General features: G+C 49.3%; 8 protein-coding genes and 2 long non-coding RNA genes across 41 annotated transcripts; 4 read left to right on the top strand and 6 right to left on the bottom strand.

Moving 5' to 3' along the window:
- Positions 1-908: 908 nt before the first annotated feature.
- NLRP6 (NLR family pyrin domain containing 6) lies at positions 909-6,974 on the bottom strand. Its single transcript, XM_081536060.1, has 7 exons — positions 6,695-6,974; positions 6,469-6,507; positions 4,513-6,226; positions 3,571-3,663; positions 2,361-2,531; positions 2,118-2,285; positions 909-1,686 (listed from the first exon to the last, which is right to left on the bottom strand). Exons 1-7 carry the CDS (start codon positions 6,972-6,974, stop codon positions 1,548-1,550), a joined length of 2,604 nt encoding a protein of 867 aa, XP_081392186.1. The 3' UTR covers positions 909-1,547.
- Positions 6,975-24,918: 17,944 nt separating this feature from the next.
- Positions 24,919-26,523, top strand: LOC145524219 (cytochrome c oxidase subunit 8B, mitochondrial). Its single transcript, XM_081536059.1, has 2 exons — positions 24,919-25,091; positions 26,357-26,523. The coding sequence occupies exons 1-2, from the start codon at positions 24,981-24,983 to the stop codon at positions 26,456-26,458; spliced, it is 213 nt and encodes a 70-aa protein (XP_081392185.1). The 5' UTR covers positions 24,919-24,980; the 3' UTR covers positions 26,459-26,523.
- Positions 26,524-27,169: 646 nt separating this feature from the next.
- On the bottom strand, positions 27,170-38,259 carry PSMD13 (proteasome 26S subunit, non-ATPase 13). Of its 4 annotated transcripts, none has more exons than XM_081536028.1 (13): positions 38,115-38,259; positions 36,207-36,285; positions 32,272-32,306; positions 32,135-32,190; positions 31,865-31,908; positions 31,594-31,680; positions 30,965-31,136; positions 29,892-29,971; positions 29,688-29,813; positions 29,189-29,251; positions 28,514-28,594; positions 28,198-28,314; positions 27,170-27,630 (listed from the first exon to the last, which is right to left on the bottom strand). In XM_081536028.1, exons 1-13 carry the CDS (start codon positions 38,159-38,161, stop codon positions 27,535-27,537), a joined length of 1,083 nt encoding a protein of 360 aa, XP_081392154.1. In that variant the 5' UTR covers positions 38,162-38,259; the 3' UTR covers positions 27,170-27,534. The 4 variants fall into 4 exon arrangements, with proteins under 4 accessions (XP_081392154.1, XP_081392153.1, XP_081392156.1 ...); XM_081536027.1 differs by lacking the exon at positions 38,115-38,259 and adding an exon at positions 37,516-37,682; XM_081536030.1 differs by lacking the exon at positions 32,272-32,306 and having other exon boundaries at positions 36,180-36,285.
- Positions 37,724-69,817, top strand: SIRT3 (sirtuin 3). 22 transcript variants are annotated; one of them, XR_014067319.1, is made up of 8 exons: positions 38,779-38,892; positions 45,574-45,762; positions 45,860-46,092; positions 48,615-48,715; positions 66,263-66,424; positions 67,156-67,302; positions 67,587-67,796; positions 69,305-69,817. XR_014067319.1 is itself a non-coding variant. In XM_081536038.1 (7 exons), the coding sequence occupies exons 2-7, from the start codon at positions 45,716-45,718 to the stop codon at positions 69,326-69,328; spliced, it is 777 nt and encodes a 258-aa protein (XP_081392164.1). In that variant the 5' UTR covers positions 37,724-38,026; positions 45,574-45,715; the 3' UTR covers positions 69,329-69,817. The 22 variants fall into 22 exon arrangements, 21 of the variants coding, with proteins under 21 accessions (XP_081392164.1, XP_081392165.1, XP_081392177.1 ...); XM_081536038.1 differs by lacking the exons at positions 38,779-38,892; positions 67,156-67,302 and adding an exon at positions 37,724-38,026; XM_081536039.1 differs by lacking the exons at positions 38,779-38,892; positions 67,156-67,302 and adding an exon at positions 37,724-38,302.
- Positions 69,818-70,334: 517 nt separating this feature from the next.
- On the bottom strand, positions 70,335-75,854 carry RIC8A (RIC8 guanine nucleotide exchange factor A). Of its 4 annotated transcripts, XM_081536025.1 has the most exons (11): positions 75,685-75,854; positions 75,353-75,400; positions 75,004-75,267; positions 74,677-74,856; positions 74,099-74,190; positions 73,486-73,636; positions 72,573-72,668; positions 72,344-72,488; positions 72,115-72,259; positions 71,597-71,716; positions 70,335-71,181 (listed from the first exon to the last, which is right to left on the bottom strand). In XM_081536025.1, the coding sequence occupies exons 1-11, from the start codon at positions 75,766-75,768 to the stop codon at positions 71,061-71,063; spliced, it is 1,446 nt and encodes a 481-aa protein (XP_081392151.1). In that variant the 5' UTR covers positions 75,769-75,854; the 3' UTR covers positions 70,335-71,060. The 4 variants fall into 4 exon arrangements, with proteins under 4 accessions (XP_081392151.1, XP_081392149.1, XP_081392150.1 ...); XM_081536023.1 differs by having other exon boundaries at positions 72,344-72,506; positions 74,677-75,267; XM_081536024.1 differs by having other exon boundaries at positions 74,677-75,267.
- A 269-nt stretch (positions 75,855-76,123) lies between these two features.
- Positions 76,124-80,621, top strand: BET1L (Bet1 golgi vesicular membrane trafficking protein like). 4 transcript variants are annotated; one of them, XM_081536056.1, is made up of 4 exons: positions 76,124-76,243; positions 78,842-78,933; positions 79,174-79,230; positions 79,361-80,621. In XM_081536056.1, the coding sequence occupies exons 1-4, from the start codon at positions 76,216-76,218 to the stop codon at positions 79,526-79,528; spliced, it is 345 nt and encodes a 114-aa protein (XP_081392182.1). In that variant the 5' UTR covers positions 76,124-76,215; the 3' UTR covers positions 79,529-80,621. The 4 variants fall into 4 exon arrangements, with proteins under 4 accessions (XP_081392182.1, XP_081392184.1, XP_081392181.1 ...); XM_081536058.1 differs by having other exon boundaries at positions 76,124-76,670; XM_081536055.1 differs by having other exon boundaries at positions 76,124-76,940.
- A 2,425-nt stretch (positions 80,622-83,046) lies between these two features.
- On the bottom strand, positions 83,047-86,570 carry CIMAP1A (ciliary microtubule associated protein 1A). 2 transcript variants are annotated; one of them, XM_081536020.1, is made up of 7 exons: positions 86,430-86,570; positions 85,906-86,022; positions 85,525-85,725; positions 84,962-85,063; positions 84,657-84,784; positions 83,749-83,889; positions 83,047-83,369 (listed from the first exon to the last, which is right to left on the bottom strand). In XM_081536020.1, exons 2-7 carry the CDS (start codon positions 86,012-86,014, stop codon positions 83,280-83,282), a joined length of 771 nt encoding a protein of 256 aa, XP_081392146.1. In that variant the 5' UTR covers positions 86,015-86,022; positions 86,430-86,570; the 3' UTR covers positions 83,047-83,279. The 2 variants fall into 2 exon arrangements, with proteins under 2 accessions (XP_081392146.1, XP_081392147.1); XM_081536021.1 differs by having other exon boundaries at positions 84,663-84,784.
- Positions 86,571-87,616: 1,046 nt separating this feature from the next.
- SCGB1C1 (secretoglobin family 1C member 1) lies at positions 87,617-88,901 on the bottom strand. The gene is made up of 3 exons (XM_081536022.1): positions 88,847-88,901; positions 88,095-88,294; positions 87,617-87,649 (listed from the first exon to the last, which is right to left on the bottom strand). Exons 1-3 carry the CDS (start codon positions 88,899-88,901, stop codon positions 87,617-87,619), a joined length of 288 nt encoding a protein of 95 aa, XP_081392148.1.
- An 18,361-nt stretch (positions 88,902-107,262) lies between these two features.
- On the top strand, positions 107,263-116,314 carry LOC145524210 (uncharacterized). Its single transcript, XR_014067315.1, has 3 exons — positions 107,263-107,384; positions 113,915-114,039; positions 116,201-116,314. It is a non-coding gene; the product is annotated as an uncharacterized LOC145524210 (long non-coding RNA).
- LOC145524211 (uncharacterized) lies at positions 114,140-121,835 on the bottom strand. The gene is made up of 2 exons (XR_014067316.1): positions 120,948-121,835; positions 114,140-116,270 (listed from the first exon to the last, which is right to left on the bottom strand). It is a non-coding gene; the product is annotated as an uncharacterized LOC145524211 (long non-coding RNA).
- Between the last annotated feature and the right edge of the window lie 2,433 nt (positions 121,836-124,268).

Here is a 124,268-nt window from a genome sequence, read left to right as displayed (position 1 = left end):
GGATTAGTGCCGTTATAAGAAGACATTTTGAGTCAACCCCCTTGAGTTGGCGATGGACGGGGAGGCCTGGCTGCTGCAGTCCGTGGGGTCTCAAAGAGTGGGACGCGACTGAGCGCCTGAACGGAACTGAACTGAAGAGGCCTTAGAGCTCACTCCTTCTACCCTTTGAGGACACGGCCGGAAGACAGCCATCTGCACCAAGAGGGTCCTCATCAGACACCGAATTGACTGGCACCTTGATCTCGGGCATCCCAGCCTCCAGAACTGAGAAATACATTTCTGTTGTTGATCAGCTACCTGCTCTACGGTATTTTGTTAACTGCAGGCGGAGCCGCTGTGTGGCCTTTACACTTGCTGTCCTGCTGCCTTTTCCTCAAGACAGCCTTAGGCTGACCCCTCACTTCCTTCCATTTTCAAGTGCCATGTCTTCGTGGCACGTCTTGTCTTCATGGCATCTCCATGTCTTCTAGATTGTCCCAGACTCCTTACAGGTAAGAGAAAACCCTCGGCTCCATCCCCCCACCCCCTTCTTTTCCTTCCTGCACAGCATTTATCAGCTGCCTAGAATGCCAGCTCCAGGAGGGCAGGGATATTTTGTCTGTTTTGTGGAATGAATAACTGGATTTGAAAATGGGTTACGGAAGGAAGTTTGGGGGACATGAAGGGACTGACTAGGGCCTCAGAAGCTGGCGGAGTCCACCAGCGTTGAGCAGAGAAGACTGTCTGCTGCTGGCCCTGCCCGTCAAGGCCAAGCCTACATCAGAGCTTCCTGCACCCAGCTCTTCCCCCAAGCTCACCCAGGAAATGGGGGCTGCAGCTCCGCCCCGTTCAGATGGGCTGGGGAACAAAGGCAAGGGCACCAGCGCCTGTGAGGATGCCTGGCTAAGTGCAGCAGAGAACGACAGACCTGAATCCCAAAGAGAATTTATTATCAGCACGCGGGGCTCACACCGCCTGTGCCATCACAGCCCGGTTCAGAGCTCCATCTCCACTCCCCTCTGATCTCTGAAGTCCTCAGAGAGCGACTGGACTCCTCTGGGCGCCTTCGGCCCCTGCTTGGTCCCCTGTGGCCAGAGCCGAGCAGCTGGGCTCTGGGTGCCTGTGCTGAATGGGGCAGGGTCCGCAAATGGGTCATGTCGCGCTGAGCTCACCAAGTAGAGGCAACATGGGGTCAGTGCTCAGTTCCTGGCGCTATCAGCTTCACCCTGCAGTGGGGGGACTCGAGGGTCCCGGAGAGAAACCTGGGGCAGTCGGGGAGTTTGCAGCGGGACAACCTGCGGGGCAGTGGTGAGGGTTAGGGGAGGAGGCCCTCTTCCCTGTGGGGAGGACAGAGACATAAGCTGTCCCCAGGGTGTGGGGGAAGGGACATGTCCTGGGCCTGCCCTGGAGCAGGCGAGGGCCGTGTCTGAGTCTCCCACTTGCCTGTCCTGGGCCCCTCAGGCTCAAGGGTTGCCCAGAGCAGAGAGCACCATCCTCTCGCCCTTGAAATGGGGAGGTCTACTCTGTAGGGCTGACCAGATTCCTCCCTAGTTCTGGCCTTCAGGACCTCAAAGGGCACTGATGAAGACTTTGGGGGGCTTGGGATGGACGTCCAGCGCTGAGTGTGTGATGACTAGTCTTGGGTTTGCTGTCTCCACAGCTCGCAGCTCCTGCAGGGATTGCTCGCTCAGCTCCACGGAGGTCAGCCTGTGGCCGTGTGCAGAGAACGGCAGCGGGTTGGTGAGGGAGGGGGCCTGGGGGTGCCGTGACCGAGGAGCAGCGGCAGGGGCAGTGCCGGGGCTGCTGACCTGCGTGTGCCAAAGGCACATGGTGCCGGGACGTGGCCCGTCGGGGCCCAGGGGCCAGAGACTGCAGGGGACTAAGGGGGATTGGGGTCACTGGTCCGTATTCTGGGCACGGGCACCTGACAGTGGACATTTGGTCTAGCGGAGTGGTCCAGGCCCAGGGCCGGGGCCAGGGATTTAGAAGGTGGGGCTCCAGGGCCTGAGTTACAGCGGGGTGCCTCAGGAGGGCCCTGGGAGAGATTCCTCTTTAAGGTTCGGGGGAAGCCCTGGCACCCACCCCAGCCCAGGGCTGAGAGGCTGCGTTCCCAGCACCCTTCCCAGCCCTGTCTCCACCTGAGGGTTTGCAGGTGGCATCCTGGGCACTTCAGGGTGGCACACAAGCAGGTCACCGTAGGTACTGACAGCTGGCAGCCACTGAGATCCAGGGTGGTCAGTGCGGGGATCTGCTGGAGCTTGCCAACCATGTACTGGAGTGCTTCCTGGAGGCCTGGCTGCTGAACCCTAGGGGAGGGCTGACCTCAGGAGCTGCTGCGGGAGCCGGACCCCTCCCTTGGTCCCTCCCAGGCCGCTCCTCACCTGAGCGTCTGCACCCGGCACTGGGGCCAGGCCAGGCCCTCGCTCAGCACACGCAGGCCGGCCTCGCTGAGCCCGTTGTGGAAGAGGCCTAGCTCTGCCAGGGCCGGGGCCTCCCTCAGGGCCTCAGAGAGGTCTCTGCAGACTGAGTCGGGGAGTTTGCAGCGGGACAACCTGTGGTCAAGAAGCACACGAGTCCCCAGCTGTGCGAGCTGCCTGCTCCCTGGGGGGCTGAAGTTCAGTCTGCAGACTTGTTGGCTCCACACCTGCCTCCCTGGGCCCCACAGAGCTTCTCCTGCACTCTGCCACCACCTTCGTCCACACCTCGTGTGCACCCGCTGGACCGCACTCCCCTTGTCTCCTAGGACATTCTCCACAAGCTTACTCTCAACTTGTCGAACTCCATATAATTATCCACCGAGTATAGGTGGACTGAGCTTATTTAGTTAGCCAGTCCTAACAGTTGGGCAGTGTGTCATTTCAACTTTTTTTGCCATTATAAATAATGCCGTGATGAACATCTTTATGCAGTTAACTTGACAGCAGAATGTGATGGGCTCCTGATGTTCATGCCAAGTTAAGTTACCCTATCAGCATTGACACGTGGCCGTATCTAATTCACCATACCTGATCAGTACTAATTCCTATCATGTTTCTTACTCTCTGCTTACTTGGTGGTAGTGAAGAGTAATTGAAAAGATTACAGACTAAGTACTGCCTCAGTAATTCTCACATCAGCCTTCTGAGGTGGAAGCTACAGGCTCCATTCCCCGGGAGAAGGCTGAAGCTCAGACAGACCGGCCTGCCGAGGGCAAAGAGGCAGGCAGACTGGCCTCAGAGCCTGCGCCCTGAACACCTTCCACGACCACTTCTGAGGACCACCCAGCCGTGTCCAGTAGCCCTTAGCAGCCTTCCTGGGGAAGGGAAATGACAGTCTGGCCTTTATCCCTCTTCCAGAAGCTCAGCTGCACTCTGCTCCCTGCTCACACGGGGGCCGAAGCCGCTGTTCTAACTAGCACCCAAGCGCTTCCCTCCTCTGTCCTCTGGGGGCAGAGCCTATTGATCCTGCCAAGGGACACCAGGGCCATAGGTTCTCAGCCTGTCTCGGCGCCCCCCGGTCAGCCACCCCCAGACGGGGCTACACCCCTGCCCCTGCCCAGGGTACCCTGCTCTGTGTCCTTTCCAGGGGAAGGGCTGGGATTTGTTCACTCACGTCAGGCTGTTCAGACCACACTGTCGGTCGGTCATGGCCTCGCAGAGTGGGCGCAGGGGGGAGCCTGGGGGTTTTCTCGTGGTGGCTCGAGAGCTATGAAGAGAGAAAGGAAGGTAAAGGTCCCTGCGCCTTCCAGTCCCTCACGCCTGAGAAGGACTCCTTCCTACGGTTCCGAGACATTGGAGGTGCTTCTGCCCTCACCCTCAAGCTGGGCCAGGACCCCCTCCCTCTTCATCCCAAACGCAGATTGAAACCACTTATCTGTGACCTCATCCATCTCCCCACTGAAGCTGTGTGAGTCCCAGGGGACAGGTGGGCCTGTCCCTGCCCCTGCAGTGGGTGTCCCCAGCCCCACCCCGTCAACATCCTGACATTCGTTCTCCCCACAGATGCTGAGCACCGGAGTCAAGTGCTGGGTTGGAATCAAGTGCACAGAAACAATGGCATGAGCTTTGCCCAGGAGATGAGGGTCTGGTGGAGGAGATGGGTATGGGTAGACATCATGGCATACAGTAGTCAGTGGGGGCACTTCTGAGGCCAAAACGGCTTCAGACTAGAGAGGAGAGTTTGGAGAGGCTTTGAGGATAGGCAGTGTTCTGGGTGGAAGGAACGGCAGGAGCAAAGGCTCAGAGCACAGTGCGCATGGTGTATTCCAGAAATCATTCTGAGAAAGCCTCGTGTCAGTGGTGGGGGAGGGAGGTTTGCCTTGGACCTGGATACTAGGGTGGGGAACGTGGTGAAGGCACCCTGGGGAAGAAGATGGACATTGGGAGCTGCCTTGAGGAGGTAAGAAAGACCAGCCATGAAGTCGTGCCTCTCCTCTGGGGAGCAGGCGTCAGGTCTGGACATGCTCCCCAGGCCCAGATGGGCATAAGATGCTCTGGCACACATGCCGCACACAGAGGGCCCGCAGAAGAGGGCAGCCCTGCCCTGGGGACTCACGAGCTGCCACCCATGCTGCCCTGTAGACGCTTCATCAGGCTCTTCTTTTTCTTCTCCTGCACAGTGGCCAGTCTGCAGCTGACCAGCCGCAGCGCCTGCCCTGCCGGGCAGCACCGTACACAGTAGCTCAGGACGGCCAGGTCCATTCTGCTGAAGTGCACTCGCTCCAGCACCAGCTCCGGGAGGCTGCGGAGGGCCTGGTGCACAAATGCGTCCTCCTGGGTCTCGTACAGGCAGTAGAGCAGCTCCAGCGGGTAGTTGAGCTCCTCGCCCTCCTCCTCCTCTGACTCCTCAGTGCCCTGGGGTGCCAGGATCTCCTCCGTCCCCTTTGGCGCCGCCCTAAGGCGGCCCTGGCCCTGGTCCTGCACCCACCTCAGGACGTGCTGCTTCACGCGCTCTGAAACCGTGCAGCCGAAGTGGCGCTCAATCTCGCGCATCCTCTCTGTGTTCAGTAGTCCAAAGAGGAAGCGTGTAGTGAGCTTGAGGTGGCCGCGCAGCTCCGGGTCCCCCTGCAGAAGTGCCTCTATGCCGCCAGCAGGTGCCCTTGGAGCCCCTTCGTCCTCCAGCTGGTAGGACAGAGCAGCTAGGAATTCCTGGAAGCTCTGGTCGATGAACTGGTAGGTGACCTCTGTTTCCAGCACGCCTGGCATCTCCTTCTTGCTGAGAAACTGCGTCTGGACCTTGGAGCCACAGAGCTGCAGCCGCTCCAGGTCCTCCTCCGAGAACCGCGCCCTGCCCCCGAGGACGCCATCACAGGCCAGGAGGCACAGCTTGCGCAGCTCTCTCTGCAGCTGGGCCCCGTCGGCCGCGGGCGCCGATCTCAGGACGCTGGCCACGAAGAGCAGGTACACGGACGTGGTGGTCTTGGAAGTGCGCCACAGGTCCTGGCCGCGCTGGAGCTGCTGGCGCAGAACGGTGCACACGATCCAGCACACGGCGGGCACGAAGCACAGGGAGAAGAGCATCTCGTTCTCCTTCACGGAGCGGTAGGCGTGCTCCGCCTTCCACTCATCCTGGAAAAACTTGTAGAAGTACTTCTTCCTGTCCTTGTCGGAGAAGCCACACACCTCGGCACACTGCGGTGAGCACAGGCGGGCCTGCAGCCTCCCGGGGGCGGCGGCTCGCCTGGTCACTAGCAGGCGCGCCGCGGGCAGCAGCTCCTTGCTCAGCAGGCTCCCCAGCACCCGCGCGCCACTGGTGGCCTCGTGGGGGTCTGTGCAGGGCGCGGCCTCGGCCGGCTCCGGCACCAGCATTTCGTCCACGCCGTCCAGGATGAACAGCAGCCTCTCAGACTGCGCCAGCATCTGCTGCACCGGCGCCTTGCGGTCGGGGCACTGGTCTAGGATCAGGTCGGCCAGGCTGCGCGTGCCCGGTCGCTCCAGCAGCTCGCGGCAGGACACGAAGAAGGCAAAGTCCACCTGGCTGTGGTACAGCTTGCCTGCCGCCCAGTCATACAGGATTTTCCTGGCCGCCATGGTCTTGCCGATGCCCGCCGGGCCCTGCAGCGCCACGGTCAGCCGTCTCTCGCCCTCCTCGTCGCGGCCGAACAGGCGGTTGAAGGTGTGGGTGTCTGAGCGCCGAGCGCGCTCGGCCTCCGGCTCCTCGGCGATGAGCAGCTTGGTGAAGCGCTTGCTGATCTTCACTGAGCGCGCGTCCCGCTCCTTCACCTTAGCGTGCTGCCGCAGCACGTGTTCCCGGTACTTCTTCTTGTACTCTGCGGGCAGGGGCCGCCGGACAGAGGGCAGGGGAACAGGGGCCGGGGGGCGCTGTGTCAGTGGCTCTTAGGGGCCTGTCGCCCTCTTGGCGGGCTCCGGCCTCAGTTTCCCCTGTTGCCTCCCAACCCCCCTCTCCGCGCTCCTCCCCGGGGCCCGCTGTGCGGAACCTCCGAGGGACTCTGAGGACACCCGAAGTGTCCGGACAGCTCGGGGCCTGCGCTTCCCGCCGAGAGAGACCTACCGGAGACGGAGAGCCGCGCCGGGGAGCTGGGGCCGAGACCTGGAAGGGAGAGCTGCGCTGGGTCCCGCGGACCGGGCGGGGCGAGGAAGGGCGCGTCAGGGGTCGGGGCCCCGGGGCGCGCCAGCGCTCTTTCGGGGAAGCCAAAGGAGGGAGGCCCGTGGCCAGGAACCTGCCCAGGCGGGAGAGGCCGAGGGGGGACCCCGGCGAACCCGCACCTGGCACTCACTCTGCAGCCGACGCTCCTTGAGCCGCGCCGCCACGTCGCGCACGTCTGCCCTCTTCAGGGTTTTCTGGGCCACGTCCAGCGCGCGTTCCGGCCCGTAGAAATGGACCAGCAGCTCCGCGAGGTCCAAGGTGTCCGCGCCCTCCAGCCGCCCCCACGGGATGCTGCGCCCGTCCACCCGCTCGTCCCGCAGTTTGTGGCGGAAGCGCTTCAGCTGCTCTTGGCGCAGGTCTTCCAGCGCGCCCAGGAGCAGCTCGCGGGCAGCGGCAGCGCGGGGCTCCATGCTGGGGGCGGGCGCACGCGGTCAGCAGGGTGCCGCGCCCCCATGACCCCGGCCTCTCGCCGTCGTGTCCGGCTCCAGCCCCGGGAGCCCACGAGCAGGAGAGGTTTTGACGCGCCCCTACCTATCCAGGTGGCTCCAGGCCACCGCTTGAAAGAGCGCTCTAGTGGGAGGGTCCTCCTCTCCTCCCAGGACCGCGACCGAGGACTTTCCTCCAAGGCTTTCCAAAAGGCTTTCACGCTGCCGACCGCATCGCGGTCTGGTGGCCAAATGGAGTTACTCCCAGGCGGGCACTGGCCGCCGCTGACCCCAGCGTTAGGGGCGCCTTCCTGCCCCGCACCCCGCTTTCTGCTCATCCCTTCTAGGCGTCCATGTCGAATGTCCCGGGTAAGATGTGTCTGCGAGGGCCTGTGTACTCCCCTCTCCTTGCTTCCCTCCCATTCTCTTCCCCAGGAGCCTGGAGCAGACTCACCGCCTGGCCCTCACTGTGCTCCTGAATTCCCCAGGACACCCGTGGTCACTGCACCCTTTAGTGGGGACTAGCCTGAGGGCCTTGCACCAGTCGCTGAGACTGAGCTCCTGGTGGGGGACAGACCCTACAGGTACCCTCTGAGGGGATGGAGCGCCCAGCACCTGGAGCCCGGGGTGCAGTGGGGGAAGGATGTGTCTGCAGGGTCAGGCAGAGGACCCAGAGAGCCGAGGCCAGCCGATTCCCAAAGGACCTCTCAGAAAGCCCGCACTCACCTGGAGCAGGAGGCCTCCAGCTGGTCCACAGAGTCGACCCCTAGGTCTAGCACTCAGGCACAGAGGTGGGGATCCGGGAGCCTAACTGGGGTCAAGTCCTAGGGGGATTTCCAGCCCTGTCCATACCCCAGACCAAAGTGTTCTAGCTCAGCCAACTCTGCGATGTCCGTCCAACAGTCACTAACTCCCAAACTCAGGGACTGTGCCACATGCTTACAACCAGCCTTTAAGAGCTCTGCTGGGTGACCTTTGATTTTCAACTGTTCCTTTATTCAGTTCACGTGCTCTGAGAACCTTCGGGGTGTGGCAGCAGGCAGGCTGTGAGCAGGAAACGGCAGAGCAAGGTGGGCTGCATGGAGGAGGCAGCTGGCTCAGAGCAAGACCTTAAACTTTAAGGCCTCAAGATAGGTTAACTTCTGAAGGTGGGGGTGAGCCAGGGCTCCCTGGGCAGAGGGGAAAGAGGAGGGACTCACATGGTTTTGGGGGGAAAGGAAGGCTGTCACCTGGGAGCTCCGCGGTGACGGGACTGGGAGGAGCTCTGTGGCCCCCCAGGCCTGGCCTGAGGAGCTTTGAATGAGTGTGTGACCATGTGGGACCCATGAATGTGGTTTCCACTGACACTGTCTGCTTGTGTGAAGTGTGGATGTGTGTGTTCGTCTGTGTCTGTGTGACCATCTTCATACTGTGTTTGTGTGAGTGTACCTGTGGTAGGCTAAATAGTAGTCCCCAAAGATATCGGATCCTAGTGCCTGGGAACTGTGAATGCCCCCTCATATGTCAAAGGGGACTTTGCAGGTGTGCTTAAATCAGGATCTTGAGATGGGTTATCACAAATGTCATGCGGTGGAGACAGAGGGACGTTTGGCACAGAAGAAGGCAGTGTGATGCTGTGGTGAGGTGCCAGGCTGCTGGTGTTGAGGACAGAGGAAGGGACCATGAGCCAAGGAGTGCAGGGGACACAGCCCTAGAAGTTGGAGATGCTCCTGGGAAAGGAAGACATTCTCCCCCAGAGCCTCCGGAGTGAGTGCGGCTGAGCCAACCCTGACCTCAGCCAAGTGAAGCTTACTTTGGACTTCTGCCCTCCAGGCCTGGAAGAGAATGAATGTGTGTTGTTTTCAGCGCCCAAGTTTGTAGTAATGGCTCAGGGTCTCAGTGAGAGAACCTCTGTGAGTGTGCCTTTCTGTGAGAGGGTCTCTGCAGAAAGAGGGACTCGAGCATCGTTATAGCCTCTCGGGCTCCACAAGCCACCCCTGTGTTCAGTCCTGCTTCCTTCAGGCCTTGAGAGCTGCCCTGGGGAGGGACCCAGAGTCCTGGAGCCTCTGTTCTGCTGCCCTTCCCTAGGAGGAAAGCGTCCACAGAGATGCCCCTTCTACTTATGAGTTTTGTTTCTGTATGAGACAAATAAAACCCCACCTGTCCCCGAGGAAGTCTAAGCGAGAGGAAAGGGAAGGCTCTGTTTATCCACACTCACGCCTACCCAAGGTCGCCTCCTCACTCCCTCCTGCTCCCAGCTCCTGCCGAGTGCGCCCCACACAGGCGGCCTCCTGGGCACCAGCAGGGTGGGTGAGGAGAGAGCCTGGAGGAGACGCCTGGGCACACATCCCGCTGGGAGGGGAGTGCTTGTTCCCACAGGGCCCTGAGAGGGCGGAGCAGAGTGCCTGCCTGGTGTGTTGAAGCAGCCCCCACGGGCCAGGCCCAGAGCAGGGACAAGACCCTCCTTCCATACCGCAGTGTGGGCAGTATCCAGCAAAGCAGAGGAGTGGGCGGGGTCTCCTTGGAGTTCAGTCCTGGAGACAAGCCCTGAGCAAAGTCTGGCCTCAGCTGCTGGGGGGACCACTGTGAGCCCTGTATGAGATCCCAGATGCTTCAACTCGCTGGCCCCTCTCTCAGCTCATCTGACATGCTGGGGTTCTGCAGAGGGGGCTTTGCCAGGGAAAGCAACAGCCTAGATCACAAAAGCAAATGGTTTAGAGCTCGGCTGTGGACAGAATCTGGCCCTACACAACTGTTGGGCATCTCAGAGCCCCTGGCCACAACCCTAGTGGCCCCAACCAGTCCCCTTCCTGACCCCCTCCCTGATTTCCTTTAGGAAATCAATCCTAAAGGAAATCAGTCCTGAATATTCATTGGAAGGACTGATACTGAGGCTGAAGCTCCAATACTTTGGCCACCTGATGGGAAGAGCCGACTCATTGGAAAAGACCCTGATGCTGGGAAAGATTGAAGGCAGGAGGAGAAGCGGACAACAGAGGATGAGATGGTTGGATGGCATCACTGACTCAATGGACATGAGTGTGAGCAAGTTCCGGGAGTTGATGATGGACAGGGAGGCCTGGCATAGTGCAGTCCATGGGATCGCAAAGAGTCAGACACGACTGAGCAACTGAACTGACTGACCCCCTCCCTGGTCCCCTCACTGAGCTCTGAGATGCTGCACAGACAGACGTCACACACAGGCCATGGCTGTTTCTTCTAATTGCACATTCACTCTTTCCTCTTCACAGCACGAATTCTTGAAAGCAAGTTCTCTGCAAATGCACCGTCTCCCTTTCATTGCTTTAGACGGACAGCCGCTGCTGCTGCTGCTAAGTCGCTTCAGTCGTGTCCGACTCTGTGCGACCCCATAGATGGCCGCCCACCAGGACTACCTGGGGTCAAATCCTGGCCCCAGTAGCTGGCCAGTAGCTGGGTGACCTTGGACAAGTTAACCTCTGTGCCTCCATCGCCTCTGCAGGATGGCATGGTGTTGGCACTTCGGTGTCGAGGGCTGAGAGGAGCCAAGCGGTAAGGGATGTGTCTGCCACATTCTAGGCGAGTTATTATCATCACTTAGGGTCTGTGGATGACCTCTCACCATGAAGGTACGTTTTCTGGGATCACCAAGAATGTCCATATCTCTAAACTCCAGTTCTGATTCCACTTCACCTCTCCCCAGCACTTAACACCTGACCATGAACTTGTCCTCAGAATGGCCTTCTCCTCTTGTCAAAGGCACAAAGATAGCTGTGGGGCCCAGGCAGCGTCTGTCTGGTGTGATCTGCGGCAGCCAGCCTGTGGGGGAAGCCCTGGGGCCTGTGCTATGAGGGTGCCAAGGTCAGCCTGTCTCCTGAGATGGACTCTCCCTCGGTGGACTCTGGGCCCCCATAAACTCTCAGCACCTGCTGATAACAGCCCTGGAAAAGTCTTTGATAACAGGAAGCAAGGTTTCCGGGAATCTTTGCCACGATGTGAGATGTGGAAGGAGGGGTATGAGGAGGAGAAGGAGGGGAGGAGAAGGGGACGACAGAGGATGAGATGGTTGGATGGCATCACCGACTTGATGGACGTGAGTTTGAGTAAACTCTGGGAGTTGGTGATGGACAGGGAGCCCTGGTGTGCTGCAGTCCATGGGGTCGCAGAGAGTCACACACGACTGAGCGACTGAACTGAACAGAGGGAGGCTGGGTATTGTCACCCTGCTTATTTAACTTACATGCAGAGCACATCATGAGAAATGCCAGGCTGGATAAGTTATAAGCTGGAATCAAGTTTGCTGGGAGAAATACCAATAACCTCAGATATGTGGATGATATCACTTTCATGGCAGAAAGTGGAGAGGAACTAAAGAACCTCTTGATGACGGTGAAGGAGGAGAGTGAAAAGCTGGCTTAAAACTCAACATTCAAAAAACTAAGACCATGGCATCGGGCCAGGCATTACTTATGGGGCCACTTCCAGCTACAGGAAGTATGGGCCACATTTCCAGCCTAAAGTCCATCACCAAAGACTGTTCTCCCAAGACCTGTGGTCTGACCGCAGCAGTGCCCTGACCTCGAGAGTATTCCAGGGACCAGCGTGGCTCAAGTCTAGCGAATTTGCTTCAAAATCCAGCAGCTGGTGGTGCTGGTGCCGCTGTTCCTGGCTCAGGAGAGGATGGTTTCAGTTCAAGGTGCAGCAGACAATTGGATTCAGGTCCGAAGTCCCTGCAGATCCCAACAGAACCCTCCTGAAGCTGGGTAGCCTCATGGGTCAGGCTCACAGCCACATCCAGAAATCATCAGGGTGGTGCCGGGGGCCTCCAAACACAGTGTCCCTCTGGGCTTCAGCTCCTCCGAGGGCCCCAATACAGCAGGATTTTCCTTGAAGAGACCCTTGGAGCCTCTCCCTCTGCCTGAAGTCCCGAGCTCAGGGCAGTGGCTGACAGTTCTGTCTCCCCCCCTCTCTGTCTCCCCTACCTGCTGTCCGCACCCATCACTCCCTCTCTCCCCCCCGCTCCGTGGTCCCCTCGCGCTGTAACACCCACGTCACTCCGGGGGTCACAGACGGACCAGAGGTGGCAGGCCCTGCCAGCTGCGGACCCAAGACCCATGCTGCCCTTCTCCCGCAACCTCGTGACTAGTTCAGTGTTGCCCTAGAAGGTCTGATTGCCTGAGACAACCGTGGGACAGCGTCTTGGCCAACGAGAGGGAAGAGGAAGCTGCCTGGTGAGTGACGGGGAGCCAAGTGCCTAGCCTGCCTCCCGAGCCCTTGCTCGGTGGGAACCCCTCCCTGTGGGTCTCTGTCCCACGTGGCCCCAGGCAGCGCCCCTGATGCTCAGAGACCCACCTCTGAGGCAACTCCTGCTCTCAGACTCCTTTCTGACGCCTGTGTCCGCAGCAAGGCCCTCCGCTGCCTTGTCTCCCTGGCACCCTGGTACAGTGCCTGGGAATGCCCTCTTCCTCTCTGCCAGAGCAGACAGGCGGCTCCTTCCCCCAGGATCCTGCTGGCCAAATACTTCACCCTCGGGAACCTCAGCTATGCAGAGGGCTGGCAGAGAAGCCAAGGAGAGGGGCTTACAGGGATCTTTAAAATAAGGCAAATGAGTATTATTCACCCTTCAGAAGGGAGGGAATTCCTGCTACGGTGCGGATGGACCTTGAGGACATGACACTCAGTGGAATAACGAGTCAGCAAACAACATATCCTGTCTGACTCCACTCACACAAGGACCCTGGAGGGGTCAGATTCACCGACCCAGGAAGTAGACAGTGGGGCGGGGGCTGCAGGAGGGCAGTGGAGGGGAGTGTTTCCGGGGACAGAGTGTCCCTTTGGGAGGGTGAGCAAGTCCTGGAGGTGGATGGTGCTGGTGGTTGCACCACAGTGTGAATATGCTTAATACCCCTGAGCTGCGCTCTTCAGTCCAGTTCCGTTCAGTCCCTCAGTCGTGTCCGACTCTTTGCGACCCCATGAATCGCAGCACGCCAGGCCTCCCTGTCCATCACCAACTCCCAGAGTTTACTCAAACCCATGTCCATCGAGTCGGTGATGCCATCCAACCATCTCATCCTCTGTCGTCCCCTTCTCCTCCTGCCCCCAATCCTTCCCAGCATTAGGGTCTTTTCCAGTGAGTCAACTCTTCGCATGAGGTGGCCAAAGTATTGGAGCTTCAGCTTCAACATCAGTCCTTCCAATGAACACCCAGGACTGATCTCCTTTAGGATGGATTGATTGGATGTCCTTGCAGTCCAAGGGACTCTCAAGAGTCTTCTCCAACACCACAGTTCAAAAGCATCAATTCTTCGGTGCTCAGCTTTCTTCACCGTCCAACTCTCACATCCATACATCCATACATGACTACTGAAAAAACCATAGCCTTGACTAGACGGACCTTTGTTGGCAAAGTAATGTCTCTGCTTTTAAATATGCTATCTACGTTGGTCATAACCTTCCTTCCAAGGAGTAAGCGTCTTTTAATTTCATGGCTGCAGTCACCATCAGCAGTGATTTTGGAGCCCCCAAAAATAAAGTCAGCCACTGTTTCCACTGTTTCCCCATCTATTTGCCATGAAGTGATGGGGCCAGATGCCATGATCTTAGTTTTCTGAATGTTGAGCTTTAAGCCAACTTTTTCACTCTCCTCTTTCACTTTCATCAAGAAGCTCTTTAGTTCTTCTTCACTTTCTGCCATAAGGGTGGTGAGCTGTGCTCTTAGACATGGCTAAGACGGTAAATTTTATGTGTGTTTTACCACAGTTAAGAAAAAGACAAAGTCTGTGTCAATAATCTGATTAATGATTAGCTCAAGTGTTCTCCCCAGGTTGGAAAGCAGGCCTCTGTTTAGCCGGAAGGGCTCCTGGCAGGACCTTGGGACTAGCAGTGCCACCCAGGGAGCACCAGGGCCATAAAGTCTGATCAGGCTTGGGGGGCTGCTGAGTGCCTGCCCCATGACCTCCTCCCTCTCAGAACTGGGCTTGTAAGAACACTGAGATCCCCTGGTTGTCTTGCCGCAGCTGTGGGGGCCTCCCACCATCATGGAGTCCAAACCTTTGGCCACAGCCCCACTTGCGAGGAGGGAAGGGCAGCCCCTTCTCGGACAGACCCCCAGGTTCATGCTGGTCTCTGCTTGTGGAGGGGGCTGTCTTGCTCCTCAGCCCCTCCATAGGTGGGGCTTGGTGGAGGGTCATGGATGAGGTTCTTCTTCAAAAGGTGGTCTGGATTCATCAGGTGGATGAGGGGCACCATCCGGATTCTCGGGAGGCTCAGGGAGGACCGGATGGCTGGCAAGGGCCCTGAGCCAGTGGGCACAGGGACAGGGCCGCACTCCGCACTAAGCTCTTCTTTGGGACCGGGTAGCTGAGAGTCCCTGTCGTCTTGCAGGGCTGGGGGCTCTCCTGGCTGCGGAGGCCATGGAGGGACTGGAACAGGGAAGCACCCGGGGCCTTGCTGCTGCAGTGGGGAGCCCCTCGCAGGACCCAGCTCCTCTCGCAGATCAGCAAGGGGCGTTTGAACCTGAGGCCGGGAGGAAATACAAGTAAAAATAGTTTAAAGCCCCTAGCTCACATCACATACGGTAACTAACTCAAAGTGGCTGCTGCTGCTGCTAAGTCGCTTCAGTCGTGTCCGACTCTGTGCGACCCCAGAGACGGCAGCCCACCAGGCTCCCCCGTCCCTGGGATTCTCCAGGCAAGAACACTGGAGTAGGTTGCCATTTCCTTCTCCAATGCATGAAAGTGAAAAGGGAAAGTGAAGTCGCTCAGTCGTATCCGACTCTTAGCGACCCCATGGACGGCAAATCCTCCGTCCATGGGATTTTCCAGGCAAGAGTACTGGAGTGGGGTGCCATTGCCTTCTCCTAACTCAAAGTGGACCAAACAGCTAAATTTAAGAGCTAAAACTATAGAACTCTTAGAAAAGCATAGGAGAAAATCTTCATGATCTTGAATTTGGCAATGAATTCTTAGATAATGACAGCAAAAGCATAAGCAATAAAAAATTTTTTTTTACTTCATCAAAATTAAAAACTTTGGCGCTCCAAAGGATAGTGCACCCCATTATCAAGAGAGTGAAAAGACAGACACCCACAGAATAGGAGAAAATATTTGCAAATCATATATCTGATAAGAGATTAATACCTAGGATATATAAAGAATTCCTACTGCTCTTTAAATTAAAAAAACCAAAAAAGTCCAGTTGAAAAATGGGCAAGGATTTGAATAAACATTTCTCCAAAGAAGGTGTACTAATCATCAATATCACATGAAAAGATGCCCCAAATCATTAGTCATTAGAAAAATGCAATTGAAAACCACAATTAGATATCACTTCACATCTACTAGGATGACTTCTAGTTTAACAAAAAAGAAAATGGGAAAAGCTCCAAGTGCTGTTGAGGAAGTGGACAAATTTGAATCTTTGTGCATTGCTGGTGGGAATTTAAAATAGCGCAGCCACTGTGGGAAATGGTTTGGTTGTTTCTCCAAAGACTCAAAAGAGTTGAAAACAAGGACTTGGATGGATACTTGTACACAAATGTTCTTTACAGCATTATTCACAATTGCCAAAAGATAGAAGCAAACCAAGTGTCCATCAATAGATGAATAGATAAAGTGTGATGTGTGATACAATGGAATCTTATTCAGCCACACAGTGGAATGAAATTCTGACACAGGCTACGACAAGGATAAACCTTGAAAACACGCTCAGTGCAATAAGCCAGACACAAAAGGACAAATACTGTACGATTCCACTTACATGAAATAAACAGAAGAGGTAAATTCATGGACGCAGAAAATAGACTAGGGAAGGTACAGGGACTGGGCGGGGCGGGGGGGGAATGGGGCTGGGTGATAGCTTAACGGGCACAAGTTGTTCTGGGGGTGATGAACGGGTTTTGGAACAGCGGTGGCTGTAACACAGTGTCGTGAATGTAATTAATGCCACTGAATCTTACACTTCACAATGGTTAAAATGAAACATTTTGCATTAGGTATATTTTACCACAATAAACAAAAGCACCTGCCCCACAGCCCCTGAACATGTGGTGTGCAGTGACGGGAACAAAATCTCCTACCTGGAAGGAGCATGCGCCCTTGTTGGGGAGACAGAAAACAGGATAAATCAGTAAACAACACACGAATTAAACAGTGCCAAGGACAGAGCGGACCAGAGCGGACCAGAGAGAGGAGACGGGAAGTGGGTGCGCAGGTGGACGTGGGGGACGTCACAGGGCAGCGAGGAGCAGCGCCCTGTGCTGGGGCAGCTGTGCTGAGGTCTGGCGGGAGCTGGCCTGTTCCGGACACAGGGGGAGGCGCTGCTGCCGGGACGGGGGGCCAGGAGGGCGGGGGGCACTTTCTGCACGGCTGACAGAGCCACGGGGGCAGCGCCGAGGCAAGGGGAGGGCGGAGGTGGGGAGGTCCCCTCGCCCCCAGGAGGCCTCCCCTCCGGTTCGCCCCCCTGGACTCCGCCCGCCAGGACTGCCAAGCCACGGGTCCCAGGCTTCCAGAGTCCCCTGTCCCTTGCGTCCACTGGCTCATATGCCACGGCAGCCACTGTGGTCACTACGAACACCCTGGACCTCCTCTCTCCATGGTTCTCACTTGGATAAAGTCTAACCGACCCTGTCTGACCCGTGCCACTGAGGGCAGCTGGAGAAAGACTCTGGAGGTCACTGCACTTCTGCCAGCCCCAGTGGCCAGACACTGCCCCTCAGCTCCTGAGGCCACACTCGGCTCTGCACCCACGGTCCTCAACCCGCACCCCTACCGCGGGGTCCTGCAGTGCTCTGGGCCCCACCCACTCCCTACCTCCTTTTGCTGTTGGCCATCTGTATGTCTTCTTATACTTAAATTTTTTATGGAGTATCGTTGTTTACAGCGCTGTGTTAGCTTCTGCTGAGTGTCCCAGTCACTCTGTCGTGTCTGACCCTTTGCGACCACAAGGACTGCAGCCCACCAGGCTCCTCTGTCCATGGGATTCTCCAGGCAAGAATACTGGAGCCAGTTGCCATTTTCTCCTCCAGGGGATCTTCCCAACCCAGGAATCGAACCTGAGTCTCTTGCATCTCCTACATTGGTAGGCAGATTCTTTATCACTGTGCCACCTGGGAAGCCCTGTACAGCTGTGCATCAGCTATGCATAATCTGTATCTCTTCTTTGGCAAAATGTTTCTTCAGATCCTCTGCCCATTTTTAATTGGATCATTTGTTTTTTCACTATTGAGTTGTATGAGTTCTTCATGTATTTTGGATATTAACCCCTTATCTGATATATGATTTACACAGATTTTCTTTCGTTCAGTAGGTTGCCTTTTCATTTTGTTGATGGTTTTCTTTGCTGTGCAAAAGTCCCCACTTGTTCATTTTTGCTTTTGTTGCCTTTGCTTTTGGTGTCAAATCCAAAAAAATCATCAGCAGATGTCAAGGAACTTCCTGTGGTCTGTTTTTTCTTCTCGGAGTTTTATGGCTTCAAGTGTCATGTTCATGTCTTAAATACATTCTGGGTTAATTTCTGCAAATGGTGTAAGATAGTGGTTCAGTTTCACTTTTTTGCGTGCATCTGTTCTGTTTTCCCAACACCCTTCATTGGAGAGACTGTCATCTTTCTTCATTGCATATTCTTGGCTCTTTTATCATAAATTAATTGACCATTTATGTGTGGGCTTTCTATTCTCATTGAAAATAGGCTGCTTTGACACACAGGCCACAGTTGGTCAGCGCTGAGCCTGGCGTGGTCCTGAGCCCGAGTCCTGTCGCTCAGAGCGGCGCACGTGCGAGGCTCCCGCCGCTTCTGTGCGTCTCGGCAGCGTGTCCCTCTTCACTGCTGAGCAGAATCTCACGCTTGGATATTATAGGACACTCTTTAACTTAGTCTGTTCATTTAATAGCCGGGACGTCCTGGACGTCTTTTCACGCCAGTGTGTAAATGTATGTCATTCTTTGTGCCTCCGTCATAGCTGCCTGTGGTAGCGTAACCGGGGCCCTGTTGATAAGCGCTGGATCGCCCACTTCCCCTGCTATCGAGTGCACGATGTGCAGATCAGGAAGCTGTGTGCGTCTCTTCCACTCAGAATCGTGGCGCCAATCCTGACAGCAGGCGAGGGTGCCACGTGTCAGGAGGGCAGGAGCACGGGCAGCAGTTTCAGCCGCGCCGCCCAGCCCTGAATTCTGCTGAGCTGCCTGCTACCACCCACACGGGTTACATATATGTACACACACACACATACACACACTGTATATATAAATTATGTCTGCATTTTGTGCAGAATCACATAGACTTATGTATATAAACATACATATAAACACGCACACACGCACTCCCCCACGGGAAGCCATTTTATGACCTGGAGGACAGAGCTTACTTATTGGCAGTTTCTTTTGCAGTTATTCTTACAGACTCCACTCATTGCCACAGTTACTTAGATCACAACTTTCCCCACTCTCTTCCTTGAGATTCTTTTTAAAAAAATCTATTTATTTTTAATTGGAGAATAATTACTTTACAATACTGTGTTGGTTTCTGCCATACATCAACATGAACCAGCCAAAGGTATACACGTGGCCCCTTCCTTAGGACCTCCCTCCCACCTCCCCTCCTTTCCCTGAGGTTCTTTCACACATCTGTGTTAGGGTTAGAATCTTTTGTGACATACACCGCCTTAGTCCTGGAATTCCCTGGCATCTTGAGTGATATTTTAATTTGCAGACATTATTGTTCACTCTTTGTGCTGTAAAGTTCTGTGAATTTTGACTGATGCATAATGTCACATTCACCTGTTGCCAAGAACCTGGTTTCTAATGCCATTCACCGATAAAAAGACCAAGGTTCCTTGGTTTATTCTAGGACTGGGTCAGAATATATACAAGGTGAGTGTGGAGCATTTTATAGGCAAGTAAGTAAGAAAATGTTCAAGGCAAATTAAAAAATATGAGAAAACTCCATAATGAAAAGAGTTTGCCAAGGGGGCACAGGAGCCAAAAGAAAGAACTCCCAACACCAAACCCGGAAACATTCAAGCAACAAAATGAAGTGCAATAGTATTGATTACCACCCAAAGTATAAGACAACTATGCATGAGTCCACACCGGTATGGACTGTATACTCGGTGTGACGGGAAGTCATGCTCCCAAACCTCATATCCCAGATAATCCTGAGAACAACAGGAGACCAATTCTAATACAGGGCTTCCCGAACACATACCCAAACAGTTCTCAAAACCTGTCCATTTCATCAAAGACAAGGAAAGTCTGAGACCGGTCACAGCCCAGAGGAGACTGCAGAGATGAGAGGACTGTCATGTGGGGCCCTGGATGGGGCCCTGGGGCATCCGAGAGAAAGTGAAGAAATATGAAGCAACTATGGAATTTACTTAATAATGGTGTATCAATACTGGGGGCTTCCCAGGAGGCTCATGGGTAAAGAATCTACCTGTAGGCAGGACACCAGGTTTGATTCTTGGGTGGGAAAGATCCCCTGGAGGGCATGGCAGCCCACTCCAGGGTTCTTGCCTGGAGAATCCCATGGACAGAGGAGCCTGGTGGGCTACAGTCCACGGGGTCACAGAGTCGGGCACGACTGAAACAACTGAGTACATATCGATACTGGTTCATCGATTGTGACAAAACATAGCACACAATTGTATTAGCTGAAACTCTCCAGAGAAACAGAACTAACAGGATATAGATATGCTGCTGCTAAGCTGCTTCAGTCGTGTCCGATTCTGTGCGACCCCATAGACGGCAGCCCACCAGGCTCCCCCGTCCCTGGGATTCTCCAGGCAAGAACACTGGAGTGGGTTGCCGTTGCCTTCTCTGGGATATATAGATGTAGGTTTATTATAAGGATTGGCTCACGTGATTATAGAGGCTGAGACGTCCCAAGACCTGTAGCTGGCGAGCTGGACTCAGGACACCTAACGGTCAGCTCTGTCCTGAGAAATGCAGGCTTGAAACCCTGCAAGTTCAGTTCAGTTCAGTCGCTCAGTCATGTCCGACTCTTTGCGACCCCATGAACTGCAGCACGCCAGGCCTCCCCATCCATCACCAACTCCCGGAGTTTACCCAAACCCATGTCCATCGAGTCGGTGATGCCATCCAGCCATCTCATCCTCTGTCGTCCCCTTCTCCTCCTGCCTTCAATCTTTCCCAGCATCAGGGTCTTTTCAGATGAGTCAGCTCTTCGCATCAGGTGGCCAAAGTGTTGGAGTTTCAGCTTCAACATCAGACCTTCCAATGAACACACAGGACTGATCTCCTTTAGGATGGATTGATTGGATGTCCTTGCAGTCCAAGGGACTCTCAAGAGTCTTCTCCAACACCACAGTTCAAAAGCATCAATTCTTTGGCACTCAGCTTTCTTCATAGTCCAACTCTCACATCCATACATGACTATTGAAAAAACCATAGCCTTGACTAGATGGACCTTTGTTGCCAAAGTAATGTCTCTGCTTTTAAATATGCTATCTAGGTTGGTCATAACCTTCCTTCCAAGGAGTAAGCGTTTTTTAATTTCATGGCTGCAGTCACCATCAGCAGTGATTTTGGAGCCCCCCAAAATAAAGTCTGACACTGTTTCCACTGTTTCCCCATCTATTTGCCATGAAGTGATGGGACCAGATGCCATGATCTTAGTTTTCTGAATGTTGATTTAAGCCAACTTTTTCACTCTCCTCTTTCACTTTCATCAAGAGGCTCTTTAGTTCTTCTTCACTTTCTGCCATAAGGGTGGTGTCATCTGCATATCTGAGGTTATTGATATTTCTCCTGGCAATCTTGATTCCAGCTTGTGTTTCTTCCAGCCCAGCATTTCTCATGATGTACTCTGCATATAAGTTAAACAAGCAGGGTGACAGTATACAGCCTTGATATACTCCTTTTCCTATTTGGAACCAGTCTGTTGTTCCATGTCCAGTTCTAACTGTTGCTTCCTGACCTGCATACAGGTTTCTCAAGAGGCAGGTCAGATGGTCTGGTATTCCCGTCTCTTTCAGAATTTTCCACAGTTTATTGCGGTCCACACAGTCAAAGGCTTTGTCATAGTCAACCCTGCAAGAGGCAAGAGCTAATGTTTCAGCTGAGTCTGAAGGCAAGAAGAGACCATGTCCCAGGTGAAGCGGTCGGGCAGGAGGAGTCCTCTCACTCACGGTAGGGCCAACTTTTTGTTCTATTCAGTCCTCTGATTGGACGAGACTCACCCACATTTTGGAGAGCAAACTGCTTTAGCTGGTCCCCCACCTTGAATGTTAATCTCCCCCAGGAACACCCTTACAGATGCACCAAGAACAGTGTTGGACCAAATATTGGGCATCACGGCCCAGCCGAGCTGAAACATGAAACTAACAACCAAACCAACAGGCCTGTGAAAATGCCCTGTTGCCGGGCACCAGCATTTGTCTGTGAGCACGTCCTGTGTGAAGAGGGTGGAAGCTGAGTTTCAGAGGAGGGTGTGCAAAGTGGTGGTTGGGCGCGGAATCGGGCAGCAGGCCTCTCACAGAATCTCTGCCTGGGAGCCTCAGCTTCAGTACATTTTGCTAACTCTAAAAAATACTTAGTGGATGTGCATGTTTATAGGTTAAGGGAGTGGGGGGTGAGTTTTGCACCTGGGTGAGATTTTTAACTTCTCTGGAAGTGGTCATTTAGTTTTCAGTGGTTATGAAGCATAAAGCTTTCATATGACTTGAAAATAGTTCTCAAACTTGATTGTGCATCAGAAAGCCATGGGTGGAGGACGTCTTATAACAGATGACTGGAACCATCCGGAGCTCCTGATAGTTCTAACAAGGTCCCAGGTGATGCTGATGCTGCTGGTCTAGAGAGCATACTTTGAGAAGCTATATTTATGTGTTGAAACAGATTTCCAATGCAATACAAATAAGATGCAAATGTTTGCATCCATGTGCATTTTGTCTGGGTCCTTGACGTCTAGAACGTCTGCTGCGGAGCAGGGCTGTGCCCCACGGTCAGCGCCTCGCTTCCTCAAGAGCTTCTGTGGTTCCGAGTGTGGACACAGGGTGGTGCCGTGTTTCCACAGAGTCTGCCCCAGACCTTCTGGGTGGCCTTTGTGAAGGAGGCTGTGCATGGTGGCTGATCTCCCTGCACTGCGGGGCAGTGGGGACAGGTCCAGGGCCTAGATCTGGCTCAGACCCGGAGCCACAGACATGTGCTGAGGGTGAAGAAGGGGTGCCTCTGTCCACAGAGCCCTGAGAGGCTTTCCTGACGCCACCCCATCCAGGACAGACCAGAGCGGGTCTGGCTGGCCCAGCCCTCGGCTGTGCTCCCTCTCTACGGCTCGGTTTGTCCGGCTGTTGCAGGGGGTCTTGTCCCTACCCTGCACCCCTCAGGGCCTTTTACTTCCTTGTTCAATGTGACCCCCACTTGGCCACCACTGCTTTCTCCACAGGGCACATTGTTTTCTTTCCAGAAAAGGCAGACTCCAGTGAAGAAAGGGAGTCCAGGACTTAGGGCTGCACTGTGTGTGGGGGGGCGGGGGTAGCCTGACCTCGGGCGGTAGAGAGAGAGGCTGTGCCGGGCTCCCCACCTCCAGCAGCCTCAGTGTGGGTGGGGGAGCAAGGAATGGCACAGAGTTGGTTTGAATGGCTGGTTCTGGGGGCTGAAATCCCGGTTGGGGTGCAGCCTGAAGCTGAGCCCCAGAAGCTGCGTGAACAGAACGAGGAGGGCAGGTTTGTGCTTGGAAAGGTTGGGAAGGTCGAAAGGGCTGGGGAAGGTGGACAGGCAGGCCGGAGTGCCCATCCAGGCTTGAGCACAGGCTTGGAATCTCTTTCCCCTGGAGGGGGGCCTCCAGTTCCCCTGTCCCGCTCCTCAGTTGGGCTCCACCCATTCGCGCTGGGCTGGCCAGGGTCTTTCTTGGGAGCCTCGGGCTCATGCCCCAGAGCACAAAGGGTACTCTACTGCCCCCCCATCCCCCACCTACACCTCTAGCCCCCTCAAGCCAGGATGGGTGGAGGAGGAGGACTCCCTCAGAGCCAGGCCTGCGTGATGGGGGCAGGAGGTCCTATCTGTGAAAGAAGGAACACCACAGGCAGGATGACTGAGCCTCTGATCCACGGCTTCCTCCCTAGCTGGACCCCAAAGCTATAATTAAAGGTTCAGGCGGAAGGGATTATTCTAGAGGAGGGGCAGCGCCCCCCACAGCCTGAGGCTGGAGATAATGTTCAGGACACACTTCCTCCTCTGGCCTCCCAGGACTTGGCTCCTTCCTGGCAAACCAGGTTACAGGAGGACAGTCAGCCTGGGGCCCGGGAAGGCGGGGCTGGGAGCCCAGAAGCGAGTCCCACATTTAGAGCAGGTGTAGCTTCCAGGGAAGAGCAAGGTAAACTGGTGTTCCTTGTGGAATGCAGTCACATCATCAGTCACCATCGGAGTGTAATCGTTCGTGAGGATGGAGACCAATGCTAAGTCTGGGGCTTAGGACCAACGTGGTGAGATGTCCTGCTGCTGCTTGGCCCCTGGGCTCACACCCACACTGACCTGGTCTGGAGACAGCTGAGGAATAAATACACTCTGGGCTGTGGCCTTGATCACTGTCACTAGTAACCCTTTAGTCATTCTGATGGTGGGTTGTGACCCCACCACTATCTCTGACTCTGCACTCCTCCAGCTTAACCCTCAGCGGTGCGGAACCGAGGCTCCGCCCAGCCTCCTAGCTGCCCACTCGTCCACCCATCCCTTCTTTCCCCACCCTCCGTCCATCTGACATTGACTGAAAACCTGCTCCAGGCCCCAAAGTCTCCATGGTGAACGCACTAGTCCCTGCCCTTGCGGGCCTGACCACCAGCTACAAGAGACGTCTGAGGAGACATCATTTGCTCAGGGCCTGCGTGACCTGAAGACACATGAGGACCTGAGGGAAAGGCCCCCAGACTGAGGCACCGGCGTGGGTCAGGGCGTGGCACGTCCAGGACAAGACAGGAGGCCAGCGCTGGGTGCAGGGGCAGGTGGCAGCGATCGGACCACTCAGGCCTTGGGGCCCTGCTGGAGGGTTCTGGGCAGAGCTGTGCAGAGACACGAGTATTCTGGAAGGCTCGTCCTGGCTGCTTTGGGGAGCACCTGTGGAGGCTGGATGGGGAGGGCAGGTGTGGGTTCAGCGGGTTCAGCGCTCAGAGCCCCAAGACAGAACAGATGACACCTTTGGCCTCTGGCAGAAGGGAGTCTGAGGGCACAGGCTAACTGGGCCCCACAGATGGCTCTCTGCTCTCCAGAGGACACTGACGGGTCAGGCAGTGCTCTCATCTGGCCACTTCCATTCTCTCAGGGAGGTTAGCACAGGCTTTTCACTGCAGGGGGTGAGGGGCTGTTGCCCAGAAGGAATGTGGAAGACTCTCAGAGTGAAAACAAACTCACTAACTATCGTTTGGTGTGGGAGGGAATGAACAGCTCATCACCTGCAGAAGTAAGAGAAAAAGGCTCCGAGCTCACAGGCGGTGACTGGCAATGCTACAGCGACCTCCTTCCCCTCTGCTCCTCCGCAGCCCAGCCCCCGAGGAACAGCGGCCTCTGGGCTAGCCAGGGGCTGTGCCCAGGTGGAGCAGGGCTGCCCAGTAGTTCAGGTAGAGAAGGCCTGACCATTCAACCAGGAATTCCAGCGTCAGAGAACTTCATAGTAGCTACACAGCGCACTGCCTGCTGACTTCCCAGGTATTTAGGGTTACCTCTTAAATTATGTTACTTTCCCCTCTTGCCTTCTCAAACCAACTTCTTTGGTCCTGCTCTTTTGTTGAGCTCCTTCCCCACAAAGAAGTGAATGTCCTTTCCAGAGAGAGCCAGTCTTCCCTGCAATGCAAGCAACCTGAAGTCCCTCGGGAGCCATAGCAGGGGTTGGGCCTGGAGTTGCTGGTCTGAGGCCCTTTCTCTCCCAGTTCCAAGCAAGCTTCCTTCTGCCAAGCCCTGTGACAGGAGGGGACAGCTGCAGCTGCCTCCTTGAGCTATAAAAAGCTCCAGCAACCAAGTGAGCAGAGGGCACACCGTGTGCACACCCGGAACTTCACTAGACTAGGAGGAGCCCAGCCCTACAGCTATGCTGAGGTTGGCCCCCACCGTCAGGCTGCTGCAAGCCCCGCTGAGGGGTTGGGTGGTCCCTAAGGCACATATCACTGCCAAGCCAGCCAAAACACCCACTTCTCCAAAGGTAGGTCCCACCAAGGCAGTGGGGGGTGAGGAGTGGGGGGCCCCTACCCCAGGCAGGGCGAATGGGTGGTCCTGAGATGTTTTCAGGATGAAGTGGGTTTGGGGCAGGATGCAGAGGGGAGAGGGGCTTCCTTCAGGCCTGCTTACAGAGGGGACCCTGGTGCTCGGTCTCAGACCCTCGGCTGGAACAGTGTCCCAAGTTTCCGAGCGGGGTCCCCGCGGCCATCGCCCACACGCCAGGCTCCCAAAGCTGCAGTCAGTCGGCGGGCGGGCCCTCTGCTCTCAGGCCCCCCTCGCCAACAGCAGTGCTGAAGGCCGAGGTCGCGGGGCGGGGTGGGGGGGGCGCCCAGGGCATCTCGCTTCACCACCCGTTAAAAGGAAAGAGTGGGCTGCTTTGAGGGTCTGTGAGAGCCCAGGTGAAAATGCAAACCTGCGACCCTGGGGCTCCAGGACAGTCAACAACTATCTCTATTTTAAGCATAAATAAGCCAAGGTCTAGGTCACTGCCCAAGGTCATAGGACTAGATCTGAAGCCAGCCTTCAGTCCCTATTCTAGGCCAACGTTGCTTAAATCTCTGGGAGTGAAAAGTCAAAAAGGAAGGATTGGTCTCCAACCTGGTGTCGATTCACTCTGGGGAGGGGTGGGGTGACTGGTCCGGGCTGTTTCAGGAGGAAACAATGAAGGTGAAATATAGCTGGTGCTTCGAACCGGGCTCCAAGGGTGCAGCCACTGAGAATGCAGGGTGCCAGGTGGTGTGGCCTCTACATATGCGAATGCACGTGCGTGTGCGCACGCGCGCACCCCCCCCCCCCCGCACGTATAGGGAATCCCACCCAGGCTTCTGAACAGGAGCACCACTCAGAGCAAGGGCCCCAGACTTGTTCCAAGCAACTTGACACCACACCAGACCCGCACAAGTCCGCAGGTAACCAGAAGGGAGGGTGCTCATCCTACTCGGTGGGAAGGAGTTCAAGGTCAAGGAGCAGGCCAGGCTCTCAGGCAGAGGGTGGGGCTGTGATAAAAGGCCCCACCCAGAGAACAGAGTCCAATAGGCCATCCTCCCTTACAACGGCAGTGGTCACTGCTCACACCTTGCAGATAAGGCTATCTGGGGCAGCTGGAGCGAACACCACTGAGCCAAGGGTCCAGCGGGAGCCAAAGGGGCAGGGCCGTGTGTCTAGCTCTTCACCCCGCTCTGGTTAAGCCCCCGGGACAGAGGCAGTCGGTCTGGGCTGAGCGGACTCATGTGCGTTTTCTCGACCCAGGAGCAGGCCATCGGGCTCTCTGTGACGTTCCTCAGCTTCCTGCTTCCTGCCGGCTGGGTCCTGTACCACCTGGATAACTACAAGAAGAGCTCAGCAGCATGAAGGCTCCGTGGTCGCCACACCAGGCCCAGACAGGAAGATCAGATTAAAGCCCTCCTCCTTCCTCACGTCTCTGGTGATTCTCTGTATCTGCATCGTGCATCTCCCCCACTGCCCCTGGATGCCCAGGACTGGGCTATCAGAAAGTCGGTTCCTGTCAGCACTGGGGTACTCAGGCCACAGAAGCTGCTGGCTCGGTGGCAATGGGTGGACACATTAGACACCACGTCTCCCTGAGCGACAATACAGGCAGGACTCTCTCCCTCGGCCGCTGTGCCCACCACCCTCTGCCCCGGCTCTGCCCATGGCCAGTGTGGTCAGGGATGCCTTCTCCTCAGGGTAGACGGTGAGGAGAACCAAGGCCAAATTTCCACCAGGTTCCATCTCCTGCTTTTTAAGAAAGTCGGTTCCTGTCAGCACTGGGGTACTCAAGCCACAGAAGCTGCTGGCTCGGTGGCAATGGGTGGACACATTAGACACCACGTCTCCCTGAGCGACAATACAGGCAGGACTCTCTCCCTCGGCCGCTGTGCCCACCACCCTCTGCCCCGGCTCTGCCCCATGGCCAGTGTGGTCAGGGATGCCTTCTCCTCAGAGTAGACGGTGAGGAGAACCAAGGCCAAATTTCCACCAGGTTCCATCTCCTGCTTTTTAACCACTTCAGGCATAGGCTTAACCTGGGAGCTAAGCCTAAGGAAACAGAACCACAAAAAGGACAGAGCAAGGCATTTATTACAGAAACATCCGCAAGCTGCACTGGAGAAGCCGTTCACACATGTGGGTGCGGTGAGGTCAATGCTGGAATGGGTGCCCTCCACCTAGGAGGGGTTTTCTTCCCCATCCCTGCTGCCTCACCTGAGCCCCAGTGACCTCTCCACTGCAGAGGCGTCCAGAAAGGAGGCTTTTGCCTGTGGCTGCTCCCCTCATCAATGACAGTCCTCTGGGACAATCGGCACAGTGAGAACAGTCCCTACCCCAAACCGAATCCCACTCCCACCCCTGATTAAACGCAGGTCTTCTCAGCTGCCTGGATCATCAGCCACGAAACACCTCCCCACAGACAGATCAGGGCAGGAAGCCTAGGTGAGGATGTCGTGGGCCTGGTGCTCCACCAGCATCTCCATGCTCTTCACGTCGGTGCACCACAACTCCAGGCGGTCCTTCATTCCCTTGATCTGCGTGCAAGCCAGGACACACGTGTGTTAAGGCACTTGGGAATCACAGCAGCTGATAGGGCAGTCCTAAATTTCCAGCTAATTCTTTACAGCAGCATTATTAACAAGGACATCAGAGCTGGGGGAGCTGGGTGTGCGAGATGGGATTGTCCCGGTCAATTCTTACCAGAAGGACATTAAGAAAAACTTGCATGCAAGAAAACAGGCAAGAATGGAGGAAACCTAGAGGATTCAACTTCCAGAAAATATAAATAAGATAGATTTTAGCTCAAATCACAGATCCAGAAGAATATTTAATCAGAGTACCAATTTTAAGATTAAAAGCCATCATCAAGCACAACCAGCACTGTTATCACAATAAGCTTTAAATGCAGGGTTCAAATCTCAAGCTTGCATTAAATTAGGTTCTTTGAAAAGCCCTTAGTCCATAGAGCAGTAATTCATTCTCTGAAATCTCTTGTCTAATAATGCTTTCTTCCTAAATGGCCTCCATCCAAATGAGACTAAGACAGCACAGATACAACCCCAAACACCAGAAAGGTGGACTCTGTATTTCAAGCACATTACCTGTTGCAAATCCAACACGCGGGGCTGCACCCAGGTCATGTGAACCCGCTTATCCACCTCGTCAATACTGCCTTTCACCAGCCCCACCGAGAGGGCCTTCATCACCAGCAACTCCACCTGTGCATAGAGGGGGCTTGTGTAAGACACTCTGGCGCCAACACGCACATCCCTGTGGACCCCGCCAGCTGTGGAACACGAGGGGAACAAGACTCAGCGTCTCTGTGACCTGAGTCTAGGGGTGGTGAGCTCACACGGGAGTCCGGACCCCGGGAAGCAGCTTTGCTGCTGCAACATCCTGAGTCTAAGAACTACATACCTCGTTCACGGTGATTTTAGCACTTTTGGCAATTTCTTCAAAAGTGAGTTGCCTATGATTGGCAGGTCGTGTAAAAGTCATCTGAAAAAATTTTTTTGTAAGTCAGAGAACTGATTGATAAAGATATTTTTGTCAATACTTGCTCTGAAAACATAGACCTTATCAGTACCCTACATACTAAAATTTTCTTAATATTAGTCACATATCTTATCTTACTCAGACTAAGTTTCCCATTCCTAGACAAGAAGGTGAAATAGGCTTTATGGTCGTTTTCTAGAACAGTCATTACTCATCTCCTGAATGAGTGCTTGAGGCTGCCATGTGCCAGGGCTGTATGTGGAGCTGGCAACACTGCGATGAAATAGACGCATAAAGCGCTTTTGGTCAAGCAGCTCACATTCCGGTGCAGGACAGAGGAGCAAAGGCAAGCGACAGTTCTTTCGGCACAGAGGGAGGGGGAATCCCTCCCTGAGGGGTCACCTAAGCTAAGGCTCAAATACAAACTAAAAACAGCAAGTGGCAGTAAAGGAAGAGCAAAGCTGGTTGGGAGGCGGGGGGCAGGAGAACCACCACCTCCACAGCTTAAGCTGCACCCCGAGGGCCTTCAGGGTTTACAGGGCCCTATGGCTCCCGGCAGGGTCTTAGATCACCGAGTAGGTCCTGGGTCTTGCTCACCTCCATGAGGCACAATAACTGAATTTTCCTCAGAAGCTGGGCTTCGTTGGCTGCTAAATCAGGCTGTAAAGCAATACAACATCAGTTACCTAACCTGGGTTTTGAAATTCTTTCTACAATAGTCAATGGAACAAAAAGAAACTGGGCAGGTGCAGACATTTTCCACTTTAGGTCACTGGGGCTCGTCATTAGCTTCCAGTGATTTGAAGCTCATTTTTCTCAGGAAATCATTAGAAGAGTGCTTAGCTGAAGACCTAGGATTTTCCAAGACAAAGAATCTACAAAGCAAGATTTGTGCCACTGCCAGGAACACGTGGGGCAGGGCCACAGGTGTGTGCTGGAGTTTCAGGGAGACTCTCGGTACAGGGAGGGCAGGGGGGTCAGGGTTAGAGAGCAAAGGGACCCCCGGGCCCGGCAGGGGGACGGAAGGCGCTCAATAACCCAACAGACGCATGGTGAACAAACTCCACAGGCGCACAGCCAACTCCACGGGACTGACCTGCTGGCCCCAGGCGGCCTTCAGAGTCTGGAATCGCTCTACGTTGCCACTGTTAAAGGCGTAGAGGGTGTCAATCAGCCACTGCCGGTCAGTGTCCCTCAGCGACTCCAGCACAGGGTGCATGAGCTGTGAGGACAGACATGGTCAGCTGACAGAAGCTCAGTCTCCCCTGGGTTCAGGAATCTGTGCCCCAGGTCCACTTACCAGCTCACCAAAGTTGAAAACTCCCTCGCCAAGAAGTCCTGCCAGTCCCAGCGTGAAAGCTCTCTCCTGCTGCTCAGACACTACGGCAGCAACACCTCCAGTTACACTCCAGGCACAAGAATCAGTTCTGTTTTGCTTTAGAAATCTCCCATAAAAAATAAACTGTTTTCTGTAATGGTTATATTACAAAGCCCTAACATCAGTTATCTCGTTTCAAGCACTGCATTGACTCAGACTGTACCTGGAACCGTATACGCAGCTTTGGTAGGAACGGCATTCACTGCTTCTTTTCACCTAACTGCACGTGAATCTACTGGTATTTTCCGTATATCTACTGCCTGGTGGGGTCTGCTCCTCATCCCCTTGCCTGCTGTGGGAAGCAGCACCATTTCGTATCCAGCTTAGAGCCACCACGTTTAGCCTCTTTTGACTAGAATTAACCTACATTTTGTCCCCTTATTCTCTTGACCATATTAGTTGCTTTTTCCAACATAGTTTTCTTGAGATGTCGCAATTAAAACTGCACTAACACTTTTAGGAATTGCTGATCTCCTTAGCTTCAACAGTACACTGTGAGACATCTAAAATATGCTAAAATAGGGTAAAATTTCTTTTGTAAACACGTATTTCTTGCACTATCCCCAAAAGTCACTGGTCACTTTTCTTCCACCCCCAAATCCTTGGAAGATTCTTGTAATTTACTGCCCTGGGTGTAGCACTTCAGTTTCATGACAAGAGTCCCAGGTTCAGGGACGTCATGGTGCCTTGCAGGGGGTCAAGGCATTCGCATTGCTCTACCTCTCACTCCGGCTCAGACCACAGAAAGGAGGAGTTCCGGAGCAGGAACAGTAAAGGGGCAATGAGGGTCAGCCTCACTGCCAATGAATTAAAAGCTGAAAACAAATACAAAGCAAAAACTAAGGCTTAAACAACTCTTGCTACCACATGGGCTTTCTTCTAAAAGAAATAAACACATCTGGGTGATTTCTGAGATCAGGTGCCTCGGCCACGTCCCAGCTACTGCGTCATGTGAGCGAGCCCCTCACGTGACACAGGCCTTTTGGTCATGTTACCTGGCAGATCCTTGATGTCAACACAGCCCAGAAACCGCAGAGCATCTTTGTAGTAGGACGCGTGGTTTCCAATTGTTTGATAGTATTTACTGGAGAGGTCGTAGAAACGACTGTGAACGGATGTCACCCCAGGGAGGTTGTTGAGCATTTCTTCAACATCTTCGATAGTTTCCTATACACAGGAAGCAAGCACGCTTTCTAACTTAAACGTTTTTCAAGTAACACATGACAAGGTGAAAAGCATAAGCCACAAAGACTGGTGAGTTTGGCTACGTTAGAATGGAAAGCTTCACTTCAACCTGTGTGGTCTCACGCTGGATGCACGTGCTCCAGGGGCGGACTCTGTGTAAGGGTGACAGGCATCACATCAGCAACTTACTCTTCAGCGGCTTTGAAAAAAAAAAAAAGCACCAAACCTACACACACACAAACACACGTACAGAATGACAGGGCAAAGAGGAGAAATGCTGACAACAAGAACCTGAAGTGAGGGCAGAGGAGAGTTTTCTCTGCTATTTTTGCAACTTTCCTGTAATTCAAAATTACTTAAAAATAAACAGAGAGGAAAATTAGGATTTTTTCCCCTTACAGTTTTAAACAATGATAAATCTGTATTGTGGCAATCTCACCTTTGTAACTTGCAGGTCACCGATATTTAGCTTTAGAGCTCCAATCGCGGTTTTGCACAGGATCACTGCCTCATCACTACTTTTCACCTAAAGGCATCAGAAATGAGGGACCCTCAGAAGTGTGGGCAGTGGAGTAACAAGGAAGGCATCTGTATACTGGCTTAACTTGCATGACTACAGACACAACGGTCTCCGGAGCTGTGAAAGCGGGCACAGGCACAAAGTGTAATTCACATATGTTTATGTGATCTGGCTCAAACTTCATGTTTACCTTCTCACGAGTCTTTTCCAGAAAAGTGAGAGCCACATTAGGATCTAGAAAAGAAAGACCAAAGTCAGAAGCATCGCCAACAGAGTATCCTGTTGTACCTGTAAAGTATCCATCTTTACAGGTGGGATAATCTTTGGGTTTAGACCATAAAATACAAAACTTAGAATTATATATTGTTTACTGAAATCCAAAAGTTCAATTAACTTATACTTTGAGATCATTTTAATTGCCATTAGGATCTGCTCCTTTATGAAACAAAGTGAGACTCACCAGTCATCTGTCTAACTACATGTAGAATGATTTCTACCAGGGACAAAGGATTCACCCTGAAATAAAAACCCAGTCTTTGAACGTCAAGAAATCAGTGTATTCATTTTCAAAAACAAAAACAAACGGAAGAATTTTACCTGTGTTCAAATTCACTGATGAAGTTTTCATAAAGCTGTGGAACCAAAACATGGAGACTCATTATAAGACGTCTTTCATTCTGCAAAATCAAGACTTCAGACACTAGCATGATACCCATCAGACAGCAGGCACTGCGTGAGTGTGTGCTGAACAACACAAGACCCAAACTGAGGCTTATTAAGCCCACATAAACGGTCACCACTAGGGACTTACTTCCCTGGTGGTCGAGGTGTTACGAACCCACCTGTGGTGCAGGGGTTATGGGTCCAACCTCTGGTTGGGAACTAAGATCCCACATGCAGCAGAGCAACTAAGCCCGTCTGCTGCAACAACTGAGCTTGTGCCACAACTAGCGAGTCTGTGTTCCTCAACAAAGATTCTTCACGACTCTCGGAAGATTCTGAGTGCCACAACTGAGACCCGACACAGCCAAATAGATAAATAATTTTAAAAATGATCACCAATAAACTACTGAAAAAAGCTAGTTGGTTTTTTTTCCCCTAGCTTTTAGAATTAGAACCTTGTCCCATGAGACTCTTCCAAGGACCATCATCTATTTGTCCTCCAAAGTCCTCTGAATAAAGCAGACTATCCGTTTGAAAGGCTCACTAACTAAACAGAGGTCAGAAGGTTGCAGGCTAATTACGTCTCATTATCAGATATCAGCGCCACTCAGCAAACACGTGAGCACTTACTGAGAATGTTTACTAAGTACTACAGCACAGAATGTGCAAGACAAAAACTGAACTTCTGAGGAGCTTCTGGCCCAGCGGAGAAGCCAGACTTGCAAACAAATGACAACCCTGTGAGTTAAAAAGCAAGGAAACAGTTAAAAAGCAAGCTGGATCAGCCGATGAGAGAGACTGCAAAGGTTATTTCAGAAACTGATGGTTGAGCTTTAAGGAATGAAGAGCAGTAAGAGGTGGACAAATTTGATGTGGCAGAGGGAGCAGCTGGGAAACCATTTCAGACAGGAACAAACATATGCAAAAGCACCAAAGAAATAACTGTATTATGTTGTAGAAGTACTTCTGAAGGACACAGAGACTGGGCCTTGGTCTCTATCCTAAAGTCAAAGCTATACCAGTGGACATATACAACCATATTTGTATTTTATACACATGGCTGGATGCAAAGAGGATGGGAAGGAAAAGGATTGAAGGAGACAGAACAGTTGAGGCCATGAGTAGTCACGACAGAAGAGAGAGGGGAGCAAAGCAGTGAGGATGACAGAGAGTCTGAGAAATCTGCAAGTGAACTGAACCAGACCTGCTCAGTGTGGGCAGGTCACACAGAGGGGAGCTGATGACAACCTCTGAGCTCACAGCTGGGTAACAGGGTGGCAAAGGGAGTGCCCAGTATGGGCAAAGCTGGGAGAGGGAACCTCCGGACAAGTCAACTTTGGATAAGGAGAGTTTCAAGTTCCTTTGGGTATGAAGACTGAAAGATGGAAATGTCTCATGAAACAAAATGTGGCGAATATATACACACAATGGGGTGTCACTCAGCCTAAAAAATGAAAATCCTGCCATCTGTGACAATGCAAATGAACCTTGAAGGCATTATGTGAAGTGAAATAAGTCAGGGAAAGACAAGTACTATTTAACCTCACTTATATGTGCAACCTAAAAAACTAACTCATACAGAGAACAGAATGGTGGCTGCCAGTAGCAGGGGTGAAGGTGGTCAACAGGTCAATGCATAAACTCCTACTTATAAAACAATCAAGTCCTGGGGAATGTAGTGTCCAGCATGGTGACTACAGTTAACCATACCACACAGTATACCTGAAAGTTGCTAGGAGAGTAGATCTTAAAAGTTCTCATCACAAGAAAAACAAATCAGTAACAATATGAGGTGATGTGCTAACTAGGCTCACTTTCCTGATATCTTTCTCCTTGATGCCTTTCTCTTGGATTCTGAATGAATCAGACGTGTATAAACGCATTGGAACTGAAAGCTAGTTTGTAATGGTAGTTTCAGTTATTTGCTTTAATTGTGCTTATAATGAAGCTTACCACTTTGGTATTCCACCATCTGGGCTTCTAAGGTTTTCTTGTGGTGTATATCTATCGGTTTGACATTTTACTACCTTAGGGAATAAATACTGAGACAGCTCTAATTTATCATTGTTTCACATAATCCAGAAGATAGCATGGCCAACAAAATCTCCAGGCTTACAGAAGATTACAAGTTCCTTTAAGTAGCAAAACGCCAAACCGATATACACCACAAGAAAACCTTAGAAGCCCAGATGGTGGAACACCAAAGTGGTAAGCTTCACTACAAGCACAATTAAAGCAAATAACTGAAACTATCGTTACAAACTAGCTTTCAGTTCCAATGCGTTTACACACGTCTGATTCATTCAGAATCCAAGAGAAAGGCATCAAGGAGAAAGATATCAGGAAAGATTTCAAAGAGTAGTCTCAGATCAGTTCAGTCGCTCAGTCATGTCCAACTCTTTGTGACCCCATGGACTGCAGTAGGTCAGGCTTCCCTGTCCATCACCAATTCCCGGAGTTTACCCAAACTCATGTCCATCAAGTCGGTGATGCCATCCAGCCATCTCATCCTCTGTTGTCCCCCTCTCCTCCTGCTCCCAATCCCTCCCAGCATTAGGGTCTTTTCCAATGAGTCAACTCTTCCCATGAGGTGGCCAAAGTATTGGAGTTTCAGCTTCAACATCAGTCCTTCCAATGAACACCCAGGACTCATCTCCTTTAGGATGGACTGGCTGGATCTTCCTATAGTCCAAGGGACTCTCCAGAGTCTTCTCCAACACCACAGTTCAAAAGCATCAATTCTTCGGCGCTCAGCTTTCTTCACCGTCCAACTCTCACATCCATACATGACCACTGGAAAAACCATAGCCTTGACCAGACAGACTTTTGTTGGCAAAGTAATGTCTCTGCTTTTAAATATGCTATCTAGGTTGGCCATAAGCTTCCTTCCAAGCAGTAAGTGTCTTTTAATTTCATGGCTGCAATCACCATCAGCAGTGATTTTGGAGCCCAAAAGAATCAAGTCTGACACTGTTTCCACTGTTTCCCCATCTATTTCCCATGAAGTGATGGGACCAGATGCCATGATCTTAGTTTTCTGAATGTTGAGCTTTAAGCCAACTTTTTCACTCTCCTCTTTCACTTTCATCAAGAGGCTCTTTAGTTCTTCTTCACTTTCTGCCATAAGGGTGGTGTCATCTGCATATCTGAGGTTATTGATATTTCTCCCGGCAATCTTGATTCCAGCTTGTGTTTCTTCCAGCCCAGCGTTTCTCATGATGTACTCTGCATATAAGTTAAATAAGCAGGGTGACAATATACAGCCTTGACGTACTCCTTTTCCGATTTGGAACCAGTCTGTTGTTCCACGTCCAGTTCTAACTGTTGCTTCCTGACCTGCATACAGGTTTCTCAAGAGACAGGGCAGATGGTCTGGTATTCCCATCTCTTTCAGAATTTTCCACAGTTTATTGTGATCCACACAGTCAAAGGCTTTGGCATAGTCAATAAAGCAGAAATAGATGTTTTTCTGGAACTCTCTTGCTTTTTCGATGATGCAGCGGATGTTAGCAATTTCATCTCTGGTTCCTCTGCCTTTTCTAAAACCAGCCTGAACATCTGGAAGTTCACAGTTCATGTACTGCTGAAGCCTGGCTTGGAGAATTTTGAGCATTACTTTACTAGCGTGTGAGATGAGTGCAATTGGGCGGTAGTTCAAGCATTCTTTGGCATTGGAATGAAAACTCACCTTTTCCAGTCCTGTGGCCACTGCTGAGTTTTCCAGATTTGCTGGCATAGTGAGTGCAGCACTTTCACAGCATCATCTTTCAGGATTTGAAACAGCTCAACTGGAATTCCATCACCTCCACTAGCTTTGTTTGTACTTGAGCATATTTAAATACTGTGACATAGCATGGCAAATCATTTACCTTAATGAGACCATCTCCTTGGGCAAAGCAGGGGTCCTGCACAAAATCAAGCACTTGAAGTGTCAGCTGATGCCACAACCTGAAAAACACAAGGCTCTTAAGACCTATAACCTAGTATCAGTCACAGACACCTTCACCTTTGATGGTCTTATCAAATAACAAACACTAATCAGTCTCTAATGTTTAACACAAGAATGCTAAAGCAGATGCTTTTTAAAGCTTAGTTCTTTCCCTGTCTCTACCATTCCATGGTTATGTCACTAAGAGATCACTCTAAGACTGTTTTCTCAGCTATAAATGGAGAACATCTTTCTAGACTACCTCAAAGGGTTACTGCAAGGCTTGACTGGAAACTAGAACTTTGGAATCATACGTATGGAATTTGAAATTATGGCTCTTCTACCTATTAGCTGACTACCTCAGGGAAGGAGCTTAAACTGAGCTTCAGTTTCCTCATCTATGAATAGGATGAAGGACTGAATGAGCTAATACAGAAAACCTCTAGAACAATGACATAGTGCATTTGAAACCAAAGGCTAATTCTTAAGAATGCAAGTAAAATGCATGAAAAGTACAAAGGGCTACACAAGCAGTTATTTGTCAAAAACTATGATTTTTTTCTTAAAATCTGCTAATGGCAGAAGGCTGCTATCATCAAAACACATATTGAATATCCATGCAAAAGGCACAATGCTAAAGGCCAAAGTTGTTAACAGAGGAGTGTTACAAGAGCTGTATTTTCCTGTGAAAAATCGCTAACCCACTAACATCTTATTCATTTAAAAAGAGACTGCTTAGCAATTGATAAACTTAATTGTTCTGAAATTCATAAATTCATCCTGTTTCCTAACAAACCCATACTCCAAGATCTTTCTAGGTGCACAAAGCCCAATATGAAATGCAACGGAAAGCTGGGGCCATGGCACACGAAGTGGTTGCACGCCAGCAGAATCCACAGGGGAAAAAACGCACTGATCTCTGGTTTGTCTACTCCAGACTGCTGAGAAAAATGACTGTAGGTGCAATCACACTATGACAAGGCTAAATACAAGACATCGGTATCTATTCAGCTACAGTCGCTGGGTCCAGAAGGAAGCCTGTGGCTCTCCTCTTCGTCCTGTGGGATGTCACCCCTTTCCCTCCTTGGTCCTGCCTTCCGGGTCCCTCAGCACACCTTCTCTGCCTAGCTTGTCCCCATTCACTCCACACAGGTCCGAACGCCCTCAGTCCACCGAGGTCCAGGCCCACCCCGTCCTCCCTGTCGCTCTCCTATCCCAAGAGGCCCAGGGCCCTTCGGCTCGGCGCTCACTTCTTGGTGTAAAGCTCCTCCAAACGGTGCCACACGGCGGCCTGGCCGGGCCCGGAGCTCTGACTCTGCTGTAAGAAGCCGGGTACGTCCTTCATGACGGCAGGAACAACCGGGAGAAGCAGAACCGCGCTGATGCCAAGGCGCGGGGGAGGCCGCCGGAAGTGCTCACTCACTTCCGGCGCTGCGTCACGCGGGGCAGGCTGGGAGCACTGTGGTCAGGGTTAGGCGCTGGCTGGTTGTCATGGTAACCGCGCCTCTTGGCTTTGGACCCAGTTCTCTCCAGGGTTTGTAACGGATTTCCCGAGAAGCTGGCCGTGCTACTGAGGCAGCGACGAGCACGGGCGCCTAGGTCGAGCTGGCTTTGTGACCTTTGTGACCCAACGTTCTCGACTCAAATGTGGTTAACAATACCACCTTCCTAGTAGTGGCTTGCGAGGACTAAGTGTAAATATGCCTGACCACAGAAAGCGCTCCCAAAAGTGTTCGTTATCTCCATTTCAACAGAAAAAAGGTGAGAGCGAGGGTCGAGAAATTCAGGTTCCAGGTTTGGTCTCGGGAACCAGAGGCGGGAACTCAACAGAATAGGAAACCGCCCCCACCTGACGTTCACCTCCACCTGGGCTGCTGGGACGGGGAAAGAGAACATGAGGCCAGGCTAGGCGCTCGCGAAGACCTGGCGAAGGCGCGCTGGCGGGGCGGGACGCGCTGGGCGGGACGGCCAGGAAGGACGCGCAAGAAAGACGCGAAGGAAAGACGCGCAGGGGCGGGCAAAGAGCGTGAGGCGAAGGTAAGTGCGCGCTCGCGGGGGGCGTGGCGCGCTCGGGGGCGGGGCGGGGCGGGGCGGGGCGGGGCGGGGCGGGGCGGGGCGGGGCGGGGCGGGGCGGGGCGGGGCGGGGCGGGGCGGGGTGCGCTGGGCGGGACGGTAGGAAGGACGCGCAGGAAAGACGCGCAGGGGCGGGCAAAGAGCGTGAGGCTAAGGTGAGGGCGTGCTCGGGGGGCGGGGCGGGGCGGGGCGTGCTCGCGGAGGGGCGTGGCGCGCTCGGGGGCGGGGCGTGCTCGGGGGCGGGGCGGGACGCGCTGGGCGGGACGGCCAGGAAGGACGCGCAGGAAAGACGCGCAGGGGCGGGGAAAGAGCGTGAGGCTAAGGTGAGGGCGCGCTCGCGGGGGGCGGGGCGCGCTCGGGGGCGAGGGCGCGCTCGGGGGCGGGGCGCGCTCAGGGGGGGCGCGCTCAGGGGGGGCGGGGCGCGCGCGCACGAGACCCCTGGGCACCTGACACTGCGCGCTGCGGAGAAACATGGCGCTGTTTCCTTGTTCGGCTGTTCCAGCCTTCAGGTTCTGGGGCCTGCGAGGTGCGCGGGCGTGGACCCGCTGGCCTCGGTTCGTTCCGGGCGGGGGCGGCTGCGGGGCCGGGCGGGGCCCAGGGAGGAGACCGACCCCCTCAGGCGAGCAGGGATGTCAGGCTTCCCTCTGCGTGGTCAGCGGGACGATTGGAGAACCTGAAAATGGCGAGTCACTGCTCAGGCGGCTCTGAAGGGCGTTCCGGAGTCCCGGATGGCAGCGGTTTCTCGTTTCTTCCCAAGGGTATTTTGGACGTGTGTGAACAACACTTAATGTTCATTCTTGACATCCGGCCCCCGTTTGAGTTAGATTCTGTTCTGTACCTCTCCTTTTTTTTTTTTTTTTTTTTTTACTTAACATGTCTTGGAGTTACTTCCATTCTAAACTTAAATGCTTTCTCAGTCTTTTATGCTAATCTGTAGAAGTCCATTCTTTGGACGTTTCATACTTAATTTAACCAGTCTCGTGTTGAAAATGTTTCTAATCTTTAGTTATTACAAATAGTGCTGTGTTGAATAACCTTGTTCGTACTCCACCTTTTGGATAAATCTCTAGTAGTGGAATTCCTGTGTCTACATTTTATTGCCCCACATAAACGTCATGCAATGAATACTCCCACCAGCATATGTTCATACCCTTACTCACGTTCATACACAGTAATTGCACATTTTGAATCCTTGTCTAGAAATCGGACATACAAGTGGAAAAATCTTAAGACCATAGTTGTTAATCACAGTTGTTAGGAAACTAACTTAATGCCCAATAATGGACAAATATTTAAGTAAATAATGGTACATTAATTTAATGCCTTCTTACACAACTACCAAAAATACTGAAGAGTTTAATAAAGAGATACCAAGGAGGAGTCTTTCTTTCATCCAAGAAACTTTTGTTGGACTTATCATCTACCAGACTGTTCCAGGTGCAGTGATGGAGCAGGGGTCAAATTGTTGCCTCCACGGAGCTTATTTCAGTTTCAGAATCTGCAGGCAGTTGTGTGGGTGGGGCGTGGCTAAATAGTGACCTTGTCTACCACCATCATTCAGTAAATCCTTGCTACCACTTGCCGCCCAAACTGGAGGCATGAAGGCACCTGTGAAGAGCAGTTTGCTGGCATAGGCTGTCTACAGTTTGGAATTTCTGCCTTTTGAGCCTGTATCTTAGGGCTCGTGTTTGAAAGTGTCCTTTGTCTCCATTTCCCAAGCAGCATCTGTGCTTGCTCCTCAGCTTACCCCTACTCTCAGTAAATCTCACTCCACGTAGCATTTACTTTAAGTCATACACCTTCAGTATTTTCTAGACGTTTGGTAAAATTCAGTCCCTGTGTTTTTCAGTGACGGACATTTTACTTGTGTAGATGAGAAATACACATTAAGTACCCTGAGTAATACCTTGCACTCAAGAAGGCACTCAACAATGGGTTTTATTTCAGTACCAGCAAGCAACTTTTCAGTTTTCCACAGATGCCAACCGGATGTCAAATGTAACTGAATTCTGACTCTGTCAACCTGGAGACATCACCAGGTTCCGCAGGTTAAGGGCTCAGTCCCAGGACTGACATCACTTCAGCCACTGATCCAGGTCCACTTGTGCTTCTGACCAACTGACTACAGATTGGAGCTTCCCGTGACCCCCTCCTCTGATGTGATTAATTTGCTAGAGCTGCTCACAGAGTTCAAGAAACCAGTTTACTTAGTAGATTGCTAGTTGATTAGAAAGGATATTAAAAAGTATGAATGAACAACCAGATGAAGAGATAGCCAGGGTGAGGTTTGGGAGAGTTCCAAATGCAGGAGCTTCTGTCCCTGTGGAGTTTGGGGCCTGGCATGTGGAAGCTTTCTGAACCTCTTGGTTTTGGGTTTTCATGGAGATCCACCTCTCTAATTGTGGTTGGATTCCCTGGCAACCATACCCCATCCTTAGGGGTTTTCCAATAATCATCTCATTAATATAAACTGTAGTTGTAAGAGGCTTATTATGAATAACAGGACACCCATTTCACTTCATAGCTCTGAAGGGATTTCAGGGCCTGAGGCCAAAAGACCAAATACTGTAACAGAAGGTGTTCCCATTCCTCTTAGGAAATTCTAAGGGTTCTGGGACCAAGACCAAAATCATATATTGTTAGATATAGTCAAAGCTATGGCTTTTCCAGTAGTCATATGGATGTGAGAGTTGGACTATAAAGAAAGCTGAGCACTGAAGAACTGATGCTTTTGAACTGTTTTGGAGAAGATTCTTGAACATCCCTTGGACTGCAAGGAGATCCAAAGAGTCAGTCCTGAAGGAAGTCAGTCTTGAATATTCATTGGAAGGACTGATGCTGAAGCTGAAACTCCAATACTTTGGCCACCTGATGTGAAGAACTGACTCACTGGAAAAGACTGATGCTGGGAAATATTGAAGGCAGGAATAGAAGGGGTAGACAGAGGATGAGATGGTTGGATGGCGTCAGTGACTTGATGGACGTGAGTTTCAGCAAGCCCTGGGAGTTGGTGATGGACAGGGAAGCCTGGCATGCTGCAGTCCATGGGGTTGCAAAGAGTCAGATGCAACTGAGCGAATGAACTGAACTGAATATATATATAATTCTAAATCACAATATCACAACTTCCTTCTCATTCCTTTTGTATTTCTCATAATTTGCATTTAGGAGGAGCACAGAAATGTTTGGTTGAGGACCTTAGGTGAACAGATGTTCTTGATGCTATGTGAAGTGGACATTTAATAGCTGTGGTTGTAGCTAGAGCCACCTTTTTCCTTCCTTACTGTATGGTTTTCACTGGAAAACCCCCTTTGGAGATTTCATTGACGTGCACTCAGGAGAGCTGCCTTGTCTGGTGCTTTTATGGAAAACTTGGGTGGAGGAGAACTGTCTTCAGAATCTGTGGGCATCTCTGGAAGAGCATGGGGAGGAGTGGGAAAGCATTGTCTCCCTGCTGTATTTCCTGCACTTTCTGCTGGGAGGTTTACAGCTGTGGAGTTTTTCAAAAGACTGTTGGAATCATCTCTGGCTCCCTTGCTTTTGGCTTTGGCAGCCAAGGCTCAGGGTGCTTGAGTGACTTAATGAGGCAATGGTGACTAGGGCTCTGACTCCCCTTTCGGTGCCCTCAGCCCTGCCTTCCCTTGCCAGTTCCTCTTTCTCATTACATACTTTTCTGAGGCCTGTTCTTTGTAAAACCAAGATGATGGTTTGTCAGGAGAGGCGTCACCAGTGGACTGAGTGGCCAGTGAGCTCCTGAGTTGCACCGTTGTTGACCTCAGTGGACTGTGAGAGGCAGCGTGCAGTGTTACCTCAGGAGGGAAGGGGTGACAGGCACCCGAAAGTGAAGAAGGGGAGCCAGTACTGTCACCCTTCAGAGGAGGGCGACGATGACTTCTTACTGGGTTGGGCAGTGGCTTCATGAAGGAGGTGGCTTTGACTCTGGGAGACTCTAGACATACTGAGGGGTAAAAAGGTCTTTTCAGGTAAAGGAGCTGGGTTTAGAGAGTGAGTACAGCAACCAGGAAAGGAGAGGTCTATGAGAGGGAGTAGTGGGCTTGAAACTGTCACTGGGGTGGGGTGTGTTGTGCTAAGATGCTCTGCTGCTGTGGGGTCCGAGGGCGTCAGGGAGAATCTCAGCAGCAGGGTGTAAGCAGGTGAGTGTGCAGACTGTGTAGGAGCAAAAGGAAAACCAGAGACAATGGACAGACAAAGTGAGCTAGGACCACACTCCTGGAAGGTAAGCTCTGCATTGTCCCGACCTGTATCTGATGTGCTTTTAGAGTGCTTATTTCTTGCCTTGTATCACAAATGAGTAAAATAAATACTCTGTTTCCTCTTTTTTGTGTCTGTATTCACTTTAGATTTATCAATCATTTGGGGTGGGTTTTCATATCAGTTTGTTTTATCTCTTCCTGTCAGGGTGAAGGGGTCAATACCGAGGGCCGAAGTCTTAGCTGTGGGTCACGGGGGCCTTCTGGAAGATGGGCGTGGTGGCTGCCAGCCTTGGGGTGAGAGGCAGATGCTCTGTGTAGTGGGCCTGGCCGTCTTGAACTCTGGACAGGTTGCCAACACGCTCCCAGGAGGTGATGAAGTTGTGTAGCTCAGGTAGATGCCGAATGAGGCCCTGAGAGCAGATCAGGAAGTCCAGAGGCCTTCAGGCCCACACTGGGCTCTGCCTGTGTGCCCCGCGGCTGCAGACTTGCTTCAGGTGGATGTATTCAGGTGCTGCTCCTGTTGTGCGGTTTGTGTTGTCTCTGTCTTCTTTCTGGTGCTTCCTGGTTGTGGAGCGTTTTACTGAGTCCTGATGCCTCTCTGAAGCCTATGGCATCTTTATTGTGTGTCTTGCTCTTTTTTTCTTGTGGAAGACCATCTCATACTCCAAACAGTTAGTACTGTGAGTGTCTCAGCTCCTGGCTTCTGCAGATGACCTGAGCCTCCTGGAGTTTTGCAGGGTGACCCCCAGCTCCAGTCGGCTCCTGCCTTGCCTGGGTTGTATCGTATTTGGCTGCCATATAAAATGAGCAGCCTCCTGAATGGCTGCGAACATAGAGGATGGAGTCTCTGCAGCAGTTTGAATCCCTTGATGTCAGAATTTGAATGTTTCTTTTTGGAATGGTCTCTTGAACCTATTTAATTAACATCCTGTTAATATTTGGCAAAGGTACAATAAAGGACAGAAATGATATGGACCTAACAGAAACAGAAAATATTAAAAAGAGGTGGCAAGAATACACAGAAGAACTATACAAAAAAGATCTTCATGACCCAGATAACCATGATGGTGTGATCACTCACCTAGAGCCAGACATCCTGGAATGCGAAATCAAGTGGGCCTTAGGAAGCATCACTATAGCTAGTGGTAGGCGATAGAATTCCAGTTGAACTATTTCAAATCCTAAAAGATGATGCTGTGAAAGTGCTTCACTCATATGCCAGCAAATTTGGAAAACTCAGCAGTGGCCACAGGACTGGGAAAGGTCAGTTTTCATTCCAATCCCAAAGGAAGACAATGCCAAAGAATGTTCAAACTACTGCACAATTGCACTCATCTCACATGCTAGCAACGGAATGCTCAAAATTCTCCAAGCCAGGCTTCAACAGTACGTGAACCGTGAACTTCCAGATGTTCAAACTGGATTTAGAAAAGGCAGAGGAACCAGAGATCACATTGGTTTGATCATCATCGAAAAAGCAAGAGAGTTCCAGAAAAACATTCACTTCTACTTTATTGACTATGCCAAAGCCTTTGACTATGTGGATCACAACAATCTTGTAGAAAATTCTTAAAGAGATGGAAATACCAGACCACCTGACCTGCCTCCTGAGAAATCTGTATGCAGATCAAGAAGCAACAGAACTGGACATGGAACAACAGACTGGTTCCAAATTGGGAAAGGAGTACGTCAAGGCTGTATATTGTCACCCTGCTTATTTAACTTATGTGCAGAATACATCATGAGAAATGGCGGGGCTGGATGAAGCACAAGCTGGAATCAAAGATTGCCAGGAGAAATATCAATAACCTCAGATTTGCAGATGACACCACCCTTATGGCAGAAAGTGAAGAAGAACTGAAGAGCCTCTTGATGAAAGTGAAAGAGGAGAGTGAAAAAGTTGGCTTAAAGCTCAACATTCAGAAAACTAAGATCATGGCATCCGGTCCCATTGCTTCATGGCAAATAGATGGGGAAACAATGGAAACAGTGAGAGACTTTTATCTTTTCTAGGGCTCCAAAATCACTTCAGATGGTGACTGCAGCCATGAAATTAAGACATTTGTTCCTTGGAAGAAAAGCTATGACCAACCTAGACAGCATATTAAAAAGCAGAGATGAAAAAAAAAATTTAAAAAAAAAGCAGAGATGTTACTTTGCCGACAAAGGTCTGTGTCTAGTCCAGGCTATGGTTTTTACAGTAGTCGTGTTTGGATGTGAGAGTTGAACTATAAAGAAGGCTGAGTGCCAAAGAATTGATGCTTTTGAATTGTGGTTTTGGAGAAGACTCTTGAGAGTCTCTTGGACTGCAGAGAGATCCAGCCAGTTCAATCCTAAAGGAAATCAGTCCTGAATATTCACTGGAAGGACTGATGCTATAGCTGAAACTCCAATACTTTGGCCGCCTGATGCGAAGAACTGACTCATTTGAAAAGACGCTGATGCTGGGAAGGATTGAAGGCGGGAGGAGAAGGGGACAACAGAGGATGAGATGGTTGGATGACATCACCGACTCAATGGACATGAGTTTGAGCAAGCTCCAGGAGTTGGTGATGGACAGGGAAGCCTGGTGTGCTGCAGTCGATGTGGTCACAAAAAGTCAGATGTGACTAAGCGGCTGACCTGAACTGAATATTTGGCATAAAGTCTGAGATGTTTAATTTGCTTTAAATGTCACTGCGTATTTGTCACATCCTTTCTATGTTAGGGTGTATGGCTCTGCAGAGAGCACCCCCAGATGCTCTTGGCTCTAGCTTGAGCCTTCACTAGCTTTTGATAACAGGAATTGTGAAATGATACTTTCCTGAATTGCACAGTTCCCATTAACCTTAAAGATTTGCTCCCAAATACATCTTGATTTCAGAGTTTCTGTTTTATCCCATGATAAGAAAGATGGTCATTTGTGGGGCGGGAAGGAAGTGTAGTCATTCTTAGTGGTGGGACTGGTGGAAGGCAGACATTGCTCATTCTCGTGGGCATCAGCTTGATTCTCATCGGTTACCTGGCTGCTCCTTCTGTCAGTATTTCAGGTGGAGGGCGGCCCATACCTTGTTTTGCTGGTGTGTCAAGTGTCACTGGAGGTGGAGGCCACAGTCAGAAGAAGTTTCTCCTGCAGGACATCGCTGAGCTGATTAAGACCAGAGCCTGCCAGAGGGTGGTGGTCATGGTGGGGGCCGGCATCAGCACACCCAGCGGCATCCCAGACTTCAGGTGCCGTGCACTCCCAGAGCTCCTCCTGGCTGCCCATGGCTCACTCCACTCCCTGCTGTCTCTTGAAGGGCTCAAAGCCTCTCGCTTCTCTCTGCAGGTCTCCAGGGGTCGGCTACTACAGCATCCTGCAGCAGTACAAGCTCCCCTACCCTGAGGCCATTTTTGAGCTCTCATTTTTCTTTCATGACCCCAAGCCATTTTTCACTTTCGCCAAGAAGCTGTACCCTGGGAACTATAGGCCTAATGCCACTCACTACTTCCTCCGATTGCTGCATGAGAAGGGGCTGCTTCTGCGGCTCTACACACAGAACATCGATGGGCTTGAGAGAGGTGAGCCTCGGTCCTGTTCACACCTTTTTGCTCCTGCAGGGAAGGCTCAGGTGCCTGTTTCTAGGTAGGGCTGGGCCTAGTGCTTATTCCCCATCCTTGTGGCTGATTTTGACCCAAGAAGTTTTGCCATCATCTCCAGCAAAAATGTCCTCTTTGTGTTTTAAGTATCACTGTTAGGACCTCAGTGGTGGACCCATTTTCTAGGTTGTGAGTTTGGGATAGAGCTAAAGATGACATTGGAAGCTTCTGGTTTTGCTGATCTGATGGTTTTCTTTTTTCAAGTTTTCATTATGGAGTTTTGAGCACACAGTGAGAAGAACGTAATGAACCCTCATATCCTCATTATCTCATCATGGCCAGTCCTGTTTAACCTGTGTCCTACCCCCATCTTCTCTCCTGAGTATTTTGAAGCAAATCCCTCTCATCATAAATTTAATCTATAAATCCAGCAATGGATATCTTTAGAAGGTAAAGACTCTAAAACACAACCATGATATCATTATCACACAGAGAAATCACTAACAGTTCCTTAATAGCAAATTCAGTGTGGTGATTTCTTGACTGTATCTAAATGGTGGCCACACGCAGTGACTCGTGGGTCACGCTGGCCTCCGGCCGTGCCCTCTGGAGCAGCAGTTGCTGGGCCTTTTCTTTTTTTGCGGGTGCTGACAGTCAGCTCTCAGCAAGCCAGCAGCAGCTCAGCCGGGCTACAGATGTCTTGTGAATTGAAAAAAGGGTCTGTCTCAACTCCAGGAGAATGTTTACTTGCTAGAGGGACTCTACAACTTGGAACCACATAGGCAGTAGTGAATACCCCAGGGGGATGATCTCTTTCCTGGAAATGCAGCAGGGCAGCCTGGTGGGAAGTGGAGGTGTGCAGCTGTGCCCTTTACGTGTGTAGAGTGAGGATGATGGGGAACGTGGCAGCGAGGACCGGGTCTTCATACCCACGGCCTTCCAGAGCTCACGGTGGTGACAGAACTTGCATGATAAGTCACCTTTGGTTTGTTTTTCCACAGGTTTTTGGAAATGTATCTATATTAGCAATATTTTCTTACTCTTGGTGTCTGTAGCGTAGAAAATGTTTTTCTTGGTATTGGGTATAATTTGATCTAGACTTACGTCAAATGTTTTTTCTACTGTGTTTTCACAGGCTTTGGTTTTTTTTTTTCCCCTTTGGCTGTCCATTAATGAAAAATTTTTTTCCATTCATCAACATGAATCAGCCATAGGTACACATGTGTCTCCTCCCTCTTGAACCTCCTTCCTACCTCCCACCCCTGTGGGTTGTCACAGATGCCCAGTTTGAGTTCCCTGAGTCACACAGCAGATTCTCACTGGCTGTCTGTTTCACATTAGTGTACATGTTCCCACACTGCTCTCTCCATTCGTCCCATCCTCTCCTCGTCCTCCCCTGGTGTCCATAAGTCTGTTCTCTGTGTCTGCATCTGCACTGCTGCCCTGCAAATAGGTTCATCAGTACCAGCTTCCTGGATCCCATATGCACGCATTAATAGACGATATTTGTTTTTCTCTTCCTGATTTACTTCACTCTGTATAACAGGCTCCAGGTTCCTCCACCTCACTAACACTGACTGAAATGCATTCCTTTTTGTAGCTAATATGCCACTGTATGTATGTACCACAGCTGCTTTATCCATTCATGTCGGTGGACATCTGGGTTGCTTCCCTGTCCTAGCTGTTTGTAAATAGTGCTGCAGTGAGCACTGAGGTACTTGTGTCTTTTTCAGCTATAGTTTTCTCAGAGTTTATGCCCAGTAGTGGGACTGTTGGGTCATATGGTAGTTTTATTCATAGTTTTTTTTAGGAATCTCCGTATTGTTTTCCATAGTGGCTGTATCAATGTACATTCCCACCAACTGTGTAAGAGGGTTCCCTTTCCCCCACACCCTCTCCAGCATTTATTGTTTGTAGATTTTTTGATGATGGCCATTCTGATTGGTGTGAGGTGTTATCTCATTGTAGTTTTGGTTTGCATTTTTTTAGTAGTGAGCGATGTTGAGCATCTTTTCATGGGCTTCCCTGGTGGCTCAGATGGTGAAGAATCTGCCTGCCATGCAGGAGACTGGGTTTGATCCTTGAGTCGGGAATATCCCCTGGAGAAGGGAATAGCAACCTACTCCAGTGTTCTTGCCTGGGAAATCCAATGGACAGAGGCACCTGGCAGGCTATAGTCCATAGGGTTGCAAACCGTGCCAGACAACGACTGAGCAGCTAACACACACACAAACACACACACACACACACAATTATGAGCTATGTTGAGAATTTTTTCCATGTGCTATTAGACAGGCTTTGTTTTAACTGTAATTTGGCTCCTTGCCGGAGCCTCATCACTGAGCTTATTCTCATCAGCGGGGTTTTGTCTTCGGGTTATAGAGGCGAGGCTTCCACGGAGGGCTGCGGCTTCTCCTGGGGGCCTGCCACGCCCAGAGGGGACACTGAAGGGCTTGTGTGCCTGCCCCAGAGACAGTAGCACTTAGCTTCGGTTTGAATTTCAGCATCTGGTATCCCTGCCTCAAAGCTCGTTGAAGCTCATGGATCCCTTGCCTCTGCCACCTGCACCATCTGCCAAAGACCCTACCCAGGGGAGGACTTCTGGGTAAGTTGTCACAGGGAGTTCTTTTCCTCCCCACTTCTACTGGGAGTAATCTGGAGAAGTGGTGTTTTATAAGCATTGTGTTGGAAGGACAACAGGACAGTAATACTATGGAAATGATTTTCTTTAATTTTAAAATAAAAAATTAATATTTACTTGTCAAAATTAAGGCAGTACAGACAACAAGGATTTACTGTGCAGCACAGGAAACTATATTCAATATCTTTAATAATCTATAAGGGAAAAGAGTAAAAAAAGAATATACACATATACATACATGTGGCCGAATCACTTTGCTATACACATGAAACTAACACAATATTGTAAATCAGCTGTACTTCATTCTTTTTTAATGTGCAAGTCCTAACTCCCAGTATCTATAAATATAAACTTATTGGGCCATAGGATATTTGCAGATTAAAAAAATTAAGGAAATACAAAATATGTAGGGAAAAATGAATCTGCCTTCTGTCAGTTCCTGTAGCCCATTTGATATGTGTATGTATATATAAACATACATGCACATTTCTATGTACCTACAGCCACACACAATCAGTTTTTCCATTGATGGGATCACTGATGCTCGCATCGCACCCTGTCCCTGAGCAGAATTTCACGGACGCCTTGTGTCAGTGACCACAGCTCTGCTCACTGTTTTTAGTGACCTGTAGAGCGTTGCTGTCGTTCAGTTGCTGTGTCGTGTCCAACTCTTCGTGACACCGTGGACTGCAGCACGCCAGGTCTCCCTGTCCATCACCATCTCCCAGTTTGCTCAGACTCATGTCCCTTGAGTCAGTGATGCCCTCCAACCATCTCATCCTCCGTTGCCCCTTCTCCTCCTGCCTTCAGTCTTTCCCAGCCTCAGGGTCTTTTCCAATGAGTCATTTCTTCGCATCAGGTGGCCAGAAATATTAGAGCTTCAGCTTAGCATCAGTCCTTCCAATGAGTATTCAGGGTTCATTTCCTTTAGGATTGACTGGTTTGATCTCCTTGCTGTCCAAGGGACGCTCAAGAGTCTTCTCCAGCACCACAGTTGGAAAGCCTCAGTTCCTCAGAGCTCAGCCTTCTTTATGGTCCAACTCTCACATCCATACATGACTACTGGAAAAACCATAGCTTTGACTATATGGACTTTTGTTGGCAAAGTAATGTCTCTGCTTTTTAATACGCTGTTTAGGTTTTTCATAGCTTTTCTTCCAAGGAGCAAGCATCTTTTAATTTCATGGCTGCAGTCACTGTTCACAGTGATTTTTGAGCCCAAGAAAATCAAGTCTGTCACTGTTCCATTTTGTTCCCCATCTATTTGCCCTGAAGTGATGGGACTAGATGCCATGATCTTAGTTTTCTGAATGTTGAGTTTTAAGCCAGCTTTTTCACAATTTTGAACCAGTCCATTGTTCCATGTATGGTTCAGACTGTTGCTTCTTGACCTGCATACAGGTTTCTCAGGAGGCAAGTAAGGTGGTCTGATATCCCCATCTGTTTAAGAATTTTCCACAGTTTGTTGTTATCCACATAGTCAAAGGCTTTAGTGTGGTCAATTAAACAGAAGTAGATGTTTTATCTGGAATTACCTTTATTTCTCTGTGATCCATCAGATGTTGGCAATTTGATCTCTGGTTCCTTTGCCTTTTCTAAATCCAGCTTATACATCTGGAATTTCTCGGTTCAGGTATTATTGCAGCCTAATTGAAAGATTTTGAGCATTACTTTGCTGGCATGTGAAATGACCACAATTGTACGGTAATTTGAGCATTCTTTGGCAAAGCATTTCTTTGGGATTGGAATGAAAACTTATCTTTTCCAGTCCTGTGGCCACTGCTGAGTTTTCCAAATCGTCTGGCATATTGAGTGCAGCACTTTAACAGCATCATCTTTTAGAGTTTTAAATAGGTCAGCTGGAATTCCATCACCTCCACTAACTTGTTCATAGTAATACTTCCTAAGGCTCACTTGACCTCACACTCCAGGATATGTGACTCTAGATGAGTGACCATATCATCTTGGTTTTGTGTGTGTGTGTGTGTGTGTGCGCGCGCGCACGCTTAGTCGCTCAGTCCTGTGTGTGTGCGTGTGCGCGCGCGCGTGTGCGCTTAGTCGCTCAGTCCTGTCCGACTCTTTGCGACCCCATGGTCTGTAGCCCACCAAACTCGTGTGTTCATGGGGATTCTCCAGGCAAGGATACTGGAGTGGGTTGCCACACCCTCCTCCAGGGGATCTTCTCAATCCAGGGATCAAACCCAGGTCTCCTGCTTTGCAGGTGGATTCTTTACCATCCGAGCCACCATAGTACGGCTTCCTAAGGCCCACTTGACTTTACACTCCAGGATTGCTTGTTCTAGGTAAGTGACCATATCATCGTGGTTATCTGGATCTTAAGACCTTTTTTGTATAGTTTTTCTGTGTATTCTTGCCACCTCTTCTTAATCTTTTCTGCTTCTGTTCAGTTTAGTTCAGTTCAGTTGCTCAGTCATGTCTGACTCTTTGCGACCCCATGAACCGCAGCACACCAGGCCTCCCTGTCCATCACCAACTCCCGGAGTCCACCCAAACCCATGTCCATTGAGTCGGTGATGCCATCCAACCATCTCACCCTCTGTCATTCCCTTCTTCTCCTGCCCTCAATGGTTCCTGGCATCAGGGGCTTTTCCAATGAGTTAGCTCTTTGCATCAGGTGGCCAAAGTATTGGAGTTTCAGCTTCAACATCAGTCTTTCCAATGAACACCCAGGACCGATCACCTTTAGGATGGACTGGTCGGATCTCCTTGCAGACTCTTAAGAGTCTTCTCCAACACCATAGTTCAAAAGCATCAGTTCTTTGGCGCTCAACTTTCTTCATAGTCCAACTCTCACATCCATACATGACCACTGGAAAAACCATAGCCTTGACTAGACAGACCTTTGTTGGCAAAGTAATGTCTCTGCTTTTCAATATGCTGTCTAGGTTGGTCATAACTTTCCTTCCAAGGAGTAAGCGTCTTTTAATTTCATGGCTGCAGTCACCATCTGCAGTGATTTTGGAGCCCAGAAAAATAAAGTCTGACACTGTTTCCACTGTTTCCCCATCTATTTGCCATGAAGTGATGGGACCGGATGCCATGATCTTAGTTTTCTGAATGTTAGGTTCTTGCCATTTCTGTCCTTTACTATGTGTATCTTTGCATGAAATGTTCCCTTGGTGTCTCCAGTTTTCTTGAAGAAGTCTCTAGTCTTTCCTGTCCTATTGTTTTCCTCTATTTCTTTGTATTGATCATTCAGGAAGGCTTTCTTATCTCTCCTTGCTATTCTCTGGAATTCTGCATTCAGTTGGTTATATCTTTCCCTTTCTCACTTTTCTCAGCTATTTAAAAGCCCTCTTCAGACAGTCACTTTGCTTTCTTGCATTTCTTTTTCTTTGAGATTGTTATGGTAACTGCCTCCTGGTCAGTGTTATGAACCTCCGTCCATAGTTCTTGAGGCACTCTTGTCTGCCAGATCTAATCCCTGGAATCTATTTGTCACCTCCACTGTATAATCATAAGGGATTTGATTTTGATCATGACCTGAATAGTCTAGTGGTTTCCCCTGCTGCTGCTGCTGCTAAGTCACTTCAGTCATGTCCAACTCTGTGCAACCCCATAGATGGCAGCCCACCAGACTCCTCTTTCCCTGGGATTCTCCAGGCAAGAATACTGGAATGGGTTGCCATTTCCTTCTCCAATGCATGCATGCATGCTAAGTCGCTTCAGTCGTGGCTGACTCTGTGCGACCCCATGGACAGCAGCCCACCAGGCTCCTCTGTCCACGGGACTCTCCAGGCAAGAACACTGGAGTGGGTTGCATGTCCTTCTCCTGTGGTTTCCCCTACTTTCTTCAATTTAAGCCTGAAATTTGCAATAAGGAGTTCATGATCTGAGCCACAGTCAGTCCAGGTCTTGTTTTTGCTGACTGTGTAGCGCTTTTCCATCTTTAGCTGCAAAGAATATAATCAATCTGATTTTGGTATTGACCATCTGGTAATGTCCATGTGTTGTCTCTTGTGTTGTTGGAAGAGGGTGTTTGCTGTGACTAGTGTGTTCTCTTCGCAAAACTCTATTAGCCTTTACCCTGGTTTATTATGTACTCCAAGGCCAAACTTGCCTGTTACTCCAGGTATCTCTTTTTTTTTTTTTTTTTTCCAGGTATCTCTTGACTTCCTACTTTTGCATTCCAGTCCCCTATGATGAAAAGAATATCTTTATTTTAGTTCTGAAAGATCTTGTAGATCTTCATAGAACTGTTTGACTTCAGCTTCTTTGGCAGTAGTGGTTGGGGCATAGACTTGGATTACTGTGATGTTGAGTGATTTGCCTTGGAAATGAACCGAGATCTTCTGTTATTTTTGAGATTGCACCCAAGTACTGCATTTTGGACTCTTTTGTTGAGTATGAGGGCTACTCCATTTCTTCTAAGGGATTCTTGCCCACAGTAGTAGATATAGTGGTTATCTGAATTAAATTTGCCCATTCCAGTCCATCTTAGTTCACTGATTCCTAAAACATCAATATTCAGTCTTGGCCATCTTTTGTTTGACCACTTCCAATTTACCTTGATCCACGGACATAACATTCCCAAGTTCCTATGCAGTTTTGTTCATTACATCATCAGACTTTACTGTCACTACCAGACACATCCACAGTTGAGCATCATTTCTGCTTTGGCCTCTTCATTCTTTCTGAAGCTATTTCTGTGCTCTTCCCCATGGCATATTGGACACCTACTGAGCTGGGTGGGGGGCTCCTCTTCCGGGGTCATATCTTCTTGCCTTCATAGGGCGCTTGAGGTAAGAATACTGCAGTGATTCGCCATTCCCTTCTCCAGTGCACCATGTTTTGTCAGAACTCTCCACCATGACTCGTCAATCTTGGGTGACCCTGCATGGCATGACCCATAGGTTCATTGAGTTACACAAGGCTGTGATATGACACTGGAAGATGAGCTCCCCAGATCTGTAGGTGTCCAATATGCTACAGGGGAAGAGCGGAGAAATAGCTCCAGAAAGAAAGATAATTGGATTAAAGATTTACTGAGTATGGCCCTGCCCACCAGAGGAAGACGCAGTTTTCCCCAGAGCCAGTCCCTCCCATCAGGAAGCTTGCACAAACCTCTTATCCTCATTCATCAGAGGGCATACAGAGAAGCAAGAACTACAATCCTACAGCCTCATAGAGCATTACATTTAGCAATTTAGCTGTTTGGGATATTTTATGATATTTGTGATTTTTACTATTAAAAATAATACAGTAATAATACCTGTGTTTACACTTCTGTGTTCTTCTGTGAGTATTTGGGAATCGAATTTTTTTAAAATTTTATTGAAATATAGTTGATTTACAACGTTGTGTTTAATTTTTGCTGTACAATATAGTAACCAGTTATATGCATATATATACTTTTCCCTTATGGTTTGTCACAGGATATTGAATATAGTTCCCTGTGCTGTGCAGTAGGACCGTGTTGTTTATCCACCCTGTTTGCATCTGCTAACCTTGAACTCTCAGTCTCTCCCTCTCCCACTCCCCTCCCCCTTGGCAACAAGTCTTTTCTCTATGTCTGTGAGTCTGTTTCTGTTTCATAGATATGTTCATTTGTTTTGTATGTTATTTTATTATTATTACTATTATTTTTTTATTGGAAGATAATTGCTTTACAGAATTTTGTTGTTTTCTATCAAACCTCAACATGAATCAGCTGTAGGTATACATATATCCCCTCCCTTTTGAACCTCCCTCCCATCTCCTTCCCCATCCCACCCCTCTAGGTTGATACAGAGCCCCTGTTTGAGTTTTCTGAGCCATACAGCAAATTCCCATGGGCTCTCTATTTTACACATGGTAATGTCAGTTTCCATCTTACTCTCGCCATCCATCTCACCCTCTCCTCCCCTCTCCCCATGTCCATAAGTCTATTCTCTATCTCTGTTTTTCCATTGCTGCCCTGTAAGTAAATTCTTCAGTACCATTTTTCTAGATTCCATATATATGTGTTAGAAAATGATATTTATCTTTCTCTTTCTGACTCACTTCACTTTGTATAACAGGTTCTAGGTTCATTCACCTCATTAGAACTGACTCAAATGCGTTCCTTTTTATGGCTGAGTAATAGTCCATTGTGTATATGTGCCACAGCTTCTTTATCCATTCATCTGTCGATGGGCATCTAGGTTGCTTCCATGTTCTAGCTGTTGTAAACGGTGCTGCAGTGAACAATGGGATACATGTGTCTCCTTCAATTTTGGTTTCCTCAGGGTACATGCCTAGGAGTGGGATTGCTGGGTCATATGGTGGTTTTATTCCTAGTTTTTTTAAGCAATCTCCATACCATCTTCCGTAGTGGCTGCATCAATGTACATTCCCACCAACAGTGCAAGAGCATTCCCTTTTCTCCACATCCTCTCCAGAATTTATTGTTTGTAGACTTTTTCATGATGGCCATTCTGACCAGTGTGAGGTGATATCTCATTGTGGTTTTGATTTGCATTTCTCTAATAATGAGCAATGTTGAGCATCTTTTCATGTGTTTGTCAGCCATCTGTATGTCTTCTTTGGAGAAAGGTCTGTTTAGGTCTTTTTCCCTCTTTTTGATTGGGTTGTTGGGTTGTTTGTTTTTCTGGTATTGAGTATATGAGCTGTTTATATATTTTGGAAATTAATCCTTTGTCAGTTGTTTCATTTGCTATTATTGTCTCCCATTCTGAGGATTGTCTTTTCAGCTTGCTTATAGTTTCCTTTGCTGTGAAAAAGCTTTTAAATTTAATCAGGTCCCACTTGTTTACTTTTGTTTTTATTTCCGTTACTCTAGGAGGTGGGTTGCAGAGGATCTTGCTTTGATTTATATCATTGAGTGTTCTGCCTATGTTTTCCTCTTAAGAGTTTTTATACTTCCTGGTCTCACATTTACGTCTTTAATCCATTTTGAGTTGATCTTTGTGTATGGTGTTAGGAAGTGTTCTAATTCATTCTTTTACATGTAGCTGTCCAGTTTTCCCAGCAACATTTATTGAAGAGACTGTCTGCCCCATTGTATATTCTTGCCTCCTTTGTCAAAAATAAGGTATCCATAGGTGCATGGGTTTTTTCTGGGCTTTCTGTCTTGTTCCATTATTCTATATTTCTGTTTTTGTGCCAGTACCATACTGTCTTGATGACCATATCTTTGTAGTATAATCTGAAGTCAGGAAGGTTGATTCCTCCAGCTCCATTCTTCTTTCTCAAGACTGCTTTGGCTATTCGAGGTCTTTTGTGTTTCCATATGAATTGTGAAATTTTTGTTCCAGTTCTGTGAAAAATGTCATTGGTAGTTTGATAGGGATCGCATTGAATCTGTAGATTGTGTTTGGTAGTGTAGTCATTTTCACAATATTGATTCTTCCTACCCAGGAACATGGAATATCTCTCCATCTGTTTATGTCATCTTTGATTTCTTTCATTAGTGTCTTATAATTTTCTGTTACAGTTCTTTTGTCTCCTTAGGTAAGTTTATTCCTAGATATTTAATTCTTTTTGTTGCAGTGGTGAATGGGATTGATTCTTTAATTTCTCTTTATGATTTTTCATTGTTAATATATAAAAGTGCAAGTAATTTCTGTGTATTGATTTTGTATCTACAGCTTTGCTAAATTCACTGATTAGCTCTAGTAATTTTCTGATACTATCTTTAGGGTTGTCTATGCACAGTATCATGTCATCTGCAGTGAGAGCTTTACATCTTCTTTTCCGATCTGGATTACTTTTATTTCTTTTTCGTCTCTGATTGCTGTAGCTAGGACTTCCAGAACTATGTTGAATAATAGTGGTGAAAGTGGACACCCTTGTCTTTTTCCTGATCTTAGGGGGAATGCTTTCAGTTTTTCACCATTGAGAGTAATGTTTGCTGTAGGTTTATCATATATGGCCTTTACTATGTTCAGGTAGGTTCCTTCTGTGCCCATTTTTTGAAGTTTTAATCATAAATGGGTGCTGAATTTTGTCAGTCTTTTTCTACATCTATTGAGATTATCATATGGTTTTTATCTTTCAATTTGTTAATGTAGTGTATCACATTGATTGATTTGCATATATTGAAGAATCCTTGCATCCCTGGAATAATTTGATCATGATGTATGAGCTTTTTGATGTGTTGCTGAATTCTGTCTGCTAAAATTTTGTTGAGGATTTTGCATCTGTGTTCATGAGTGATACTGGCCTGTAGTTTTCCTTTTTGTGTGTTATCTTTGTCTGGTTTTAGTATCAGGGTGATGGTGGCCTCATAGAATGAGTTTGGAAGTGTTCCTTCCTCTGCAATTTTTTCAAAGAGTTTTGGAAGGATAGGCATTAGCTCTTCTCTAAATGAACCGTGAACTTCCAGATGTTCAAGCTGGTTTTAGAAAAGGCAGAGGAACCACAGATCAAATTGCTAGATCATCGAAAAAGCAAGAGAGTTCCAGAAAAACATCTATTTCTGCTTTATTGACTATGCCAAAGCCTTTGACTGTGTGGATCACAAAAAACTCTGGAAAATTCTGAAAGAGACGGGAATACCAGACCACCTGACCTGCCTCTTGAGAAACCTGTATGCAGGTCGGGAAGCAACGGTTAGAACTGGACATGGAACAACAGACTGGTTCCAAATAGGAAAAGGAGTACGTCAAGGCTGTATATTGTCATCCTGCTTATTTAACTTCTATGCAGAGTACATCATGAGAAACACTGGGCTGGAAGAAGCACAAGCTGGAATCAAGATCACCGGGAGAAATATCAGGAACCTCAGATATGCAGATGACACCACCCTTATGGCAGAAAGTGAAGAGGAACTAAAAAGCTTCTTGATGAAAGTGAAAGAGGAGAGTGAAAAAGTTGGCTTAAAGCTCAACATTCAGAAAACTAAGATCATGGCATCTGGTCCCATCACTTCATGGCAAATAGCTGGGGAAACAGTGGAAACAGTGTCAGATTTTATTTTTTGGGCTCCAAAATCACTGCTGATGGTGATTGCAGCCATGAAATTAAAAGACACTTACTCCTTGGAAGGAAGGTTATGACCAACCTAGACAGCATATTAAAAAGCAGAGACATTACTTTGCCAACAAAGGTCCGTCTAGTCAAGGCTATGGTCTTTCCAGTGGTCATGTATGGATGTGAGAGTTGGACGGTGAAGAAAGCTGAGCGCTGAAGAATTGATGCTTTTGAACTGTGGTGTTGGAGAAGACTCTTGAGAGTCCCTTGGACTGCAAGGAGATCCAACCAGTCCATCCTAAAGGAGATGAGTCCTGGGTGTTCATTGGAAGGACTGATGTTGAAGCTGAAACTCCAATACTTTGGCCACCTGATGTGAAGACTTGACTCATTGGAAAAGCTCCTGATGCTGGGAAAGATTGAGGGCAGGAGGAGAAGGGGATGACAGAGGATGAGATGGCTGGATAGCATCACCGACTTGATGGACATGAGTTTGGTAAACTCTGGGAGTTGGTGATGGACAGGGAGGCCTGGTGTGCTGTGATTCATGGGGTCACAAAGAGTCAGACATGACTGAGCGACTGAACTGACTGAACTGAACTGAAATATTTGAAAAAATTCTCCTGTGAAGCCACCTGGTCCTGGGCTTTTGTTTTTTGGGAGATTTTTGATCACAGCTTCAATTTCAGTGCTTGTAATTGGGTTGTTCATAATTTCTATTTCTTCTTGGTTCAGTCTTGGAAGATTGAACTTTTCTAAGAATCCGTCCATTTCTTCCTGGTTATCCATTTTATTGCCATATAGTTGTTCATAATGGTCTCTTATAATCCTTTGTTTTTCTGCATTGTCTGTTGTAATCTCTCCTTTTTCATTTCTAATTATGTTGATTTGGTTATTTTTTTCTTGATGAGTCTGGCTAAGGGTTTGTCAATTTTGTTTATCTTCTCAAAGAACCAGCTTTTAGTTTTATTAATCTTTACTATTTTTTCATTCATTTCTTTCTCATTTATATGATTTATTTCCTTGTATTAATTTTTTTATTCTTATTTTTCCACTTGTTTTAGGTGTAGAGTTAGGTTGTCTATTCAATGTTTTTCCTGTTTCTGGAGGTCGGATTGTATTGGTATAAACTTCCCTCTTAGAACTGCTTTTGCTGCATCCCATAGGTTTGAGTTGTCGTGTTTTCATTGTCATTTGTTTCCAGAAATTTTTTTATTTCCCTTTTGATTTCTTCAGTGACCTGTTGGTTATTTAGAAACATGTGTTGTTTAATCTCCATGTGTTTGTGTTTCTTACAGGTTTTTTCTTGTAATTGATATCTAGTCTCATAGCATTGTGGTCGGAGAGGATGCTTGATATCATTTCAGTTTTCTTAAACTTACTGAGGTTTGATTTGTGACCCAGGTCTGTCTTGGAGAATGTTCCATGAGCACTTGAGAAGAAGGTGTATTCTTCCGCATTTGTATGGTGTGTCCTGAAGATATCAATGAGCTCTGTCTCATTGAATGTATCATTTAAGACTTGTGTTTCCTTATTAATTTTCTGTTTTGATGATCTGTCCACTGGTGTGAGTGGGGTTTTACAGTCTCCTACTATTATTGTGTTACTGTCAATTTCTCCTTTTATGTCTGTCAGTGTCTGTCTTACGTATTGAGGTGCTCCTATGTCAGGTGCATAGATATTTACAATTGTTATGTCTTCTGCTTGGATTGATCCCTTGATCATTATGTAGTGTCCTGCCTCATCTCTTGTAATCCTCTTTATTTTAAGGTCTATTTTGTCTGATATGAGGATTGCTACTCCAGCTTCCTTTTGCTTCTCATTTGCATGGAATATATTTTTCCATCCTCTCACTCTCAGTCTATATGTGTCTTTAGGTCTGAAGTGGGTTTCTTGCAGACAGCATATATAGGGGGCTTGTTTTTGTACCCATTCAGCCAGTCTCTGTCTTTTGGTTGGAGCATTTAATCCATTTTCATTTAAAGTAATTATTGATATATATGTTCCTATTGCCATTTTCTTAATTGTTTGGGGTTGATTTTGTAGATCTTTTTTCTTCTCTTATATTTCTTGACTATATAAATCCTTTTAACATTTGTTGTAAAGCTGGTTTGGTGGTACTGAATTCACTTAACTTTTGCTTGTCTGAAAAGCTTTTTATTTCTCCACCAATTTTCAATGAGATCCTCACCGGGTACAGTAACTAACCTTGGTTGTAGATTTTCCCCTTTCAGTACTTGAAATGTATCCTGCCATCCCTTCTGGCCTGCAGGGTTTCTGCTGAAAGATCAGCTGTTAGGCGTATGGGGTTTCCCTTGTATCTTACTTGTTGCTTCTCCCTTGCTGCTTTTAATATTGTTTCTTTGTGTTTAGTCTTTGTTAGTTTGATTAGTATGTGTCTTGGTGTGTTTCTCCTTGGGTTTATCCTGTATGGGACTCTTTGTGCCTCTTGGACTTGATTGACTATTTCCTTTTCCATGTTTGGGAAATTTTCGACTATAACCTCTTCAAAAATTTTCTCATCCCCTTTTTCTCTTCTTCTTCTGGGACCCCTATAATTTGAGTGTTGGTGCATTTGATATTGTCCCAGAGGTCTCTGAGACTATCCTCAGTTCTTTTCATTCTTTTTACTTTATTGTGCTCTTCAGAAGTTATTTCCACCATTTTATCTTCCAGCTCACTGTTTCATTCTTCTGCTTCAGATATTCTGTTATTGATTCCTTCCAGAGTATCTTTAATTTCAGTAATTGTGTTGTTTGTTCCTGTATGTTTATTTTTTAATTCTTCTAGGTCTTTGTTAATTGATTCTGGCATTTTCTCCATTTTGTTTTCAAGGTTTTTGATCACCTTTACTATCATTATTCTGAATTCTTTTTCAGGTACTTTGCCTATTTCCTCTTCATCTATTTGGACTTCTGTGTTTCTAGTTTGTTCCTTCATCTGTGTAGTATTTCTCTGCCTTTTCATTATTATTTTTTAACTTACTGTGTTTGAGGTCTCCTTTTCCCAGGCTTCAGGGTTGAATTCTTTCTTCCTTTTGGTCTCTGCCTTCCTAAGGTTGGTCCAGTGGTTTATGTGAGCTTTGTATAGGGTGAGATATGTGCTGAGTTTTTTCGTTTTGTTTGTTTGTTTGTTTTTCCTCTGATAGGCAAGGCTGAGTGAGGTGTAATCCTGTCTGCAGATGAATGGGTTTGTATTTTTGCTTTGTTTGTTGTTTAGATGAGGCGTCCTGCACAGGGTGCTACTGATGGTTGGGTGATGTGGGTCTTGTATTCAAGTGGTTTCCTTTGCGTGAGTTCTCACTATTTGAAACTCCCTAGGGCTAGTTCTCTGTCAGTCTAGGGTCTTGGAGTCAGTGCTCCCACTCCAGAGGCTCGGGGCTTGGTCTTCAGTGTCATCTCAGAGGGCCCGGATGGAGGAGGACGTGCAGGCCAAAGCCCAGGGGCTTGTAACACACAATCTGGGGCGAGTTCCCACACGGATGCTGGAGGTCCTCAAACAGGGGCCTGGACTAAAGGCAAACACTGTGTCTCCTCTCCTCTAGACAGTGGTTCATCCAAGTGTGATCACCAGACCTGCAGCCTTGGGCTCCTGTGAGCATGTGTTCTGGAAGTAGCTTCTGGCCTCCCTGTGTTGTATTTTAGATTCCACATACAAGTGACGTCATATGGTGTTCATTCTTCTCTGTCTGACTTCGCTTAGTATTATAATCTCTAGGTCCATCCATGTTGCTGCAAATGGCATTATTTAATTCTTTTTAATGGTTGAGTAATATACCATCGTGTGTGTGTGTATATATATATATACACACCATATCTTTTTAATCCTAAAATGGCTTTTTTTTTTTTTTAAAGTAGAGTAAGGTAGAGTGGAAAATCTTACATAAAGGTGAAACTGACGTAACGACATGGCATAGAATTCTGTCTTTTTTAAATTGAGGTGAATTCACATAACATAAAATTAACCATTTTGAAGTATACACTTTATCGGTATTTAGTATTTTCACTGTATTGTGCAACCACCACCTCTATCTTATTCCAGAGTATTTTCATCAGTTAAGTTCAGTCACTCAGTCATGTCTGACTCTTTGCGACCCCATGAATTGCAGCACGCCAGGCCTCTCTGTCCATCACCAACTCTCGGAGTCCACCCAAACCCATGTCCATCGAGTCAGTGATGCCATCCAACCATCTCATCCTCTGTCGTCCCCTTCTCCTCCTGCCCCCAGTCCTTCCCAGCATTAGGGTCATTTCCAATGAGTCAACTCTTCACATGAGGTGGCCAAAATATTGGAGTTTCAGCTTCAACATCAGACCTTCCAATGAACACCCAGGACTCATCTCCTTTAGGATGGACTGGTTGGATCTCCTTGCAGTCCAAGGGACTCTCAAGAGTCTTCTCCAACACCACAGTTCAAAAGCATCAATTCTTCGGCACTCAGCTTTCTTCACCGTCCAACTCTCACATCCATACATGACCACTGGAAAGACCATAGCCTTGACTAGACGGACCTTTGTTGGCAAAGTAATGTCTCTGCTTTTTAATATGCTGCCTAGGTTGGTCATAACCTTCCTTCCAAGGAGTAAGCGTCTTTTAATTTCATGGCTGAAATCACCATCAGCAGTGATTTTGGAGCCCCCAAAATAAAGTCTGACACTGTTTCCACTGTTTCCCCATCTATTTGCCATGAAGTGATGAGACCGGATGCCATGATCTTAGTTTTCTGAATGTTGAGCTTTAAGCCAACTTTTTCACTCTCCTCTTTCACTTTCATCAAGAGGCTTTTTAGTTCCTCTTCACTTTCTGCCATAAGGGTGGTGTCATCTGCATATCTGAGGTTATTGATATTTCTCCCAGCAATCTTGATTCCAGCTTGTGTTTCTTCCAGCTCAGTGTTTCTCATGATGTACTCTGCATATAAGTTAAATAAACGGTGACAATATACAGCCTTGATGTACTCCTTTTCCTATTTGGAACCAGTCTGTTGTTCCATGTCCAGTTCTAACTGTTGCTTCCTGACCTGCATACAGGTTTCTCAAGAGACAGATCAGATGGTCTGGTATTCCCATCTCTTTCAGAATTTTTCACAGTTTATTGTGATCCACACAGTCAAAGGCTTTGGCACAGTCAATAAAGCAGAAATAGATGTTTTTCTGCAACTCTCTTGCTTTTTCGATGGTCCAGCAGATGTTGGCAATTTGATCTGTGGTTCCTCTGCCTTTTCTAAAACCAGCTTGAACATCTGGAAGTTCACAGTTCACGTATTGCTGAAGCCTGGCTTGGAGAATTTTGATCACCCCACAGGAAAACCCTGTATCCAGTAATCAGTCAACCTTAATTCCTTCCCTGACCCCAAACCCTTAGCAACCACAGGTCTTTATTATTACTCTTATTATTTTATTGAAGTATAGTCAAACCAGTCAATCCTAAAGGAAATCAACCCTAAATATTCATTGGAAGGATGGATGCTGATGCTGCAACTCCAATACTTTGGCCATCTGATGCGTGAAGAGCCAACTCATTGGAAAAGACCCTAATGCTGGGAAAGACTGGGGGCAGGAGGAGAAGGGGGCGACAGGATGAGATGGTTGGACCAACTCAATGAACATGAGTTTGTGCAAACTCCAGGAGATAGTGAGGGACAGAGAAGCCTGGTGGGCTGCAGTCCATGGGGTTGCGAAGAGTTGGACACGACTGAGCGACTGAACAACAAACAACAATAGCTGATTTACAGTGTTGTATTAGTTTCAAATTCACAGCAAAGTGATTCAGTGACACATATACATCCTTTTTCAGATTCTTTTCCCATATAGGTTATTACGGATTACTGAGTTGAGTTCCCTGTCCTATATAGTAGGTCCTTGTTGATTATCTGTTTTATATTTAGTAGTGTGTATATGTTAAACTCCTGAGTTATTCCTCCCCACCACAGTTCCCCTTTGGTAACCATAAATTTGTTTTTGAAATCTGTGAATCCTTTTTTGTTTTGTAAATAAGTTCATTTGTATCATATAAAAAATTAGATTCCATATATGAGTGATACTATGTGATATTTGTCTGTGTCTGACTTAGTATGATAATCTCTAGGTTCATCTATGTTGCTGCAAATATCATTATTTTTGTTTTTTTTTGAATGGTTGAGTTATATTCCATTTGTGTGTGTGAACGACATCTTCTTTATCCATTCCTCTGTCAGTGTGTCAGTGTTTCATTTAGGTTGGCAATCATAATTTTGCCTTTTCCAGAATGTCATAGAGTTGGAATCATACAGTATGCAGCCTTTTCTCATTGACTTCTTTCACTTAGTATTATGTATTTAAGGTTCCTCCATGTCTTTTCATGGCCTGATAGCTTTTTTTTTTTTGAGGCTGAGTAATATTCCATTGTCTGGATGTGTAACACAGTTTGTTTATCCATTCACCTACTAAAGGACACCTTTGTTGCTTCCAGGTTTTGGTAATTATGAGTAAAGTTGTTACAAACATCCATATGCAGGTTTTATGTGGATATGTTTTCAACTCCTTTGGGTAAATACCAAGGGATGTGATTGCTGACCCTGTGGTAAGACTGGGTTTAGTCTGTGTCTTCCAGAGTGGCTGCCCCGTTCTGCATTTCTAGCCACAGCGAATGTGGGTTCCTGTTGCTCTGCATCCTCAACACTCGGTGTTGACTTTGGCCGTTCTTGTAGGTGGGTAGTGGTATCTCGTTTTAATTTTCAGTTTCCTAGTGACATGTAATGTGGAACTTGTTTCATATACTCATTTGCCATCTGTATCTTCTTTGGTGAGGTCTTGGGCCCATTTGTAAATTGAGTTGCCTATTTTCTTAGTGCTGAGCTGTAAGAATTCTTTGCATTATCAGATTTGTCTCTTGCAAGTATTCTCTCCTGGTCTGACTTCTCCTCTCTTCCTCTTGACATTGTCTTTCACAGAGGAGAAGTTTTTCGTTTTATTGAAGTCTGACTTACCATATTTTTCTTTCAGTGATCATCTTTTTCCATATCGTATTGGCTATTGTGAGTCTTTTGCTTTCTATGTAAACTTTAGAATCACTTGTTTGCTGTTTTCTGATAATTTAAACCCTTCTCTTTGTCTTTGGAGTTTTGCACTTGACTGCGCTTTGTGTCCATATTGTTGTTCAGTCCCTCAGTTGTGTCTGCCTCTTTGTGACCCTATGGACTTTTGTAGAGCTTTCTGAATCTGTAGTTTGGTATCTTTTTCATTTTTGCTAAAAAAACCCCCAAACCCTCAGTCATGATAATTCCTTTGGACAGTGGCTGCCCCACCCATGTGGACCTTGGCTTAAACACCTCTGAGATGGGCTCACGCTCTACCCAGAACGCTCGGCCACTCTTCTCTACGTCCTGTCTTGTTCCCCGGGTGCTGCATTCTGAGTCTTCCTCCTGATCTCCTGTCCAGTTTATTGATACACTATCCTTCCATAGAGGACAAAGCCCCTCCGTTGAGCTTTAATTTTCAGTACTGTACTTTTTATTACTTCAAGTCCTATCTGGTTCCTTTTCAAATCCACTGCAATACTTTGTATAGCTTTTTATCTCCAACAAGTATTTCAAACCTGCCCTTTAAACAATGTAAGCATGATACAGTTTTTATCTGGATCTGCTGATATCCCAAGTCTTTGAATAGTCCATTTCTTCTGTCTGTTGTTTCTGCTCCTCACTGGGTTCAGCAAAGACAAACCTGCGTTAGCGTCAAGGGGTCAAGGGTCACCTTCGAAGGCAGGGCCTTGTCCTCAGTTTCCTCGTCTGCTGTCCAGCCCAAGCGTGAACAAGTGCGCGGAGATGATGGCTCACATCCGCGTCACCCTGGCCTACAAGTAGGAGGCCTGAGGGTAGTGCTGTGAGTCATACCTCCAGCCAGTGAGTTCAAGCTGACGTGAACGTCTTCAGGGCTAAGGTCATGTCAGGATCGCTTCAGCTAAAGTCGGACACATTTATACTGTCATTTTCATTGAATAACATCTGTTGTGAGCCAGATGCCTACAGAGTGCTGCTGAGGACTATCTATCAGTACAGTTGACTTTGAACATGGGTTTGAACTGTGTGGGTCCACTCATATGTGGATTTTTAAGAAAATAACTGTGAACTCTGGGACTATATGATCCACAGCTGGTTGAATCACAGATGAACCACAGATATGGCGGAACCATGTGTACAGAGGGCTTAGCCTAAATTTTGTGCAGATTTTCAATTGTGCAAAGGATTGTTGCCCCTGACCCCTGTGTTGTCTGAGGGTCAGCTGGGTTTCCTCGCCACCTGAATACCTCTGATAAGCACTCCCGGTGCAGAGCAGAGTGTTCAGTGTGTCAGATGTCATGTAGTGTCCAAGATCTGCTTTCAAATACTGCAACCTCAAAACAAAAATACTGCCATCTCCCCAAATTCTGGGAGCTATATGAAATAAAGCTGGCAGAGTGTTAATAACTGCTGAAGCTGGGTTCTTTATACACAGGGGCTTCACTGTACTCCTGTCTCAGCTGTTGGGAACGTTTGACAATTTCTCAATAAGAAGTTGGCTTTGCCTCTTCCAAGTGTGCCATATGGCTTCCTGGGACCGCTTTTTCTCTGTGTCACCCCAGGCCGACGTGATGGTGGACAGGGTTCCACGCTGCCCGGTCTGCTCTGGCGTCACGAAGCCCGACATTGTGTTCTTTGGGGAGCCACTGCCTGAGAGGTTCCTGCTGCATCTGGTTGACTTCCCCATGGCAGACCTGCTGCTCATCCTTGGGACCTCCCTGGAGGTTTGTCAGCAGGCCTGGTGGTGCACAGATGTGTGGCGAGGGGGCTGGCGAGACAAGGCAGAGGAAGTGAGGGCTGGTGGGACACTCTGGGGCCCTACCTTTGCAATATGAGTGGATTCAACATGTGAGGAAGCAGTGGTGTTCCAGGCCCAGACAGCAGCAGTCTGCGTGGCAGGACGGGGAGAAGGAAGGTGTCCAGAGTGTGGGTGGGCACGATGCGTGAGGGCAAAGGAGATGTCAGGCAGGAGCAGGCTTCTAAGGTCACATCTATCACAGAGACCGATTTTCTGTAGAAGCAGTGAAACCAGGGGTGTATGTGGTCATCCTTAAGATCAGAGACATCTGGAAACAGGATGAATTGAGCACATGTCCAGGAGGCTGAGCATAGTCAGACTTGGGGACTGAGAGATGGCAGAGAGGAGGAGCGCTGGACTTAGAGCCTGGCGTCTCTTCGAGGACTGAAGAGGGACCTCCTGTGGGAGGTCAGGGCCTCTGCTGAGGAGTCTGGATTGGGGTTGCTGAATTCAGTTCTGCACGCGTGTTTGAGGTGCTTAGGAGGTGCGTCTGGACCTGACGCTCAGGAAGCTTCTAAAGGCTGTGATGAGACCCTGAAGGCACTGTGCCTGACGGGATTCAGGCACCACGGGGGCAGAGGGGCCAGAAAGGCCTGTGTCCAGGCCTCCAACCAGCCAGAGACCCAGAGCTGTGTGTGTTTCCCCCGAGTTTGCCAGGCCCTGTGGGAGCAGGTGCATCAGGAACCCCTCAGTGGCAGTCCCTCTGCGGGATCGGGGACTTGCCCTCAGGGAGCAGGAACAGAGAGATGAGCTGTCACATCGCTGGTGAGCCGGGAGAAGACAGCGCGTGGATGGGGAGGGCAGGTGAGATGGTGTGGATGAACTTCAGCACGGAGACCTGCAAGCGCCAGGAGAGGCCGAAGAGAAAGGGGTGTGGATGAGAGGGAGGCTCAGTGAGGGGGACGCGAGGCTGTTGGAACCAGGCAGCAGGAGCGCTGCCGCACAAGTGAAGCGGGTGCTGGGCGTTCTCCACATCCAAGGTCTCACCTTGGTCAGTCCACCTCCAGGGCCTCAGGGGCTGTGGCACAGAGGTCCTGAGGGCCTAGGAAAGCGAGTACCCTGCTCCTCACGTTTGGGCAATTTTTTAGGTGGAACCTTTTGCCAGCTTGTCCGATGCTGTGCGGAGCTCAGTGCCCCGACTGCTCATCAACCGGGACTTGGTAGGGTCCTTGGCTAGGAATCCTCGGGGCAGGGACGTGGTCCAGCTGGGGGACGTGGTCCGCGGTGTGAAAACGCTGGTGGAGCTTCTCGGCTGGACAGACGACATCCAGGACCTCATCCAGAGGGAGACTGGAAAGGTATGGCCTGCCGCGCAGTCACAGGAGGGGTCTCTTCTGCTCCAGGGTCTGGTCAGCCTGGAGCAGAGCCCTGGTTGGCTAACACTGTCACAATAACAGGTCATATTGCTGTGAACTCTGCACCAGGCACTGTCCAGGCCGTCTGTGTGCTCATTAATGGGCTGCTGTGATCCTTATTCCTTCCATTTAGACATGAAGAAATTGCCACCTTGTGCCTGGTCTGAGTGGCAGATGAGAGTCCAGGCACACGGGGCTGTCGTTCTACAATCACCACACTTCAGCTGTCTTTGTACCCGAAACTGAAGGAGCACCACACAGCTTCAGGCTAAGATGTGGTTCTCAAGTTCTTTGAGTATGGGATGATGCCTTTAGGGCAGTGTGCGAGCCATTGACTTCTCTACTGGCGGCAGGAAGCCAGAGCCTTCATTGCTCTAGCTGTCAAACCTCCTACAAGTGAAGCTTCCCACGAGAATCAGTTAGCATGTACAGCCTTCATGTGAGGGGTTCTTTTCTATAGGGGGCAGCATTAAATGTTGAAGTCTGTCTCTCAAGAGGATTGTTTATCATTACAGCCAGGTGTAACACTGCCCAGAGTGGACTTCACCAGAGAATGCTTATGTTCTAGTCTTGGGAAACCTCCCTACCTTTGGCTGTGCCTGCCTTAGGGCTTTAGCACCATGGGTCGGCCCATTCCTTTCATCTCCACTGGCAAAAGCCCCTAGCCTCTGGCTATAGGCTATTTTCTTACCAATTTGGACCAAAGTGAGAATATGAGGCTTTCTAAGGCGATGAGAACTTGCAGTTATATTGTTTTCATGGAGTTAGACAGTATTGCCTTTCAATCGAGTTTGGCTCTTAGGGATAAGCTACAGAATGGTGTCATTTCTCAACTCATTGGAGGAAATGAAGACCATCAAGTGTCTGTCACATTGCTGTACCACCTAATGGAAGTCCAGCTAACACAATGCTTTCACTTTGCATCTCCAGAGGAACAGTAGCAGATGCCTCACTCGCAGGGGAGTCGAGGTCTTGGTCATTCACTTGGCAGCTTACACAGGGGCCTTTCCTTACCTAGGGACTGACTTCCTGCTTTCATATCATCACAAGTAGCCGCTGTGGGCTTTTGGAATTAGTCCTACACGATTTGACCTGTGCCATTTTCTAGTTCAGAGAAATTTGTGTAGTGGGTTACGATTTTAGGGGTTTGTTTATTTTAAAAGAGTTGCTGCCCAAGAGTAAACACCAAGGGGTGAATGGAAGTGAAAGTTGGATCCCTCTTCCGAATAGTGAATGTTCTTGAGCACGTAAGCCTCAGTATGTCTGTATCGGTTACTTAAGCAAAGCCCTACTTTTAGCCACCCAGTTTTGCCCAGCTCTGCTTGGCATTGTCTTAACTTGGTTGAGGAGCATTTGTGGACAGAAAAGCTTCCATTTTATGAAAGTTTGGTTCCAGGCCCTCACATGTGACCAGTGTGTTTTCAGTAACCGATTTCCTCTTTGTGTTTCAGTTTGATGGCTGGGACAGACTGTGAGGGATGCCTTTCACACCAGAGGTTACTTGGGAGTCACTGCCCATTTCCGATGAAGACTTCTGCCTGAAGAACAGCTCGGGCACATTTACAAATTTCGGCTGAACCAGAACACGCGACCTGAGGCTGCCCCTGGAGTGGCTTCCTGGGTCGTAAACCCTGTGCACTCAGGGTCACTCGTCATGGATGTGAAGGCACTGCCTGGGCTGACTTTGCTGTTTAAGAGCTTCACTCTGCTGAAGCTCTTAATGTCAAAACCTTTCTTCTGATGGTGAATCTCTTGAACTCACACTGCCTAGAACCCCAGGCTGGAGTCCATCTGAAGGGAGGATCAACATCTGTCCACCTGGGGTGAGCAGCCCCAGTCACCTCCCAGGAGTGGGTCTGGGTCCCAGGTAATGCACTAGAGTCTTCTAGCACCTTGGCCTCTTTAGTAGGTTTATTTTTAGTCTGTCCTGCTTTTCTGGCATGAAATAAATTTTAATATAGAAACTGGGCATCCCTTCATTTTTGTCACCTAAAAGGGACAGGAATGTGGGAACTTGGGGCTGTGGGTGTTTCTCCTCCACTCCCTGAGGACTGAGATCTGTCCCTGAATTCACCCACAGGCCCTTCAGAGCACCCAACACACCCTTGTCCCTGATGCCTTTCACATCAACCCTAGAAACTCATCTGTTTCAGACCATTCTAGCAGCCTTCCCCCCACCAGGCCTTCTTCCACTAATGCTGCTTGAATTAACCTCTAAGACAGAAGGCATTGCTCACTTGTTATAACAGCCACACTGCTGTTTGGGCAGAAGCTACTGTGATCTTCCTGCTTTTGTACAGGCCCAGGCCCGGCTCCTGCCCCTCAGTGCTCCCTTCTTCTTGAAGTCTTATCTCCCCATTGGATCCCTGGGCTAGAGCCCCCCGGAGCAGATTTCACTGACAAACTGCTCAGAACTGGTGGCCTAATACATGAATGGTCGTCCAGGAAAAGTGCTGGATTTTAAGAAAGACATAATTCTACTTCTACTTAACGTGCCTTTACTTGATATTCTGCACATATATTCACACACACGCATGCGCACGCACACACTCTTGCCTGGAACTCTTATTTCAAAAAGATGTTTTCATGAAGCTCTGTGGTGCACGACAGAAATCTAGACTTATGGTTTCAGGAGAGACATTTTCCTTCATATGTTTAATGCTCTAAGCCAGCAGGAAGGATTGAGATTCTGAGCCACTGATAACTTGGGCACTGAGCCAGGACCAAAAATACAAGACGCTACCAGCTCTGCACTCAGTGGGGACAAACACAGCAGATCAGAAGTGTGTTTCTGGCATTAGCATATCAAGTTCCAGCAGGTTCTCTACCCTGTGGAGTGCGGCGCTTGATAACACCAGCTCTGGGCCAGCTGTGCCCCTGCTGCCTGCCTGCTTCCTCGCTCAGTCCCACCCTCCCAAATGCATGCACGCTTCTGCCTTCAGTTAGCCCCTGCCCTCGGGCACACACAAAAGAAACCACTTCATTTACAGAAACAAAGACTGGGTTCCCAGAGTTCTAGCAGGACAAGAGCCTCACAGTCCTACAGAGAAGAAAATGGACCAAAGGCAAATCATGAATAGAACTTTGGAAGTAAAGAGAAAGGGACCTCCAAGCTGGAGGGAGGGGCGTAGCTTCCCCACGTCCTGGCCCCAAGGACATCTCTGGAAGCAGCACCGGTTCTGAAGGGGAGCAGAAGAGCGGCCATTCTCAGTCAGGGTCCGAGTCAGGGTCCGAGGAGAGCTGCCCCTCCATGGTCTCACACATGGCATCCTGCAGGGATGTCAGCTGACCCCGGGGACTCATCCCCATAGGCTGGATGACCCTGTGCCTGTGGGAAGAAGGCATGGTAGGGATGGGAAAGGGGCCTGGCAGGTGGAACAGGGGTCCTGCTCACCCCTGGCTGTGACCTGCTGCTCCACCAAGCTGCTCCTATTTACTGGGGAAACCTGGATGGGAAATGTCTCAGTCAGGCCTAAATCCTAATCGCTCCCTATACTTTAAGATGTTAGGGAGTCTCTTACTGTCTCTGGGCCTCAGTTTTCATCAGTTGGAAAATGGACATAATACTTACCAGCCCTACCCTTTTGCTAGAGAACTTTCTAAGACAGAGGATTTCCAACGTTAGTAATGCCGTGTTACCAGACCCTCAATCCCACTCTGATCCCACCTGCTCGGCTCGCACGACAGGGCATGGGTTGTCCTCCTCTGTCCCAGCTCTGGGCCCTCCTTGCCATGGCACGTACCTGGAAAGCTTGTCAAACATGTTCACCAGCTTCATGGCCTCATGCTCCTTCTGCTCCTCTGTCATGCCCTCCATGGGGTTGGGTGGCTTTTCCTCTACTCTTCCAGTCACTGGGTTTATGCTGTTTCACAAGAGAAAGGTGTGGGGAATGCATTAGTGATTCCACGACATGAGGGCTGTGTGGGGTGGGTGGAGTTCCCATTTTCCTGCCTGGGCCTGGAATGGCAAGAAATTCACTCTCTTGGGTGCAGGGAAGACAAGGCAACTGCAGAAGGACCTTCCTCCAGGAGCAGCAGGTAACCAGCTCCTGCTACCTGGCCTACCTGGTCCCCCACATCGGTCAGACCCTTTCAGCCTGTGTTCTCAACGGAGCACCCTGGTGTCAGAATACGTGTCCCTTAGCACAGAGACCTGATTCTGCAAGGTTCTGCCTATCGGTCGCCCTCATGCCACCCACCCTGCAGGCTCAGACGGGTGTGGGAACAGGGATGGGGCTTGAGGGGGGGTCTCAGCACAAACCTGGCCTTGGCTTCCTTGTACTCGTCCGTGTCTGTGTCCTCGTCCTCCGAGTACTGGCCCTCAGGCCGGCCCCCTGCCATGAGGCCCCGGGCAGCCAGGAGGCCGGCAGCATTTCCGTAGCCCGTGTACTTGATGAACCGGGGCACTGAAGGTCAGGGCAGAAATCAGTGTGGAAACATGGCGGCGGAGGGGCTAGAGAGGGGCGGGCCGGGGCCGGTGCCCCACTCACCACTCTCGGAGCACAGGACGAACAGGAACTCGGCTGCCACCCTCTTCACGTCCGTGTCCAGGTGCGTCATGAGGCGAACCAGCTTGTTCCGCAACAGCTCCCCCACCTCAGGCCGGGTCCGCACATCCCGCAGCGGGGGCAGCACCTGAGGAGGCAGCTGTCTCTAAGCCTGGGCCTGGAGGACCAGGGCCTCCAACCAGGGCCCGGCCGCAGCCCGTCTGCCCCATACCTGGGCCTTCAGGAACTTCCTGGCGGGGCGGTGCATGCGGGCACACTCCGTCAGCACGCTCAGCACAGGGGCCACGCTCTCCTTCAGCCTGTGTGTCTGCAGAGGAGCCTCTGTCAGCGGACTGTGCCCCCCTTACTCAAGGCCAGGGGGCTAGGCACATGCCCTAGATGATCCTGGCGGGAGCACTCGGGAAGTGGCCCCAGCTGAGGGACCAAGAGCGAGCCGTGGGTGTCTGTATGAGCTTCAAAAAGAACAGGCACAGACTAACGCGGAAGGTCTGTGTACGTTGGGGCAAATCATTTAACTACTTTCCCCACCTTTAAACGAGAGGGGGCGGAAAACAGCGTGTTTCAAGCCATTAGCGCCACCAGCACACAAGACAGCTCACAAAGTACACAGGCCCTGCTGCATCTTAAGCCTGTCACACTCTAGCCTGCACGATGCCTGCGAACTCCCAGAGAAGCTGGTTAGAGTGCCGGCCAATCAGCGTCCCGTGGGGCAGCTGCAGGAACCAGGGAGCCGCCGGCCCTTAAGGTCCTGTGGGTCCTCTGAGGGAAGCCAAGGCGCAGCTGGTGCTCATCTCCGAGGGCCGCTCGTGCCCAGTGACATTCGGAGTCTAGGGTCACAAGGAAGGATGGGAGGGTGGTGGCGCCTCCGGGGGGGGGGGGCTTCTCAGGACCCCTCAAGAAGATTCACAAAGAGATCAGAAAAATGAGTACTTTGCCAGATTCTGAAAAATTATTTCCACAGACTTCTCAGGGAGGAAGGGCTGGCTTGACCATGGAGAAGCTGGAGGCACTGCCTGCATCACACCGGGGGGCTGATCGCCCCTCACCAGCGTGGGCAGCAGAAACACAGTGACCACAGGAGCTCGGACAACCTGGGCCAGAGCCACAGCAGTCCCCCTGCCCACCTGCTGAAGACGCTTCTCCATGAAGCTGAGGAGGACACGAATCACATCCATGTTCACTCCCAGGAACTCCAAGGAACCTTCACGTGGCTCCAGGGTGAGAAGAACATCCAGACACTTGAGAGGCAAGTTCCCCAGGAGGTTCACTGTGTGGCTGGGGACAGACGGAAAGGGGCACCTGGTCAATCCAACCCCTGCTGCCACCTGCTGGGGCCATAACTGCCGTGAACCAGTGTCTGGGGGCCCGGCAGAACCAGGGGCTAGAGCTAAGAGCACCACTTCCTGCAGATGCCCAGCCGACCGCGCATCTAGGTGGAGGCCACACAGGCAAAACTGAGCACCTCCCCAGGCAGAGGCCACCAAGAATGGAAGTGAAGGGGCACACTACCCTACCGACACCAGTGTCCGCCGCCCCTACCCAAGGCCCCCGGCACAATCCTGCCTTGGACTCACACCTCCGATCCTCGACTGTTAAGTGCTGGAGCTCCCCAGAAACACACTTTTGTCTGGTCCCACCCAGATGAAGACTCTCTAAGGCTGGGAACCACCACAGAGACCTGTGAGCAGACCACCCCCATTCCTCCCCACCACCCCGCATGACAGGCACTCGCCTCACCCGTGGAACTCCTCTGTGTGGTCTTCAGCAGCAGCAATCATCACACAGTGCCGCAGAAGGGTCCCCAAGTGCCGGTATAGGGCAGTGTCTTCCTGACCAAACAGACAGGAGTTCCTGTGAGAGAGCCCCACTGGCCCCCACCCACTGCTGCCAACTGAGATTCTACTTTCTGGACGCCCCTGCAAGACCACATGCATTAACTATGCTTCTCTACTGTACACCCCGGTGCTTGTCCTCTCCCACAAGACCTCAAAAGAACTCTCTTGGTTAAGAATGTTAATAGATCCCCTTCGGACACAGCTGCTCTGTGCTTCAGCCCCACACTCTGTCTCACCATGAATAATCTCATAGCCTCCCCTCCACACCACACAGCCCTCCAGCCAGGCTGCAAGAGCCAGTTATGTTCCCCAACTCCCTCAGAAAACTTCCATGAGACCCGTCCAAGATGGGTGCTCCCTGCTACTCTCGACTGGCTCAGCATGCCTAATCCAGAAACTTGAAAGAACCCAGCAAAGAAGCATGTGCAGGAAATGTCCAAGTTGTTAAAACTCCACCCACAGGTTGAGGTCAGCCCTCACCTCATCCACCTCCCTCTTGATGGAGTCGAAGGTGATGTTGAAGAGCACTTTGAGGATCTCCATGGCTCGCTCAGTCTCCTGAGGAGGCAGGAGCTCAGGGTGCGTCTCGCCCTCAGTCATTCCCAATGTCAGCTCCAGCGCCCTGGTCAGCAGGCGCACTCCCTGCAGCTCCTGAAACAGCTGCTGGCGCACGTCGGTGCGGAGTGCAGTTAGCAAGAAGAGAAGACGCAAGTCAAAGAACTGGACGTCGTGCGGGAAGCTGCTCTGGTGGTACAGTCCTACCCGCTCTGCAAGCCTCACCACCAGCCCCGCCTCTGCTGCCAGCACCTGTGCCCTGGGGCTGCTGTACACGAGGTTGCACAGGCACTTAAGGGACTCAAGCACAACATCCATGTTCAGCGGCTCAGGGACCGACCCCTGGGAGGCGGAGATGCCAGCATAGCAGGCAAGAGCCTGCATGCTCCGGCGACTGGTGAAGGAGTCCAGGCAGCTGCGGTCCCTGGACAGGATGCGGACGCTCTGCAGCCAGATGACGCGGCGGGAGGGTGGCAGGCCCTGCTCCAGGACCGAGACAAGCAGCTTCGCCAGTCTCTGTGGGCAGGGAGAAGAGCCGTTCCACCAGGTCCTTGTACCCGGGCCACCCAATCATGCCCCTCTACCTCCGGTGAGCACCCACCTTCCTATCCTCCTGTTGCGCATCATCAAACATGAAGCTCTGGGAGTTCTGCAAAGAAACCCAGAGGCTCAAAAAGCACAGGCCCACCGCGACAGAACCCGGGTTCCACGGATGGGGGCGTGAGGCCGAAGGCACCGCTATAAACAGACCCCACACACCAACCAGCACCCTAGCAACTCCTCAGAGAGTCGGGGTTCCTCCCCATCGCTCTCCCTTCCACCCTCAGCCCCTTGCCACGCTCACCACTCTCGCCGCCCCTCCTGCCGGCCACGCGCACGGGCCCCACCCGGCCCCACCTCTCTGCACGTCCCAAGTCTACAACTCCCGCTCACCTCCCGGTTGTACGCGCGCAAAACCTCCATAACCACGTCCTCCTCCCCCGTCTCCAGGGCATCCGCAACTGCCCGGGGCTCCATGGCACCTCCAGGACCCGATGCCAGGAAAGCCGGAGGATCCCGGCTTCGCGATTCCGGGCCAGCGTCTGCCCGCCCCGCCCAGGCTCGGCGCGCGGGGGAGGCCGGGACGGGGCGTGCGCGGCGCCGCGGGGCGGGGCTTGGACTGCGCGCAGGGGAGGCCGGGACGGGGCGGGGCGCCGAGCTCTCTGGGCTGCGCGGCGCCTTAAAGGGGCGGGGCCTGGGCTGCGTGCGCGGCGCCTTAAAGGGGCGGGACATGGGCTGCGTGCGCGGCGCCACAGGGTGTGGCCTGGGCTGCGCGCGGGGGAAGCCGGGACCCGGCGGGCGCCGATCTCTATGGGAGGCGCGGCGCCTTAAAGGGGCGAGGCCTGGAACAGCTAGATAGGACGTGAAGGCTTTGCTGCCGAGTCCGCTTTGGCCTTAAGCTCCGGGTCGGTGATCGTCCGACCTATGGGCCGGAATCGCCCTGAACCGAGCGGTGAGCCTCACTTCTTGGGCCCGGATTCCTGACAGGAGAGGGCCTCAGCCCCGCCCCCCTCCATCACACGCACCCCAACACCGCTCTTGGTGGACAGAACGAGTGAGATAGCAGGGAAAAGTCGAGGTGGAAAGGACTTTACAACCTCCGGACCACTTGGTTTCTAAACAGACGTTTGAGTGCCTACTGCATGCGAGGAGCCGGACGCGGGTGAATAGAACCCACAGGTCCCTGCCTTCTTGGCGCTTATGTGCCAGATGCGAAGACTAAAACGGGCAAAGACGACGACGTTAGGCAGCTATAGTGCTGTGACTGAATAAGAAAAGGGGCTTGATGGGCTGCAAGGAGATCTGAAGAGGTGCCATTTTTGCTGAGACCGGAGCCAAAGGAGTGAGCCAGGAGAGGCTCTGAAGGAAGGTTATGCAAGGCAGGAGTGGCCGGTGCAAGGGTGGGAATGGCTGTGGTGGGAGAGAGAAACATCATTGTTGGGGCTGAGAGAAAAGGGAGACTGGGGAGTGGAAGTCAGGATGAAGACCAAGTCTGATTGTGTGTGGTGACTCCTTGCTGTGTAAGCAGGCACACCTGCTGGGCAGCTTGGACTCCGTTTCTTTTTTTGAAAAGCGGAGATGATAAAATTTTCCCATTTCAGTGGATTGTCAGGAGTAAATGACACACAGCAATTGCTCCATTACGATGGGTGGGTAACTTATAATCCATCCACCGGGCAAGAAGGCTTTGTTGAGCATCTACTTTGTGTCAAGCCCCTTGTCAGCATCCGCGTGCAAGGTCAAGAAGCACTGGCTCCTACCGTACCCACTTCCCTCACGCTCCCACCCCTCTTCCTGGTTTCTTGTTTTCTTCGGAGGGCTTCACTCCTGCGACTTCTGCACCGCTCGCTCGTTCCAGGCCCTTTCTAGGCACTGATTTCCAGTTTGTCCTGCCGGCAGTAACTGGAACCGGGCTTCGCACCGAGTTCGCTCCTTAGCCGAACCACAGCCGAGCGGGCCGGGCCTCAACCCCGGCGGGGTCGCGGCGAGGAGCCTCTTTGGCCTGGGAAAGGCCCGTTTGCTCTTCCCAGTTAGGACCCCGACACCGCCTTAGGCGGGAATGGCTGCTGGAGTGTCTTGTCGGCACCATAGTTGCCTCTAAAAACACAAACCATCCAGGGGTCCTGAGAGCAAACGCCCGCCCCACTCCCAAACCAAATGACGGAAGAAACAGCAGATCCTTCCCGTTCCCACTGCCGAGTCTCCGCCAGCCAGATCTCGGCCGGAAGTGGGGGGCCTGAGGCGGAAGGGGTGGGGCCGGAAGCCTCTTCCGGCAACTGCGCCACGTCCGAGGGGGCTGTAAGCGAGCGGGTGGCAGACCGTGGGGTCGGAGCTGGACGCGATGGCGGACTGGGCTCGGGGTGAGCGCGGAAGGGCGGAGGCGGATGGCTACGGGGCTCGCCAGGGCCGACTCCGCTGCCCTTAGGAGCCGCTTTCGCCTTTCTCCGCGCCACTAGGTGGCGTCGTTGGGAAGATCCTGCGGGCGGGCGGAGTTTGGGCAGGGCGGCCGGGCTGCAGCCCGCCGCGCTGTGGATGAGTCGCTGGGTCCCTGTGGGGGCTCCTGCCCAGCTGCTGCGTGAAACTGCGGGGTCTGGATGCCGCAGTCCCCACCATTTCCGTCCCTGCGAGATGACTCGGCACGGGACCTCGGCCGGTCTCCTGGTCGACGGGTCCCGGAGGCTAGACCCCCCCCCCCCCCCCCGAGTGGGAGCTGCGCTTGATGGGAGGGCCCAAGCATGCCTACTACTCACTGGGGTCGGGGTACCCCACTTGCCCTCTGGGAGTCTCTCTTTTCACCTGCGACGTGGGATGCTGATGCTTGTTTCGCTGGGCTGTTGTGACTTTTAAGGAATTAATGGTACAATCGGTTGGTGGGATCCTTAACACCTCTTATTTTGGGGTTTGTAAACATCCATGGTTCCTAGGGCTGTGCCCTTTTTTGATGAGTCTCCTTGAGGCATCAGGCCCGAGGCAAATATGCACTCCAAACTTTGTGGGAGACAGTTCTCACCAGCCTGATAGAATGGTGGTTCAGAATCATCAGGCCCAGCGCCTGTCACAGGCCAGGTCTCAGCAGGTACCAGGCTCTGGGTGACACACAAGACCCTGTGTGGGGTCAGTCTCAAGCCCTGTTAGTAAGTCTTTCCAAAGGCTTTACCAGAGCTCATTGGGGTTTTTTTCGTAGAACAGGTTCTGTGTAGGCTGCTAGTGACATCTGCGGAGGGATGGTACAGGTTCTGTCACAGAATGTCATAAAGTACTGGTTGACCTGAGCCCTTTGGAGGTGCCCGCCCACCCATCCCAGCCTGGATACATGCACAGAACCTGTGCTCACACACACTGTTGTTTATACAGTCTGTCTCATGTGTAAAGTGTTGGATCCTGGGGGAGGGTAAGACCTGCTCAACAGATACACAGAGGCCCAGTTCCCTTAGACACCTGACTGGGCCGAAGGGGACTGGAGTCCGGAGGCCACAGAGGGCTGAGGTACAGGGGGCAAGGGCATGAGCATGGCCGGCTTCATGCCCTTAGTCTCTCTCTCTCCTCACAGCTCAGAGCCCTGGTGCTGTGGAGGAGATTCTAGACCGAGAGAACAAGCGGATGGCTGACAGCTTGGCCTCCAAGGTCACCAGGCTCAAATCGGTCAGTGGTGGTCCTCTCCTTTTGCTTCCACCTGGCACCCTGGAGGGGGGATCAGAGGGTGGTAAAGACCCGGATGGGTTTCAGGTAGTTCCAGTCTCCTTGTCCTGTCCATGGCACACTCACCTGTGTGAGGCCCAGGTGGCATTTGGGTCTCCTGATCTCTGTTGATCCTGTTGGGGGTCGGGTGCTGTCCATTGTGTTTGTCCTGGTCTGACCCTACCCCCTCTGTGTCCTGACCAGCTGGCTCTGGACATTGATAGGGATGCGGAGGACCAGAACCGGTACCTGGACGGCATGGTAAGGGTCTGCGGTTTGCAAGTGTCAAGGTCAGCTCAGCTCCCCACCACCTGCTTTGCATCCCCCCATCTGTGTGTGTATGTTGCGGAGTTGCTGTCCGTGTGTGACAATGTTGGAATTTCTCCCTCAGGACTCAGATTTCACAAGTATGACGGGCCTACTCACAGGGAGTGTGAAGCGGTTTTCCACAATGGCGCGATCTGGGCGAGACAACCGGAAGCTTCTTTGTGGTATGGCTGTGGGCCTGATCGTGGCCTTCTTCATCCTCTCCTACCTCCTGTCGAGGGCAAGGACGTGAGCGAGTGGGAGCTGGCTTCTGTGCGTGCCTGAGGCAACCAGGATCTTCCTCTGTCTGGTGTTTTGGGCTCCAGAGAACTTGTTTACAAAATACTCCTTTGAAATGATGATCATGGCTTAGGAATCTTTTTCCTGCGTGGTTGGGAGCCCCTGACCCAGTGAGCTTATGTTAGCTGGTTCTATGTGTGCAAGGGCCCTATCCCCAAAGGGTAGCCAAGGCCCAGCTCCCTCTGCCACCTTGGGCTCTAGAAGCCCCAGCAGTCTTGGGTCCAAGCAGAGCATCTGGGAATCCTGGACGCGGCCACCTGTGAGCAGCAGTCCTTCCCTCGGCCCTCAAGGTTCTGAACGTCTGAAGGCTCCTCTGCGCTGTCTTGATCTGGATGAGGCTGTTTCTGATATTTGAGTTTCCTGGAGCTGACACAGGAAGGGGTTGTGGTTTTGAACCTCGAATCATTGCTGTCACCTCCAAATGAGTGTCCTCAGCCCAGAGATTGCAGTTTCTCTGGCCAGGAGTGCTGGTCATCCGTGACCCAGCGAGATTCAAAGGTCCTGCTGAGTGGCCTCTTCCTGCCCTCCAATCCCACGACTGAAACCAGACCCTCAGGGATGGGCAGGGGGTTGTGGATGGAGGAAGGAACTGCAGCCTTGGCTGAAGACTTGGGGTCCAGATCCTGGTAATTTCCCAGCCATGTATCCAGGAGCAGAAACTATTGTTTTCATGGGATTCAGGATCTACCCAGCACCAGAGATCTGTTTCCAGGAGACTAGATCTCTAGAAACAGGTCCATCTGACACTTAAGAGTCAGGCAAGGCGTGAGGTGGGGCTTTTATGGGTATAGACAGGAGGTTCCTGGATAACGACTTTTCTTAGGACCTATAGGTCACTTTTTGAGGGTTTGTGGGCAGTTCCCACCAAGCTAACCCTAACCCTGAAGTGTCTGCCCACCTTTCCCTGGGCCCTCAGTGTCCGCTTGGTCAGTCCCCTGCTCGCAGGACCGGAACGGACAGGCGCAGCCAGAGCAGTGGCTTCTGTGCGCCTCACTCCGAGTCCCCAGCGTCCTTGTCTTCCCATAAAAAACACTTGTAAGAAACCAGTCACTGGCTCTGTGTCTTTCCTTATGCATCCGCTCCCATCGTCGGCCTTCTTGGTCACGCCCCTCACTCTCGGAGGACTGTTGGCTCACGTCCGGCTGCCCGCACACTCGTGCCGTGTGTGGTGTATCAGCCCCTCTCGCCCACCTTGTTCTCTTTGGCCGCGCGGACCTCGCCTTCTGGCCCTACCACTCCTGCTCCTTCTCCTCTTCCTCGTTCTCTGCCTAGCAGGCCTGGCCTCTCCTCAGACGCTTGCCATGGGGCCCTTTTCTTTCTGCTGCACTTGGCTGGGCCCTTGGCCCCCGGAGCGCTCTGCTTGACTCTCCCCATCCCTCCAGTGTGTGCTTCTCACCCAGTAAGGTTGGCTTACTTGCCTCTGTGCCCCTGGGGCTCAGGTGTTTCTCTGTCGTCCTTGACGTTCCTTGACAGGCACCTGTGGTCATGCCTTGATCCATTCTTCTGTGTACCTCGGCTTTGGCTTCGCCCTCGGCCCATCTCACAATGAACCTAGTCACGGGGACTTGTCACCAGGCTCAGAGCTGCTACCCATATAGTGTCTCCATCTGGTCACTGCAGGCGCAGCAGATACCCCCAGACCTGAACTCCGTGGCCCCTGCCTTTTCTGGGCCTGCTAACCTTGCTTCCTGAGAAAGTGGCCCAGCCAGGGCAGCCCTCTCCCCACTGCCCTGCTCCAAAGCAGACCAGGAATTTGGAGTTCATGTTTCAGGGTGGTCTTTTCTGAGGAAAGTGAAAGTTGCTCAGTCGTGTCAGACTCTCTGTGACCCCATGGACTGTAGTTCATGGAATTCTCCACACGAATACTGGAGTGGGTAGCCTTTCCCTTCTCCAGGGAATCTTCCTATCCCAGGGAACGAACCCAGGCCTCCTGCATTGCAGGCGGATTCTTTACCAGCTGTGCCGTCAGTGAAGCCCCGAGGACTTCGCTGTCTCTGAGACCTTCAGTTGCTGTGTTTTCCCCTCAGGTTGCCGTCGGTGCCTCCCTACTTCTCCATCTGTGTGACTCTTTGTAGCCTTCCCAGCTGTCTGGGGGTCTGGGTGTGTGTTCCTGATTGTGTTAGGTGAATTCCTGAAGCTGAGTCTCCTGTGGGGCCTTCACGCTTCTCCTCCTCAGCCACGTACACTGAGCACCTAATGCCGTGGATGAGTGGGGTTTCCTGACATTGATCCCTGAGACTAGAAAACGGAGAAGGACTTGAGGACCTTCGGTGTCAGGTGTGGACAAACAGCCAGGCTCTATCCCTTAAGTCAAAGACAAGGCATTTAGTGATAAAAACTTGAAATAAACAGTATTGTGATAAAGTAAACATGGCCTTTGGTGTTTTCATTTCTGTGGGGGCTTCAGAAAGTTTTGTCTGGAACTGACCCTGGTCCACACACGGGCCACGGGCGCGGGCGGTCTTGACTCTGCTGCGCTCTTTCTGGGCCCTGCTCAGCTCTTCACTCATCCCCCTGGGCAGGCAGATGTGCGCTTGACAGTTCCTGCTCCTGGAGCTTTCTTTGCCCAGGTTTCTGTGACTCAGACGGGAAGATGATAGCATTACTGCTTTAGGATTAAGGGAATATATGTGAGTACTTAGAACAAGGAGCCTGATGTGGTCGCAGCTCAGTGCGGGTCGGCAGTTGTCGTGGGCTTTGTACAGCTGCAGGCACAGGTGCGGCAGGGCTACCTGCTCAGGGCTGGGGTGAAGATGAGATTGACTCCTTGAGGCTGGCCTTGGACTCCAGGGTACCCTCTCGAAACACCCCTCTTCATCCCAGCTCAGACACCCTCTTCCCTGTCCACATCCTCCTGTGCCTCCTGTATTTGATGTATAACAGATCACCTTCAGGTGTAGTCACATTGGTTTATGTCTCATGGGGACTACTTGTGTTTGAGACAGACGCGGCTCTCTATGCTCTAGGATGTTAGTTACAGCCTTTTGGAGACACAGGCTGGCACTACCACCCCCTGAAAGCTCAGTACAAATCTGCAGGTGGTTGCAGATGTGAGCTGAGGGCCCCGCTGGCTTCACTGCCTTGCTGTGTGTTGAGCTTACAACATGGTGGCTGATGGGAGGGTGAGCAAAGAGAAGGAGGGTGTCCAGGCAGAAACCCTTGCTGTGTTGTGTGACCTGGCTTCAGAAGTCAACAACAGCATGATTATTCAGGATGGCCACAGGTTCTATTCTAGATTCCAGGGGAGGGGCACAGGCTCCATATCTCAGCAGGGAAGAGTCAGTCTCACAGGGAGAAACCCATCTGGAGGGTACAACAGAACGTGGAGGGCAGGGATGGAGGCAGAAGGAGCCCGCCTCTCAGCTCAGACCCCAGGCCCTGCAACCTGACATGGGATGGCGTGATTGCCTGTGGGGGCCTGGCCTCTTTCTGGAAAAGCTGGATCCTCCCCTCAAGACAGACCATTGCTAGTAGAATCCATGATTTTATTATATATCTGGGCAAGAAACAAGGTTAGCAAATGGGAACACATAGAAAAAATAACTGATCGCAATTGTCCAAACAAGCATGCTCTGCCCTCCAGGGCCAGGCCGGCTGCAGCCCAGCTGGAGGAGGAGGCACCCACAGTCCTCAGCTCAAGGAATCTGTTATTGAGGGGATGTGATGTGCAGAGGCTTCTAGTGATGGCTGGGGCGTGGCCAGGGCTATTCCACATCCACGACCAGGGGTGTCATGTAATCAGAATGTTTGATGCCAAAGGTGACAACAGGGGCGCAGGGCTTCGTCATTGTCACCTGGGAGAGGAGAGGTTGTGAGGAGCCAGCACCGCTGCCCCCACCCTGCAGGCTCTGCCCTCACGGGCTGGGGCTGCTGACGGCGGTTTTGCTGTACCCCCGAAACCCCGGGCCAAGGTGACCAGCAGGAAGTCCACTCTGCCAGGCTTGACTGCAGAGCCTGGGTGTGGTGAGCGCCCAGCAGCACTCACCATCCTGTGTCTGGGGATCTGGGGACACAAAGCCCACCAGCTGGGGAGAGGGCGGGTGCTAGAATGCATGTGTCCTGAGGGTACCCGGCCACCATGACCCTTGCAGGCCCCTCCCCACACCACCCCTCTGGGCCATGTCACCCCCACCTGCCCCCACCCCACCCATCTGGGCCGTGCTCTTGCCAGACCTTCTCAGGGCTGTGGGCTCCTGGTCCTGGCTTTAAGGTCTTGTCCCCTGGGGGCTCCACCCGGGCAGCCATGGTGTACCGTGGAGCCTTGAACTTAGTCACCTGGACGTCAGTCTGGCGGTAGGCCGCGGGACCTGGGGTCTGCAAGGTGAAAGAGGTCAGACAGACTCGGCCTGCCAGAGTGTGGGGCCTCCAAGGGCAGGGGCTGGCATCAGACAGTGGGTTTCAGGTTCCAAGACACTGTGTGTCTGGGTGTCAGGGGCCTCTTCTGCCTCCAAACAACGGCCGTACCGTGGGCAACGCTCCAGGGCTGTGGGCCCTTCTCTGTGTGGCACGTCACCCTCTCTTCAGCCTCACTGTGGCAAAGACACCCCAGTCTGTGCCACCCCAGACTTTCTCTTCCATGACTGTGTGTGAAAGAGGCCCCTTCCCAGCTGGGCTGGTGAGATTGACAGTGCTGTGATGCCAGCCTCACCAGGCTCCCAGGCACACAAGCACCTCAGGGCCTTTGTGCTGGCTATTTCTGTAGCCAGAGCCCTTCTCCCCCAAATACGTCACAGCTCATTTTTCTCCTCTGCTCAGCTTCTTCTGCATGCCGCGCTGTCTCAGACTCTCCTTGCCCTTCAAGCAGTACCCACACACCTGTCGCTTTCATCACTCCTCGCACTGTCAGCCTCCTGGCTGACAGTCTTAACCTCTTTCATCCTTTTCCACCGTCTGCCCCTCCTCACCTCTGGAATGTAGCCCAGTGAGGGTGGGGCCAGATAGGTGGCAGGCTCCCAGAGGAGGAAGAGCTTCGGAGCATCGGGGGGATGGGGGTCAGGCTGGTAGGCCCTGGGGTCTGGGGGAAGGGACCAGACGGGCCATCTCTCTAGGGGGTAAGCAGTGCTGTGCCGCAGCCAGGTGACCCTTGCCTTGTGCAGATCGTCGCTGAAGCTGCCCAGCTTGCTGCGGCCCTTGATGGAGAAGGAGGGCTGGGAGACCTTGCCGACGGTGTGGGGACCCATCACCATGGGCAGCATGTAGGCTGCGGGACCTGCGGATGCACCAGCGTCGAGTCTCAGGCTGGACAGAACCCTGTGCCCGAGTCTCCACTGGCTTCTTCCCTGGGCTTCCCACCTCCAGGAGACCAGCCATCAGGGTGGCCCCCCTCACCCACCCTGCCCAGGGTCCCCAAACCAGTCAGCCGTGGGCCACTGAGGCTGCTGCGGACCTGGAGTGCTGTCCACTCGGAAGGTCTTGGTTCGGGCAGAAATGGAGTGGCTGGGCGCCGAGTCGAACACATGCTTGGCAGATTTCTCTGGAAAGTAGTCGCCTGGGATGGGGTGGGGGGAACAATGTGGGTGCTGGAGGGTAAGGATGATTCTACAGATCAAAACAGGTGCCTGGCCTGGTCAACTCAAGGAGGACCCCCAACATGGCAGGTGTGGGGCCTCTGGGCCCCAATGAGAGGCAACCGTGGTTTTGCAAGGGGTGTCCAGGACGAAAACTCTGGTTGCAGGAGTTAGAGAGACAGGGGCCTGGAGAGCGAGTCTGATGTGGGCCTGGTGCGGTGACTCAGTCAAGACAAGGAAGGCCTCAATCAGAGTTGGGCACCAGAGTCTCAGAGGCTGCACTGGGTCCCAGCTCCCCACTAGGCCTGACGTTGCCCTGTTGTGAGGAGAAGGTGGGTTGGGAGGGTGAGGACGGCTGCACCCCTCACGCACTCATGCCCCTAAGTTTGCAGAGGCCACCAGCAGGCTTGGGCAGGGCTGGCATTGAGCCGGGGTCCCTCACCAGGGCCAGGGGTCAGTGTCATCTTTGTGTGGTAGCGCCCCAGGATGGAGTAGGCAGGGCCAAGATCCTTGCCAGTCCTCAGTATCTTGGGGTTCACGCTGTAGCGGGGCCCTGGGGAGCAGTTCTCTGCCAGGAGCATGGGAGCCCCACGGAAGCTGTAGGCCGGTGCACGCAGCTTGGTGGGCGTGTGCTTCACAAAGCCTGTGGGGCAGGGATTCTGAGCGGCCTGGAACCAGACCGTGCCCTTCCCCCCAACCCCCCATTGACCCTAGAGGAGTTGATGGGCTGGGCGTGAGAGAGGAGCCCAGGCCCACCCCAGGCCCACCCCAGGCCTGGCTTCTGCTTCCCCTGCTCCGCCCTCCCAGAGTCCCAAGGGCTTACCCGTGGTGGGTGGAATCAGGTACTTGGGTCCAGGGCTGCTGTAGAGGGCCATGATGGGCCCCCGGGGACGGTGGGGCCTCCAGGTGCCCACCCATACTTCCTCCGCCATGACTGGTTCTGTCCATGGATGGGAGGGTGACCAAGTGCTGGAAGGCCTGGGCCCTCCACCCCGTCACTGCCTTTGCCCACACTGACGGGCAGAACTGCAGGCACTGCACCTCCTCAGTGGGGCCTCGACTTGGGGCCCAGACCAAGGATCACTGGGAGCCTCTGCTTAGAGCGGTGGGTTGGCTCTGCCGCACCCACCCTCAGGAGGAGGAGCATCAGAGCCTCGCGGACAAGCCCATGAAGCTGTCTTAGCTCTCGTAGACCTGCCCACGGCGCCTCTGAGGGGCTCTGGACAGGTTCCTCCTGCTCAGAGGCTCTGAGTGTGACTGGGTAAGGAGCAGTGGGCAAAGATGGGGAACTTCTTGCATGAGACTGTGCCCTGGAGTGGGGAGGGAGCGCTCTGGAGGGGCCCTCACCTCTTTGGCCTGGGAGCAGCACTCAGAGCGACCTATGGACTGAGCCTTCTCAGAGGTGGTTCCGTCTCACCAGCTTTGGTGCCAGGGTGTTCCAGAAAAGGAGCATGGAGAGGAAGGCCTCTCCTCCCCCCCGGGGGCATCAAGAACTGGGGGGGTGTCGCTGCTTCTGAGCTCTAGAATGTGGCTCTGTGGGATGGTGGATTCTAGATCACTGTCTATGTGATGGAGACAATGGCCTTAGCCCGCGGGACCTCCACCCACACCATGCCTGGCTCAGGACCGAGACTTTGCTTTGCTCCTCTTTGCAGGGTTCAGGGTAGAGTGCGGAGGACAGGAAGGGGACAGCTAGGGCCGGGACCAGCACAGTGAGGCAAGGGGTAAAGTTGTTAGGGGCAGAGCTGAACCTGCTCAATCCTGCCCCCAGTTGAGACTACTGAGCTGGGGAAACTGAGGCACAGGAAGGCTGTTTGGGGTCCAGGGATCCAGGGAAGGGCAGGCCTGCCCTGGTTGGGGGGCAGGTGCTGGCATGGGGAGCTGCTGAGGGGCTTTCCTCTGACATTGCTCGCCCCCCACCGCGCGGGCTGTGCCCACCATTGGACCCTGAGCGTCCTCATTAGCAGAATCCTCCTGGGGCTCCAGCTGGGACTTTGTCTCTTTCCTGGAGTGACTTCTCAACCCCTGGATCCATGTCATGTGTACATTGTGCACATGTATCGTCTCAAAATGATAACCTTCAGACGTAGAGCACCTCCGCCCAGCCTGTACCCTCAGCCCTGGCCGCTGCCTGTCTCTGGGGCTCTCTGCGCTCCTTGCTCTGAGCCCCTGCCCCTGCCCCTGCCCCAGCAGACCTTCTTGTGTCTGATGCCTCCCTGCATCTACACGTCTGCCTACATGCTGGCTTGCTTTGTCTACTTCCTTACAAGGGTGTCTGCCTGGATTCTTGTTGGTGGGTCTGCCCTCTACGTGGGGTTACTTATACCTGTGCACTCCACTCACAGGACCCTGCGTGTGGGAGTCTGTGTGTCCCTGAGGGAGGGGAGAGACAGGAGCCAGAGCCTGAGCTACAGGAGGCTTTATTGATTGGATGACTTGAGGATAAATTCATGCATGGGAGGTGGTAGGGATGTTGTCATCATGGCTGCTTGGGTAGCTGGTCCTATGGCTGCTTGGAGCCCGTCTGGGGTCCACTAGGCGTCGTCCTGACTGCCCAGCACCTGCACCTGGAAGGCAGACACGTGTGGGCCGAGGGCCCCGGCGGTTCCCCGCCCGGTGACCAGAGGCCGGAGAGCCACAGCTCCTGCAGGCAAACAGGCGCGGGCCAGGCTCTGCGCGTTGCAGCCAGTCCCCGCCCAGCAGCTGGGGAAGCAGGGTGTGTCCATGTGTTTGCGTGTGTGTGTGCGCGCGCGCAGAGGTGAGCTCGTGCGTATGCATGTGTGTGCGTGCAGGGGGAGGCTGAAGGCTGCTCTGTGGGCAGTGAGGTCTGGGATGTCCACCTCTGCTGGCGGAGGTAGGTGAAGGTGTTTGTGGGATGGTGGGGCATGGGATTGCTATACTGGGTGGGCGATGAGGGGCTATGGCGTTTAGTCGAGGGCCTAAGGAATAGGGCTGTGGGTCCTGCCAGGGCTGCAGGCCTTTAGGGAATGGGTGCCCCCCTGGCCACAATACCAGCAGCTTGACCAGTTCCGCCTTGTGCACGGGCTGTAGGCTGTCTATGCAGGACTTGAGCTCAGCTATTGCTGCCTTGGCATCTGCATTGATGTTGTACTTGCCCAGGGGCCCATCATAGAGCTCCTCTGCGGACCCCACCAGCAGCGTTTGCAGGAAGTCCATGAAAAGCTCTGCGCTGTCCTCCCCTGTGGCCAGCCCTGTGTTGTGGGGCTGAGATGACGCCAGGACAGGACTCTTTCCAACCCCAGCCCCAGACCTCCCACCTCCAGCCTCAGTGGTTCTCCAGACCCTCCCCATCAACGCCCACCCCACCTGCCCCGGATCTTCCTCCGCAACATCCCCCAAGTCCACCTGCCCTCAGACCCCTCCTGCCACCCTAGCCTCAGCTGCCTCTTTCCACCCTGGGCTCCTTGGCATCACTGAGGAAGGAAAGCCAAGCCTCTGATGTGGTGGGAATTTCCCCTTCCTGTGAGGTTGGCTTACCTGGAGCTTGGATTGGGGTCAGGGTCAACCTGGGTTGGGCTTAGTCTGTGGTTGGGGTAGGGTTGCCGGGGGACTGGGGTCAGCAAGGGCACCAGGGTCATTGCCCATGTTCATGTTCTGTGATGGAAGTGGGTCGGGGGGTCTGGGAAGGTGGGCATCAATCATTGCAGGGCCAGGGCCTGGACTTCTAGTTTCCGAGGCTCCCACCTGTCCCTCTGCCCCCAGCCTCCCGAATGTGGTGGAAGCCCCTGTCAGTGCAGACTCACCGTGGGTGCAGAGCAGGGTGAGCGCCGCTAGCAGGAGGGCGCTGCTCCTCTTCATGGTGAAGAGCGGTGGTGACTCATGAGCCACCTCGCCAGCTTTATGCTGCACAGGCCAGTCTGGGGGGCGGGTCCAACCTGCTCGTCAAGGCCTGGCCAGTGAGAGCACCAGAAGGGCGGCTGGGGGTGTGTCCTCTCCCCCTGCCCTGAGTGGGTGCCAAGCAGCAAGGGGCCCGGGGTGCTCTGTGAGGGTTGGTTGGCAAACCGTTTGGGGTGCATGGACATACGTAAGGGGGCAAGGAGAGCCTGGTCAGTGAGGAAGGAAGGGACGCTGAGTCCCTCTAGCCTTGCTTGGCTTGTGGCTGAGAGTGACAGGCTCTTGGGCTGGGCCTGGGCCCAGGCCTTTCTTTTGGGGTGGAAAACCCCCTCCACTCAACGTGCTTCGTGGGCCAGTACTGGACTCTGAGCCCTGAGAGAGCCTGAAGGTCTCCATTGGGGCGGGGGTGGGTGCAGAGGGGTGGGGCACTTCCTGAGGGCTTCCTGGGTCCTGCAGATTGAGTGCTGGGAGATGGGCCCAGGGCCACAGGAGGCGTGAAGTGGGCAGCAGCCTCCAGGGAACAGAGGGTGGGCCTGAGAGTGACCAAGCGGCAAGGAGCTGGGCTGTCCCTGAGGCCTGGTGGGATGACCATGTCACTGCAGGAACCAAGGAGGGGCTGCACTGACTTAGCTTCCTTCGGCGGTCCTCCAGCCTGGGGAAGTCTAGGGTCTGGGGGAGACAGTCCGGTGCTGTGATGGAGACATGGGGCTGGGCCGCCTGGGCCCTGACCTGATCTCCCAAGAGCAGTGCTGCCGTCCTGACCCTCCTGCCCTGGGCCCGGCCCCTTTCTCCTGTCCCATGCTGCCACCTGGCGGCCCATGGCATCCGGCAGGACAGGCCCACTCTCCTGCAGGGTCCCTGCAAGGACCCAGGGTTTCTGCCCTACCTGAACCCGGGGGACTCCTTGTTCAGCATTGACTCGCACCTTCACCAAACCTCCAGAGCAGCCTCGTCGGGGTTGGTTACCCTGCCTGTTTGTCACCCTGCCTCTCACTCGCCTCTAGCTGCTCCTGAGTCTGTCACAGACCACAGCCCCTTGTCCTGTGTCCTCTGAGCACTCAGAGCTCCTCATCCATTTGGGCGTCTGTCTATCACAAGCAGTCTATAATCCCCTTGCTAACATGACATGAAACCCATAGATGACATAATCTACTTGTACACAGAATTCCAAGAATTTAGGAGAAATAACCTGTAGTGAAATCATCTGTAACAAAACAATGTGGCTGCATGGGTGAGACTGCAGTCAGCAAATGTGAGCCCCGCCCTGTCCCCAAAGGCCCGAGGGGCTCTAGTCAGTGGGACAGCCCTTGCTCTGATTTGCTCCGATGGACCCATCCCCTTCTTTAACTTCGTGGTCCTTGGGGTGCTGGCCAGGCCACCTGGAGAGACGTTTAAAAGTGCTGTCCCTGGGCTCCGACATGGTGCAGACCCATGGAAGCAGGGTCCCTGGGGTGGGGCCTGGGTTCCTGCCCTTCTGAATCCCTCCGGCCCCAGCAGAGACCACCTCGCCCAGCATCATTCCCCTTCCACTTCCTCGCAGTCTCCAGAGTGCTGTGGGTTGGTTTGATGTGATTTCAAATGCACTTTTTATGATGTAAGTGAAGTTGTTTTAATCTACTCGTTTATGACAAAGACCAAAAGAGGTTGTTTTGGAAGTAAAGTTGTTTTGATTTAAGAATGAAGCGAGCTGTGTCAGGATCATTCCCTAGCAACAGGCCACTGAATGTCGGCTCCTGACTCTCTGGAGAACCTCTTAGAGAAGCTACACCTCAAGTGATAAATAACTTCAACTGAATTTGGACTTTATTCCTGTCATCTCCCCTCTTGTGGAACAACAGTGTAATTCATGTATCATTTGTTTGGATTATGTTATTTCTTTATTGGTTTATTATAAGGAAACATCCTGCATGTTATTGGCCTAGGCAATTATTATAATTCTGTGTTAAATAAACTATGGGCAAAGACAATCTCAGTCTCTGGGCATAATTTGCTGTTCCCTCCCAACAAAACAACTCTGCAGACTGGTGGAGGGCCAGGTGCCCCCTGTACTACCTTAGGACTGCAGACTTTCTTTTTCAGCAAACCCAGTCCTCTGGGGTGCCGTGATGTTCAGTGGTGTTCCTGCAGCCCTTCACAGGCGCTGTCCGTCACAGGATCCCCGGGAACCTCTCACAGCTGCTGAGGATGCAAGCGTCTTGATTCTGTCCTGCTCCGCTTACCCCTCCAGGCACCATTCTTGGTGACTTCGCTGCTCGCAGAGCCAACCCATCTCACCTGACCCTCATTCCCCAGGCCCCCTCCTGCGGTCTTGCCCTCCACACACTTCAGTCAGTCACTGCCAAGGTTAGTCCCTGGTCTCGGTAATACCGATAACTGCACTCCCTTCTCAGTTTCCATTTCAAGTGCCCCTGCCTCTGGCCATGTCCTGTCCCTCAGCTTGCTGTCCCTGGTGCCCAGCAGTTCCTTAGAAATGGCTCTGGCCAACGCTCACAGTCCTACACATAGCCAGTCCACCTGGCCTGGATCTCCGGCACCGTGGCTAGGAACATTGCCTCGGTCACGCGGAAACCCCACCCCCACCCCGTCTCCCCAGCACTGGCTGGTGCCACGCCTCCCTCTCCTTCTGCCCTCTCAGCAGGATGTGCCGACCTCATGTTAAGACCTTGCCTTGCGGGAGAGGACCTGTCTTCACACACACCAAAGACAATCCTCCTCCATCACTTCTCCCCCAATAAAGGCTTTGTCAACTCTTTCTGCAGTGTCGTGTTTTTATCCCCACTGCGTCACCCTCATCGGCATCTATGCTATAACGTGACTCATCTGTAGGCCAAAAACAGCACAACAGAAGCCGCTCCCTAGCACCAGCGCTGGAGGCTCCCCTGGGCTCCTCAGACTGCTCTCCACTCAACTTAATCTCACTTTGAGCCCCAGGAGGCTCCCAGTCTTCTGTTTTCAGGTTGGGTTTGGCTAATGGGGAGCAACAAGTAGACTGTGCATTCATTAACATTTTAGGCATGGATCTTCTTTTGATGGAAAATTACAGTCAAATGTTCTTTAAAAAGACCCCACCAGATTCTATCTATCCATAATTTGCTCAGTTGTAATTTTCAGAGATGTGCAAATACAAGATCATATTTGTTAAGTTATGAAACTCATCTCCTCAAACTTCAAAGTCTCTGTTCTTCTAGTTTTTGAACATTTATTTGGCCCTATGCCCTCAGTGCCCTCATGAAAGTATGTAGCATTCACTTCTGACGTTGAAGATGCCACGTCAGTGAGTCAGACTGTCTGATTCATGTTGTTAATGAGCCAGAGGCTGAAAGTGGCTGTTTTTCTTGTAGAAATACTGAGAGTTCTTTCTGTAGTCAAATTCTCTTAGTAGGACTCCTCCCCTGCATAACCGTCATATCTGAAAATGGTTTAGACCGCATACGGTTTAGAGTTAACAGTTTTGTTGGCAATAAGGCTAAAAATTAATATCTGTTCTTTTACATCATCATATTCAAACAACATATATCTTGGAACAATTGCCATCTTATCAATAACTGTATTCATCAAGTTATAATGAAAAATAATGGAACCAAGCAGGCCCTTGTGGGGCCCTCTTGGCTACAAAAGCCTTTCCATGTCCCCCATTTCTTGTTTGTAGGAAAAAGGCTTCAACCTCCCAGACCTTCTCTGAATTCCAAAGGACAGATGCAGTTACTGATCAGGGAGGGGAGGGGACATGGAAACGAAAGAGGGGCAGTCCAGTAACAATAGAGCAGAAACAAAGCCGGGTCCTGACCCCTCCCTGAGAGACGGACCGAATCATGACATATCTTGGAGGTCTTCTGCAGCAGCTGAGGCCCCCACCCAGGTGGAGGATGGTACATTCTTGCTGAATGCAAGATTCCTGGAGCACCACTGTGTTACCCCAGAAGAAAGCGACATACTCTGCAGCCCTCACCCCTTAATTTGCCTTTAAAAACGCCTCCCCCAAACCATCTGGGAGTTCCAGGTTTTGGGCACGAGCCAACTATTCTTCTGCTCCGCTCTTGCAGTAAATTTTCTCTGCTCCAAACTCTGATGTTTCAGCTTTTTTGTCCTCACTATGTGTTGGACATACAAACTTGGATCCAACAGCAATTTTTCAAGTCAACCAGGAGTCCGTATCCATGGTGGGTGACCTCAGACAGAGAAGCCCCTTCCTTGAGTCCCCAGCAGCTACTGGAACTCATTTTGTTCCAGGGAACTTGAAGGGATTCTTCCTGACAGGCACTGGCCTTTACTGACATGAGACTGTCTGAGGCCAATAAATATCCTGAGCGACAGTCCATAATCAGAGTCATTTGGGGGTGAGTCACTCCAGTTTGTGCTGGCTGGAGTTCTCCCGGCTCCATCTGGGTTCATTCCACGAGAAACGAGCCGCTCTGGGTTCCCTTCCGGCAGCCGGGCCTACCTGTTTGGACACCCCCATCTGGGAGCAGGAGTGGAATATCTGGATGGCACCTCATCCGACCTCTTGTCTGTGTGATTGTGTATGCTGTTTGTGGCCTGTGTGTGTCAGTACTTGCTCTGGCTGGTTGTGATGTCTCTGGTAATGGAGCTCGAGGGTGACGACACCAAGGTGTTCTTCCCCACCGCATTGGCTTTGCTTGCGGCAGAGCATTGGTTGGGACTAAGGCTTGGTCATTTGACCCCATCTCAGATGGGGCACTGGTTGGTGTTCTTGCTTTTGGACTCAAGCTTGGCCTTTTGGCCTCATCTCTGACTGATGGGGCGTTGGTTGGGAATCTCCCTTTCTGGGTGCTGGGAACTGTGACCTGTTTATTACTATTGCTAAGTATTTATTTATTTTTGGCTGTGTTGGGTCTTCCCTGCAGGGGCTACTCTCTGGCTGCAGTGCGCAGGCCTCTCACTGCCATGGCTTCTCTTGCCGTGGAGCACGGTCTCCACTGCCGAGTGTGGGCTCAGTAGTTGCTGCTCCCGGGCTCTAGAGCACAGTCTCAATAGTTGCGGCACACGGGTTTCGTTGCTCTGCGGCATGCGGGATCTTCCCATATCAGGGATCAAAGCTGTGTCTCCTGCATTGGCAGGCAGATTCTTTACCACTGGGCCATCAGGGAAGCCATGGGAACTGCTGCCTTAAGAGACTGTTCGGCCCTGGTTTGATGTTTGCTTGATATTTGACAACACTGGTAGTGAAAAATAAAGTGTGGGTGATCAGAGCTCCGCTCCATCCTGTAGTCCCCTAGGGAATACTTTGCAAAACTGGGAAGATCTTCAGCTTTACTCCTAAAAATAAAAGAAAATGGTATTTTGTTGCAACCCTACTCAGTACTCCTTGGGATCTGGAAAACAATGGTTCTAAACTATAGCACCATCTTTCAACCAAAAGACACAGCAGGATGCTTGACTGCATTTCAGCTTGATTTTCCAAAGGTTACTGTATGAAGCAGATCTGCTAATGGTGTGGGGACCGGACTGAACTGTGAGCTTGCATGGCCTGTACTTCCCTGATGGCCCACAGTGACCGGAGTGGTAGCTGATGGGACCTGGGTCTCCTCAGGACCTGCCAGGAGGTGGTACTGCTGGAGGAAAAGGTGGGGAGAAGTTTTCTGTGCCTGCCTGACTCCTGGGAGTCTATCCTCAGAGGATCCAGGAGGGAAAGGAATTGACGTGGAAAGTTATGGGGTTTTAGCCAGTTTGTGTCTGCGGTATAGAGAGCGCAGCCTTGCTCCTTGGCGTGTGGTGTCCGGTTTTCCTGATCCATTTATTGAGGGGACTGCGCTTTCTCTGGGGTGTGCTCTTGGTTAATGTCTTGTGAACTAACTGACCACATGCCCGTAGGGTTATTTCTGAGCTCTCTGCTCTGCTTGCCTGTTTTTGTGCCTATTTCTCACTGTTTTGTGATCACAACGCTGTGATGTAGCGTGAAGTTAGGGAACGAGATGCCTCCAGCCTGTTTCCCTTCCCCCCTCAAAATCCCTTTGGCTCTTCAGGGTCCTCTGTTGTTCTACACAGATGTGAGGATGGTTTAGTTTATTCTATTTCCATGAAAAATGCCATTGGAATTTTGGCAGGGCATGTATACACACTGGTAGAATGGACATTTTAGCCATAGCAATCGTTCCATTCCACGAACATAGGAGATCTGTTTATTGTCGCCGCCTTCCGTTTCTTTGTCGATGTCTTACAGTTTTCAGTGCGCAGGTTTTTCATGCCCTTGGTTAAATTTATTCCTAGGATTTTTGTTCTTTTTGATGTCATTGTAAATGGGACTGTTTTCTTAATTTCTCTTCTCAGTGGATTATCAGTGCATGGAAAGGCAACTAACTTTTGTACTTTGTTTTTGTACTCTGCAAATTTAGTGAATTTATTCTCTCAATATTTTTGTGAAGTGATGTGAAAAATTTTAATTGTAAAATCCCACTGTTTCTACCATATCCCAGATCATCCTCAGATATGATAATATAATATAATCCTAATATAATCTTCCCAATGTGCCTCTTAATAACTGGTGTACTCCTAACAGGGCCTTTAACAACTTTGGTTGAATCGGACCTCAGTAAGGCCCGGCCTCTATAATGAGGCTTGATGTCTTCCCTGCTTCTCTGACGTGGTATTGCCATGACTATTTTGAGAAATAATCCACTTTTCAGTAATTTCCAACAGGCATCTGACACTTGACACAAAATATTCTAGTGTGTTTTATCCCAAACGGGGACATTCTTCCTGGGAACCAGCACATAACCGTCAAATGAGGAAATTTGATGGTTCCACCTTATAATTCCATCCACAGGCCCACTTCAAACTTCACCAGCCATCCCAACTGTATGGAAATGCATTTTCCTATTCCGATCCCATTTTCTTTTTCTGGAAGCATTACTGAGATGATGAAGCAGCCGGGAGTGCCGCAGTCCACGGGATCGCAAAGACAGGACTGAGCGGCTGAACACGGTAAAGGTCCTTTGAATGCTGAGAGCACATAGGAACTGGTTTTAAATTTGTTGTTACAGGATGTGGCCCCAAGGTGGAAGCATTTCTTCATGCCTGACTTGTTCCTTGGGCAAGCAGAGCCTCGGAAAATTCTGTGTGCAAAAGTTGTCAATTAGAGTGGAATGGGCTCGGAGAAACACCCAAGGCTTGTGTCTCTTTACTTTCTCCCCTTACCGTTGATCCCTGGGACACATCCTAACTTCGGCACAACCACACCGTGAAGGGTGTGATCACCCATATAGTGGTCACAGTAAGATGTCCAAGTGGCCGGTGGTGAAAACCCCGGCCCGAGAGGCACAAGGAGCCCAGAGTCTTTTGAAAGCTCTTGCAGCCTAGAGGCTCCACTTCACTTCTCTGCGGTGGACTTGGATCTCCTCAAGGAGGACCCGCCTGTATCCAGGGTTTGGGGGCTTATATTGCTTGTAGTTTCTCTTGGTGTACGGTGTTAGGGACCCTTCCCATCCCATCTTCATTCTCGTTGTTTAAGGAACCTCCACAACGTCGTCTATCGTGATTGTTCCCAATTTACATCCTCAGCTGTGCTGGGGAGGGTTCCCTTTTGTTCACACCCTCTGCAACATACTGTCTGTGGGGTTTAAACAGTGGCTTTTCTGACACGTGCAAGGTGATACCTCATGGTACTTTTGATTTCCATTTCTCTAATATTTAAAAAATTCAATTGTTTTTTAATTGAAGGATAATTGCTTTACAGGATTTTGTTTTCTGTCAAACCTCAACATGAATCAGCCATAGGTATACATATATCCCCTCCCTCTTGAACCTCCCTCCCATCTCCCTCCCCATCCCACCCCTCTAGGTTGATACTGAGCCCCTGTTTGAGTTTCCTGAGACATACAGCAAATTCCCACTGGCTATCTGTCTTACACATGGTAATGTAAGTTTCCATCCTACTCTCTCCATACTTACTTACTCTCACCCTCTCCTCCCCTCTCCCCATGTCCATAAATCTGTATTGCTGCCCTGCAAATAAATTCTTCAGTAGCATCTTTCTAGATTCGGTATATATGCATTAGTATATGATATTTATCTTTATCTTTCCGACTTACTTTACTTTGTGTAATAGGCTCTAGGTTCATCCACCTCATTAGAACTGACTCAGATGTGTTCCTTTTTATGGCTGAGTAATATTTCATTCTGTATATTAATATTCCATTCTGTACCACAGCTTCTATTCATCTGTTGATGGACATATATGTGCTTCCATGTTCTAGCTATTGTAAATAGTGGCGCAATGAACACTGGGGTTCAGTTCGGTGGCTCAGTCATGTCCGACCCTTTGCCATCCCATGGACTGCAGCACACCAGGCCACCCTGTCCATCACCAACTCCCGGAGCTTGCTCAAACTCATGTCCATCGAGTCGGTGATGCCATCCAACCAACTCATCCTCTGTTGTCCCCTTCTCCTCCTGCCTTCAGTCTTTCCCAGCATCACGGTCTTTTCCAATGGGTCAGTTCTTCGCATCAGGTGGCCAAAGTGTTGGAGCTTCAGCTTCAACATCAGTCCTCCCAATGAATATTCAGGACTGATTTCCTTTAGGATGGACTGGTTGGATCTCCTTGCAGTCCAAGGAACTCTCAAGAGTCTTCTCCAACACCACAGTTCAAAAGCATCAATTCTTTGGTGCTCAGCTTTCTTTATAGTCCAAATCTCACATCCTTACCTGACTACTGGAAAAACCATAGCTTTGACTAGACAGATCCTTGTCAGGAAAGTAATGTCCCCTATATAAAATAAAAAAAAAATTAAGCCCCCAAATCATTCATCAAAATTAATTAGGATTACACAACCTATTCTACCATGTTAATAAACCCAAGCCCACTACAAATTTGTGAAGAAGGAAGGAAAATGTTATATTTTGAAGGAAAATGTTACACAACTAAAAACAGAAATAGAACTTAAAATACAATGAATGTCATCAGTATTCTTACATGGAATGGAACCATGGCAATGAAATCAGAAATCATCATTGTTTTTCGACTGTAAGAATACTAACGGCCAACATTTGAAAATTCAAGATGTTAATCAAAATTGTTAACAGTACATTTATTGATCTACCATCCTCATCGAATATCTCATTATAATGAAACTCCCATTGTTTGCATTGCATTTGTTTAATTTTGCGAATGAAATCACAACAGAATTATTTCTAGCAATTCATTATACATCAAGTACAATAACTATCTTCTTATCTGTAAGTCATATGTTCAATTCAGTTCAGTCGCTCAGTTGTGTCCGACTCTCTGCGGCCCCATGAACTGCAGCACGCCAGTCCTCTCTGTCCATCACCAACTCCCGGAGTCTATCCAAAGCCATGTCCATCGAGTCGGTGATGCCATCCAACCATCTCATCCTCTGTCGTCCCCTCTCCTCCTGCCCCCAGTCCTTCGTAGCATCAGGGTCTTTTCCAATGGGTCAACTCTTTGCATGAGGTGGCCAAAGTATTGGAGTTTCAGCTTCAACATCAGTCCTTCCAGTGAACACCCAGAATTGATCTCCTTTAGGATAGATTGATTGGATCTCCTTGCAGTCCAAGGGACTCTCAAGAATCTTCTCCAACACCACAGTTCAAAAGCATCAATTCTGCGGCACTCAGCTTTCTTCACCATCCAACTCTCACATCCATACACCAGCATGTAAACCATCTATGGATTATGTGTTACTTACATGAAAATAGAGGTTCCATATTCTTTAGTTATTTATTCATCTAGCAAGAGGCCTGCAGTGGGGATTTTACACCTTATTAGAAATATGAAACATTAGAAGCATCTGTTTCTATAATAGCCATAGCATTTATATGTTACCGGTTACAATGAGGCTAAATGTCTTTTTTGAGGAGAAACGGTGACTCCAAATTTCACTGTAGCCATTCCTCCCGTTGGCATTAAGTTAGTCAAAAGAATCAGAGGAGGATTCTCAGTTGATAAACTCACCCTCATTTGATTCTTTGCCTTCCACTTTATCCTCCCTTTTTTTTTTATTGAAGCTTTAGCAGTTGATTATCTACTAATCTTTCATGAAAGAGAGTCTAGTAATCCAACGGGGATCCCATCCAGTTATGGCAAAATCTCATTTTACCCATACTAGAAAGTTAAGGATCCCTTGGTTGCTTTGTTCTTATTAATAGTCTTACTAATTCTAATAGTAGTCTCATTTGACCTTCTAGGAGACCTAGAAAATTATCCTCCAGCTAACACTTTCAACACTCACCCCTCACATCAAACAGAAATAATATTTGTAATTTGCATATGCTATTCTGTGATCCATTCACAATAAATAGGTGTATTATCCTTAATCTTCTCAACTGTCATTTCAGCAGTTGTCCTGACACTTTGTATATCACAACAACAAAGTGCAACATTCTGACCTCTCAGTTGATGTTTCTTTGGATTCCCAGCAGTGGACCTATTTACACTAACATTAATTGGAAGAGAGTCCACTGATTAGCGATATATTGTCAATGGAGAACTAGCATCTGTTCCATACCTTTTTGTGATTGTTGTTATTGACAATAACTTGGTAAAATGTAGAGTCTCTGTAAGAAACAGAAAGTACTATATGTCCGTAAGACTCAAGGCTGATGCTTAGCTCTCCCTTCAACACACAGAACTGGAATTCTGCTTAAACTATTTCCTGAACAATTTGTTTATGGGACATAAATGCCATCGTTAAGTGCTATACAAGCATTAAAAATTGGCATCATAAAAAGTAATAGAACTCTGTCCTTTGAGAATTGTATACCCTTCGACATATGTAGGTGTAGTATTAGGCTTTACTATATATATATTTCACGATATGTAAAATCATGAAGTATTTGATGTGTATAAGCATGTATATCATCCAATTGATATTACACGACACAGTAAACAGTTCGATCCACATTAGATTCCAGTCGGATGAATTTTTACAGGGGTCATTGAAGTCATTAATACTGTAAGGTAGATATGTGTATTAATCATATATAACATATTAAGTCATATCATTTGTTGTCAGCATGCTTGTTATTGCTGCTAATCACAGCTTAGTTATGAAGCTGTGATAAAGTATTTACTTGCCCCAAAGTGTGCCTCCTAGTTTCTGCCCCATGTTTCATGTGGATTTTTGTAAATGAACTGTAAGTTGTTTGTGGTTCTTACTTCATGGCCAATTCACCTAGAATTGCCTACTGTTTCCCTTTAAATAAGGCATCGTGACAAACTCATGACTAACTTCCATGCTCACACAGAAGTGGTTTCATGCATTTTCTCTGTTTTAAGCTTGGGTCATGTTGGGAGTCAGCTCTGGATGTCAGCACCTTTAATGCAGCCAAGCAACTCACAGCTGAAGTTAAATTGAATATTATTTACCAACATCATGAACCATAATGTATCATGGATTCAGTGCTCCTAGGACATAGAACACGACACACAGATATACACATGCTCATTTCAGATGAACAGCCTGTTTAATCATAACCTCTTACCTCCTGCTAAATATCAACCTTTGTTTGGCACCATCACCCTGCCAGACTCCCAAAACAAGGTTAACATATAACTCTATAGAATGAGATTTTTTTGAATCACCTAATGAATACATATTGCCCTTTCTTTTATAACCTAAGTTAGTAGAACTCCAACCTAGTTTTCTAAATATACTAATCAAGTACTTAAGTGTGTAAGGCTTATAGAGACAGACAATCCATAGTTCTGACATGTACTCCAAAGAAAACAAAAAATAAATTTCAAGGAGATACAACCTTACTGCTGTCAGAAGCAATGGCCATCACTTAAAAGTCTACAAATAATAAGTTCTGGAGCAGTTGTGGAGAATAAGTTCAGTTCAGTTCAGTTGCTCAGTCGTGTCCGACTCTTTGCAACACCATGGACTGCAGCACAACAGGCCACCCTGTCCATCGCCAACTCCCAGAGTTTACTCAAACTCATGTCCATTGAGTTGGTGAGGCCATCCAACCATCTCATCCTCTTTTGTCCCCTTCTCTTCCTGCCTTCAATCTTTTCCAGCATCAAGGTCTTTTCCACTGAGTCAGTTCTTCGCATCAGGTGGCCAAAGGATTGGAGCTTCAGCTTCAGCATCAGTCCTTCCAATGAATATTCATGACTGATTTCCTCTAGGACTGACTGGTTGGATCTCCTTGCTGTCCAAGGGACTCTTGAGGGTCTTTTCCAACACCACAATGCAGAAGCATCAATTCTTCAGTGCTCAGCTTTCTTTATAGTCCAACTCTCACATCCATACATGACTACTGGAAAAACCATAGCTTTGACTAGACGGACCTTTGTTGGCAAAGTAATGTCTCTGCTTTTTAATATGCTGTCTAGGTTGGTCATAGATTTTCTTTCAAGGAGCAAGCGTCTTTTAATCTCACGGCTGCAGTCACCATCTGCAGTGATTCTGAAGCCCAAGAAAATAAAATCTCTCACTGTTTCCATTGTTTCCCCATCTATTTGCCATGCTCTTCATTTTTTGAATGTTTCATTTTAAGCCAGATTTTTCACTCTCCTCTTTCATCAAGAGGCTCTTCAGTTCCTCTTAGCTTTCTGCCATAAGGGTGGTGTCATCTGCATATCTGAGGTTATTGATATTTCTTCTGGCAATCTTGATTCCATCTTGTGCTTCATCCAGCCTGGCATTTCCCATGATGTACTCTGCATATAAGTTAAATAAACAGCATGACAGTATACAGTCTCGACATACTCCTTTCCCAACTTGGAACCATTCTGTTGTTCCATGTCCGGTTCTGGCTGTCTGTTGGTTCTTGACCTGCATACAGATTTCTCAGGAGGCAGGTCAGGTAGTCTGGTGTTCCCATTTCTTGAAGAGTTTTTCACAGTTTGTTGTGATCTACACAGTCAAAGGCTTTAGCGTAGTCAATGAAGGAGAAGTAGATGTTTTTCTGGAATTCTCTTGTTTTTTTCTATGATCCAGTAGATGCTGGCAATTTGATCTCTGGTTCATCTGCCTTTTCTAAATCCAGCTTGAATGTCTGGGAGTTCTCAGTTCACATACTGTTGAAGCCTCTCTTGGAGAATTTTGATCATTATTTTGCTAGCGTGTGAAATGAGTGCAATTGTGTGGTAAACATTCTTTGGCATTGCCTTTCTTTGGAATTGGAATGAAAAGTTTTCCAGTCCTGTGGCCATTGCTGAGTTTTCCAAATTTGCTGACATATTGAGTGCAACACTTTCACAGCATCATCTTTCAGGACATGAAATAGCTCAACTGGAATTCCATCACCTCCACTAGCTTTGTTCAAAGTGACACTTCTAAGGCCCACCTGACTTCGCACTCCAGGATGTCTGGCTCTAGGAGAGTGATCACACCATTGTGGTTATCTCTGTCATGAAGATCTTTTTTGTATAGTTCTTCTGTGTATTCTTCTTAATTCTTCTGTGTACCTCTTCTTAATATCTTCTGCTTCTGTTGGGTTCATACCATCTCTGTTCTTTATTAAGGCCATCTTTGCATGAAACGTTCCCTTAGTATCTCTAATTTTCTTGAAGCGATCTCTAGTCTTTCCCATTCTTTTGCTTTCCTCTATTTGTTTGCATTGATTACTGAGGAAGAATTTCTTGTCTCTCCATGCTATTCTCTGGAACTCTGCATTCAGACGGAGATATCTTTTTTTTATTTTCTTTGCCTTTTGCTTCTCTTCTCAGGTATTTGGAAGGCTTCCTTAGAAGGCCATTTTGCATTTTTGTATTTCTTTTTCTTGGGGATTGTCTTGATCACCGCCTCCTGTACAATGTTACAACTCTATCTATTGTTCTTCAGGCACTCTATCAAATTTAACCTGATTAGAAGTTAAGAAGTGAAGTGAAGTCGCTCAGTCGTGTCCGACTCTTTGTGACCCCATGAACTGTAGCCTACCAGGCTCCTCCATCCATGGGATTTTCCAGGCAAGAATACTGGAGTGGGTTGCCATTTCCTTCTCCGGGAGATCTTCTTGACCCAGGGACTGAACCCAGGTCTCCTGCATTGTAGGCAGATGCTTTACCATCTGAGCTACCAGGAAAGTCCGTGATTAGGGTCCTGATTAATCTGAGTAGGGTCCCATTTAATTCCTATGCATTTGTCATCAGTTGTTGAAAACCATTGTTTCATTAAAAATGAAACAATGTCTGCCTTTGTGAAACAGTGTTTTGTCTAGAAGCATGTATGTATTTTTGAGTATTTCATCCAATTTGATTTAAATGCATATGTTTATGATAGTATGATAATGTTTTATGTGCTGCTGCTTTGTACTGAGAAGAGACATTGGGAAATGTGAGCTTCCAGCTTTGTTTCTCATTTTTAGGGGTACATAGGAAAATAATATGACTGTTAGAATCAGCTTTTGTATTTTTCGCAAATTTTAATTGAGATCACATTGAATCTGGAGATGTTTGTGTGAATTAAAGTCATACTAAGTATGTTAACTCAAAACAATACCATAGATGATCTCATATTTATTAAGGGTTAGGTTAAGGGTGGAGAAGGCAATGGCACCCTACTCCAGTACTCTCGCCTGGAAAATCCCATGGGCAGAGGAGCCTGATAGGCTGCAGTCTGTGGGGTCGCTAAGAGTCGGACACAACTGAGCGACTTCACTTTCACTTTTCACTTTCATGTATTGGAGAAGGAAATGGCAACTCACTCCAGTGTTCTTGCCTGGATGGGGGAGTCTGGTGGGCTGTCGTCTATGAGGTCGCACAGAGTCGGACACGACTGAAGTGACTTAGCAGCAGCAGCAGCAAGCGTCTTTTAACTGCATGGCTGCAGTCACCATCTGCAGTGATTTCCGAGCCCCCCAAAATTAACTCTGCTGCTGTTTCCACTGTTTTCCCATCTATTTGCCATGAAGTGATGAGGCCAGATGCCATGATCTTAGTTTTCTGAATGTTGAGCTTTAAGCCAACTTTTTCACTCTCCTCTTTCACTTTCATCAAGAGGCTCTTTAGTTCTTCTTCCCTTTCTGCTATAAGGATGGTATCATCTGTATATGTGAGGTTATTGATATTTCTCCCAGCAATCTTGATTCCAGCTTGTGCTTCATCCAGCCCAGCGTTTCTCAGGATGTACTCTGCATATAAGTTAAATAAGCAGGGTGACAATATGCAGCCTTGACATATTCCTTTTCTTATTTGGAGCCAGTCTGTTGTTCCATGTCTAGTTCTAATGGTTTCTTCTGGACCTGCATACAGGTTTCTCAAGAGGCAGGTCAGGTGGTGTGGTATTCCCATCTCTTTCAGAATTTTCCAGAGTTTTTTATGATCCACACAGTCAAAGGCTTTGGCATAGTCAATAAAGCAGAAATAGATGTTTTTCTGAACTCTCTTGCTTTTTCCTTGATCCAGCGGATGTTGGCAATTTGATCTCTGGTTCCTCTGCCTTTTCTAAATCCAGCTTGAACATCTGGAACTTCACAGTTCATGTATTGTTGAAGCCTGGCTTGGAGAAATTTGAGCATTACTTTACTAGTGTGTGAGATGAGTGCAATTGTGTGGCAGTTTGAACATTCTTTGTCATTGCCTTTCTTTGGGACTGGAATGAAAACTGACCTAACAACCTAGATGTTTTCAATTGCATATGCTTAAAGAACCAGCTTTGGAGTTTCCAAGAAAAAAGAAGTTTCATTTTAACCAATTTTCTCTGAAGTCCAAGGAATATCATGGCCATCCTGCATCAAAAAGTCATCTTTCCTTTATGTAGTCATAGTTTGATGCCTAAATTATAGACCAAATAGTGCTCAAATTGACTCTGATATCAGGGGCAGATCAGCTGATAAAAAGCTTGGATTGTCCCTCTGGAGGGAAGTGAGACCTTGGTCCCATCAGAAGAATCTGAGGGTTTAAGGGAATTTGCAGGAGTGGGGAAAGCTTCGTCCATCCTACATGTACCATAATCTTAAATAATGCTTATTTACTTTACCGAAGTAAAAAAAAAGATTATAAAAACAAATATAAATCACTGAAAGGTAAAGAAATTCATAATCTGTGATTGAAAGCTGCATTCCAAGAAAACTGTGTTCTCTTAACCTAGAGACTAGAGTAAATTCTAGTCCGGTACCAGCTTACCAGATAACAAACAAACAAAAAAACTTTACGGGTAAGCTTAGAAAAGTCTTTTCCATATATCTTGAAGTAGCAGTATTTTTGCAAAGGCATCAATGTGAAACCATAGAAGGCATGTTTAAAACCTGATTAAATTGAAATTGACAAAGTAATCTGGTCATTGCTGTGACTTGAAACACTTTAATATGATAACTAGAATTATAACTGACAGCATTTTACCAGAACATATCAGATTTTCATGAATGTCACATAATTGCTAGGATATCTATATTAGTATCATCAACCATACAATATAACTTGGGAAGATTCATCACTCCTTCTGACAACACTTCCCATGGAGTTTAACAGGCCAAATGAACTAAGGTTGTTTAATATCTCTCTTTGGGAGGTCTCAGGGGCCCTCTGAAGAATCCCAAAGTTAGCTAGAAGTCAATTATTTAGGAAGGTTTGTTCATAAATATTAAAAGGGTTTATAACAGTCAGGTAGGATCACATACGTCACTGTGAAACAATACTTACCCACTTAGCCAAAGTTAACAAAAGATTTCAAAGGTAAACCTAGAACAGACCATTTAAGAGGTAAAGAAACTTAAAATCCATCAGCAAAGGCAGTTCAGCATCTCAGGGAAACTTGTTCTAGGCACAAAGCTCTTTTCTGGAGGCCCACTTTCCATAAAACCTCCTTATCCCTTTCTGTACCCATTCCTTTGCTTCTCTCATCCTGAAACTGCCAGAAACTGTAAGTCAGAACTACTTCGTTTTCCTTCATAAAGTGTGATTTCATTCCTCATACCTTCTTTAATAACAAGACATACATTTTCCTTAAGCAACCAAGAACTGACTTTTATATTGGCATTCTATAGATTGGTGAACATACGTATCAGTGATACTATCTAAAAAATTTTTGCTTTCTTACAGTGAACATCTCAGGATGGCACCAGACACTATTCATGGATAGTCAAACATCTCTTTAGTTTCTGTGTAAGAGGAAGGACCTGTCAAGTAGTGAATGTTTCAGAACCTTAATTTATGTGGAAATGACCTAGCTACTCAATACACTGTCACCACTTAGTTTAGCACAACGGTAGAAATTCAGGTAACCAAAATCTGGAGCAACTATTGTAAGTTCAGTTCAGTTCAGTTGCTCAGTCGTGTCTGACTCTTTGCGACCCCACGGACTGCAGGGTGCCAGGCTTCCCTGTCCATCAGCGACTCCCAGGGCTTGCTCAAACTCATGTCCATGGAGTCAGTGATGCCATCCAACCGTCTTATCCTCTGTCGTCCCCTTCTCCTCTGCCTTCAATCGAGACTATTATAGACAGATATTTTAAAGTATAATTATTTTTAATAGTTTATCTAAAAGCTCATATCGCATTTACATTTTTTAGGAAGTTTTTTGTTTGTTTGTTTTTAGAGGTACTTTTTTTGTTGACAAGCTTGTGACAGATATAACAATATAGCAATATTTAACTTATAATAAACCTAGTCACTATAAAAATTTTATGCTTAACGTTAATGACTCAGACATGTCTATATTAGAGTAGTGAAAAAAAAATACTAGATATTTAATATTGACTATTTCCCAGTTCACATGAATCTAAAATTCATTTAGGTCAATTTTTTCTTGTATTTAGAACTGTTTGATTTGTAAGGGCTTCCTTTTCTTTAGATTATTTAAATAAGAACTCACTTACAACTTCAGCAAATTATCAAAAAACAGAAGACTCACACTGAGACATACATAAATCCACACAGACGGACAGACAGAGATCTTCTAGTTTTCCGCCTAAGAGTTAAAATATCTCTTTGACCTCCTTTTTTTGGGGGGGGGGTGGCCCTTGAAGTTCTCATTTGCCCAAGGCTGAGGTCTCAGGCAAAGTGGGCAGTGTTTTTCAAGGAAAGGGTTAACTTCAAGCTTTTCCCTAGGCAGGCCTTCTTTTAACAAGCTAACTGTTCTTAACTGCATATGCAAAAGAACCAGCTTTACAATTTTCAAGAAAAAATTTCTTTTTATTTTAACCAATTTTCTCTGGTTCTATAGAGTATCATGGCCATCCTAGGTCAGGTCATCTTTCCTTTCTGTAGTCATAGTTTTATCCCTGAATTATAGACAGATCAGCGGATAGAAAGCTCGGGCCGTCTTGGTGGGGTGGATTTGCTCACGGATGGATGTCACCTGGCGGCAGTAGCGAGGCCCGCGGGCCTCTCCTCGGAGCGGGCGTGTGGGCGGAGCACACCTGGCCGCGTCGGGGGCGGAGCGCGCCTCCTCCGAGCTCCTAGGCTGTGGGTCCCGGGTCTCAGGGGTCTCCATTGCGGCCGCGAACGGCCATTTCGTGGGCTCCTGGGTCCCCGTCGATCGGCATCCAGTGAGCGGAGCGGAGGGGTGCGGACCACAGGTAAGGGAACTGGGGCTCGGTGGCGCAGGGCGGAGCAGGGAACCACGTATCCCGCCCTGTCTGCTGGCACAGTCTCGGAGCCCCCTAACCTGGCGGTCGCAGAAAGGCCTCGCCATTGGGGTCAAGGCCTTTACCACTTTACCCCGTCGCGTAAAGCTCAGACCCGCGCGGTTTTCCCAAGCAGCCTAGTGCCCGCAGCGAGGTCCCCAGGAAGTCCAAGGGATTTATGCTGCCTGGTGATTTCACCTGCTGGCACTCCACAACCCTTCCTCTGGCCGGCTGGCCCAGCCCTGCTTCCGGCAGTTTGCAGCCCAGCGGGCCCTTGACCACCTTCTGGGATGGGAAAGGGAGGGGTCCACGAATTGCACCCTAGAAACTTAGTAGGGTGCATGGATTTGAAAACCTGGTGGCCACCCAGGCGGAAAAGAAGGGAGGAGGGGACCTGGCTGCCCTTTCATGGTGGCATCTGTGGCTGTCCTGCTGAGAGGGGCCTTTCCATGGGGACCCTGTGCAATAAGTGTGGTGTTTTGGAACTGAATAATTAGAACGTGTAAAATTTTTAAATCATGTGGTGCTTTAATAAAAAAAAAAAAGCTCCAAGTTTTTTGCAAATTGAGGTCTAAATATTGAAGGCCTATTTTCCTTCCACTGTGGCATTCTATGAAGAAATGTGCGTCTTTTTAAGAAAAGAGTCAGAAAAGTGAGGGAAACAGAAAACCCAGAGGTGCCCCTGTAGTTTGGTGAAGGCCTTAGGAGGTCACTCGTAAATGCTGCTGGCTGGCGGGAGGCAGTCTCTTCCCGTGGCTGATGGGCACAGAGCTCTGCAGGCTTGTCCTTCGCATGGATGTTCTTGTTTGTGGAAATCCAGCTCGGAGCCATCTCCTGATGTGTGAGAATTTCCCAGACTAGACCCCTAGGCAAATCCGGCAGGGCCAGGGACTCCTTCCTTCATTGCCTGTTTGACTGAAAAGCAGCAATGCCATATTTTTCTTTAAATCTGATCCATCATCCAGGCCTTGGAGTAATATTTCCCATCCCTCTCAATAGGCTTGGGTTCCAGGATTGAATTATAGTCAGTTGTCCATGATTTTACAGATGAGGAAACTGAGACCCAGAGAGGGTGGAGGATGGTCCAAGGGAGAATGGGATATCCTTCCAGGAACCCTGGCTCCTGGGTTTGTAATGAGCTTCCTACCCAGCATGGTCATTAATTGGCAAGTGTTGACATTGAGAATAAACTATTGGTGGAAGTGTAAAAGGCTTTTTTAAAGAATGTGCCTACCAGCTGTGCATCTTATGGAGTATTTTCATTATACTCCCCAACCCTTGGAACGTGCTGGGCACAGGGCAGATGCTTCATCATTTTTATTGAATAAGTTCAATTTCACACATTTATATCCATAGTGTCAGCAACACCATGAGGTATATTAGAACAGTGATCGTCACAGTTGGTGCTTCACAGATCAGTAAAGAAAGAAAACATTTTCTTAAAGACTGTAACAGAATTGCTAAGTTTTAAGTTTATCCCACAAGGATATTAAAAAAAAAAATGAAACAAATCTCTCCGATCATCACCAAGGCTATCGGAGGTCTGTTGAGGACCCCATGCAAGGGAGGTTCTACCTCTTGGGACACCTCTGCTTCAGCATCTCCCTAAGCCAGCAGCCTGGGACAGCTGAGTGCGCTTGAAGTTCCTTCCTTGACCTCGGGAGTTTTTCTGGAAGACAGTTTTTTGACCGACAGGGGTGGGGGAGGTTTTGGGATGTTTCAAGTGCCGTCCGTTTACCGTGCGCTCTATTTCTATTTCTGTTCCCTGGTGGCTCAGTTGGTAAAGAGTCTGCCTGCAACGCGGAGACCTGGGTTCAATCCCTGGGTCGGGAAGATCTCCTGAAGAAGGAAATGACCGCCAACTCCAGTATTCTTGCCTGAAGAATTCAATGGACTGAGGAGTCTTGTGGGCTACAGTCCATAGGGTCACAAAGGGTTGGCTGAGTGAGCGGGCACTTGTTTCTATTATTATTTCATCAGCGCCACCTCAGATCATCAGGCATCAGATCCTAGAGGGGGTCCCCGTTTTAGTTCCCTCTTTCGTCTTCTACTCTTCTACGTAGCTCCAGCCTGCTTCCTCCTCCTCTTCCATCTGCAGAACTACCTGCTGGGCTTCTCTGAACGTGGCTAAGAGTCTCCTTCCCTCACTTCCTTTTCTCTGAGCCTCCTCTTTTCTCCTAACTGGGTTTCCCTGATCTCCATTCAGGCACTTTTGCCCCAGGTGGTGCTAGTGGTAAAGAACCTACCTGCCAATGCAGGAATTCGATCCCTGGGTTGGGAAGATCCCCTAGAGGAGAGCATGACAACCCACTCCAGTATCCTTGCCTGGAAAATTCCCCTGGACAGAGGAGCCTGGCGGGCTCTGACAGTCAGACATGACTGAAGCGACTTAGCACAGCACACCGGAGGCCCTTTGAACTGCAGACTCATGTGATTGTTTTGCCTCCTTGGAGTCCCTTGTCACTCCACGTGTATGTTAGGGTCAGCTTGTGTATTGCTTCCTAAAGGCCTCCAGAGGGTAACAGGCAGGAAGGCCAGGGGTCTCCGGACAGAGGGAACAGGCTGCAAGTGTCAAATGTTTTTTTTTCTCTCTCTCTTAAGAGGCGAGAGGAAAAAAACTAGTGTTGCATTTTTTGCCCTTCTGTATACAAATTTAAAAGGAAGTTTCTCTTAAAAATCTGTGTTGCCATGACGACTCCTGGCTCCACCTGAACTTAACTTTTCTCAAACCTTGAGGTAAGCAATGCATTTTTCTTATGGAAATGTTTGTCTTAAGGTATGTTAATGTGCTATGTATTTACCCTAGACTCTGTCTTCTAGTCGGTTCTCCTAAAGGCTCAGAACCGACTTGACAAACCAGTATGTTTTACTCATCCCTTGTTCTCCTAATCTATGTTAATGAAACAATATATTTGCTTGGAAATCTGCCTTTCTTCAAGATTCAGGTCAATCATTTTATGGCCTGGGATGACTCACCTGCTGCCAATGTTATCTCAATGCTTGTTGTGGGTGAGGGGCCTGGTGCCGTTCTCTGAGACGTTGCCTTTCTTTAATTAGCGGACTGTTAGTGGCTGTATAACATCTGGCTAAAGACTAGCAGGGGGTACTCTTTCTGCCCCCTTCTGATGTCTGTGTCAGCAGCTTTCTCTCTTTTATACTTTAATAAAACTATGACACAAAAGCTCTGAGCGATCAAGCTTCGTCACTGGCCCTGGATTGAATTCTCCTCTGGAGGCCAAGAATCCTGGCATCTTTCGTGGTTTAGCAACAACCTTTCAGCCTTTTGTAATTCATATTGAATCTTCATTTCAGATTGAAGATGCATTCCATGGTATTGCCATCTTAAGTCTTTCCATCGCTATGGAATATCTGTACATGTATTTAGGATATTTTCCAGCAATCGTGTATAATTTACAGTGTGCCAGTTTTGTCATCCTCATTACATCTGTGACAAATTATTTTATTAATGCTGACATTATTGAAAGGGAATTGTTTTTTTAAATTCCTTTTCAGATTGTTATTTGCTAGTGTATACAGATAAAACTGTGCAATCATTCATTTTCATCATTTTGGACAGCTTGATAGTTGTCTTTACTTTCTCATAATTTAAGATTACCCTGGTTTATATACTTACTGTCTCACCCCTAGTCTCAGTCATTTCTTCAAAGAACTTCTGTCCTTTTTTTTTTTAACATTAAATTATTTTTGACTATGCTGGGTCTTTGTTGCTAGATGTCTAGTTGTAGTGAGCAGAGGCTACCCTCTAGTTGCCGTCCCATGACTTCTCAGACGAGATCGGGCGCGTTCAGGGTGGTATGGCCGTAGACCGTCCCATGACTTCTCATTGAAGTGCTTTCTCTGGTTGCAGAACTTGGGCTCTGGAGCATGCAAGCTTCAATAGTTGTACGGGGGCTTAGTTGCCCCTGGGCAGGTGGAATCTTCTGGGACCAGGGATTGAACCCGTGTTCCCTGCATTGATTGGTAGGCAGATTCTTTACCGTCGGGCCACCAGGGACGTTTCCTGTTCCCTTTTTATTAGAGAATGATATTTAAAACATACATGTAGGAGCTAAATATGCTCAGCTGACAATACATGGAAATATATACATGTATTCCAGCTTGCCTTTGGACATATTCAGTTAAAGGTAATTTGTGATGATGTCTCCACCCTGATCCACCATGACATGGATATTGTAACCTTTCCTTTTGTGTATCTGTAACTTCCCATTCCAACGGTAAGATACCTGGCTTCCACCACTTGTCATGTATAGAATTCAGTGCTTGTCCCATGGGGTTACTGAAAAAACTGTCAGACTGTCTTCCAAAGGGGGCTGTGCATGCATCCCACCAGTGTCTTGAGTGTGTTTTTGTCTGATAGTTTACTATCAGTATACCCTCCGTGGCCAGGCATCTATTTCAATCTTTACCAGTTATGAATGGGCTTGTTTGCTCTAGCCTTCTTGGACAATTTGAGTTCAGATTCTTTGTCAGACATGCATTTTTTAGGAAAACGATTTTATTTGTTTTTGGCTGTTGGGTCTGTGTGGGCTTTTCCCTAGTTTTGGTGAGCATGGGCCATAACTAGTGGTGTGCGGGCTCCTCACTGCAGTGGCTCCTCTTGTTGTGGGGCACAGGCTCACGGGCTTCAGTAGTTGCAGTATGTGAGCTCGGCGTTGTGGCTCCAGGATCTGGAGCACAGGCTCCGCAGTTGTGGCACACGGGCTTAGTCACTCCATAGCATGTGGGATCGTCCCACACCAGGGATCACACCTGCATCTCCAGCACTGGCAGGCGGATTCTTGACCACGGAGCCACCAGGGCATATTTTAGATTCTAGTTTTCCACACATGTATCTGGTGAGAGAGGCCAGGATGAAGAGGCCTGGCAGCTGGGAGTCCTCAGCCACAGTTCTGGCTGTGCTATCAAAAGCTCTGGGGCTTTTGGCGAGCGCCTCAACTTTCCTGGGACTGTTTCCTCCCCTCAGAAATGCCCTGCTGTTGGACTGTAGCCACCAAGCTCCTCTGTCCCCGGGATTTCTGAGGCCGGAATACTGGAGGGGGTGCCATTTCCTTCTCCACAAGACAGCATTTTGAAGATATTTTCTCCTGGGTGTTGGTTTTGATGAAGGAAGGGGGACCCCTTCCGGGGCTTGAGAGTGGGTTCTTGTCTGACCCTTGGAAGTGAGTTGTCCGAGGCCGGAGCGCTGTCCAAGCGAGAGGCTTGATTGGGAAGGGCTGCCGGGGCGGAGGGCGGGAGGGCGAGGGAAACGGAGAGAACTGCTCTGCCACGCGGCTCACAGTCTCAGGTTTTAGGTCATTGGGTTAGTTTCTGGTTGTCTGTTGCCCGTCATTCTGAATTGGGATCCTTCCTGGGGGCACACGCATCCCTCAGCTGAGACGGATTCCAGCGAGGAGGATCCTGGGAGGTTGGTAGGCCCTCTGGACTGGAGTCCCCCATCTCCTTTTGACCTCTCCAGAGTCCTGGTTGGTGGTAGCTGGTTAGTTCCTGGCTCCTTACCAGGACCTCCTGTTGTAAGACGACTCCTGCAAGTGTTTTCTCTTCTCTGGGGCCTGGCAACGGCGGGTGGTCAGTGGTTCGTTTAACAGTTTGTCTTTTGGTTCTCTCGAGTAAGGTCTTTCACAGAGTAAGTGTATAAAATTGTACGAGTCAATGTTTTAAGTAATTTATATTCATAATTTGGTAAGTTGGCTTTTTTGTTGTGTGTTAGAACTCATCACCAGACCAAAGGTCATGTAGGTGTTTTGTTGTTTTCTAAAATTTTTATAGTTTTTAAAATTGAATTATGGTGTTGCAAAGTTTGTGTTTATGTTCATTTCATTCCATATGTTTTTTTTTAACAGTTATTTATTTTCAGGTGATTGATCATTGTTTGACAGTGTTGGTTTGATCTGTCACACATCGACACGAATTAACCCTAAGTGTACGGTTGTCCCCTCGCTCTTGAATCTCCCTCCCACGTCCCCCCCATCCCCACCTCTCCAGGGAATTTTTGGCTGCACTGAGTCTTTGTTGTGCCCGGGCCTTTTCTAGTTGTGGTCGTGGGGCTGCTCCTAGTTACGGCATGTGGGCTTCCCTTGGAAGTGGCCTCTCTTGCTGTGGAGCATGGGCTTCTAGGCTCTTGGGCTCAGTAGAAAATATTTTAAAAATACTTTTTCCTGATGCATGAGTATAGGATATTTTTCTTTTCTGTTTTCAATTTCTTTATCAATGCCCTATAGTTTTCTGATTATAGGTCTTTTATGTCTTTGGTTAAATTTACTCCTAGATAGTTTTTTTTTTCTTGAATTGTGAATGGGATTGTTCTCTTATTCTTTTTGATGGTTTGTTATTCATGTATAGAAACAATTGATTTGTGTGTATTCCATTTTTTTTTTTTTTGCTGAATTTATCTTTTAACATATTTTTTGAAATAATGTAAAAGATTGTGAAGCTAAAATCTCACTGTTTCTCCTGCAATCCAGATCATCCACAGGACCCACGCCTTAGTGGCTACTAACACCCTTTTCCCACGATGCCTCTTAATACTAATACCATATGGACTCCTACAAGGGAAATAAGTGTCACAACTTTGGTTGAACTTGGTCTGGTAAGTCTTGGCCTCTATAACAAAGTCTGATGCCTGTCTTGCTTGAGTTCTTGAATGGTATTGTCATGGTTGTTTTGAAAAGTAACTCACTTTCCACTAATTTAAAATGTACAGAAAGGTTTTAATAATGGCAAAAAGTACTCATATTTGCAAATGCACACAAAGTGTTCAGTGTGTTTTACCCAAAACAGTGACACTCTCCTGAGGAGCCAACACCTAGCCCCCCCATGAGGAAAGCAGGAATTCTGTGTTATGGTTTAATACCCAGGCCGCTTCCACCGTCACCTGCTGCCCCAACTGTGTGAAGATACCTTTTTCCATCCTGATCCAGTTTTCTTTTCCTGGAACCATTACTGAGTTTTCCCCTCATTTGGACAGCCTTGATGGATTTAAAGCAGATTAGATGAATATGGGATCTGGGTGGCCTATTATGGTACGGCTTTTCTCACTAAGGACATTTTTAATATTCATTTATGTTGTAACAATTATGACCACTACACTTTTTTCTCATTGTCATTAAAAATACAAAACGTGGCATTAACCATTTAATTCATTTTAAGTATGTAGTTTTGTGATGTTAATTACTTTCACATGGTTGCACAAATAAGTTAAATAATGTGTGTACCTTGTGTGTGCATGGGAGATACTCATATACATATATGAAGTGAAGTGAAGTTGCTTAGTCGTGTCCGACTCTTTGCGACCCCATGGACTTTATATATACACACACAGACACACACCACAGCCACACACCACAGCCACACACACACATCTTTATCCATTCATCAGCTGTTGGACAGGTAGGTTGCTTTTACATCTTTGCTGTTGTGAATAGTGCTGCTATGAACATAGTGGTGAATGTGTCTTTTTGAATTATAGCTTTGCCTGGATATATGCCCAGGAGTGGGATTGCTAATTCATATGGCAACTTTTTAGTTTTTTGAGGATCCTCCATACTGTTTTCCACAGTGGCTGCATCAGTTCCCACCAACAGTGTAGGAGATTTCATTTTCTCCACCCCCTCACCAGCATTTGTTATTTGTAGACATTTTATCGATGACATTCTGATGACTATGAGGTGATACCTCATTGTGGTTTTGATTTGTATTGCTTTAATAATCAGCGTGTGAAGTGTCTATTTATGTGCCTGTTGATCAACTGTATGTCTTCTTTGGAGAAACGTCTATTTAGACCTGCCCATTTTTAAATTTTTTTTTTGAGATGCATGTGCTGTTTGTGTATTTTGGAAATTAGACCTTTTTGGTGGCATCATTTGCAAATACTTTTCCCCAACAATTAGTACAGGTGCTGGGACAACCAGATCCCACATGCAAAAGAACAAAGTTGGACCCCTACCTCCCTGACTATACAAAATCAAAAAATGGATCAAAAGCCTAGATGTAAGAACCAAAATTATACACCCCATAGAAGAAAACATGAGAGAAAAACTCCACGACTTTGGATTTGGCCATGATTTCTTAGATCTGCTACCAAAACCACAAACAACAAAAGACAAAAGAGATGAATTAGACTTCTTCAAAACAAAAGTTGTTGTGCACAAATGGAGTAAGGAAAAAATCCACCATCCAAAATGGCACAAGATGTTTGCAGATCATGCACCTGATAAAGGTCTGTAGCCTACAAGCCGAGACCCCGCTGGCCCAGGGGGTGCCCGTGGGGCCCCTCCCGTCCCAGGTGATAAGGGGGTTTCAGGCCCACAACACCCTTGGGCTGGACACTGGTCATTCTCAGCACCCTCAAGGAGTGTGTGCTGGAAGGTTTTGAGCACAGTTCCTTCTCATCACTGCCCTCAAAGACTGGAAGCTTCACCCTGTCTCCAGAAGAACACAGAATCTTTGCAAATCTTTGAGAACCAAGGGATCATCCTTCACTTTCTTGAAAAGTGCATCTTACTTCATAGCAGGGACCTTTTCCAATGTGGCTGCCGTGGTGTTCTCCCACCTTCTTCATTTCTCTGAAAGTGGCCGGGGCAGTTTGGGTGTCTCCAGTCCCTACACCAGGTGACAAGGCCAGGTTCTGGTGGTCCTTACTTTCACTGGATCCTAACTCAGACTCACAGGCTGAGATTGAACATGGATGCCCCTGCTTCTCCATCAAGAATTCTCATCTCCTCACCTTCTCTTTTCCTCTTGCTTTTCAGTTTCAGGTTTACCTGACATCGTCACTCACAGTTCCTGAAGAGCCCAGAGATTTCTCCTGAAGGAAAGTTTCTGAAAGATTCAGAGGGATAAATAAAGAATGCAGATGACTCCTACCTCGTGCTGATGCCTAGAGGGTGATGAGAGTGAGTGTTTTCTCATGAGAATTGTAAAATCCTCCAAGTAATAGATCATTGAGGGCATCCTTTGTCTTCCTGCTCATTCTAATAATGTTATTCTGAATTTTAATTCAGTAAAAATTTATCTTATAAATATGCCAAGGGGGAGATCCATTTAAAAATGTTACTGAAGTAACTCCAAGGGTTTTACAACAAATAGGGACACAGAACCTGAGGTCAGACACTGGCTGAGAGGTTGCCACCCTGAGCCACTGTCCCTTGGAGGGTGGAATGGCCATGACCATCCTCCGGTAGGTAAGCCTCCTCAGGCACATCCTATGTGGGACCACCGCATCACAGAATCTTAGATTGGCCAGTGGCAGGCAGCTGGCGAGAGATGAGGAAAACAGAAAGCTGCCCAGCAGCCTGGGACAACTCCTGGGCAAGGACTTAGTAAGGGTCAGCATCAGGCCGTTAGTTAGAGCCAGCATCAGGGCCTTAAAGACAGTGTCAGGACCTCGGAGATAACTTGATGGCCTTAGCAAGAGTCAGTTAAGGGTGTTCATTAGGGACACTTCAGAGACTTTATTAGGGACATACTCAGGGCCTTGGTTATGGACAGATTCAGAGGGAAATTTAGTGACAGCATAGACTATAAGGGGCAGCATCAAGGCCTAAGCTACGGACAGTGTCAAGGCTTCAGGTAAGGTTGTTCCTTAGGGATATCTCAGGGCTTTCAATAGGACCAGCGTCAGGGCTGTAGTTAGAACCAGTGTCAGGGCATTAGTTAGTGACAAAATCAGGGTGTTACTTAGGGAAAAAGTCAGGTCATTATTATTGACAGTGTCAGGGCCTTTGTGAGGAGGAGGTTCTTAACCTTATGAAGGAACAGGATCAGAGAAATAGGACCATTGTTAAGTCATGAGTTAGGGCCACAATTAAGGTGTTATATAGGGAAAGAGTTAGGTTATTAATGACAGTGTCTGGGCCTTAGGTAGAGTCCTCATCAAGACCTTAGTTAGGAAGAGCTTCAGTTCAGTTCAGTTGCTCAGTCGTGTCCAACACTTTGTGACCCCATGGACTGCAGCAGGCCAGGCTTCCCTGTCCATCACCAACTCCCAGAGCTTGCTCAAATTCATGTCCGAGTCAGTGATGCCATCCAACCATCTCATCCTCTATCATCCCCTTCTCCTGCCTTCAATCTTTCCCAGCATCAGGGTCTTTTCAAATGAGTCAGATCTTTGTAACAGTTGGCCAAAGTATTGGAGCTTCAGCTTCAGCATCTGTGCTTCCAATGACTATTCAGGACTGATTTCCTTTAGGATGGACTGATTGGATCTCCTTGCAGTCCAAGGGACTCTCAAGAGTCTTCTCCAACACCACAGTTCAAAAGCATCAATTTTTCAGCGCTCAGTTTTCTTTATAGTCCAACTCTCACATCCGTACACGACTACTGGAAAAACCATAGCTTTGACTAGATGGACTTTGGTCAGCAAAGTAATGTCTCTGCTTTTTAATATGCTGTCTAGTTTGGTCATAGCTTTTCTTCAAATGAGCAAGCCTCTTTGAATTTCATGGCTGCAGTGACCATGTGCAGTGATTTTGGAGCCCAAGACAATAAAATCCCTCACTGTTTCCATTGTTTCCCCATCTATTTGCCATGAAGTGATGGGACCGGATGCCATGATCTTATTTTTCTGAATGTTGAGTTTTAAGCCAACTTTTTCACTGTCCTCTTTCACGTTCATCAAGTGGCTCTTTAGTTCTTCTTTGCTTTCTGCCATATGGCTGGTGTCGTGTATCTGAGGTTATTGTTACTTCTCCTGGCAGTCTTGATTCCAGCTTGTGCTTTATCCAGCCTGGCATTTCGCATGATGTACTCTGCATAGAGGTTAAACAAACCAGGTGATGATATACAGCGTTGACATACTCCTTTCCCAATTGGGAACCAGTCTGTTGTCCCATGTCCAGTTCTAACTGTTGATTCTTTACCTGCATACAGATTTCTCAGGAGGCAGGTCAGGTGGTCTGGTATTCCCATCTGTTTAAGAATTTTCCACTGTTTGTTGCGATCTGCACAGTCAAAGGCTTTGGTGTGGTCAATAAAAGAAAAGTAGATACTTTTCTGGAATTCTCTTGCTTTTTTGATGATCCAACAGATGTTGGCAATTTGATCTCTACTTCCTCTACCTTTTCCAAATTCCGCTTGAACATCTGGACATTCATGGTTCATGTATTGTTGCAGCCTGGCTTAGAGAATTTTGAGCATTACTTTGCTAGCATGTGAGATGAGTGCAATTGTGATAGAATTCTAGTTGAGCTATTTCAAATCCTAAAAGATGATGCTGTGAAAGTGCTGCACTCAATATGTCAGCAAATTTGGAAAACTCAGCAGTGGCCACAGGACTGGAAAAGGTCAGTTTTCATTCCAATCCCAAAAAAAGGCAATGCCAAAGAATGCTCAGACTACCACAAAGAGTCAGACACGACAGAGCAACTGAACTGAACTGATTGAACTTGAACATTCTTTGGCATTTCCTAGTCCTGTGGTCACTGCTGACCTGAATGTCTAGTGGTTTTCCCTACTTTCTTAAATTTAAATCTGAATTGGCAATAAGGAGTTTATGATCTGAGCCACAGTCTTATGACTCAGTTTATGATCTGAGCTCCCATTCTTGTTTTTGCTGACTGTATAGAGCTTCTCCATCTTTGGCTGCAAAGGATATAATCAATCTGATTTCAGTATTGACTGTAGAGTCTTCTCTTGTGTTGTTGGAAGAGGGTGTTTGCTATGACTAGTGTGTTCTCTTGGCAAAACTCTGTTGGCAGGGCAAAGGATAACAGGAAGAGCATCAGCGACTCAGATTCAGCAGCAGGACATTAGTTAGGGCCAGCAACAGGGCCTTAAATAAGGAACTTGTTAGGACCTCAGAGATAACTTCATGGCCTGAGTAAGAGATAGTTCAGGCTGCTAGTTAGATGCACTTCAATGACTTTCTTAGGGACATAGTCAGGGCCTTAGTAATAGGATCAGGGTGTTATTTTGTGACAGCTTAGGGTATAAAGGGCAGTATCATGGCCTCAATCAGGGGCAGTGTCAGAGTTAGGGACAGGCTTAGGGCCTTCAGAAAGTATAGTTCAGGCCTTAGCTCGGGACAATGTCTGGGGCTTAGTTAAAGACAGTTTCAAGGCTTCAGTTAGAGATAACTTGAGGGGCTTAAATAAGTTCAGGCTGTTACTTAGCAGCATCTCAGGACCTTAATAGGGCTAGCGTCAGGTTCATAGTTGTTACCAGTGTCACGGTGTTTGTTAGGGACAGCATCAGAGACCTACTTCAGTACATATTCAGGGCCTTAGTTATGGACAGGATCCTGGCAAAAGGGGGGATATTGAGGGCTATTAGGGACACCATCAGGGCATTAGGATGAGTCTCAGGGTGTTATTTAGAGGCAAAATGAGGATGTTAGGGAGAGAGTCAGAAAATTGGTTACAGACAGTACCAGGCCCTCAGGCATAGACTTCTTGAAGGCCTTAGTACCCTGAAGTGAGGGAGAGCATCAGGCCGTCACCTAAATACAGCGTTAAGGGCTTAATTAGGGAGAGTGTCAGGGCCTCAGAGAAAACTTGAAGACCTTAGTAAAAGACACTTTAGACCATTTGTCCCAGGGATATTGTCAGGGTGTTCGTTACAACCAGCATCAGGGCCTTAGTTAGAGAGAGAGTTCAGAGGACAGTTTGGGAAAGCTCAGGCCACCATGGACAGCTCAGGGCCATAGTTAGTGGAGGGCCAGGGCCTGGGAGTGAAATCGAGCAGGACCCTGTGGGGCTCCTGGGCCCAGAAGCCTTTCCCATGTCCCCTGTTTCTTTGTTGGGAATAGACTCCCGGCTCCATGACCTACCCTGAGCTCCAAAGGGCAGACTGGAAGAGGTGCTAATCAGGGGAGGGAGGGGATGCAGAGAGAAGCAAAGAGCACTCAAGAAAGAGTATTCTGTCTTGGGTCAGGGTCCTGTTTCTGTCAAAAGGGATACACACAAAAATATCTCTAAACTTTTTACCCAACTAAACATCCTCTCCAGCAAAATGGAAAATTGTAGCATTCTTCATTCCAGAGAAGTTCACCAAGAGACCACCTGAGGTCAGATGAAAGGAGTTCAGGCCCTGTACACACCCTAATCCTTACAACAACCCTGCCCTTTAACCATTGCTATAAAGTGAAAGTCACTCAGTCTGTCTCTTTGTGATCCCATGGACTATACAGTCCATGGAATTCTCCAGACCAGAATATTGGCATGGGTAGCCATTCCCTTCTTCAGGGCATCTTCCCAACCCAGAGATCAAACCCAGGTCTCCTGAATTGCAGGTGGATTCTGTACCAGCTGAGCCACCAGGGAAGCCCAAGAATACTAAAGTGGGTAGCCTATCCCTTCTCCAGGGAGTCTTCCCAACCCAAGAATTGAACCAGGGTCTCCTGCATTACACGCAGATTATTTACCAGCTGAGCTACCAGGGAAGCCCATAGCTATAAAACTCCTAAGCAAGTCCTCCTGCCTTGGGGCAGTTTTTGAGGGCATGAGTTTTCTGTGTCCCTCTTTGCTAGCAAAGCAGTATAGCTATGCTTTTCTACTTCACCTGAAACTCTCTCTGAGATTCAGTTTGGCACAGGTGTACAGAGGTGGCGTTTTGGGATCAGATTTGGTGCTCATTGTCGGGCTGACTTGGGGATGGCCCCTGTGGGTCCTCTGACTTGATCAGATGCTCCAAGATTTTCTCCATGTCAGCCTCTTTCAAGAGAGTTGAAGGTTGGAGAATTCCATTAGAGGGCAGATCACCTGGCATTCTTGCCTGGAAAGGCCGAGACCAAGTCATACCCCATCTGGCAACTGGAGCTCCAGGGCAGGAGCAGACAGTGAAGAGGGACTGCCTTAGCCGCTGCCAAGACCAACTCTGCCTTGAGGACGATCCTCTTTTCATCCTGTCTGGACTGTTACAAATGTCCTACTCCAAGGAATAAGTCTGGATATAGAGTAAACTAAGTCAGGATGTAGTGACCAGAGTCACCGCAAAGTGAGAAGCCGAGTAAGGAACTGGAAAAGTGTCAGGACACAGAATCAGAATCAAAGTGTAGTCAGGTCCAGAGTAAGGGCATAGCGAGGACCAGAGTCAGGTCGTAGTGAGGACCAGCAGTCGGCCAATGAGAGGACCGTTGGCAGGCCACGAGAGGGGACTAGCGGCGGGGCCGTCGAGAGGAGCTCGGGACCCGAATCTGGCCGATGAGAGGACCTGGTGCGGGAGGGCCCACGGAGAGAACCTGGGGGGTGGGGGGAGTGGTCCGCGGAGAGGACCCTGAGGGGAGCAGTCAAGTGAACCTGGGGTGGGGAGTCGTAAGTGGACGAACGGCAGTGCACGGAGTCTGTGCAGAGGACCTCTAGTGGGCCGTCTCAGGGCATAGAGAGAGGAAAAAAGTCTGGGCCGGTCACAGGCGGCGCCAGGTCCTAGAGAGGAAAGACGTCAGGGATCAGTGAGAGGCGGCGTCAGGTCCTAGAGAGGAAAGACGTCAGGGATCAGTGAGAGGCGGCGCCAGGTCCTAGAGAGGAAAGACGTCAGGGATCAGTGAGAGGCGGCGTCCGGTCCTAGAGAGGAAAGACGTCAGGGATCAGTGAGAGGCGGCGTCGGGTCCTAGAGAGGAAAGACGTCATGGATCACTGAGAGACGGCGTCAGGTCCTAGAGAGGAACGATGTCATGGATCAGTGAGAGTCAGCGGCAGGTCCTAGAGAGGAAAGACGTCAAAGAAAGACGTCATGGAGCATTGAGAAGCGGCGTCAGGTCGTAGAGAGGAAAGGCGTCAGGGATCAGTGAGAGGCGGTGTCACGTCCTAGAGAGGAAAGACGTCATGGATCAGTGAGAGGCGGCGTCAGGTCCTAGAGAGGAAAGACATCACAGAAAGACGTCATGGAGCATTGAGAAGCGGCGTCACGTCCTAGAGAGGAAAGACGTCAAGGATGAGTGAGAGGCGGCGTCACGGCCTAGAAAGGAAAGACGTCAGGGATCAGTGAGAGGCGGCGTCAGGTCCTAGAGAGGAAAGACGTCAGGGATCAGTGAGAGGCGGCGTCAGGTCCTAGAGAGGAAAGACGTCAGGGATCAGTGAGAGGCGGCGTCAGGTCCTAGAGAGGAAAGACGTCAGGGATAAGTGAGAGGCGGCGTCAGGTCCTAGAGAGGAGAGACATCAGGGAGCCGTGAGAGGCGGTGTCGGGTCCTAGAGAGGCCGACGTCATGGATCATTGAGAGGCGGTGTCGGGTCCTAGAGAGGAAGACGTCAGGGAGCAGTGGGAGGGGGCGTCAGGTCCTAGAGAGGAAAGGCGTCACAGAAAGACGTCATGGATCATTGAGAGGCGGCGTCAGGTCCTAGAGAGGAAAGACGTCGGGGAATCAGTGAGAGGCGGCGTCAGGTCCTAGAGAGGAAAGTCGTCACAGAAAGACGTCATGGATCATTGAGAGACGGCGTCAGGTCCTAGAGAGGAAGACCTCAGGGATCAGTGAGAGGTGGCGTCACGTCCTAGAGAGGAAAGTGTGGGTCACGGCTTGGGGAGTGAACAAAAAAGAGCTACTCTTAAGCAAAACTCTTAAGGGTGCTATTGCAGGGAATGGCCACAAGGCGGCAGGATTCTTTCATGCCCGGTTGTGATTACCTTGAAAATGAAAGCTTTCTAGTTTTAAGTCAGGACTTCAATTTAATACGCAATGTACCTGAAGAAACACCCCAAAGTTTGTGTGTTATTCCTGAACATTCTTATTTATTTATTTTAATAATTTTATTTATTTATTGGCCATGCCATGTGGCTTGTGGGATCTTTAGTTCCCTGCCCAAGGATCGAACCTTCACCCTCTGCATTGGAAGCACAGAATCTTAACCACTGAACTGCGGGGAAGTCCCCCTGGGCATTCTTTTTTTAAATGAACCTTTAATTTATATTGTAGTAACACTGATATAATGTGTTGTTGGTGGCAGGTGAACCGAGTGTATTTTCTATTTTGTTCAGTCGCCAAGTCATGTCTGACTGTTTTTGTAGGAGCGTTCCCTTTTCGCCAGGCCCTGTTACAATGGTAAAACATCTATTTGTGTGTACATAAGTGTACATAATTATAAATGTCTAGGTATGTAGATATATAAATGTCCAGACTGATAGTGATATAAATGTCTAGGTACATAGATATATAAATGTCTATATGCATAGATATATAAATATATAAATAACTAGATACACAGAAACATAAATATCTATATACATAGACATAAATATCTATGTACATATAGACATAAATATCTATGCACATACAGGTATAAATATCTATTATAGATACATATAGACATAGATATTTATATACATAGACATATAAATATCTGTATACATGGAAGATGGTTACATGGTGGAAAATGCAAGAGACAACCTTATAGACAAAATAAGAGATACAGATAGTGGCATTTATAAGAGCATCCTAGGAGAGAGAAACATAAACAATTTCAAACAAAGAGAACAAAGCTAACCACGATTCCTGTAACTAGTTTTAATCTGGTGGCAATAAACCAAGTCCACAGGGGAGTTAGTAGATGATGGCAAATTCTGGAAGGGTCAGATAGTGAAAACAAGTTCAGTGTGTCATCTTTGTTTACAAAGTATACCTCATCAATTTATGGACTCATACATGTTGATACCTCCTTAAGTATGTATCATCCTACATATATCCTCACATGCCCACATCCAAACTGTTTCAACTCAAATCATTCCAAGCATAATTCTAACTTATTGCAACTCTAGTTAGTCAATTGTTGCAATTTCATGAAAAAGGCACATTGTGATTCTTTCGTATAGACCAGTAAAGGCTAGGATTTCTGTCTAATGTTTTTTTAGAGGCCTTAGAGATTATTGAAAATTTCAACACTTCTCCTTGCT

This window comes from Giraffa tippelskirchi, chromosome 10 (assembly GCF_054371585.1).
Source record: "Giraffa tippelskirchi isolate mGirTip1 chromosome 10, T2T-mGirTip1v1.2.pri, whole genome shotgun sequence".
Lineage (NCBI taxonomy): Eukaryota > Metazoa > Chordata > Mammalia > Artiodactyla > Giraffidae > Giraffa > Giraffa tippelskirchi.
The sequence above is the reverse complement of the archived record's forward strand: the minus strand, read 5'-3'. Positions and strand labels throughout refer to the sequence as shown.

Coding starts and splice junctions, on each gene's coding strand:
- NLRP6 (XM_081536060.1), bottom strand. CDS start 6,974: ATGGAGCCCCGCGCTGCCGCTGCCCGCGAGCTGCTCCTGGGCGCGCTG. Junction 6,508..6,694: donor CAAGGAGCGTCGGCTGCAGA/GTGAGTGCCAGG, acceptor TCTCCCTTCCAG/GTCTCGGCCCCAGCTCCCCG. Junction 2,532..3,570: donor TGTGGTCTGAACAGCCTGAC/GTGAGTGAACAA, acceptor TCTTGACCACAG/GTTGTCCCGCTGCAAACTCC.
- LOC145524219 (XM_081536059.1), top strand. CDS start 24,981: ATGCTGAGGTTGGCCCCCACCGTCAGGCTGCTGCAAGCCCCGCTGAGG. Junction 25,092..26,356: donor AAACACCCACTTCTCCAAAG/GTAGGTCCCACC, acceptor TTCTCGACCCAG/GAGCAGGCCATCGGGCTCTC.
- PSMD13 (XM_081536027.1), bottom strand. CDS start 37,610: ATGAAGGACGTACCCGGCTTCTTACAGCAGAGTCAGAGCTCCGGGCCC. Junction 36,286..37,515: donor GAGGAGCTTTACACCAAGAA/GTGAGCGCCGAG, acceptor TGTGTTTTTCAG/GTTGTGGCATCAGCTGACAC. Junction 29,814..29,891: donor TTTTCAACTTTGGTGAGCTG/GTAAGTGGACCT, acceptor CTGTCCTCACAG/CTCATGCACCCTGTGCTGGA.
- SIRT3 (XM_081536032.1), top strand. CDS start 38,810: ATGGCGCTGTTTCCTTGTTCGGCTGTTCCAGCCTTCAGGTTCTGGGGC. Junction 48,716..66,262: donor ACCCAGGGGAGGACTTCTGG/GTAAGTTGTCAC, acceptor GTGTCACCCCAG/GCCGACGTGATGGTGGACAG. Junction 67,797..69,304: donor TCCAGAGGGAGACTGGAAAG/GTATGGCCTGCC, acceptor TTTGTGTTTCAG/TTTGATGGCTGGGACAGACT.
- RIC8A (XM_081536023.1), bottom strand. CDS start 75,768: ATGGAGCCCCGGGCAGTTGCGGATGCCCTGGAGACGGGGGAGGAGGAC. Junction 72,260..72,343: donor CGTCCTGTGCTCCGAGAGTG/GTGAGTGGGGCA, acceptor CCTGACCTTCAG/TGCCCCGGTTCATCAAGTAC. Junction 71,182..71,596: donor ATGTTTGACAAGCTTTCCAG/GTACGTGCCATG, acceptor TTCTTCCCACAG/GCACAGGGTCATCCAGCCTA.
- BET1L (XM_081536055.1), top strand. CDS start 76,910: ATGACACACAGCAATTGCTCCATTACGATGG. Junction 76,941..78,841: donor CAATTGCTCCATTACGATGG/GTGGGTAACTTA, acceptor CTCTCCTCACAG/CTCAGAGCCCTGGTGCTGTG. Junction 78,934..79,173: donor AGGTCACCAGGCTCAAATCG/GTCAGTGGTGGT, acceptor TGTCCTGACCAG/CTGGCTCTGGACATTGATAG.
- CIMAP1A (XM_081536020.1), bottom strand. CDS start 86,014: ATGGCGGAGGAAGTATGGGTGGGCACCTGGAGGCCCCACCGTCCCCGG. Junction 85,064..85,524: donor GACACTGACCCCTGGCCCTG/GTGAGGGACCCC, acceptor ACCCCATCCCAG/GCGACTACTTTCCAGAGAAA. Junction 84,785..84,961: donor CCGAGTGGACAGCACTCCAG/GTCCGCAGCAGC, acceptor GTGCATCCGCAG/GTCCCGCAGCCTACATGCTG.
- SCGB1C1 (XM_081536022.1), bottom strand. CDS start 88,901: ATGAAGAGGAGCAGCGCCCTCCTGCTAGCGGCGCTCACCCTGCTCTGC. Junction 88,295..88,846: donor CACCCTGCTCTGCACCCACG/GTGAGTCTGCAC, acceptor CCCACAACACAG/GGCTGGCCACAGGGGAGGAC. Junction 87,650..88,094: donor CGGAACTGGTCAAGCTGCTG/GTATTGTGGCCA, acceptor TCTGCCTTCCAG/GTGCAGGTGCTGGGCAGTCA.